At 38.5% G+C, this 144179-nt stretch overlaps 3 protein-coding genes across 3 annotated transcripts in view; 2 read left to right on the top strand and 1 right to left on the bottom strand.

Annotated features, from left to right (window-relative positions):
* LOC118576399 (testis-expressed protein 2-like) overlaps positions 1-22963 on the bottom strand; it is a 36867-nt gene extending 13904 nt beyond the window's left edge. The window contains 9 exon segments of the mRNA XM_036176664.1: positions 10288-10442; positions 10444-11253; positions 11255-11365; positions 11368-11831; positions 11834-13034; positions 13519-13689; positions 15324-15375; positions 16890-17323; positions 22862-22963. Coding sequence (XP_036032557.1) covers positions 10288-10442; positions 10444-11253; positions 11255-11365; positions 11368-11831; positions 11834-13034; positions 13519-13689; positions 15324-15375; positions 16890-17323; positions 22862-22963 — 3500 coding nt within the window.
* A 4754-nt stretch (positions 22964-27717) lies between these two features.
* Positions 27718-28458, top strand: LOC118576398. The gene has a single exon (XM_036176663.1). The coding sequence runs from the start codon at positions 27718-27720 to the stop codon at positions 28456-28458; it is 741 nt and encodes a 246-aa protein (XP_036032556.1).
* A 42510-nt stretch (positions 28459-70968) lies between these two features.
* LOC118576403 (zinc finger protein 431-like) lies at positions 70969-95060 on the top strand (the record flags this gene model as incomplete). The annotated part of the gene is made up of 4 exons (XM_036176666.1): positions 70969-71043; positions 93247-93373; positions 93564-93624; positions 94831-95060. Coding segments are annotated over exons 1-4 (493 nt in total), but the record flags the coding sequence as incomplete, so codon positions are not given.
* Positions 95061-144179: the final 49119 nt, after the last annotated feature.

The following is a 144179-nucleotide window of genomic DNA, read 5'->3' as shown; positions in this document are numbered from 1 at the left end:
ATGTAGGCTGTCGTTTTGTCTTGTTGTCTATGTCCTTTGCTCCACAAAAGCTTCTCAGTTTCAACAGGTCTCATTGATTGATTGATCCTCTCAGTGTCTGTGCTACTGGTGTTATATTTAGAAAGTGATCAACAGTGCCAATGTGTTCAAGAGTACTTCCTACTTTCTCTTCTATCACGTTCAGAGTAACTGGATTTATGTTGATGTCTTTGATCCACTTGGACTTAAGTTTTGTGCATGGTGACAGATATAGATCTATTTACAGCCTTCTACACATTGACATCCAGTTATGCCAGCACCATTTGTTGAAGATGCTTTCTTTTTTCCATTGTACATTTTTGGGTTCTTTGTCAAAAATTATATGTTCATAGGTGTGCGGGTTACTGTCAGGGTCTTCAATTCGATTCCATTGTTCAACATGTCAGTTTTTATGCCAGTACCAAGCTGTTATTTTATGGTATCTCTATAGTAGAACTTGAAGTCGGGGATTGTGATGCCTCCAGAGGTTGTTTTATTGTACAGGATTCTTTAGGCTATACTGTGTTTTTTGTTTTTACATATGAAGTTGAGTATTATTCTTTCCAGATCTGTGAAGAATTGTGTTGGTAATTTGATGGGAATTGTGTTGAATCTGTAGATTGCTTTTGGTAAGATGGCCATTTTTACTATGTTAATCCTGCCTGTCCATGAGCATGGGAGATCTTTCCATTTTTTGACATCTTCTTCAATTTCTTTTTTCTGGGACTTAAAGTTTTTGTCATATAAGTCCTTCATATACTTAGTTACAGTAACCCCAAGGTATTTTATATCATTCGTGGCTATTGTAAAGGGTAATGTATCTCTGATTTCCATCTCAGCCTGTTTGGCTCTTGTATATAGGAGGGCTACTGATTTTTGTGAGCTGATCTTATATCCTACTATGTTGCTGAAGGATTTTATTAGCTGTATCAGGTCCTTTGTTGAATTTTGGGGGGTCACTCATGTATACTAACATGTCAGCTGCAAATAGGGAGAGCTTGTCTTCTTCCTTTCCAATTTGTATCCCTTTAATCTCTTTATGTTGTCTTATATCTCTGGCTAGAACTTCAAGTACTATATTGAATAAGTATGGAGAGAGGGCACAGCATTGCCTTGTTCCTGATTTTAGTGGTATTGCTTTCAGTTTCTCACTATTTAATTTGATGTTGGCTGTTGGCTTGCTGTAGATTGCCTTTATTATGTTTATGTATGTTCCCTGTATTCCTGGTCGGTCCAAGACCATTATCATGAAGGGGTGTTGCATTTTGTCAAATGCCTTTTCTGCATCTAGTAAGATGATCATATGTTTTTTTTTTCTTTGAGTTTGTTTGTATGGTGTATTACATTGTCAGAGGTTTGTATGTTGAATCACCCTTGCATCCCTGGGATGAAGGCTACTTGATCATGGTGGATAAATGTTTTGATGTGTTCTTGGAATCTGTTCAACAGAATTTTATTGTTTATTCTTGCATCATTGTTCATGAGGGAGATCAGTCTGTACTTCTCTTTCTTTGTTGCATCTTTGTTTGGTTTAGGAATCAGGGTAATTGTAGCCTCATAGAAGGAGTTTGGTAATATTCCTTGTGCTTCTATTGTGTGGAAAAATTTAAAGAGTATTGGTATTAAGTCTTCTTTAAAGATCTGGTAGAATTCTGCAATGAAACCATATGGTCCAGAGCTTATTTTGGTTGGGAATCTTTTAATGACTGATTCTATTTCCTTAGGGGTTATTGGACTATTTCAACGGTTATCTGATCTTGATTTAACTTAGGTATGTGGTACCTATCCAGAAAATTATCCATTTCTTTGAGATTATCCAGTTTTGTGGAGTAGAGGTTTTTGAAGTATGACCTGATGATTCTCTGGATTTCCTCATTGTCCTCTTGTTATGTCCCCTTTTTCATTTCTGATTTTGTTAATTTGGATGCTCTCTCTCTGTCTTTTGCTTGGTTTGGATAAGAGCTTGTCTATCTTATTGATCTTCTCAAAGAACCAACTGTTTGTTTCAGTAATCCTTTGTATTGTTTTCTTTATTTCTATTTCATTGATTTCAGCTCTCAATTTGATAATTTCCTGGAGTCTGTTCCTCCTGGGAAACTTGCTTCTTCCTGTTCAAGGGCTTTCAGGTGTGCTGTCAAGTCACTAGTGTGAGATTTCTCCAGCTTTTTTATGTTGGCATTCAGTGCTATGAATTTCCCTCTTAGCAGTGCTTTCATAGTGTCCCATAAGTTTGGGTATGTGGTGTATTCATTTTCATTGATCTCTAGGAAGCCTTTAATTTCTTTCTTTATTTCTTCCTTAACCCATTGGTGATTCAGTTGAACATTATTCAGTTTCCATGAGATTGTAGGATCTCTGTAGTTTTTTCTGTTGTTGAAATCTAACTTTAAACCATGGTGGTCTGATAGAACACAGGGGGTTATTCCAATTGTTTTGTATCTGTTGAGATTTGTTTGTGGCCAAGTATGTGGTCGATTTTAGAGAAGGTTCCATGGGGTGCTGAGAAGAAGGTATAGTCTTTTTTGTTTGGGTGGAATGTTCTGGAGATATCGATTAAGTCCATTTGAGCCATAACATCAGTTAAGTCCATTATGTCTCTGTTAAGTTTCAATTTGGGCGATCTGTCCAGAGGTGAAAGTGGGATGTTGAAGTCTCCCACTATTAATGTGTGGGGTTTTATATGTGATTTAAGCTTTAGTAATGTTTCTTTGACATATGTGGGTGCCCTTGTGTTTGGGGCATAATTGTTCAGAATTGAAAGTTCATCTTGGTGGATCTTTCTTGCGATGAGTGTGTAATGTCCTTCATCATCTCTTTTGATTGATTTTAGTTTGAAGTCTATTTTGCTGGATATTAGGATAGCTACACATGCTTTCTTCTTAAGACCATTTGATTGGAAAGTCTTTTCTGAGCCTTTTATTCTTAGGAGGTGTCTGTCTTTGAATTTGAGGTGTGTTTCTTGTATGCAGCAGAAAAATGGGTCCTGTTTTCGTACCCATTCTGTTAGCCTGTGTCTGTTTATAGGTGAATTAAGTCCATTGATATTAAAGGATATTAATGACCAGTGATTGTTCATTCCTGTTCTTATTTTTATTTTTTGGTTGTAGTGTGTATGTACTTCTCTTCTTTGGGGTTTACTTCTGTGTTGTTATCTGTTGCCTGTGTTTTCATGGGTGTATCTGCCTTCCTTAGGTTGGAATTTTCCTTCCAGTGCTTTCTGTATGGATGAATTTGTGGGTAAGTTTTGTTTAAATCTGGCTTTGTCTTGGAAGGTCTTGTTCACTCCATCTATGATGATTGAAACTTTTGCTGAGTATATTAGTTTGGGCTGGCATCAATGGTTTTTTAGTGTCTGCATTATATCTCTCCAGGTCCTTCTGGCTTTCAAATTCTCCATTGAGAAATCGGGTGTTATTCTGATGGGTTTGCCTTTATAAGTCACTTGGCCTTCTTCCTTTGCTGCCCTTAATATTCTTTCTTTATTCTGTATGTTTAGTTCTTTAGTTATTATGTGGCAAGGGGACTTTTTTGGGGTGTCTAGTCTGTTTGGTGTTCTGTAGGCTTCTTGTATCTTCATAGGCATTTCCTTCTTTAAGTTGGGAAAGATTTTTTCTATGATCTTGTTACATATATTTTCTGTGCCTTTGAGTTGGTATTCTTCTCCTTCCTCTATCCCTATTATTCGTAGGTTTGGTCTTTTCCAAATTTCTTGGATATTTTGGGTCATGGCTTTGTTGGTTTTAGTGTTTTCTTTGACTGACTGATGAATCTATTTCTTCTACCGTATCTTCAACACCAGAGATACTCTCTTCCATCTCTTGCATTCTGTTGGTTATACTTACCTCTGAAGTTCCTGTTTGTTTACTCAGATTTTCTATTTCCAGCATTCCTTCTGCTTGTTTCTTCTTCATTTTTTCTATTTCCCCCTTCAGGTGTTGGACTCTCTCCCTTGCTTTTTCATGATTTTATTTCAAGGACTTATTGTTTTCTTCTGCTTTAATTGTCCTTTCCTCTAGTTTTTTATAGCATTCTTCCCATTTTTTGTTTTTCTATTCCTCTACTTTATTTTTGATTTCTTCTATATAAGGCTCTAGCCTCTTCATGATGCTACTTATAAGGTTGTTTTCTTCTTCTTCTTCTTCTTCTTCTTCTTCTTCTTCTTCTTCTTCTTCTTCTTCTTCTCCTCCTCCTCCTCCTCCTCCTCCTCCTCCTCCTCCTTCTTCTTCTTCTTCTTCTTCTTCCATTCCGTGATGTTCAGGTCTAGCTGTTGGAGAAGGGCTAGGTTCTGGTGATGCTGTATTGCTCTTTATTTTGTTGACATCTGCCCATTTCCTCTTGTGTTCCTTCTTGGTCTTATTGGTGTACTTGGTCCAGAGAGAGCTGACAGATTTAGGGAGCCTCTCTCTGGTCCAGATGCTAGCTCTGGGCCAGATGGGAGCGCTGGTCCAGATGAGAGTGCTGGCCAGATAGGAGCTGGGGGGCTGGACTCTGAGTCTCGGGAAGTCCTTGGGTCTCCTTATTTTGTCCAGATGGGAGCTCCACTTGTCCAGATGTGAGTTCCTCTGGTCTCTGGTCTAGATGTGAGTTCCAGGGCAGGATGGAAGCTTGGAGCTGGTCTTGATTCTCAGGAAGTGGCTGGAGTCTCAGGCAGATGGGTGTGGGGGCAGGGTGTGGAGACTGCAGTGTCTGCCTGCAGTCTTGGAAAGGGCGAGCCTTCCTGCAGGGCCAGCCAATTGCCTCTAATCTGGGGCCAAGTTGGTCAGGTCCTCCCAGGATGGCCTGTGTCCAGCCATGGGACCCTGGGCAGTTGCCTCTCTGGCTATAACCCCAGGCACTCACCTCTGGTCCAGATGGGAATTCTGGCACAGACCAAGACATATATTCTTAAAGGACCAGAATAGTTAATACCCATCTCATATTTGAGAAAATTTAAAAGCATAATCAATTTCATTTATTAATTTAAAAACTTTTCAAATACAATATAATGTGATCATTATTTCCCATTTTAACACCTTTTTCAATCCCCCTCTCTTCCCCACTCAACTTGATGTACCCTTGCACTCTCTCTTTCTCCCCCTCCTTCCCTCCATCTGTCTATTTCTATTTCTCTTTTTCTCTCATTGTCTCAGTCTCTTTCTCACAACAGACATCAAAATAATCAAGATATTAGAAAGACAGAAAAAATACAATATCAATGAATAGCATCAGTTTTGCTTTGGTCTACTATTCTCTTTCATGAGGCCTACCATTAATTGTGGTGAGCATACCCAGTTATATGCCACTGCACAAAACTGATTTTGTTTTCCCAGCAGGTAGCAATAGCAGATACTTTTTTTGTTAGTGATGATTATTTGTGTCTACTACATTTTTATACTACTGGCTTATAGTCTAGTTTGAACCAGTCTAGGTCTTATGTGTACTTTAAAAGTCTCTCTGAGTTCTTATTTGGTATCAGTCATGTTTTGTTTCCAGGACCCTGTATCCTAAGAGTCATCCAACACCTCTGACTCCTACAATCTTTCCCCCTCCTCTACTACACAGATCCTTAAACATTGAGGGGCAGGATTTGATGAAAACATCCATTGATGACTGAGTGCTTCAGTGTCTCTCAATTCTGCAAAGGGTCCGGTTGTGGGTCTCTGTGTAAATTACCATCTACTACAGGAAGAAGCTTCTATGCTATGTCTGGTGTAGAGTGAAGCACTAATCTATTGGTTTAGCATTATTTATTTAGAGTCATTTTATTTCATTTTTCCATTAACAGAGTAATAACAGGAGGTTTTCCATGACCTATCTAATCTCAGGATCCTTTCCCAATTCAGCTGTCTTTTCTGTTGGTTCCATCTCATGGAGTGGGCCCTCAATCCAATCAAAATCATAACCTTTCTGCCAATATTATATCTGTATATCTTCTTCTGGGAAGGTCTCTATGGCGGTTCTCAGTATTTTCAGCTGATTAATATTGACAGTTAAACCCCTCCTCTGGTAGCTTGTAGTGTAACTTCAAGTACAATGAATACTACTCAGTAGAAGTGAAGCTAATAATTGGGCACCAGCTCAATTTCTCCATGTTCAATCATGTAAGTAATTAGTGTCTTTATCAATGGGGTCATAGCTTCATGTTGTGGAGAGTCACCAGTAGCATTGAATTAGCCTAGGATGTTCTTTGTGGGGGGAGTTTATGGAAACCTTTTGGACAATGACCCAAATAATGCAACCAATTCCTGTCAGTAGAGATTTTATTGGTGGCATAAGGTATCTAGTTGGAGAATTATCTCCCTCATTACTTTGTGACTCCATTTGAATTCCTTTCATATATGTTAATATTTTAAGAAGGTTCTATATTAGCAGTTTTCCAAAAGGACCTTTAGTGTTGTTTGTACATTACCATATTTCTGCCATTACCATCTTCTCCCATTCCCATACCATTGAAGGTTCCATTTTACCTCTTTATAACACTATACACTATTCCCCTCCCCTTGGATGATCTCCCCTTTCCCCGTTTCCTTGCTTAGTTACATCACCTCTTTGGTTATTTGATTGAAATATACATGAGCTTAAAATCTAGCATCCACATGCAACAGAAAACATGGGATATAAGATGGAATATTTGTTTGGGGGGACCAAGCTGACATCACTCAGGATGATTGTCATGTGTCAAATAGCCAGTAAAACCATGAGAGCCAAAAGAAAGAAGAATTTCTTTTAAAGAAATACCACAGTAAAAGACAGAAAAATGTTTCACTTTAAAGTACAGCATCTTCCTTTTCTTGCAGTGTTCTTGCCCACATGGATTTCCACTAGAGAGACCCCATATTGAAAGTCTGTAATTGTAGAGCCTCTGGGATATATCATTTTGGTTATAAACAAATCTACCTTTTCTCTTTCTGTATCATATTTTAATCATGACAGTTACATGGTAACACCAAAGATTGTAAAGGTATTTTATTTTAAACATTAACTATGCCTAAAATTTGAGATATCCTCATACCATGTGCAAAGACCATCTAACAATAACCTCAACATGAAGCATGAGAAGCCGTCATTTGAGTTGTTGGTCAGTGTTCTTCAAGAGACTCTCCAAATATTATAAGCTATTGCTTTTTTCCCTGGTTGTCTTACAGGAGTGGAAGTCAAATCCCCATTACTCAAGATATCATGATACATGTAAATTTTAGACAGGTCATAGGCTCCAGAGATAAAAAATGACATGGAGTCCTCCTCCTTGAGTATTAGTTTTCATACAGGATTTCAACGAATGGAAGCAACCAACAGTCCTACCCAGCTCTGAAGCCTATGAACCCCAACTATCAGCATGGCACAATAAACCTAAGGGTGCTGTAGTGACACACAAATCCAACATGTCTCTGATTGGGCTGAAGACTCTCTCTCGGTAAGAGAGAAATCATGCCTGATACTGAACCTTGACAACTAACCAGGGCTCGTGAAGTCTTCTATTTAGAAGGATAACTGACATCAGCCACTTTAGTAAACCAGCACATTACCTAACTACATACTAAATAGTGGTCATTTTACCCACAGATAACTGTAGTCCTCGCCCTCCACCCAGAGAGCTTCTTTCTGCAACATAAGTAGGATTATAGAAAACTACAACCATTCAAAATGCAGAGTTATGAAGCCCAGTCCCAATGGACACATCTATGAAATGACTCTCTCTGCCAAGGCTCAGGAACCATTTCAGAAATGGGGGAAGAAATATCATTAGAACCAGGGAATGAGAGAGGTTGCTGTGAGATTGTGTCTCCTAGTAATGTCTCCTGGCAATCTCATTGTTGTGACTGCCTAAACATGATCAGAAGAAAGACAAATACAATAGACATGGAAAGTGGACAGGGAAGGAAAATGTGGCTCCAATCCTACTGAAAGGACTTCAGGCAACTAAAGAACTCTGAGACTAAGATAAATAGTCTGACATGCCAAAGTTATACAATAACAAAGGGTCAGCCCTGAACACATAAATACAAATACAAGTAACATTATTCAGACTGAGCAGATTACATTTAGGATTATATATATGCTTCTAACAACAATTAACAGAAAAAGAGGAGATTATTTTGAAAGAGACCAAAGAGAAATATATAGTAGTGTTTGGAAATTAGAGACAAAAGAAGTAAAGCCATTATATACTCTCAAAAAGAAAATGAATGTAAAAATAAAAAATTAAGAATGAACATTTAAAGCTTCTATTTACAACAATGTTCAAAACTAATGCATATGTAAAATGAAAGTAAATACTTGAAACAATATTGATCTGATTTCTTGAAAGCATGTTTTCTCTTGTACCAAAAATAATCAGTCAGAATCATGTATGGGTTAATATAACAAATTAAAAATGTGCAAAGCAGAGATTTTAGAACATTATGAATGATTATTAGGCACACAATTATGCCAGCAATAACTTTTTGGTTAAAATACTTTTTATGAACTTGTCATGTCATACTGAATCATTAACTCCTCAATCAGTTGTTCAATAAATTATCATGCAATGACTATGGTGATATTTTTCTGTGTACTCCAATAAAGTTTATCTGAGGATCAGAGGAAAAAGACAGCCACTATAGTAAACATAGAGGTCAGGCAATGGTAGCACACGCCTTTAATCCTAGCATTCCAGAGACATAGGTCCAATTGGATCTCTGTGAGTTCAAGGCCAAACTGGGAACAGAGCATGGCAGGGTGGCCCATGCCTTAAATTCCAGCACCAGTTAACCATAAAGGTCTGGAGGTCTGTACAGACAGACAGGAAGTGGGAATAACTGGGCAAACAAAAAAGTGATGTAGCTGGGCGGGAGAGGAGGTGAGTGGCAGGGACTGAAAGGCATATAGGCATGAGTACACAGGATGTAGGTCTTTTTTGGAGGCTGCAGGCTGGTAAGCTGAGGTTGGCTGTGGCTTGTCCTATTCCTCTGATATCTTGGTTATAACACCAATATGTGGCTTTGGGTTTTTTAATAATAAGACCATTTAGCAATTCACTCTGACAAGTTCTCTTTTGCCTACATGGCTATTTCAGTTTGTTTACGTGGATGTCTACCTCATCTTTCTCATTGGATACCTTAACTGATAATTTCTTGTCTTCTTCCACTCTCATTTCATCCCACACATAATTCTGTGTAGCATGAATTCTAATTGGTCTTAATAATAAAAACTCAGAGCCAGATATTGGGGTAAGGGCTGAATGATCAGAGAAATAAAGGAGCAGCCAAAATCACCTCTTACCTCCATTACCCTCAGACTAAGAAGGGGCCAAGCTGCACTTTCTGTCCACTTTATATTTCTCTCTCTGCCCATCCATATTACTTCCTATCTTGTCTCTATAGAGACCTCCAGACCTCTATGGTTTACTAATGGGTAGCTCCACCCTCTGATCTTTAGGCAAGCTTTCTTTGTTATAGCACAAAATATCACCACAATTCTGAAAAAATAAAATGTAAATAAGGGGTGAGAACCAAAGGGAAATTGCTGCTATTTAATGAAATACTGGGTATAGTCACAACACATGGGGTCTGGGGTTTCTATTAGTGAAGCATCAATTTTCAGCTATTCACAGAGAGGATACCATGATGTAGGAAGTTCTTTTGGGAAATAGAGACTTTCAGTTCCATTTACCAGCACCCAATACCATCTCTGCAACTTTACTGGAGAACATTGTTTTGGTGGGTATATCTGTTTCCAAGATAGGCCTGAGAGAAGCCATGACAGAATTACTGGCTTAGACACATTCCTTTGTAGCATAAAACTTAAAATGTCTTCTTATTAAAATCAAACCTGAGGCCAGTTGTTGGTGTGAATGCTCGAAGATCAGAGAAGCAGAACAAGCCACAGCTACCTCACCTCGTCAGTTCCTCAGCTGGTCTTGTTTCCACAGACTACAAGCTTCTGTGTCCTTATCCAAATCGATCTCAGATGAACTGCTGCTCAAAAGCCTGAAAGCTTAACCAGCCAAAATGCTTAACCAGCCAAATTCTTCTAGTTTCTGGTCTTCATATCTTTTATATCTTCCTACTTTCTGCTGTCACTCCCTGGGATTAAAGGCTGGATTTCTGGGATTAAAGACATGTGTCGCCATGCCTAGCAGTTTCTAATGTGGTCTTGAACTCAGAGATCCAGAGGTATTTCTGTCTCTAGAATGCTAGGATTAAAGGCATGTGCTACCACTGCCTATCCTCATGTTTAATTTTGTGGCCATCCTGTTCTCTGGCCCCAGATAATTTTATTAGCCTGCACAATTTTGGGGAACACAATAACACCACTTGGTATTCTTCATCACTGTCGGCCAGATAGTATACCCTGGGCCTGCAAACTTCTTTGCCAATTTCTCCAATCTTCAGGGCTTCAACAATAGGCTCTTTACCTAGTTTGGCCAAGTTCATTTTGGTCTCGAGAGTCATCAGAAGGGACCCGGTTGTAAGACATTTCCAAATCGATCCAGAGTCCTTGGTGATCAACATAAGGCTTGAAGGCCTGAAGGATTTTTGGCACAGCCACACCCATGTCAAGTTCTGTCAGTGTTAGCTCATTCATAAAGTAGGGGAGCTTAATTTTGCTGAGTTCCATCTGGATTTTCTTTGACACCAGATCAGACCAGTATTTCTCACCTAAGAAGTCCCAAAATATTCTTCCAAGCAAGGCATTCACCCAGGCTTCTTGCTCTTCCTCCTCAGAGGGTGGGGCCTCTGGCAACTTCTCCCCAGCTGTGGGGCTTCTCTCCTCACTCTGCACAGGGCTCCTGCAGGGGCTTCGCTCATCCTGGGGCACACACCTACCCATGTACACACTGTAGTCCAGCAGTACCTTCTGCAGAAAGCTGCCCACCAGCTCCTTCTGTTTGGGCTGGGACATCATCTCCTCCATGCTGTCTTTGCTGCTTCTCTGGCTATTGGTCAGGTGCCTCCAGGGACTGCTGTGTCTGCTGTGGGTGGGTAAAAGCCCTGATTTACTTCCAGCAACACCAGGCAGCTTCTTGAGGTCTGACTTCAATTTAGGCACCAGGATGAACCCCCTAAACCACTCTTCTTTTTCTCTAGACTTCGTCCCTTCTTGAGGCTGGGGCAGCTTCTTCACATCTTCACTCCCCAGCTCTTTCTCAGCAGGGGGCTTCTCCTCACAAGTGTCCCTATCCTTCTGAGCCTTGGACATAAAGTTATCTTGCCGACCAAGCTCGATACAAATGGGGTGCTTTTTATTCCAGATTCGTTGGCTAGCCAGACTAAATAGGTACAAGATAAATCTTGTTGTCTGAGAGGTTGTAGATTTTCTGGCTGATGTAGGTAACCTCTGGCTTCGTTTCATTGTAGCTTGCCCTTCTGGATATGTTTTTTTTTTTGGTGGTTTTGAAAGTCTTAAGGTTCCACCCTCAAGCTGGACAAAGACTGCATGCATCAAAGTCACGTAAGTTTCTGGATCATAGTTGTAGATCTCATTCATCCATCCCTTTAATATTTCAGGCTCTTTGATGTCCAGGGATCTTGTGTTCCAGTGTCGCAGAGTTTTATGTGATTCGTGGAATGTATGAGCAATTGGTGGTGTGAAAACACAGATCATGCAATCAGCAGTCATGAATCTAAGGCCAATGCTCAGGAAGAGTCCACTCATGTAGTAGGGGAGGGGGAGGATGAGGTACACATAGACACACATTATAAAGAAGCCCAATGTCTTCACTGGTAACTCCTGGAGCTGGGTGGCTGAGTCTGCTTCGTCCTCGATGTCGAGAACCAGGCCATCTTTGGCAAGCACCTCTGACTTGAGGGGGACATCTAGGGGCATATCAAGTCTCCCTTTGCCCTCAGTCTATCAGTAAGGCAGACAGAACATTTCTCAAGAACGAGAGAACTTGTCTTCAGGCCTAAATCCTTCAGAAGGCTCCCCTGGGAACCATTGGTCTCAACTTCCTGCACAGCTTCCTCGGTGGGTTTTGGGTGGTCGCTCCTGGGGGTGTTGGAGTCACACTCCTCCTCTTTGATGCTGTAGTTGCTTTCCAAGTACCCATTCAAGCTGGACAGATTGGAGAGTTCTGAAGCACTTGAAGATAAGGCTTTGGGCCTGTGGCTGCCACTTTCCTCCCCAATGATTTTGCTGAGGAGCTGGAAGGGCTCACAGATGACTTTGGAAAGGCAGTGTTTAGTGTCTTTGCATTTCTCCTCCATTTCAGACACTTTAACAAAGGAGCCAGTGCCAGAGGGAGAAGTCAGCCGGGAAGAAGGCACAGTCTTGGAGTCTTCACCCGTGTTCCATGGCTGTGTAAACTGTTTGAACAGGTGCAGACTGAGTTTGGTGTCAGGGGCCTTATAGGACACGGTATCCAACTCCTGGTGAGAAGTGTCTGTGGACGGGGACTTGACCAGAGTCTTCATCAAGTGCCTGTGCCCTAGGGGGTGGGGGGATTCTTTTGGCTCCACCTCGTTTGACAGGGACTTCACCAGGCTCATGAAGGGCTTCACACTGGATGAATGGACAGGAGAATTGGAAGGAGACGACAATGGGGATGAAGAACTGGTTTTCTGTTCAGAAAGAGATGACACACTTGGAGAGCTAGCTAAGGGCCCAGATGAAGAAGACCCTGGGGACAGAGCCAGTGGCACTGTACTTAATACTTGCACTGCTAGAGCAGGGGACTCCAGCAGCTTTACAGTGTTCTCAGAGATGGGCAAAATGGCAGGTGTCTCAGATATGGACAGTCCATCTGCCGGAATGGTGGCTGCAGCAGGTCCCACAGGGACATGGCCACCCTGGGGTTCAAGATACAGGTCCTCCTTGGCTTCAAACACCATTACAAAGCTTTGGTCATCTAGCCCCTCCTCCAGGTACCCCCTGAACTCCTCTTCTTCTTCCTCTTCCTCCTCCTCACAGGATGCCGAGAAATGAATGGCGATGGTATCTAGGAACACATACCTCTGTACGTGCACTTTGGGGGCTGATGGTTTTGGCATGTCAATGGTTTCCTCGGCATGGCGACCATGTGACTTGTCATTGCCGGCTTTGTGAGGGCTCAGGCTCTTCAACAGAAGCAGAGTCATGAAAAGCAGAGGTACCAGTCATCTAGTTGGTTTTCATGCCAAGGTTTTGTTTTCCAAAAATCTTGCAAATCCTCTGGGCAGGATGGCATGTGCCTATAGTCTCAGTAGCTCAGAAGGCGGAGGTGGGAGAATTTCTTGGCTCCAGAAGTTCAAGGCTACTCTGGAAGCAACTTGCTAGTGCAGCAGGAAGTCATCTGCACCTGGACAATTAAGGGCCAAGCCCTGACTCCCTCTGTACTAAAATCCACAGTGCTGACTCTTCATTAAACTTAGATGAGTCTCATGGTAGGTTTTCTGTAATTACCAACAGCTTGCTTTACCAGCTCAGGAGATGGCTCCTGGATCTGCTGGCTGGCTCATCCTACTGCGTCAGAGACCATACTATGCAGTAGCCTTGTCTCTGGCTCAGGATCTGTCTCTTGCTGCCTACCCACATCCAGGCACTGGCCGCCCCCCCCCCAACGCCAAGCTGGTGGACCAGCCCCCTGGCCATGTCCCCCATCATGAACCACAGGGCGAAGGGGCCGGAGCCAGCTGCTAACAACACAGGACCAATCAAGCCTGTGCCTCCCGCCTGCCAGAGGCTGCTGGGATCCACAGGCGATTGGTCAGGGCTGTTAATGGAGCTGAGGCGCTGTGGACAATTGTTAGAGGACAAAATCCTCTAACAATCAGAAAGCTCTTAATGCCTGGATCCAGCCCATATCCAGCCCAGTATTTCTTCACAGCAATCCCTTTGGCCAGCAGTGCACACTGGAAATTCCTGGGCATTTCAGATATTCATGAGCAAGGTGAGAGAATATGACCACTGTTATCTTGTTGGACAAGGCTGCAGATGGCACTAAACACCCTCAATATATACATTGGCTTTCCTAATCATAGAAAGGAGCCTTAACGCACAGCAGTGTCAAGGGTTATAAATCCTACTCTGCCCTCAAGATACAACAGAAGTTAAGTGTCTACAATCTGTAAACAGGGCTATGTTCCTGTGTATTATTTTTTCAATTGAACTACAAAGGATTATTATTACTTAAGGATTATCCTTTGATTCATGACATTTTTATTTAACATCACTTTTGCCTACCAGAGAGTGTTGGGAATATCTAAACACATCATAATGGCCTACAGAGTTCAGGATGTGAACACCATTAAAGAAATGAACACATATGACATGTAGAAGAGGATATAAACTTTATACACACTGAGAGACCTATGTTATATTTTATTTTAAATAACAAGTTGTCTACAAGGGTACTGAGTTAGTGTAGAAAATATCATCTAGGAATTTCTGGTGGAGGGTGCAAATTCCAGAGTCTAACTTCATGCCTTTTGATCAGCCTCTTTGTAAGCACATTGGTAATTCAGTTGACCCTGTAGTTTCAATGAGCATATCTCATAGAAAAACATAAACACATCAAAGTGTTACAGGGTGGCTATCAAGATTCCCTACTGGGAGCACATGAGTGTGAATGCGGTGGTCATCAGAGCTTCTTTCTTATGGCAAAGGTGGGTAGAAATTTAAGAACAATTTGGCCATATCTATGACATGGTTGCAGGTCATGGAAACAATGTTGAAAAGCCTGATAAGAACCACAAATGAGACATAATAAATCTTATAGCAAAGTAGTAAGATATCCCAGAATGAGGTGTTGATAACCCTGACTCTAATAGCTAAAAATTGGGACAACACGCTTCATTAAAATAGCCAATAACACCACGTACATTATATACTGAAATTCAGATGAAATGGTGCAAGTCATGTTCACAAGAATTTGTAACAGAACTCCTGGTGGTAATATACTTCCCAGAATCCAATGCAAGCAGGCTGAACAATTTTGCCCAAACACAAGTAAAGTCTGCTTGCAAGGATTATTCCAAACCCCAATATAAGAGGCTACAAAAGAAGCCAGTCTGTCTGATGATCCACTCCATCACATCAACAAATAAGAAGATGAATTTGAAGAAGTACAGATTCAATCCAGAAACACAGGGGAAGTGAGATAACAGAATAAGGCAGAAACGCACGACTTTGGAAGGACTCCCCATTGCATCATGTTATGGACAATAATTTCATAGTACCCTTTTAATGCAGAAATGTTCATATTTATTGACCAGGAATTTCAATACTTGGGTTTAATGTTGAGATAAGAGTTTTCAATATAGATGTAAGGTGATGCTTATTTCATCTCTGTTTACAAAGCATAAATTACATGAATAACTTGAATGAGAATACTAATCAGAAGAACACTCAAGTTGTCATTTCCCTACATTGTAGTATAATACTGCGTGATCTTTACAAGAGTAGGTTAATCTGTCTGAACTATTAGAAAAGAGAAGCAAAAAGAAATAATATTCTTGGCATGCCTGTTTATGGACATGGAAAGTGATAATATAATAAAAGACACACAAAAAGACATACCTAAGGAAAGCACTTGAGTAAGGGAGACATTGTCATTCTTGTTTTTATACTTTTCTGATATGTTTACATCATTTAAAAAGCTATGTGTTTCTCTAAAATGGACAGCAGAGTGAACATGACTTTATAGATCTATATGTCATAGTGCTGGAGATACAGATCGGTGTATAAGAGAATTTATTTAGGAATCTTTGTAGAAGCAATGTGTGTAAGTGAATGGAGAAACTATGGAGATATGACAGGTTCAGCCAAGAGGGTTTCAATGTGCCTAAGAACACTACTCAGTTCTCTGTAAAGCTGGGAAGGAAACAAAAACAATTTTGAAGGGAATGTTCAATGGACCATTTATCCTGATTGTGATTAATGCTTGAAAGTTGAGAACTGTGCAAAGGAAGGCAGCAGTGATGGGTGTCTTCTGAAGGAATCTATCAGTGTAAGTGTTACAGCTCACAAGGGAAAGGTATCCTGGTAGTCAGAAGCCAAGGCATATTGGAAATGTTACAGCTCTGAAGGGAAAGGTATCTCAACACATGTGTTACAGCTCTGTTCTGGTGAGAAATGTTTTCCCAAGAAAAGTGTTACATGCCTTGCTCTGAGAAATGTTTTGCTAATTCAAATATATCAACTTTGCTCTATCAGGGAAGGGTTTCTCCAGCAAGGTTGTTACAGCCCTATTCCACTCTGCTCCAGAGAAGTGTTACAACTCTACTTAGCCTACCCAGAGTGTAACAATTATGCTCCAGCTAGGGAAAGTGTACCCAGCCAGAGTTACAGTTATGCTCTGGTTCTGCTCTTCTCTGGTGAGAGCCTTTACAGGTCTGCTCTGCTCTGGCAAACATTTTTATAGCTCTGCTCTGCTAAATGAGTTTTCCCACAGAAATATGGCAGTTCTGCTGTGCTCTGGTGAAACAAAGTTGTTACAACAAACCTTACTCAAGGGATTTATTGGGAGGGAGGAATCCTGGAAAGTCGCTGCCTCTGCTTGGCCAGGGTGGGAGGAGGCAACCTCAAGATGAACAGGTATATATAGGGCTTATATACAGTTTCTTAGTGGCAGAGATTTACAGGATGGAGATTAGGAGGATCTCAATTCCTGAGCTTGCAACAAGTTCAGAGATTGGTTGAATTTCATACTCAGGGGTTGTTTGGATTTCAATTCCTGAGTTGCTTAGGATCAGGTTGTGGTTTTTGGGATCTAGCCTCAGGGCCAAAGTGTTCTTCTACTGGCCTTTTTTACCCCATAGTCAGTCATTCAAAAACCCACCAGCAGGAGGGATCTGTTGTCTATCAGGAAGATCACAAAGCCTTGTGCCTTTCAAGGCACAAGGTCTGTGTAATATCTCAGAGGAGCACAAAGCTTATTTGAATCCACTAGCAATGTCTTCTATAGTATAAATTTAAGAGGCCAGTAGACACACATTATAAAGAAGCCCAATGTCTTCAATGGTAACTCCTGGAGCTGGGTGGCTGAGTCCGATTCGTCCTCGATGTCCAGAACCAGTCCATCGTTGGCAAGCACCTCTGGCTTGAAGGGGACATTTAGGGGCATATCACGTCTCCCCTTGCCCTCAGTCTCCAGCTCAAAGTCCTCAGTGTACAGTTGATAGAACTCTTTGTCCTCTTTGCTTACTAAGGCAGACAGAGAACATTTCTCAAGAACGAGAGAACTTGTCTTCAGTCCTAAATCCTTCAGACCACTCCCCTGGGAACCCTTGGGCTTCACTTCCTTCACAGCTTCCTGGGTGGGTTTTGGGTGGTCGCTCCTGGGGGTGTTGGAGTCACTGCCATAACCTTCCCCCTCAGAGTCACACTCCTCCTTTTTGATGCTGTAGTTGCTTTCCAAGTACCCATTCTAGCTGGACAGATTGGAGAGTTCTGAAGCACTTGAAGATAAGGCTTTGGGCCTGTTTCTGCCACTTTTCTACCCAATGATTTTGCTGAGGAGCAGGAAGTGCTCATAGATGACTTCAGAAAGTCAGAAAGGCGGCGTTTAGTGTCTTTGATTTTTGCCTCAGAAGGGAAAGGAATCCTGGTCTATAATTCTCTTTCTTTGTTGCATGTTTGTGTGGTTTAGGTATCAGGATAACTGTAGTCTCATAAAAAGAGAACAAAAAGAAGCAAGCTTTTCTAGGATGAAGAGATGCCAGAAAATAATCAAACTGAGGGCTGAAATCAATAAAATAATAAAAGAGAACAGTACAAAGAATCAATGAAACAAAGAGTTGGTTCTTTGAGAAAATCAACAAGATAGACAAACCCTTATTCAAACTAACCAAAGGCAGAGAGACAGTATCCAAATTAACAAAATCAGAAGTGAAAAGGGAAAAATTACAAAAGAGAATCATCAGATCATACCTCAGAAACCTGTCCTGCACAAAATTTGAAAATCTAACAATATAGTCAATTTTCTGGATAAGTACCACATACAGAAATTAAATAAAGACCAGATAAACAATTTAAATAGACTCATAACCCCTAAGGAAATAGAAATCATCATTAAAAGTCTCCAAATCAAAAAAAGCCCAGGGCCAGATGGTTTCAGTTAAGAATTCTACCAAAATCCCAAAGAAGAGCTAATACCAATACTCTTCAAATTGTTCCATACAATAGAAACAAAAGTAACATTGTCAACCTCCATTTGTGAAGCTAAAGCTACCCTGTTAACTCTGTTAACCAAACCACACAAAGACCCAACAAAGAAAAAGAAATACAAAACAATCTCCTCATGAACATGGATGAAAAAAATACTTAGTAAAATACTAGCAGACCAAATCTAAGAACACATAAAAAAATCATCCACCATGATCAAGTAGGCTTCACCTCAGAGATACAGGTATGGTTCAACATACAAAAATCTAAATGTAAACCACCATAAACAAACTGAAAGAAAAAATATGAACATCTCATTGGATGCTGAAAATGCTTTTGACGAAATCCAACTATGTTCATAGCAGCATTATTTGTAATAGCCAGAACCTGAAAACAACCTAGTTGCCCCTCAACCAATGAATGGATAAAGGAAATGTGGTACATATACACAATGGAGTACTACTCAGCAGAGATAAACAATAACATCATGAAGTTTGCAGGCATATGAAGGGAACTAGAAAATATCCTGAGTGAGGTAACTCAGACTCAGACAAACATGATATGTACTCACTCATAAGTGGATACTAGATGTAAAGCATAGGATCACCAGAATGCAACTCATAGCTCCAGGGAGGCTAGCTAGTAAGGAGGACCCTAGGAAAGACACAGAGATCACCCAGAGATGTAGAAATGGATTAGATTTACAGGAGCAAAATGGGTGTGGGTGGATAATAGAGGGCAAAGGATGGGGGATGAGAGCTTAGAAGAGTGAGAGGTTAGAGCTGGAATGGGAACTGAGTAGGAGAACCAGGAAAAAGATATCACAATAAATGAAGTCACCATGGGAATAGGGAGAAGCAGAGTGCTAGAGAGGTTCCTAGGAATCCACAAAGATGACTCCACCATAGATTATTGGCAGTATTAGAGAGGGTGCCTGAGCTGGTATACACTGGTTATCGAATAGGTGAATACCCTAACTGTCATCAAAGAACCCTCATCAAGTGACTGATTGAAGCAGATGCAGTGATCCAAGGCAGCATGCCTGGAAAAGCTCCACTACTCCAATCAATGAGAGAGAGGAGGGTTTCCATGAGCAAGAGGTATCAAGAGCATGATTGGAAAAATACAGAGTCAACAAGCCAAACAAGTGGAAACACATGAACTGTGGCCCAATACCTGAGTAGCCCCCCTAGTACTGGACTTGGCCCTCTGTATAAGCAAGATAGTAGTTTAGCTTGAACTGTTTAGGGGGCACAAAGGCAGTGGGATTGGGACCTGTCCCTAGTGCATGAGCCTGCATATTGGAGCCAGGTGCCTATGGTGAGACACTTTGTGCAGCCTTGGTGCAGGGATGGGGGTCCTGGATCTTCCTCAACTGAATGTACCAGGCTCTGCTTACTACCTTGCCTTGGAGGAGGTAGGAAATGGGGGTGGTTTGGGGGGAGGGGAGAAACCTGGTTTGTGGGAGAAAGGAGGAGAGGGGAATCTGTGGTTGGTATGTAAAGTGAATAGAAAATCTCATAGTAAAAAAAAAACAAGAGAGGAATAAGCATAATTCAGAGTAGAGAAAATAAATCAAAATCAAACAAATAAAAACCCCCAGAAAAAGAACAAAAAAAAACCCCAAACAATAAATGTTTCCATTGATTTTTAAAAAGTTAATAATAGCAGTGAAAAAATAGTTGTGTTTGGCAAGTATTAATTTCCCAATTTGTAGAAATATTTGAAATATATATAGGTCCTTGAGTCTTTCGAAGTCTCCATAGACAAGTCGGGTGTTATTCTGATGGGTTTTCCTTTATAAGTCACTTGGCCTTTTGCCTTTGCTGCTCTTAATATTCTTTCTTTATTCTGTATTTTTGATGTTTAATTATTATGTGTCAAGTGAGCTCTTTGGAGGGGGAGTCTAGTCTGTTTGGTGTTCTACAGGATTCTTGTATCTTTGTAGGTATTGCTTCATTAAGTTGGGAAAGTTTGCTTCAATGACCTTCTTGAACATATTTTCTGTGCATTTGAGTTGGTATTCTTCTCCCTCTACCCTATTATTTTTAAGTTTTGCCTTTTCATGGTGTCCCAGATTTTCGGGACATTTTGCGTCATGACTTTTTTGGCTTTGGTATTTTCTTTGACTGATGAATCTATTTCCTCTATTGTATCCTCTACACCAGAGATTCTCACTTCCATCTCTCCTATTCTGTTGTTATGCTTGCTTCTGTGTTTCCTGATGGTTTCCTCAGATTTTCTATTTCCACCATTCCCTGTGTTTATGTCATCTTCATTGTTTCTATTTCCCTTTTCAGGTCTTGAACTGTTTCTCTCACATGTTTAATTGCTTTTTCATGGTTTTCTTGGCTTTCTTTAATGGAATTGTTGATTTCTTACAATTTTTTGTTTGCCTTTTCTCAATTCCTTTGTTGATTTTTTTCCAATTTTTTGTTTGCCCTTTTTTCAATTTCTTTAAGGGAATTTTTCATTTTTTTCTTGAAAGGCCTCTAGCATCTTCATGAAGCTAATTTTATAGTTGCTTTCTTCTGCTTCTAATGCATTGTGATGTTCAGGTTTTCATGTTGGAGAATGGCTAGGTTCTGGTGATTCCATATTGTTCTTTATGCTGTTGTATGTATTTTTGCATTGATGTCTGCCCATCTATTCCTCTAATAGGTATGGGAGGTCCCTGTGTCTGAGCGAGTTGCTATTGGGCCATTCTGTTCTTATTGTGTCTGTGTTTCAAGGGACCCCTTTAGGTCCAAACTCAGCTATTTGTCTAATTGGAGCTGAGAGGAAAAAAAATTAAAAAAAAAAAACAACAACAACAACAAAAAAAAACTTAAGGATTACCTAGAAAGAAGAAGATCAATTAAGGGATTCTCTCCACCAAATTGCCTATTTTAAAGTCTATAGGACTGTTTCTTGCTTAGTAATTTTTTTGGTTAGTAACTTATGTAGGATGGCCTGGCAGAAAGTAGGCAGTACAAAACCTGGGCCTCTGGTCATGGATGATATAAAAATGCAAATTGAGCTTGCTATGGGAGGGGGCAACTCACTAAGCAGTGTTTTTCCTTGTCTCCTGCTTGATTCATTTTCTGTCTTTGGTTTCTGCCTTGAGTGACTGCCCTAATCTGTTGTGGAGATGCACTATGATGTGGCAATAAGGGCCACAAGAACCATTTCCTCTCCAAGCTGATTTTGGTCATGGTGCTTTTATCACAGCAATAGAACCCCCAACTAGTATCCTCAATGTAACAGAGTTTGAAGGAAAACACAGAAATATAAATGAAGGATATTTTATTATTCAAAACAAAATACCCCATGGTTTTATATACATATAATCTGCTATATACATATGTATATATACATATATATAAAATCTGTTTTATATGTGTATATATAGGTAATATCTAATTTGTGTCTATATCTAAGATGTTTCCAGAAGGTACAATGGCCCGAAAATCTCCAATGAAGGCACTTTGCTCAAAGTAAAATGTCTATCTTACTTCCACACAGATAATGGAGGGAAAAGGATGGGGGATAAGAGCTTCTTTTACTCTATTTCAAATAACTATCTGTGCTATGCCCATCAGGCATTATAGTACTTATTTAATGCATGATTTCAAAAGTAAATTCCTCTTTTAAAGACTATTCACATACAAAGGGAAATTAAACACACTGGCCCTTTATGGCTAAGTATGACTAGGAAGTTATGTTCCTTGCTCATAATCCACCATTCATCTTTAGTTGCCATGGAAACATAAGAATTTTAAAATTGAGTTAATTCTCTGTCAAGTGGAGGTCACTAAAATTTGGTCTTCCTAGAAGGGAAAAAGAGGCAAGTATTTTCCACTTCCAGGTGGCTTTACTAATCACATTTGATTTCACAGGACACAGAATGCCAGAAAGGGCCATTGACATGTGATTAATGTGTGTCAATGCTGCTGCTTATCGTAAGTGTCTGGAAGACCCATGTGGGACTGCAGGTAATCATTGAGCTGCCCTGCAGGTTTTATTTGTGTAGCTCCCAGATGTTTAGTATATGAGTAAACCCTTCTCTCTTGGCACCTTACCTACAAAATGGGGAAAACGATTGGATATGTGTCCTTAGAGAGTCAGTAATATCAGATGTACAAATACTCCTGAACTGTTTAAATAAGGGTCTAATTTAGACAAGGACAGGAGGTTAATGAAATTTTTTCTTCTATTCCTTTCTGTAGGGCTGTGTTTGTGGACAGGTAGTGTTTAAATCTGGTTTTGTCTTGGAATGCCTTGTACACTCAGCATATGGTGATTGAAAGTTTTGCTGGGTATATTAGTCTAGGCAGGTTTCCATGGTCTCTTAGTGTGTGCATTACATCTGTGCAGGTCGTTATGCCTTTCAAAGTCTCCATTGACAAGTCCGGTGCTATTCTAATGGGTTTGCTTTTATAAGTCACTTGGCCTTTTTCCTTTGCTGCTCATAATATTCTTTCTTTAGTCTGTTTGTTTAGTTGTTTAGTTATTATGTGGCAAGGGGCCTTTTGAGGGGTGGCTCTAGTCTTTTTGGTGTTCTATAGGCTTCTAGTATCTTAGTAGGTATAGCCACCTTTAAGTTTGGCAAGTTTCCCTCAATGATCTGGTTGAATATATTGTTCTGTGCTTTGAGTTGGTATTCTTCTCCTTCTTCTATCCCAATTATTCTTAGGTTTGGCCTTTTCATTTTGTTCCAGATGTGCAGGACATTTTTAATTATGACCTTTATGGCTATGGTATTTTCTTTGACTGATGATTCTGTTTCCTCTATTGTATCCTCTACACCAGAGATTCTCACTTCCATCTCTCCTATTCTGTTGGTTATTCTTGCATCTGTGTCTCTTGTTCTTTTACTCAGATTTTCTATTTCCACCATTCCCTGTGTTCGTGTCTTCTTCATTGTTTCTATTTCCCTTTTCAGGTCTTGAACTGTTTCTCTCCCATGTTTAATTGCCTTTTCATGGTTTTCTTGGCTTTCTTAAGGGATTTGTTGATTTCTTCCAATTTTTATTTTTTGTTTGCCTTTTTCTCCATTTCTTTATTGATTTATTCCAATTTTTTTGTTTGCATTTTCCTCCCTTTCTTAAAGGGAATTTTTCATTTTTCTTGAAAGGCATCCAGCATCTTCATGAAACTATTTTTATAGTTGCTTTCTTCTGCTTCTTCTATATTGTGATGTTCAGGTCTTGATGTTGGAGAAAAGCTAGGTTCTGTTGATGTTGTATTGCTGTTTATGTTGTTGTATGTATTTTTGCATTGACATCTGCCCATCTTTTCTTCTAATAGTTATAAAAGGTGCCTGTGTCTGAGCAAGTTGCTATTGGTTCAATCTGTGATTATTGTGGTTTTGTCACAAGGGGGCTCTCTAGGTCCAACCTTAGCTATTGGTCTAATTGGAGCTGGGAGATTCTGTATCTCAGGAAACTGCTCTTTGCTCATCCTAAGCTAGTTCATTCTGAGACTCACTGAACCACTCTTTCTCTTATTGGGGCTTCTGGTCCAGTTAGACCTGACAGACTCTGTGTCTCAGTAAGCCTCTCTTGGTCCAATGAGAGGTGGCAGATTCTATGCCTCAGAAAGCCACTCTTGGTCTCATGAGGGCCTGTGGATTTCTTGTGTCAGGAAGTCATTCTTGGTCCAGTGAGAGCTGGCAGTTTGGTTTCTTTGACTCTGGAAGTTACTGGGGTCTCAGGCAGATGGGTATTGGGGCAGGGCATGTAGACTGCAAGTTCTGATGGGGGGATTTTGTGGTGGGTCCTTCCAGAGGAGTTTACAAAATGATAAATTTTATTCTTTGAGAAACTGTTACACTCTTGAGGCATAGTATTATATGCTTTTAATCTTTGCACTCAAAAGGAATGCAGATGTCTGTGAGTTTGAGGCCAGTCTCATATATAGTGAAGTTCAGTCCAAAGTTACACTGTGAGACTACGATTCAAACCAAACAAACAAACAAAGAAACAAACAACCTACCAACTAAACCAACCTACCAACAAATAAACCAACCAATTCATTATGTACATAACCAGTACTACAGCCATGTGTTTAGTGTAAAACTATAACAAAGCAATTTGTTCTTTAGTTTTTGAGGAAGAAAATCAGATTAATTTCCATCAGTAGCAATAATGCTATTTTGAGTTAGATTATACTTGATTCCCCCATTCTGAAAATAGTCAAATAAAATGTCATTTGGCTTAATTTCCTTAAATGTTGTCAAGGATTGTAAGCTGTAGGTAATGTTCAATATGGACACTTTAGCTGAAGAACATGGTTTACATTCCATTTCTTTAGTTAACTTCATTTGCAAGTGTGCTATTTTCTTTATGGAAAATCTGAAATTCATGATGACTTATTTTGGGTAATTTAAAAAATAGTATATCTTCAATAAGAAGCAGATTATTTGGCTTTCCTTACTTTATTTATATTTCCTGCTGAAGAAGAATAGTCTCTAGTGGCCATAAAATCCAAGTATTTGAAAAAATGACTGAAAAACATCATTACAGATATCCATGTAAACTTTCAACACTGTGATGGTGAGGTATGCCTTCAGAGCTTTAATCCAAATAGGTGCAGATTTAATGTATCATTGAGTGTTAAACATGAATGGGAACAAGGAGAAAACTAGGCACAGTAGTAACATATGATTACAAATTGGCTTAGACTATGGGTTAGTTTCCTTCAGTATTCTCTAAGATTTTTCTTAAACATCTCTTATTGAAAAGAAAAGTCCTGGTTAAAATAATTTCCTCCAATTTTCAATTCAATGGACTCTTTAATTAGATTATTCCTAGTCATAGATGATATTAAAATGCAAATTGAGCTTGCTATGGGGGGCAACTCAGTAAGCAGTGTTTTTCCTTGTTTTCTGCTTGATTCATTTTCTGTCTTTGTTTCTGCCTTGAGTGACTGCCCTAATCTCTTGTGGTGATGCACTATGATGTGGCAAAGAGAGCCACATGAACCATTTCCTCTCCAAGTTGAATTTGGTCAGGGTGCGTTTATCACAGCAATAGAACCCTTAACTAGTATCCTCAGTGTAACAGAGTTTGAAGGAAAACACAGAAAGATAAATGGAGGATATTGTTCTATTCAAAACAAAATACCCCATGGTTTTATATACATATAATCTAATTTGTATATATATATATATATGTGTGTGTGTGTGTGTGTGTGTGTGTGTGTGTGTGTGTGTATGCACACACACACACACACACACACACACACACACACACACACACAAATTTGTATATTATATATATAATGTTTCCAGAAGGTACGATGGCCCAAAAATCTCCATTTGAAGACACTTTGCTCAAAGTGAAATATCTATCCTTCTTCCACACAGATAATGGAGGGAAAAGGATGGGGGATAAGAGCTTCTTTTATTCTGTTTCAAATAACTATCTGTGCTATGCCCATCAGGCATTGTAGTACTTATTTAATTCATGATTTCAAAAGTAAATTCCTCTTTTAAAGACTATTCACATACAAAGGGAAATTAAACACACTGGCCCTTTATGGCTAAGTATGACTAGGAAGTTGTGTTCCTTGCTCATAATCCACTATTCAGCCTTAGTAGCCATGGAAACATAAGAATTTTTAAATTGAGTTAATTCTCTGTCAACTGGAGGTCACTAAAATTTGGTCTTCCTAGAAGGGAAAAAGAGGCAAGTATTTTTCACTCCCAGGTGGCTTTACTAATCACATTTGATTTCACAGGACACAGAATGCCAGAAAGGGGCCATGGACATGTGATTAATGTGTGTCAATGCTGCTGCATATCATAAGTGTCTGAAAGCCCCATGCGGGACTGCAGGCAATCATTGAACTGCCCTGCAGGTTTTATTTGTGTAGCTCCCAGATGTTTAGTATAGGAGTTAGCCCCTCTCTCTTGGTACCTTACCTACAAAATGGGGAAATAATTGGGTGGGTGTCCTTAGAGAGTCAGTGATATCAGATGTATGAATACCCCTGAAGTTTTTAAATGAGGTTCTAATTAAGCCAAGGACAGGAGGTGAATGGAAAGTATTGAGTGATGAAGGGGTTGAAGTGACATTGCTCTGAGCTGAAACATCTGCCTAATAGAATTTCTTTTTCTGAAGGTGTTTCCACTCTTTCTCTGACCCCATATATGGTCATTTACTATTACTGGGAGGAACTTCTTTGATCCTGCCACCCTTCAAATGAATCTTCTTATCCAGACTACAGAAAGGTATAAAAACTTTATGTTATATATGGGAGCTATTAAATATGGTCTTTATGAATCACATGCATCTACTCCACATGTTTCCAACACCAGAAGAAACAGATACTGCCACGCTAGAACATTAATTTTTTTTTCTGGAACAACAGCAATCTTCCTCATGTTTTCAGTTCTGCTTCAAAGCACACTGTTCTTGTAGTCCATTGCCTCATTCCTGCTTTGACAAGGAAGATGATGTGGTCAGGGTGTTGCCCGAGCTACCATGAATTGTGAACTCATCTTGCTGATGAAACGTCCCTAGTAGAACAGCTATTGCCTTCACTCAGTCAGGAAGCACATTCTACAGAGACTTCAGAGAGTGGGTTGCTGTTAAGAAGTTTTGCTGGCAAGAAGATCCAATGTGTAGGCCCCTTCAAACTTCTGCATGCACAGTTTGCAGTGAGGTTATCCACATGCCTTGTGAGTAAATGACTCACCTCCTTCCATTCTGTTAAATGATCCAGTATTACCCCTCAGTGTATGATTTTTCTCCTTTGCATCCTAAGATTGGAATTGAGAAAAGGTGCAAAGAAGCTAGTTCAAAGTTACTATACAGAGTATAAATTTTCCGTGAAAGAACATATTTGATCCCACAAAACACATCGGGATTCTTTTTGTTTCACTGAAATGAAGCTAATTATCCAAAGGTGAAATTTTAAGTAAGAGATGGGTTATAAATGGATATATCCATTTTTATGGATTTATATGATTTTATGTGTTAATTATCCATTTCCCCTACTCGTCTGTCTCATTCTGTGAACAATTTTACACATAGATTTTGGTTTTTAGATACTGAAGAAGAATTCAGGGTTTCATGCATGTTGGATTATCAGTTTACCACTGAGCTCTATCCCCAGGTGTTACAGTATATGTTGATAGACATACTATTTCTGTTCAATTATAAAATATGTATAGCTTTCTTTAGAGAAGTGTACATTCCTGAAAAATACACAAAGTGGAATATCATTGTGCACTATCATTTATGAAGTGTATCATTATGCACAGATCTTTGTATACATATACATGTTTTCACAAATATGTCAAGTGTGTTATTATTTTTACATAATTGAGTTTACTATGTAAATTATTTTCATTTTCTTTGGTTCTTTCATAGATGATTTTAGTTTGCAATAGTCATGAAATGTTATAGTACTATATTTTAGAAATAAAAATTAATTTGAGCATTCCTCTGCTTTTTGGTATTAAATAATTACAAATAGCAAATACAGGTAAAATAAGCATGGAATTACATATGATATTGCAAACTCTCTTCTCATTTTTCAGTTCTAAGAAATTCCTATACAACAATATTATTATCTACTCTGTGAAGAATAATAATCTATACATATAGCACTAAAACTTCTCTATGTGACAACAGAGACAAGGTATGAGAGCTCAGGGCTCTTTAAGCCATGACTGCTTCTGTTTTCCTGCCTTCTCTTGTATTCTCACTGACTCTATTCTTTGATGCCTTCTTCAGATTTGCCAAAACGAAGGACTACATCTTCAAGTTGAGTGGCCTAATTTGCAGTACATCAGCTTTGGTGTTTGAAATCATCCTTGCAAACAGCCAATGCTGGCGCATGTGGGAGTTCAACAACAAGGCTGTGCAATTTGTATCACTTGGACTCTGGGAAGCTTATTACACTCAGGACTTTAACATCTCTGGGTCTATGACCAGGATGTTGTTCCACATTCCTATCAATTCAACCTGGAACAAGACATCGGAATTTCAGTATTTACAAGTCCTGATAATGTGGTCCATTTTGATGAAAATTCTAGTCTTGATTTTCAGTTCAGTGGCCATTAAGATCAGCTGTATGGAAGACCCATTCATTGAGATCCAACTGTTTTGCTATAAGATGTCTGCCATAATTTTGGCTGTGAGCAGCATTTTCACACTTGTTACTGTGACCTTGAACCACCTGGTAGACATCTATGGGGAAACCACTCTTGAATTTTCACCTGACTTTCCTGTTAAAAAGGAGGACATTATAAAGAAACACTACACAAATGTGTTCCCAATGGGTGTTCTTACAACCGTGATGTCACTCTTTGGCACAATTTTTTTTCTCTATGCGATGATCTCTTTGACAGTACAGAGTCAGGTGAAGGTCCAGTGTGCTTCCAACCTGGCTGAGCAAAAGGCCTGAAGTGAGGGCTCTGGCATTTGTAACATCTGCAAGGAGAATCCTTGAAGAAATTGCCCATTTTTACACAGTCCTGTGTAATCTCCAATTCATTCTATATAAAATATCAATTTGATTTCTGGGAATGTGTCTAAGTTTTATTCCTTCCTTGCTGTCAAATGCCTTACATTCTTTAAATGTTTTCACATTCTAAACTGCAGGTCATGATCACATTAGATAGTGCCAACAAGCAATAGCAAGAAAGAAGACAGTATAAAGGCATGTTTACTGAGTAAACCTAGTGAATCCCATGAGAAATCAAGTTTGCAAGTAAGCAGACACCTCAACACAAAAAAGAAACCACATTCTTGAGACACTTAAGAATTCATATCTCTGAAAGGTAGACCAGGACATTTTAGCCTTGGCACTGCTGGCAGTGTGGGATGCTCTCTTGGAGAAAGAAGACAATGTTGTTCACTGAGTATGCCAGTGCCATCTGTCATCTGTCTCTAGTAGAAAGCAATAGCAATCTCCTATTTCCCTAGTTGTGAGGAAATACCACAAATGTCCAGGCATTTCCAGTGTGCTCTGATGGTCCACATGGTGGGTAGCATAGGGGCATTCTAATCTATCAGCCATCCTTCAGAACCTTAAAAAATCCTGGTGTTCTTCCTGGGTACATTAGTCCCTATTCTTTATCAAGTCAGCTTTCTGAGCGTGTGTTATACTGTGTGAATACATTCTCTCAGTGGATCTAGATCAATGGTTCTCAACCTGTGGTTTGTGGCCCCTTTGAGGGGAGTCGAATGACCCTTTCACAGGGATTGCCTAAGACCATCAGAAAATACACATATTTACATTATGATTTATAACAATAGAAATTGCACTTATGAAGTAGTAATGAAAATAATTTTATGGTTGGGTGTCACTGCAACATGGGGAAGTGTATTAGAGAGTCACAGCATTAGGAAATTTTGAGAACAACAGATCTAGATTTTCCATCTCCATCACCACCATGGACCATATCAGATACCTGATCCATTTCTCTGACAAAATACGTTACATGAGCAAATAAAGGAAGGAAAGGTTATATTGGCTCTTAATTTGAAGAAATACATAAGTTGCCTGAGCGATCATGGGGGCAAGAGTCCCATGTTGCTTGCTATGTTGCATTAGCAGTTAGAGAGCAGGGAGAGAAGTTAGAGTACTGCAGATGCTCACCTTGCTCCCTCTTGTTATGCAGCCAGGGACCACAGTCCAAGGAATGATGCTACTCTATTTCAGATGGTTCTTCCCAGCCCAATTGACCTCATCTTAAACTCTTTGAGACATCACCACAGGGTTCTGTATTTCTTGATTTTAGATCCTGTTCACTCAACATTCAATATTAACCATTCCTAATCCTCTTCTTGACAATTTGTGGTCCCAACATATCATTTTTATTACATTTGTGTGTGTGTGTGTGTGTGTGTGTGTGTGTGTGTGTGTGTGTGTGTGTGTTTGTACAGGAACCTTTGTGCCATGTCTTGTGGTGATGTTATATGGGACTTGGTAAACAGTAGCCATCTAGGGGTATATAAATTTCACTAATTTGAGTGGACAAATTACATATATGCTGGAAATTAAACACACACAGGACAGAGAGTGGAGTGATGGGTGAAGATAGTAGAGTGATAGATCTGCACTAAGACATTTTAAACCATTCCTAATCTGCTTCTTGAAAATTTGTGATCCCATCATATAATTTTTATTACATTTGTGTGTGTGTGTGTGTGTGTGTGTGTGTGTGTGTGTGTGTGTGTGTGTGATGCCTTGTGGTGATGTTATAGGGGATTTGGTAAACAGCAGCCATCTAGGGATATGCAAATTTCACTACTTTGAGTGGACAAATTATGTATGTGCTGGAAATTAAACCCACACAGGACAGAGAGTGGAGTGATGGATGAAGATAGTAGAGTGATAACTGTAGATCTGTGACAAGACATTTTAAACTGGAAGCCAATGGGATTGAAAGTAGCAGAGATATGAGTGTTCCTGACAGAAAGTAACTATTATAAATTCAATATACCCAGACTCAACTGAGCACAGAAGCAAGATCAGAGGTCAGGAATTGTTTTGGTTATGAGCAATGTGTGGCTGATGACAGGATGTAGAATAATAGAACACTAAAAGACTTCTGGACATGTATATGAAAATATTTAGGCTAGGATAAGTGAGGTGGATGATTTATGTTAAATATGGGTGGCATTATTTCATGAGCAGTGGACTCAGACTGCATAAAAAGCAGACATCTAGAAGATCAGAAACATTCATAGCTCTCTGCTCCCTGGTGACAGGTACAGAGTGACTGGAAGCCCATACTTCCTACAGCATACACTCTCTGCCGTTACAGTACCCTCAAACTGTGAGAAAACAATGTTCACATATCCACTCTTCCCTTTCTTTCATCGTGTCAGGTATTTGTCACAACAGTGAGACAGATAAGTAACATAGAAAAGTGATCCTTGGAATAGAATTGTTCAAGTTAATGTTATAAACATAACCATGAACTTATTAAATTTTTGGAATCAGTACTTGGGGAATGTGGAATTATTTGGAATTATGCCTTAGAAATGCACTCAAATATTCTAAAAGAGTTTAATTGACCCTTCCACCGGGAGTGTCCAATTCTAGAAGGATGTGGAAAGGTGGGAGCTGCTCATGAGTATTCAAAGAGGATCAAGGACTGTAAGGTGAAAGGGGCCAGTGGTCATTCATGCTCTATGCGGGCACAGAGCTGGCTGCATTGTACTGTGACCTGAAAACCTGAATATTGCTGAACATTAATATGTAGAATAATTTGTCTTTTGGAGGACATTACAAAACAGGATCACCTTCAGGTTGTGGCACAGGAAATGATCAGTTCTCTTACACAGGTTTATTATAGAAAAATCAGCAATAGTAACTAAAACCACAATCATTTGAAAACAAAGAGCCCTAATTGAAACCCTGTTTGAAGAGTCCTTTGCATCTTGGATTCACTCACCTGGGGATGTGCCTTCCCTTGGTCAGCACACAGAGGCTGCAGTAGAGGAAAGCTGCAAAGAACTCATTACCCTCACTGATGGTTATTCTAAGGCCTGCAGAGGTGTTTGTCGTGTTTCTTGCCTGTATTTGTCCTCTCATAAGTACAAAGCCCAAAACTATCACAATGTGGTTTTTTATGATTTTTCATAAATCACTTAATCACTTGGGGATGTAATTGTTTTCATATATTTACTCTAAGATAGATGGTACCTCACCATCACAACACAGTTATCAACTGGCTATTCCAGATCCTGTATTTACACAGACAGGTGTGTCTTAATGCAGCCTTCTTGACTGGCATGAAGAGTATGCTTTCTAGCCAAGGGCCTCCTTCTTTCTGGTGCGTACCTGGAAACATCATGACTTCTCATCAGGAATTAGCCAGAACTCCGTTTGTGGACAGTCTGTCTACTTTAAGAAATGATGCTCTTTTCTCACACCAACCAGGAGATTGCAACTGATAAAATCTGCTAACAGGTAAGAAGCAGAGGCAACAGAAACTGTTCAAGGAACACTTGCTTAGGACCAATCATGAAGGAGAGGGTCTCTGGAGGGGTGGTGCAGAAGCCTATCAAAACAATCTGACCTCAGCTTCAGAGCAGATTCCCAGCTAGTGCACCTCCCATCCCCTTGTGCACTAGTTCCTGTGGTTTGAGAGCCTTTGACAACCCTCTATCTCCAAAAATATTTACTATACAATTCATTAAATTAGCAAGATTAAAGTAATGAAATAGCCATGAAAATACTTTATGGTTAGAGATCACTACAACATGAGGAACTCTATTAGAGGGTTGCAGCATTAGAAAGGTTGAGAATCACTAGTCTAGAGGATATGTTTTTTTTACTGTTTTAATAAAATTTGTCTGGTTTTGCTTCTTTTTCCTTCCCTATGCCCAGATACTATCTGTTTCTCTGTCAATTTGCAACTGCTAGGGACTCTCACCATTGTCCACTCCTGTGGGGAATTGTTTTTGTGTGTCTCTCAGATCCATACCTTTCACTTTCTATCAGAAACTTTCACATCTCTGTTAATGTCACTGCTTTCAGGCTGCTACTGCATGCATTTCCTACCTGAGGTCTGGAACTGTCCTCCTCTGTCTAGCACCCTTCTCTACCAATTGTTATTTCCCTTTCCTGTCTATCTGAGTTTTCTTTCCAGGACTTAAGTTCTTAACCCCAATTAAACTGGATGATACCTTCAAGCATTGAGCCCTCACGCAAGACCAACATAAGACATCTAAAAGTTGACTCTTGACCTCCACATGTACGCAGTTGCTTATGGTCTACAATAAAATAACACATAAACACTCCAAACACTTACACAAAGTAAATTAATGTAATAATGTAATATTATGAAGTGAAATTGGCAAGAAGGGGCCTTAACATGGTTAATACTGAATGATGAAAAGACAAGAGCTAGAATCAAGAAGAGGATAAGAGCTGTGTATAATGTCAAAGATTTTCTAGATTTGGTGTGAGAAGCTCAGTCCTAAATGTAGATGGGATTATTCCATGGACCATGAACTCAGACTTCATAGAAGAAATCTGGATGAGCATCAGCAGTCATTGCTAACTGCTTCCTAACTGCTGATATACTACTTACTACAAGCAACTTCGTGCTCTTACCCTCAAGACTTCTTGGGCATGATGGCATATTCCCTCACACTGATGGCCAAAATAAACCTGTCCTGCCTGAGTTGCTTATGTCAGGTCTTTTGTCCCAGAGATGAGTCAAGTATCTAACATGGTGGGTCTTGGTTGTGATGGTGGAAGAGCAAGATACAATGAAAGAAAAATATCCATGTGAAATAACAAACATAGAAACTGTCCATGTGGAAGAATTGGAACTGAAGTTCCCAGGCAGCAAGACAGGGCTGTAATAAAGATCCTCCAAGGGACACTGATAGACTAGAACAATATGATTGTTGACACTTGATATGGAAAGACCAGATTCCCTCTAAGTATAAAAAGGCTCTAGAAAACATCCAAAATCCTTGCTCAAAGTCTTTATAAAATATTCAGTGTCTCATAACTATAAATTTCTGTAAAATTAAAAAAAAATAAAGCAAGTTGAATAATTTCTTTTCCCAAATGGAGGGCATTAGGGTACAGTTACAATAAAATCAAAGCAAAAGAAATAGCTTAATGCCCTGCATCTGATATTCATACAGGAACTCCTGGGCTCCAAAGGACCTAGTAAGCTCCTGTTCTCCACATTTGCAATCCGTAGCATGCACCTTATATCTCAAAGGCTCAGGCTGGCTCTACTGCACACCAGTTTTTGTATTTGGTAGACATACCATGGGAGTGGCATGTCCACTAATTTGAGGTCTCCAATGCAAGTGGGCTGCACTTTCACCAATAGTCTCTCTTGTGCCCTTTTCAGAGACTTTCACTCTGCCAGATTGTGCCTAGATTGCAATCTTCTTGATACCCATTCAACCCTGGAGTTTGTACCTCCATTAAGGCTGCACATTCAACAAAGGATTCTTATGCTCCTCATGGTCCTAAGCCTCTGATGCTATACATGTCACCTTCATACTTTCAAAGTCAGTGCATTCTGGGGGGATAATATATATTTTCAGGTTTGGCTGCCAGCACAAGTTAACGATGCCCCCTCTTGAATATAGCACATGTGTGATTATCCTCAGAAAACACTTCCCAGATTTTCCTTCAGAGATGCCGATCTCTTTCAATTACAGAAGATTACTCAGATCCCAGACAAGTAGAAACAGAATGCTAACTTAAAGATTGCACAAATTGTCCTGTTAGAATCTTTCCTTCCTTGCTAAAATTCAAATGACAGACCTCCATTCTGTGTTGCTTGTACCCTGATAATAATCTTCCACGATCTCATAAAACAGCCCATTGAACACCTTTTCAGCACCAAATTCAAATTTTACCATAGTCTTCCCAAATAGAAACAGTGTGGTCTACCTCAACAATATATTATTCTGGTGCCATTTTCTGTCTTTGTTTGGATGTCGATTGCTGTAATAATATAAAACCAGAAACAAAAGAAACTTTGAGATTACAGGATTTGTTTGAAATTACATGTCTGGCTAACAGTCTATCACTGCTGGAAATCTGAGCAGGAATTCAAGGACAGAAACCTAGAGACAACAGCGGAAAAAGAAGCCATGGAATAAAGCTGTTACTAGATCATGCCTGAAGTCTTGCTCATCCTGCTGTATTATACACTACAGGACCACCTGCCAAAGGGGTAATATGTACAATGATTTGGACACTTCTATATACATCCTTAATTAAGATAATGTCCCACAGTTCTTCTTACAGATCAGACCTAAGAGCCATTTTATCATTTGTTAGTCTTTCTTTCCAGGGAGCAGCCATACAATCACACATCAAGGTAGTGAAGAACACATACAGTGTATGTGAATCCTCTAATGGCCTCTTCCCCAAAGTGGGCACAGAATATTGTTATGGACGTTTTTGAGATAAGTAGTCAGGAGCTACCACCAAAGTTGTTTCATGAGACAGACAAAAAAGCTGTATATATTGGAAGAAGACACACTCAGACATATATTGGCTGAAATGGCCAATGACAGGCACAGTTGAAGATATGAGATTGAAAATGGAAGTTCAAAAGCTACAGGACAGTGAATAGGGGCATCCTAAGGCTCTCTGAAAGAATATAATACTGGAAGATCCTAAGAGCAGCTGAGAGTGAAAGTAAAAGTCAGATTGATATAAGAGAAAAGAAGCAGTAATTACAGCAATAAATAACAAAAGCATGAAATTTATTATTTTATTTTATTTTTTGCTAGCAAATTCACATTTTTATTTTTCCCCTTTTTATTATATTTGTGTTTTAATTTTACACATCAGCCAAGGGTTCCCCTGTCCTCCACCCTCCCGCCCCCATCCCTACCTTCCCCCATCCCCTCCCCTCCTTTCCCATCTCCTCCAGGGCCAAGACTCCCCTGGGGATTCACTTAAACTTGGTGGATTCAGTACAGGCACTTCCAGTCCCAAATTGGAAAAAGCCCAGGGACAAATAGCCAAATGAATGGGAGCACATGAATTATGAACCAAAGGCTGTGGACCTCCAGCTGGAGCAGGCCCTCTGCATAAGTGAGACAATTGAATAGCTTGAACTGTTTGGGAGGCACCCAGGCAGTGGGACCAGGACCTGTCCTTAATGCATGAGCTGGCTGTTTGGAACTGTGGGCTTACACAGGGACACTTTGCTCAGCCTGGAAGGAGGAGACTGGACCTGCCTGTACTGAATCCACCAGGTTTAAATGAATCCCCAGGGGAGTCTTGGTCCTGGAGGAGATGGGAATAGAGGAGAGGGGATGGGGAGGAAGGTGGGGGTTGGGGCGGGAGGGGGGAGTACAAGGGAACCCATGCCTGATGTGTAAAATTAAAACACAAATATAATAATCATAAAAAATACATGGTTTCAACTGACAAAAAAAAACAAAGTAAATAGAGAGAAACTCAAAGCAATTCCAATAAAATCTGTAACAAGACAAGTCTGTCCACTCTCCACATACAAATTCAATGGAGTACTTGAATTTCTAGCCAGAGCAATAAGACAACATAAAGAGATCAAGGAGATACAAATTGGAAAGGAAGAAGTCATGCTTTTTCTTTTGCAGATGATATGATAGTATACATAAGTGACCCCAAAAATTTGACCAAGGACCTCATACAGCTTTATAAACTCCTTCAGCAATGTATCAGGATATATGATTAACTGAAAAAAGTAGCCCTCCTATATACAATTGACAAACAGGTTGAGAAGGAAATCAGAGATACATCACCCTTTACAGTAACCACAAATGATAGATATAAAATACCTTGAGTTAACTCTAACAAAGCAAGTGAAGGACCTGTATGACAAAAACTTTCAGTCCCTGAAAAAAGATGTCAGTAAATGGAAAGATATCCCATGACCATGGATAGGCAGGATTAACATAGAAAAATGGCAATCTCACCAAAAGCAATCTACAGACTCAATGCAATCCCCATCAAAATTTCAACACAATTCTTCACAGACTTGGAAAGAACAATACTTAACTCCATATGGAAAAACAAAAAACCCAGGATAGCCAAAAGTATTCTATACAAAAAAAACACCTTTGGAGGAATCATGATCCCTGACTTCAAGCTCTACTAAAGAGCTACAATAATAAAAACAGCTTGGTACTGGCATAAAAACCAACATGTGGACCAATGGAATCAAATTGAAGACCCTGACATTAATCCATACACCTTGAACATATAATTATTTACAAAGAAGCCAAAACTGTACAGTGGAAAAAAGAAAGCATCTTCAACAAATGGTGCTGGCATAACTCGATGTCAACATGTAGAAGGCTGCAAATAGATCCATATCAGTCACCGTGCACAAAACTTAAGCCCAAGTGGATCAAAAACCTCAACATAAATGCAGTTACTCTGAACCTGAGAGAAGAGAAAGTTGGAAGTATTCTTGAATGCATTGGCACTGGAGATCACTTCCTAAATATAACACCAGTAGCACAGACACTGAGAGAAACAATCATCAACGGAACCTCTTGAAACTTAGAGTATTTTGTAGAGCAAAGGACATGGTCAACAAGACAAAGCAACAGCCTAGCCTACAGAATGGGAAAAGATCTTCACCAGCCCCACATCTGACAGAGGGATGATATCCAGAATATATAAAGAACTCAAGAAAATAGACTTCAAAATGTGCAACAGTCCTATTAAGAAATGGGATCTGAAGCTAAACAGAGAATCCTCAATAGAGGAAGCTCAAATCTGGCTGAAAGACATTTAAGGAATTGCTCAGCATCCTTAATTATCAGGGAAATGCAAATCAAAATGACTCTGAGATACCACTTTACACCTTTCAAAATGGATAAGATAAAAAACAATGAAGACAGCTGATGCTGGAGAGGATGTCAAGCAAAGGGATCACACCTACACTGTTGGTGGGAATGCAAACTTGTACGGCCATTTTGGAAATTTATATGGCACTTTCTTTGATAATTGGGAATCAATCTCCCCCAACACCCAACTCTACCACTTTTGGGCATATACCCAAGGAATACTCAATCATACCACAAGGGCACATGCTCAGCTATATTCATATCAGCATTGTTTGTAATAGCCAGTAGCTGGAAATAACCTAGATGCCCTTCAGCTGAAGAATGGATAAAGAATATGTGGTACATATACACAATGGAATACTACTCAGCAGAGAAAAACAATGACATCATGAGGTTTGGAAGCAAATGGATGGATCTAGAAAAAAAATCATCCTGAGTGAAGTAACACATACTCAGAAAGACAAAGATGGTATGTATTCACCCATAGGTGGATACTAGATGTAAGCAAAAGATAACTAGACTGCTTCTCACAACTCCAGGGCAACTACCTAGTAAAGAGGAACCATAAGAAGACCCAGCTATTGCCCAATGACAGAGTAATGGATGAGATCTACATGAGCAAACTGGATGTGAGGGGGGTAATGAAGGGCAAGTGTCAGGGGAAAGAGAGCTTAGGGGAGGGTATGATCCCAGCTGGATCAAGAACAGAGAGGGAGAACAAGGAAAGAGATACCATGATAAATGAAGACCACATGAGAACAGGAAGAAGCAAAGTGCTAGAGAGGTCCCCAGAAATCCACAAAGATACCTCTATAATAGACTATTGGCAATGGTCAAGAGAAAGCCTGAACTGACCTACTCTGGAGATTGGATGGCCAAACACTCTAACTGTTGTGATAGAATTCTTAACCAGTGACTGATGGAAGCAGATGCATAGATCCATGGCGAAACTGCAGGTAGAGCTCTGGGATTCCAGTTGGTGAGAGAGAGGAGGGATTATATGAGCAAGAGATATTGAGACCATGAAAAAGAAAAGCACAGGGACAAATAACCAAACCAGTGCAAACACATGAATTATGAACCAATAGCTGAGGAGCTCCTATGGAACTGGATCAGTTCCTCTGATTAAGTGAGACAGTTGATTAACTTGAACTATTTAGGAGGACCCCGGGCAGTAGGACTGGGACCTATCCTTAGTGCATGAGTTGTCTTTTTAGTACCTAGGGCCTATGCTGGAACACTTTTCTCTTCCTAGGTGAAGGGAAGATGGTATTGGACATGCCTCATCTGAATCTACCAGGCTGAGCTGAATCCCCAGGGGAGGACTTACCTTGGAGGAGGTGGGAATGGTGGGTTAATTGGGGAGAAGGCAGGGGCTGGCAGTGGGAGGAGGGAGGACAGGGAAACCTGTGGTTAATAGAAGGAAAACATAGTATGTACTTACTCATAGGAGGATACTAGATGTAAAACAAAGATGATTAGACTGCTACACAACTCCAGGGATGCTACCTAGAAAACAGGACCCTAGGAAAGACACAGGGATCACCCAATGACAGAGAAATGGATGAGATCTACATGCACAACCTGGACGACAGTGGGAGTAATGAAGGGCAAAATTTGATGGAAAGAAGGCTTGGGGGAGCAGGAGATCCCAGGTGCATTAAGAACAGAAGGGGAGAACGAGGAATAATAGACCAAGATAAATGAAGACCACATGAGAACAGGAATAGACAGAGTGCTCGAGAGGCCCCCAGAAATCCACAATGATATATCCTCTGTAGTCTGCTGGCAGTGGTCGAGAGAAAGCCTGATCTGACCTAGTCTGGTGATCAGATGACTAAACACCCTAGCAGTCTTCTTGGAACTCTCATCCAATAACTGATGGAAGGGGATGCAGAAATCCTTGGCCAGGCCCCAGGTGTAGCTCCAGGTGTCCAACTGTCGAGAAAGAGGAGGGACTGCAAGAGCATGAATTGTTGAATCCAAGATTGCAAAAAGCACAGGGATAAATAGCCAATTGAATGGAAGCACATGAATTATGAACCAAAGGCTGTGGAGCCCCCAGCTGGATCAGGCCGTCTGGATAAGTGAGACAATTGAATAGCTTGATCTATTTGGGAGGCTCCCAGGCTGTGGGACCAGGACCTGACCTTGGTGCATGAGCTGGCTATTTGAAACCTTGGGCTTACATGGGGATACATGCTCAGCCTGGAGGGAGGGGACAGGACCTGCGTGTACTGAATCCACCAGGTTTAGGTGAGTCCTCAGGGGTGTCTTGGTCCTGGAGGACATGGGAATGGCGTGGAGGGGCTGAGGAGTAGGGCGGGGGTAGTGGCGGGCAGGGGGAAGACGGGGGATCCCATGGCTGATGTGTAAAATTGGAACACATAATAATAAAAAAATAAAATAAAATAAATAAATAAAAATAAAAAAATAAAAAAATCCCAAAGACAAAAAAAAATTTTAAATTCTTAAAAAGGAACATGTTGTGCAAAATATATTTTCAACAAATATTACAATAAATAAATATTTAATTAAAAAATTAAAAGTCTTTATGAACAATGGAAAACACCACCAATCTATACAGAACATACTTATTATGTAACTCATTAATAGAATTTGTTGGAAAGATTGTCAATTTTGCAACTGAGGAACACATAATGGGAATAATAATTGGCTATATGAGAAAGTTTATCCTAAAAGTAGTATTTAATTAAGAAATCATCTTACTCATTATCATCCAAGTGCACCACATACAATGTCATGCTCAATATATTCAAAGATAACTACAGGCCAAAAAAACCCCCATATGTACAAAAGGGTCACCTCCAAAGAGATGAAAAGAATTTGTTTTTCTCAATCTGAAAATGTGCAAACAACTGTAAAGTCACAGCCAGACCAAGCTGGTGGGAACTCAGGAAATTTGGGTCAACAGCTATGGAGCCCACATGGGACTGGACTGGGCCCTCTGAACAGTGAGACAATTATGTGACCTGATCTGCTTAAGGGGCCCCCTGGCAGCAGGATCAGAATCCATCCCTGGTGCATGAGCAGGCCTTTTGGAGCCCACTTCTATGATGTGACAACTTGCATGGTCTTGAGGCACAGCAAGGGGCTTGGACATGTTTCTACTAAGTGTACCTCCCCAGGGGAGCCTTACCTTCTTGTAGGAGGGAATGTGGAGTGGGTTGGGAGGGGGAGGCTGCAGGAGCAGGAGAAAGGAAGAAGGGGATCTTTAGCATGTAAAATTGATTTAAAATCATTTTTCCTGATGAAAAAATTTTATAAAGAGAGATAATAAAATATTTTCTCTAATTTTGCCAAATACAAATGAACTAGATATTTCAACTGTAATTCTTACTTGATAACTGTTTTTGTTGTGTATAAATTTACTATGTTAAGGTTAAAACATTTCTTTGTAATTAAACAAAAATAGAGAAATGCTGTGGAACAATCTTTGTACACTGTAAATATGTGTTTCTTTCAATGTTAATAAAAAGCTATTTGGCTGATAGCTAGGCAGGAGTTTGGGGGCAGAGAGAATTCTGGGACGAAGTGTGGAGTCAGAGGCCTCAAAAGCCAAATCCAGAAAAAGAAAACATGGGAAGTTCATAGATGAGGTAAACGAGTCTTGTGGCAGCACATATATTAATAGAATTTGGTTAATTTAAGTTGTAAGAACTAGTAAGTAACAAGCCTGAGGTATTGGCCAAGCATTTATAATTAATAATAAGTCTCTGAGTGGTTATTTGTGAGAAGGCTGGGGGGACAGAGCTGACTGGTGGTTCTGAAGAAAAACTCTATCTACTGTTGGGGGTGGGGAACCCATGTCTTCTTTGCCCATGTTGCCAAATAACAGATGAGTAGTGGGGACAGACCTCTCATGCTCACAACTTGAGGGCTGGCTTACTCACACCTCTGTAAACAGGGTTGACTGTATTGTGCTGCCCTGAAAAGATGCAAGGCAGGCCTGCTCTACTGAGTGTTGCAGCTGGTGGTAGACAGAGTCAGCTCTTCTGCTCTATGGCCTTGAGGCCAGATCTCCTGCCTCAGGTCTTGATGGATGAGGGGAGGACATGTCTCTCAAGCCTATGCTGCTACATGACAGGTGTGGAATGGGGACAGCTCTCTCATGCTAACAACTTTGGGGCTGGTTCACCCATATCTCCTCCAACAGGAATTGCTCTATTGTTCTGCCCAGGCAAGGTGAGGGCCTGCTCTCCTGTAGCTCTCCTGCTCACATGACCTTTGATCCAGCTCTCACATCTTCCTCAGACATTGATGGGTAAGGGGAAGGATTCCTTCCCCTGCTAATGCTGCCACATGACAGAAGAGTAATGTTTTTCACATTCTTCAGGGAGTCACTTTCCCCAAATGATGGTGTTCTTCCTTTACAGAATAATTTCAGTTGTGTGATGTCCCATTTAAAAACTATTGGTCTTAGTTCCTGGGCTAACACTGTTCTACTCAGAAATTCCCTTCCTCTGCCCATAAGTTCATCCTGTTCTCCACTTTCTCTTCTATTAGGTTCATAATATCTGGTCTTACTTTGAGGACTTTGCTCCATTCACAGTTGAGTTTTGTGCAGGGTAAAAACATATAACCATTTGGAATACTCCACACTTAGCAGTACTGTATTTCCAACAACATTGGTTAAAGATATTGTGTTTTCTACAGTGTATATTTTTGGTCTATTGTGAAAGATCAAGGACCCATGTTTCTGTGAATTTATGTCAAGGGTCTATGTCCCTGTTTTTACACCAATACCATGCTGCCTTTTACTACTATCACTTGGTAGTATAAGTTGATATTTGGGATAGAAACAACAGTATCCACACACTTGGTGGCTACAAAATTTTGCTTCCTTTCTTCTCAAGTACTTTGTGACATCCCCCAGGACAAGACTTTTCATGAGCAAAAGATTTTTTTCTTGTTGTTAAAGAAGATGGTGGTTCATACAGATAGTCCGAATATGCAACAATCAAATGAAGTTGGTTACCTGAAAATGTACATTTGAGTAAGTTGTGAGTAAATGATACAAATGTCCAGGAGTCTTCATGTTTTACATGTAGATTTTGGACTTTTGTCACTAAAGAATGGATATAGCATTTCTCAAATGTTAAGCATTCACTATCTCACTGAGGAATATTCTTAGCCCAGATATAGTTGTATATTTTGTTTTTTTTATTATATTTTTGTTATATTTTACATATCAGCCATGGGCTCCCCTATCTTGTCCCTTTTTTCACATATGTGGGTGCCCTTATGGTTGGGGCATAAATGTTCAGAATTGAAACCTCATCTTGGTGGGTCTTTCCTGTGATTAGTATGTAATGCCATTCTTGATGTCTTTTGATTGATTTTAGTATTATGTCTATTTTTTGGGTATTATAATAGCTACACCAGCTTGCTTCTTAAGACATTTTGATTGGAAAGACTTTTCCCAGTCTTTTATTCTTAGGTAGTGTCTATCTTTGAATTTGAGGTGTGTTTCATGTATGCAGCAGAAAGTTAGGTCCTGCTTTCATATCCATTCTCCCAGCCTGTGTCTTTTTATGTGTGAATTAAGTCCATTGATATTAAGGGTTATTAAAGACCAGTAACTGTTTGTTCCTGTTATCTTTTGGTGGAAGTTTGTGTGTACCTCTCTTCTTTGTAATTTTGTGCTGTTGGATTATATATTGACTGAATTTTTGTGCATGTATCTGACTTCGTTAGTTTGGAATTTTCATTCTAGTGCTTTCTGTAGTGCTGGATTCATGGATAGGTATTGTTTAAATCTTGTTTTGTCTTGGGACATCTTCACTCCATCTACAATGATTGAAAATTTTGCTGGGTATATCAGTCTATTCTGTCATCCATGGTCTCTTATTTAGTGTCTGCATTACATCTGTCCAGGTCCTTCTGGCTTTCAAAGTCTCCTTTGAGAAATTGGGTGTTATTCTGATGGATTTGCCTTTGTAAGTCACTTGGTCTTTTTCCTTTGCTGCTCTTAATATTCTTTCTTATCTATATGTTTAGTTGTTTAATTATTATGTGTTGAGGGGACTTTGGGGGGAGCATCTATTCTGTTTGGTGTTCTATAAGCTTCTTGTATCTTCATAGGCATTTCCTTCTTTAAGTTGGGAAAGTTTCTTCTATGATCTTGTTGAATGTATTTTCTGTGCCTTTGAGTTGATATTTTTTCCTTCTTCTATTCCTATTATTCTTAGGTTTGGCATTTTCATAGTATCCCAGATTTCTTGGACATTTTGTGTTATGACATTTTTGGGCTTTGGTATTTTGGTTCGACTGATGAATATATTTCCTCTATTATATCATCAACAACAGAGATCTTCCATCTCTTGCATTCTTATGGTTATGCTTGTATCTGTGTTTCCCATTCATTTTCTCAGGTTTTCTATTTACAGCCTTCTCTCTGTTTGTATCTTCTTCATTGTTTCTATTTCCCTTTTCAGGTCTTGAACTGTTTGCCTCACCTGTTTAATTGCTTTTTCAAGATTTTCTTTAAGGGATTTATTGATTTCTTCCAATTATTTATTTGCCTTTTCCTCTATTTCTTTACAGATTTCTTCCATTTTTTTGTTTGTCTTTTTCTCATTTTTTTTGTTTTTTCAAGACAGAGTTTCCTGTGTAGCTTGTGCCTTTCTTGGAACTCACTTAGTAGTCCAGGCTGGCCTCAAACTCACAGAGATCAGCCTGGCTCTGCCTCCCAAGTACTGGGATTAGAGGTGTCTGCCACCACTTCCTGCCTGTCTTTTTCTCAAATTCTTTATTGATTTCTTCCACTTATTTGTTTGTCTTTTCCTCAATTTCATTTACATTTTTTTTCTTGAAAGGCCTCTAGCATCTTCATGATGCTATTCTTAATGTTGCTTTCTTCTGCTTCTCCTACCTTGTGATGTTGGAGGAGGGCTACCTTCTGTTGATTCCATATTGGTCTTTGTGTTGTTGTATGTACTTTTGCCTTGACATCTGCCCATCTCCTCCTCTAATGGGTATAAGAGGTGCCTGTGTCTGAGTGAGTTGCTGTTGGTCTACTCTGTGCTTATTGTGTCTGTGTCTCAGGGGCCCCATCTGGGTCCTATCTTGGCTCTTGGTCTAATTGGAGCAGGCAGATTCTGTGTCTCATGGAGCGTCTCTGTGGTCAACACAATCTATTTGATTCTGTAACTCAGGAAACTGCTCTTGGTCTTATCAGGGCTCTTGGTCCAGTCAGAGCTGATCGAATCTCTGTTTCAGGTAGTCCCTCTTGTTCCAATGAAAGTTGGCAGATTCTACTACTCAGAAAGCCACTCTTGGTTTAATGAGGGCTGGCAGATTCCCTGTCTCCTCAGGTTACTCTTGGTCTAATGACAGCTCTTTGTCCAATGAGAACTGGCAATTTGTTTTCTGATCCTCAGGAAGCGGCTAGGGTCTCGCATGTCTGAGTATTGGGGTAGGGCATGTAGATTGCTTGCTCCATTGGCGAGTCTTGATAAGTGAGGGGGGATTCCCCACAGGCATGCTGCCTGCAGGCCAGAAACTGGGACAGAGTTTGGCTGAGGTCCTGGGTGAATGGCTGTTTCTGAGGAATGGGTCCTAGGGGCAGCAATCACTATGTATTAACATAGTCATGCACATTTAGGTCCAACGAGAGCTGGGAGTTGTTTTCTAAGCTCCAGGAAGTGGCTGGGGTCTTAGGCAGATGGATATGGGGCTAGGGCATGTAGATTAATATAGATTACAGGGTCCTCTGTGGGATCTTGCAGGGGGGCTACCCACAGGAGCCCTTCCTGCTAGATGGCAACTTGGGCAGAGTTGGGCAGGCTAGTTCTTATATCTTAAGTTAACCCATTTCTATTTATCTGTAAGTTGCCACGTGGTCTGTGACTGGATGGTACTGTTACATCTCACTTCCTCTGTGCCAGCTAGCAACTCCTCCTTCCTCTTACCAGAATTTTCTTCTCTGCTTATCCAGTCTGTACTACACTTTCTGCCTGGCTACTTGCCAATCAGTGTTTTATTTATCCACCAAATCAGAGCAAAACATTCACAGAATACAGAGTGATATCCAAATTGCATCTCCTTTTCTTTTTTTCCAAAAAGGAAGGTTTTAACTTTAACATAGTAAAATTACATATAACAAAACAGTTAGCAAGCAAGAATTACAGTTACACTATCTAGTCTATTTATAATATTTAGTCTATTTGTATTTGGCAAAATTAAAGAAGATATCCTATATTTGTGAGTCTAAGGTTTCATATCTAACTTACATTTTATCATAATTAAGGAAATTATAACTATCTAGTCTTCAACCACATCAAAGACCACAGAAGGATATCATATTAACCAAGAAATGGAAGAAGGATGCAAAAAACTTTCAGGAGTCTTGCAAGAGTAGATAGATAGAGCTGGCAGCCTAGAGAGTCATCCAAAGTTCCTCTGTAAAGTTGGGGCATCTGTCTTCAGCCCACACATCTAGAGTCTCTAAGTCACTTCTCTCTATGTCCTGTAGAATGTCTGGCAGTTTCCTCTACAAAGCAGGACTTGGAGGGCCATTTTGCCAAGCAAAGTTCAGTGGTCACCTTCCTATAGGTCCTGCATGTCCAGTTGATCAAGCAGTCCAGGCAAGAACAGTTGCTTGCCCAAATGGCTATTTTTGCCAAGAAGAAAATAAACTCCATATAGAATGTCTTCAATGCCCATCCTTCTCTCTGAAGTAAATTGGTGCTGTGAGAAGCAGACATGTCTCACTATCTAGAAAAATCTAAATTTTTAAAACATGTTAAATGTCATATTCTGTAGGTCTTTGAAGTGTTTGAAGATTACCAACCTTATTAAATTATATCTATGTATACCTAGAAAACAACGTGACTATAGGTTGGACTCTCATAGAAGACTAATTATTAATCTGTATTTTTTAATTATCCATTACAATCTAAATGAGTTACATAAACATAATACATCAAATGAGAGTAGAATTATATATTTACAATATAACAAGATTAAGTTTAAAATTGTATCAATAAACTAAATCCATATCAATATAAAACATTTCTAAACAAGTTGTTGTTCTTTATAAGTAGATTCATTAATCTACCCTTTCATCCTATTATAGCTATACTATTCCCTTTTGCCCTTTAGAAAGAGATTACATTTATAATCAACCTGCTTTAAATAAAAATATTGTTTTTTCTCTGTCCCACAACAGAGGACTCTTCTGATATAGGACAGAAGAATCTCTCAACCTTTTAATTTAGCAATATGCTTGGGTTTAGAGAAGTAGTGAGCCAATTCCATCTCCAAAGTCAACTTGATATATTTGGGAATTTGTGTGTAGCTTCTCGTACTACATCATGTTGGATGGGGGAACTGTATTCTTATAGGGACATAAAGAAAAATTTGGGATTATGGAGTAGTCTATGAGGCCATATTGTCTGAGCCAGTTGCATTGAAACCATTCTAGATGTTGGATCATCTGTGCCATGGTGTCATTGAAGGCCTTTTACAGGTTCTTAGCTGGTCAAACCTTATGTATGTTAATCTGGAACAAATCCATAGCCTCTTGCTCTTCGTGGAAACAAAAGCAGAGCCCCCTTTCCAAAGCAACATATTCTTAGATCCAAATTTGAAGTCAAGTTACCTTCATATGTGTTGGTTTAACTGAGCAGCCTTTACAATCAAAAGGCTTTCTGCAGTTAAAAATCACAAAGACAACACAATCCAGATTCTCTGTGTGATATTCATCTTTATGTGGCTTATTTTTTATATTACTTACATTCTTTTTAAGGACTTTATTTTTTAAACTATCAATTTCTTTATATAACTGTATGTAATAATTTTTCTCTCTTCCAATCCTATGTACATTTTTATACACATTGTAAACCATTTAGAGGTTTATCCCATCTGAATCTGTCTTATTGTGGATCTATTGCTTTAAACTCTAGCATTCTCAGCCCACCTCAGCTTCACAACATGGCGGTAGTACATTTGCCACCAGCTTTAGGGGAACCATGCACACCACCAGACTCTAGGAGGCAGTGAGTCTATGACTCTTTCACAGTAGCGTGTAGCCCAGAAATCTTTTTTTTTGTCCTAGCAAATGCTCTATCCACCATGCAGCATGCTGTGTGGCTTAGAATCTGCCATGCTGCAGGTTAAGCCTGTATACCATGAACCTACCACAGAGTAGCTCTAGCATGGAGGCTGCTGCTAACTTGAGAAAGACAACTAGGAAGCTGTTTTTTTAAGCTTTCTCTGGTTTTAGGTGGAAACCCTTGCCCCACATTCTGGGGCCATTTGTAGCTGAAGTTTTCCTGCATGCACCCAGCTCCTGCAGCTGTTCAGACCCCGGTAAACACACAGAGACTTATATTACTTATAAACAGTATGGCCATGGCAGGCTTCTTGCTATCTAGTTCTTATATCTTAAATTAACCCATTTCCATTAATCTATAAGTTGCCATGTAGCTTGTGGCTTACAAGTACTTTTACATCTTGCTTCCCCTGTGCTGGATGGCTTCTTCTGACTCATCATTCCTTTTCCCAGAATTCTCTTCTCTGCTTATCCCACCTATACTATACTTCCTGCCTGGCTATTGGCCAATCAGTATGTTATTTATCAACCAAATCAGAGCAATACATTCACAGCATACAAAGTTAAATCCACAGCAGTCCAAAGTTCTGGGGAGCTCATTATGCAAATTATTTCATGAACTGTGTTTTCTGGATTAAGACTGTGAGTGTTGAGATATCAGGAACTAGCTTTTCTGGAGAAACATCCAAAAAGCCAGTACAGGTACCTGTAAACAAGAGCTGGGATTTGGAATATGGAGATGACAGTAAGTGTATGATGTTCTGAGGAATGTACCAGGGAGAGGGTATATACATTCTGCAAACAGCTAGCTATCCTTGGAACTGGAGAGACTTCAGGTACATCATTGCTTACACTGTACATATCTGGAAAGGCCAGTGCAGACACTGTGTGAGAGGAGATATGCTGGATAGGTATAGAAATGGTGCTGGTGGCTAAGGTTTGGTGAGTACCATCCAGACAAACAGTGATTGATCTTTGCTCCCAGAGCTAGGCTTTGGAGTGTGGAGGTGTGGCAGGACAACTTGAATGTGAAGAAAGTTAGCAGGGAGAGATGGAGCAGGATCTTTCACAATTGACTTAGCCCTGGGGCTATGGAAAGGGTGACTTTCAGTGGAGCTCTCCGTGAATATCTGGCAGAAGAAGGGTAGGTCCTTGGGCAACAAACCATGAATGACATTGGAGGAGCTCTGACAAGCTAACATCTGGTAAGCATCATCATGCAAATCCAATTAATAATTACATATCTAAAGCTATGCTTAGGAGTGTCAAGATGGCACAGTTGAAGAGGGTTCTAGTGAAACTCACAATTGAGGAAGTGATATCAACAGTCAATAAAGTGTGATACAAACACTTTGAAATATATCTAAAATACTTATTTTCACTCAGCCAATATGTATTATTTTAAAAATGAGAAACATACTAAAAACTAAAATGGCAAATTGTTACAAATAAACAGAAATATTTAAAAATTAATAAATACTAAATTAAAATATAAGACTTTTTTACAGGACTGTAAAGGATATTATTATAACAACAAATAGTTCCAAATAATGCTGCTATGAACATAACTGAGTATATATCCTTGTGATATGATTTAACATTCCTTGGGTATATACCCAAGAGTGGTATAGCTGGGTCTTGAGAAAGATTGATTCCTAACTTTCTGAGAAATGCACCATACTGATGTCCAAAATGGCTGTACAAACATGTGTTCCCACCAACAGGGTAGGGGTGTTTCTCTTTCTCCACATCCTCTCCAACATAAACTGTATTCAGTGTTTTTGATCTTAGCCATTCTGACAGGTGTAGGTGTTGTTTTCGTTTGCATCTCCCTGATGGCTAAGGATGTTGAGCATTTCCTTAAATGCCTTTCAGCCATTTGAGATTCTTCCATTGAGAATTCTCTATTTAGCTCTATAGCCCATTTTTTAACTGAACTTTTAGGTGTTTTGATGTCTAATTTCCTGGTTTCTTTATATATTCTGGTTATCAGCCCTCTCTCAGACGTTGAGTTGGTGAAGATCTTTTCCCATTCTGTAGGATACTGTTTTGTCTTATTGACTGCGTCCTTTGCCCTAAAGAAGCTTCTGAGTTTCAAGAGGTCCCATTTATTAATAGTTTCCCTCAGTGTCTGTGCTACTGTTGTTATATTTAGGAAGTGATCTCCAGTGCCAATGTGTTCAAGACTACTTCCCAATTTGTCTTCTATAAGGTTCAGAGTAACTGGATTTAGGTTGAGGTTTTTGATCTGCTTTGACTTAAGTTTTGTGCATGTTGACAGATATGGATCTATTTGCAATCTTTCTCAGGAACATTTGGAGTCAATCTACCTCAAGACCCAGTGATACCACTTTTGAGCATTTCCCCAAAGGATGCTCACTCTTACCACAAGGATACTTGCTCAACTATGTTCATAGCAGCATTATTTGTAATAGCCAGAACCTGGAAACAACCTAGATGCCCCTCAACCAAGGAATGGATAAAGGAAATGTGGTACATATACACAATGGAGTACTACTCAGCAGAGATAAACAATGACATCATGAGGTTTGCAGACAAATGAATGGAACAAGAAAATATCCTGAGTTTGGTAACTCAGACTCAGACAAACATGATATGTACTCACTCATAAGTGGATACTAGATGTAAAGCATAGGATCACCAGATTGCAACTCACAGCTCCAGGGAGGCTAGCTAGTAAGGTTGCATGGTAAGATGGTGGCCCACTGTTAACTGTTTGGGTCTTCCAATGGCTGGGATTAATGGCATGTGTGCACATGCTTAGCAATATTTATTTTTGAAAATGGTACTATGGGTACTAGTAGCAGAGTGGCAGAGACATGAAATGACTTTGATAGGTATTATATTGTCCCAATTCTCCAATACTCGCATGTTATTCAGTTTTGTTCTTTTCTAGTGTGTGTGTGTGTGTGTGTGTGTGTGTGTGTGTGTGTGTGTGTGTGTGTATGTATAGACTATGTAGCAGAGGATTTAAAACCCATAGTGATCTTCCTGCCTCTGTGTCAGGAGTGCTGGTACTAAAAGAATGCACTACCACACACAGCATGAAATCAAATTTTTATGGTCTATGTCTCCTGTCCTTATCATGGCCTGGGAGACCAAGAGATGGTGTCAGAACCCCTGATGCTGAAATTACAGATAGCAGTGTGCTTCTATATAAACTCTGATTGGAACCTGGATGCTCTGACAGAATCTTCAGTGCTCTGAAATCCTATGGTGTTTATCTACTCTAAGTTTTTTTATTATTGATTTTTGTTTCATGTCCAAGGCAGCCCAGTCAGGGTCAGAAACCTGATTCTGATTAAAAAGTGGAATTCTCCTCCATTTGAGAGAATTAGCCTCAGGCAGGGATGACCTCCCTAACTATTTATCCAGTACAATGTGGTCAGCCCAATATATATGTGTATATATATATATATATATATATATATATATATATATATATATATATATACAGTAAAAAATGTATGCATCAGGTTGTATTTATATATTTCAGGATATTTATTCACCCATACCTAACAAGGAAGGAATTGGAAGGGATATGTGAAGGGATGGAATAAAAAGATAAAAGGGGAAAGTGATGTAATATATTTTAATTATCAATTTGTGGGAATAAATTTTAAATAAAAAGTGATTAGATAGATTGCTCAGTAATTAAGAACACTGGCTGATTTTACATAGGACCCAGGACCAATCTTAGAACCCACATGGTAGCTAACAATTGCTGTCACTGTAGTCCCAGGCATCCCCTGCCTTCTGGCATCTGCAGGCACTGTGCACAGACACATACAGGCAAAACACTATATAATTAAAAATTTTAAACCAGTCAGAAAAAGAAAATAATGGAATTCTCTACAGTGATGTTACAATGCTGAGACTGACAGTAGCCAGGGATAGTTCAGTTGAAATCTGGTCTTGCATGGAAGCAGTTGTGGCCTTCTGCTGAGCCAGCCTGCTGAAAGGCAAAATCAGCTTTGTTCTGAGGTTAACAGAGCTCCTCATAACCATTTATCTAAGCGCAGAGTAAACAGTGCCTTCTGATGATTTTTTATTGATGTTTTCTGTATTGGTGTTCTCTGTCTTTGGATCTGAGAATTGTGACATTGGTACCATTACGTTTTATGTCAAACTTCAAGATTGACAGCCCACATAGGCTCCAAACCCATGTAATTTTTCACAGTGTCATTTCCTTGGTTTTCAGGTAACACACTGTGTTCCAAGATGAACACACCAGAGGCATTTCTTTCCATCATTTTATTATATATATTATATATATATATATATATATATATATATATATATATATATATATATATATATATAATGTGTGTGTGTTTGTGTGTTTCTGTATGACTTTTAGGCAAGCATTTTCTTAATGCCTCAGCATTTGTGATCATGTTTAGAAATGGATTATTTAACTAAGCATGCTTAAAAAGTGCAAGAACTCTACAAGAACGTATCTAGATTCCCTAAGTAAAATCCACATGCTTCCTTTGTTTAGAAAAAGCATTGTTTTGGAAATAACTCTCATGATCTCCTTGCCTCCTGCAGGTAAGAAATCTTTCTTATTTCATCTGTCTTTTCTGATATGATGGTTATTCTTGGTAGTCAATCTGACTAACTCTAGATTTACCTAAAATCCATACAGTTGGGTACCTCTGTGAGGGATTTTCTTAAACATTTTGAAGTTAAAGAATCATCTTTAATCTGGATAATTTGAGGTGATAAGATCTACCTTTAGCAGATTTTTGGGAGTGCATACCTTTAAATCCAGCACTCAGGAGGCAGAGGCAGTTGGATTTTCTGAGTTTGAGGCCAGCCTGCTCTACAGAATGATTTCTAGAGGTATACAGACAAACCCTGTCTTGAAAACACCAAAAAAACCCTATCAAGCAAAGAATAAGATCCATCATTAATGTGGATCCCACCTCTGGTAGCAGCTAACATAAATAAAGAATATTAAGGAGAAAGCTCTCTTTGCTTCTTGCCATCCATAGCTCTGGCTACCAAGTTTACTCCTTTACCAGCACTAAAGTCTACTTCCTTAGAATTTTGGTGTATACTGAAGACCAGTTGAGATATCTAACCTTATGAACTGAACAACTACAGAACCCTTCAAATTTCCATTGATAGCAACCATTGTTGGACTACCTGGACCACAGCTTGTGAGACATTGTATTAAATCCACTTTTCACATATATGGAGAGATTTATTCTAGCAGTCCTGATCATGTGAACAACCTTGACTAATGCTTCGGTGTTTTGTTTTCACCTGCCCACTGAGGAAGATGTGCTTACTAACAATATAGTTTATAAACACAGTCTTTCTTACTCCATTATTCTCTATGTATTTAACTTTCCATGGAGACTGCTCTTTATTATTATTTATTTGCCAAAATATTGCTCTGAATTTCAGGAATAAAACTCCTAAAGGAATGAAGCCATCAGCCAGCTTTCTGATGGGAGAAAGTCCTTTTATCTTGTTTATAGTGTAGTCTGGCTTTTCATCCCTGGTGGTCTGATGTTCCTGTGACAATTAGGTAAAAAGTACCTTCAGTTCACCTGACCTCAATGTGGAGCCACAGAATTACTATCTCATTTTTGTGTCCTTAAATCTCTCTGTAGTTGTTAATATTCTGGGCACCTTTCTACCTGCATGACAGGGATACTGCACTACACTTAGTGTAGTGGGCTATGCAAGCTGGTCACATGTCCCAGAGGAAAAGGGGAAGTATCTATGGAAAGCAGGAAGATAGCAGGGTCTGCTGTTGGAGCCAGGAGCAAGTGCTTTGAAACACATAACTCTGCTGATCTAAAAAATGTCTTTTTCTGAGTCGGAAGGCAGGGTCAGAAACCATTGTGCTCTGTCTTTAAGCACAGTGGAACCCTAATGGGGGTGCTCCTGTCACTCAGGCCTCAACAGCCAATCAGGCACTCCAGGAAACTGTCCATTAGAAGTTGTGCCACTGGGTCCTTACTGCTACAGGCTTCAGGCTTGGCTTTGAAGAGAAGCTGGCACCAGCGGTTTGTGTGCTGTTTTGAGTGCTGCTGCAGAGAGCTGAGCAGTGAGCCTAGGTGAGCTGAAAAACCCCCACATGGTGAGTGAGAGGCTACCATCCCCAGACTGGGACTATCAGTCAGGTGAATCACGGGAGCCAGTATGTTGGGTCCTCTCCTTCCTGGCTGGGTGCACATGGGCAGATGCAGAGTTTGTCATGCCCTTGCCTGGTCCTGCATGGTCCAGCATGGTCCTGCTTGTCCTTCATGCTCCATTGTGGTTCTGTGTCCTCCTGTGTGGTCCTTGTCATTTCTGTGGCCTGCTATTACCCTCTAAATAACTTCACTCAACCATCAGAATCTGTGTAGAGCATTAGGAGTGGGTCTGTGCTTTGAAATATCCTTGTTGACATCATTGTGAAATGCTGGTACCCTTAGTGCTTGTGTTGTCACTATAGAACACAGATTTGCCAAACTCAGAACCCCCTGGTTCATCTCACATCTTCCAAAATTTCTGCACTTTGAAATTTAACATTACGGTTTAGGAAACAACTGGAGCTTGTGAAGGGGCCCCAAAATAGCTTGCCCACACAGTAGCAATGACAGGCTTAGGTGCCTAGACATGGCTTCTGAGACAGGCTTACTGGCAGGCAACACCCAGATCCAGGAAAAGACTCTAGCAGATACCAACCAGGGATCCAGCCATTGATGAGGAATACCTAACATTACAAATATTATGTTTGATCTTGAGTCCAGCACACACCTATTTTTGTTTTAAAGATACCCCAAGACAATTCTCAGGCCCTCATGCCAACCCCTGCTATGATAAAAATCCCACCCTGCCTGAGAACAGGGCTCTCTGCTCTCACTGCTGTGTCAGCCCCAGAGACTGAATAAAGGCCTTTACATATGTGATTTGGTCTCTGTGATGGAATTTCAGGGGTCCCTGTGATCTGGGCATAACCAAGTTGATTTTGTGGAGCTTGTAAACAGTATCTCCTGTGTCAAGTAGCGCTCCACTGCTAACGTGTGATGTAGAAGAGTAGAATTGATGATACATGCTCTTTACAGTTCTTAGGAGACATCAAGTCACAAAATAGAAATTATGTAATGGAGGTTTGCATTCCAGTATCCGAAAGATAAGTAGTAAGCTAACCCTGCCAGTTAGAGATTAGTAAAATAAGATGCTAAGGTTTGTTTACAGGATTAACCAGCTACATTTCCATAACAAAGGGAACAACCTTGATTTATAACCAGCAGAAAGGCCCATTCCCTCCATTAAAAACCTGGCCTCTGAATACTTCTCAAGTGACTGTTACAAGGTTACAACCAACATTAAGTCCTGGTGTTCCACAAAACTATGTTAATTTTAGAACAGGGGTGTCTCTAGTCTTTTTGAAATGCAGTTTTGAGTCAAGGCCTACTATGTTGATTGGGATGGCCTTGAACACTGTCTATAGCACCACAGGGCATTTCCCTTGTCTTCTTGACTAACGACACTAAATCTTGGTTTATATATCTGCAGCACTACAGAGTTCTAAAATTACAAGAGTCACGCGGTGGACTGTCCATTGCAGAACAGGGAAAGGGTTTGTGTGGAGCATGGCTCCTCCTTTAAGGCCAGAAGAGGAGGAACATTATACTTTGTTCACTGTAAGAGGAAACAGAGTAGACAATAGCTAGGTCATAGACTGAAGTTGAAGGCAGTGAGCTGCAGGGGTCTCCATTACACTGAAGGACTGAGGGGGCATGGTGAGTGACTTTCTTTGAAATTTCTCTGCATGGATTAGTTCCTTCCAGGTGAATGAAGACAGACAGAATTGATGGGTGTACAGTTTGGGGAGGATAGCTACTAAGTATTCAGTTTCCAATTATCAAACACTGCCATGAAGATATGTGCAATCCTGGTTGACACAGTAAATTCAGCTTAGAGGTTTGAGACACAGACCATTGGTTGTAAATCTGTGTCAGCTTACAGCACTCAGCAGCTCATAATTTACATGAGGCAAAGTCATACAAAGTCTTACTAAAGGCATTTTCTCTAACAAGAAAGTGACTATTTTTCAACATCAGCATGGCCTATTATTCCTTCAATTCTTTTTATCCTTTTACAGTCAGTTATTGGTATTATTTTTAAATTTTATTTTCTTTAAATGAGTATTTGTTTCTGTTTTCTAAAGTTTTTAAGGCACTAACAATTTTATTCTATTTTTTAATTAAGTGCAAGTTATTAATTAAGTTAACTAATTAATATCAGCTTAAAATAGTAGTCCTCCATCTGGAAATTATGACTCCCTTTGGGAGTGTCAAAAATCCTATCACAAGGGTTGCTTATGACCATCAGAAAACACTGATGTTTATATTATGATTCATATAAGTAAAAAAAATTAGGAGTGCGTGGGTTATAGTCAGACATGCAACTGCGCCTGGGTCCCACCACTGGACACAGGCCACCCTGGGAGGACCTGACCAACTTGGCCCCAGTTGTCTGCCAATTGGCAGGACCTGTGGGAAGGCTCCCCTTTTCCAAGACGGCAGGCAGACACTGCAGCCTCCACACCCAGCCCCCACACCCATCTGCTGGAGACCCCAGCCACTTCCTGAAACTCAGAGACCAGCCCCCACCTCTCATCCTGCCCTGGAACTCCCATCTGGTGCAGAAACCAGAGGAACTCCCATCTGGAAAACAGAAGCTCCCATCTGGAAAAAATAAGGAGACATCAGGGACTTCCCAAGACTCAGAATCAAGCTCCCCCAGATCCTATCTGGCCAGCACTCTCATCTGTACCAGCACTCCCATCTGGCCCAGAGCTTCCATCTGGACCAGAGAGATGCTCCCTAAATCTGTCAACTCTCTCTGGACCAAGTACTCTGATAAGAAGAAGAACTAACCCAAGAGGAGATGGGCAGACGTCAAGTCAGAAGTATATACAACAAAATAAAGAGAAATACAGCATCACCAGAACCTAGACCTTCTCCAACAGCTAGACCTGAACATCGCGGAATGGAAGAAGAAGAAGAAAACAACCTTATAAGTAGCATCATGAAGAGGCTAGAGCCTTATATAGAAGAAATCAAAAATAAAGTAGAGGAACAGACAAACAAAAAATGGGAAGAAGGCTATAAAAACTAGAGGAAAGGACAATTAAAGCAGAAGAAAACAATAAATCCTTCAAAGAAAATCATGAAAAAGGAAGTGAGACAATCCAAGACATGAAGAGGGAAATAGAAAAAATGAAGAAGACACTATCAGAAGGAATGTTGGAAATAGAAAATCAGAGTAAACAAACAGGAACTTCAGAGGCAATTATAACCAACAGAATGCAAGAGATGGAAGAGAGGATCTCTGGTGTTGAAGGTACAGTAGAAGAAATAGATTCATCAGTCAAAGAAAGCACTAAAACCAACAAAGTCATGACCCAAAATGTCCAAGAAATTTGGGACAGCATGAAAAGACCAAACCTACAAATAATAGGGATAGAGGAAGGAGAAGAATACCAACTCAAAGGCACAGAAAATATATTTAACAAGATCATAGAAGAAAACTTTCCCAACTTAAAGAAGGAAATGCCTATGAAGATACAAGAAGCCTATAGAACACAAGATTAGCCCCCCGAAAAAGTCCCCTCGGCACATAATAATTAAACAACTAAATGTACAGAATAAAGAAAGAATATTAAGGGCAGCAAAGGAAAAATGCCAAGTGACCTATAAAGGCAAACCCATCAGAAAAACACCCTATTTCTCGATGGAGACTTTGAAAGCCAGAAGGACCTGGACAGCTATAATGCAGACACTAAGAGACCATGGATGCCAGCCTAGACTAATATACCAACAAAACTTTCAATCATCATAGATGGAGTGAAGAGAACTTCCAAGACAAAACCAGATTTAAACAATACTTATCCACAAACCCAGCCCTATAGAAAGCACTAGAAGGAAAATTCCTACCTAAGAAAGGCAGATACACCCATGAAAACACAGGCAAGAGATAACACCACAGCAGTGAACCCCAAAGAAGAGAAGCACACACACACTACCACCAAAAAATAAAAATAACAACAGGAACCAACAATCACTGGTCATTAATATCCCTTAATATCAATGAACTTAATTCACCTATAAAAAGACACAGACTAACAGAATGGATATGAAAAGAGGAACCATCTTTCTGCTGCATAAAAGAAACACACCTCAAATTCAAAGACAGACAACTCCTAAAAATAAAAGGCTGGGAAAAGACTTTCCAATCAAATGGTCTTAAGAAGCAAGATGGTGTAGCCATCCTAATATCCAGCAAAATAGACTTCAAACGAAAATCAATCAAAAGAGATGATGAAGGACATTACATACTCATCGCAGGAAAGATCCACCAAGATGAAGTTTCAATTCTGAACATTTATGCCCCAAATAAAAGGGCACCCACATATGTCAAAGAAACATTACTAAAGCTTAAATCACATATAAAACCCCACACATTAATCGTGGGATACTTCAACATCCCACTTTCACCTCTGGACAGATCAGCCAAATTGAAACTTAACAGAGACATAATGGGCTTAACTGATGTTATGGAACAAATGGACTTAATCAAATATCTCCAGAACATTCCACCCAAACAAAAAACAATATACCTTCTTCACAGCACCCCATGGAACCTTCTCTAAAATCGACCACATACTTGGCCACAAAGCAAATCTCAACAGATACAAAACAATTGGAATAACCTACTGTGTTCTACCAGACCACCATGGTTGAAAGTTAGATTTCAACAACAGAAAAAACTACAGAAATCCTACAATTGCATGGAAACTGAACAATGCTCAACTGAATCACCAATGGGTTAAGGAAGAAATAAAGAAAGAAATTAAAGACTTCCTAGACATCAATGAAAATGAATACACCACATATCCAAACTTATGGGATACTATGAAAGCAGTGCTAAGAGGGAAATTCATAGCACTGAATGCACACATAAAGAAGCTGGAGAAATCTCATGCTAGTGACCTGACAGCACACCTGAAAGCCCTTGAACAGGAAGAGGCAAAGTCTCCCAGGAGGAACAGACACCAGGAAATTATCAAATTGAGAGCTGAAATCAATAAAATAGAAATAAAGAGAGAACAATACAAAGCATTAATGAAACAAAGAGTTGGTTCTTTGAGAAGACCAACAGACAGATAAGCCCTTATCCAAACTAACCAAAAGACAGAGAGAGAGCATCAAATTAACAAAATCAGAAATGAAAAGGGAGACATAACAGACAATGAGGAAATCCAGAGAATCGTCAGGTCATACTTCAAAAACCTCTACTCCACAAAACTGGAAAATCTCAAAGAAATGTATAATTTTCTGGATAGGTACCACATACCTAAGTTAAATCAAGACCAGATAAACCGTTTAAATAGTCCAATAATCCCTAAGGAAATAGAATCAGTCCTTATAATCTCGCAACCAAAAAAAGCCTTGGACCTGATGGTTTCACTGCAGAATTCTACCACATCTTCAAAGAAGACTTAATACCAATACTCTTTAAATTGTTCCACACAATAGAAGCAGAAGGTATATTACCAAACTCCTTCTATGAGGCTACAATTACCCTGATTCCTAAACCAAACAAAGATGCAACACTGAAAGAGAACTACGGACAGATCTCCCTCATGAACATTGATGCAAAAATACTCGATAAAGTTTTAGCAAACAGACTCCAAGAACACATCAAAACAATTATCCACCATGATCAAGTAGGCTTCATCCCAGGGATGCAAGTGTGGTTCAACATCTGAAAGTCCGTCAATGTAATGCACCATATAAACAAACTCAAGGAAAAAAAAAACACATGATCATCTCACTAGATGCAAAAAAGGCATTTGACAAAATCCAACACCCTTCATGATAAAGGTCTTGGAGCGATCAGGAACACAGGGAACATACCTAAACATAATAAAGGCAATCTACAGCAAGCCAACACCCAACATCAAATTAAATGGAGGAAACTCAAAGCAATACCACTAAAATCAGGAACAAGGCAAAGCTGTCCTCTCTCCCCCTACTTATTCAATATAGTACTTAAAGTTCTAGCCAGAGCTATACGACAACATAAAGAGATTAAGGGGATACACATTGGAAAGGAAGAAGTCAAGCTCTCCCTATTTGCAGATGACATGTTAGTATACATGAGTGACCCCAAAAATTCAACCAAGGAACTGATACAGCTAATAAAAACCTTCAGCAACATAACAGGATACAAGATCAACTCAAAAAAAAATCAGTAGCCCTTCTATATACAGTAGATAAACAGGCTGAGAAGGAAATCAGAGATACATCACCCTTTACAATAGCCACAAATGATATAAAATAACTTGGCGTTTACTCTAACTAAGCATGTAAAGGACCTATATGACAAGAACTTTAAGTCCCTGAAAAAAGAAATTGAAGAAGATGTCAGAAAATGGAAAGATCTCCCATGTTTATGGATAGGCAGGATTAACATAGTAAAAATGGCAATCTTACCAAAAGCAAACTACAGATTCAATGCAATTCCCATCAAATTACCAACGCAATTCTTCACAGACCTGGAAAGAATAATACTCAACTTCATATGGAAAAACAAAAAACCCAGGATAGCCAAAAGAATCCTGTACAATAAAACAACCTCTGGAGGCATCACAATTTCTGACCTCAAGTTTTACTATAGAGCTAATGTAATAAAAACAGCCTGGTACTGGCATAAAAACCTGCATGTGGACCAATGGAATCGAATTGAAGACCTTGACTTTAACCTGCGCACCTATGAACATACAATTTTTGACAAAGAAGCCAAAAATATACAATGGAAAAAAGAAAGCATCTTCAACAAATGGTGCTGGCATAACTGGATGTCAATGTGTAGAAGGCTGCAAATAGATCCATATCTGTGCACAAAACTTAAGTCCAAGTGGATCAAAGATCTCAACATAAATCCAGCTACTCTGAACCTGATAGTAGAGAAAGTAGGAAGTACTCTTGAATGCATTGGCACCAGAGATCACTTTCTAAATATAACTACAGTAGCACAGACAGTGAGAGGAACAATCAATCAATGGGACCTGTTGAAACTGAGAAGCTTTTGTAGAGCAAAGGACATGGTCAACAAGAGAAAGCGACAGTCTACAGAATGGGAAAAGGTCTTCACCAACCCCACATCTGACAGAGGGCTTATATCCAGAATATATAAAGAACTTTAGAAATTAGACATCAAAATGCGCAACAGTCCAATTAAGAAATGGGCTATAGAACTAAACAGCGAATTCTCCACAGAGGAAGTTCAAATGGCTGAAAGACATTTAAGGAATTGCTCAACATCCCTAATTATCTGGGAAATGCAAATCAAAACTACTTTGAGATACCACCTTACACCTGTCAGAATGGCTAAGATCAAAAGCACAGAAGACAGCTTATGCTGGAGAGGATGTGGAGCAAGGGGAACTGTCCTCCACTGCTGGTGGGAATGCAAGCTTGTACAGCCACTTTGGAAATCAATATGGTGCTTCCTTAGAAAATTGGGAATCCATCTCCCCCAAGACCCAGCTATAGCACTCTTGGACATATACCCAAGGAATTCTCAATCATACCACAAGGGCATTTGCTCAGCTATGTTCATATCAGCTTTGTTTGTAATAACCAGAAGCTGGAAACAAACTAGATTCCCTTCAAGTGAAGAATAGATTAAGAAAATATGGTACATATACACAGTGGAGTACTACTCAGCAGAGAAAAACAATGGCATCAGAAGGTTTACAGGCAAATGGATGGATCTAGAAAAAATCATCCTGAGTGAGGTAACCCAGACTCAGAAGGACAAACACGGTATGTACTCACTCATAGGAGGATACTAGATATAAAACAAAGATGACTAGACTGCTACACAACTCCAGGGAGGCTACCTAGAAAACAGGACCCTAGGAAAGACCCAGGAATCACCCAATGACAGAGAAACGGAGGAGATCTAGATGAACAACCTGGACTACAGTGGGAGTAATGAAGGGCAAAATTTGAGGGAAAGAAAGCTTAGGGGAGCAGGAGATCCCAGGTGGATCGAGAACAGAAAGGGAGAATGAGGAATAACAGACCATGATAAATGAAGACCACATGAGAACAGGAATAGGCAGAGTGCTCAAGAGGTCCCCAGAAATCCACAATGATATATCCTCTGTAGTCTGCTGGCAATGTTCGAGAGAAAGCCTGATCTGACCTAGTCTGGTGATCAAATGGCCAAACACCCAACAGTCGTCTTGGAACTCTCATCCAATAACTGATGGAAGTGGATGCAGAGATCCTCAGCCAGGCCCCAGGTGGAGCTCCAGGTGGCCAACTGTCGAGAAAGAGGAGGTTCTGTAAGAGCATGAATTGTTGAATCCAAGATTGCAAAAAGCTCAGGGACAAATAGCCAAACGAATGGAAGCACATGAATTATGATCCAAAGGCTGTGGAGCCCCCAGCTGGATCAGGCCCTCTGGATATGTGAGACCATTGAATAGCTTGATCTGTTTGGGAGGCACCCAGTCTGTGGGACCAGGATCTGTCCTTAGTGCATGAGCTGGCTGTTTGAAACCTAGGACTTACACAGGGACACTTTGCTCAGTCTGGATGGAGGTGACAGGACCTGCCTGTACTGAATCTACCAGGTTTAAATGAATCCCCAGGGGTGCCTTGATCCTGGAGGACATTGGAATGGAGTGGACGGCCTGGGGGAAAGGTGGGGGTGGTATCGGGAGGGGGGAGGACAGGGGAACCCATGGCTGATGTATAAAATTTAAAACACATAATAATAAATAAAAAATTTATTTATTAAAAAAATTATAGTTATGGAGTAGTAGTTAAAATAATTTTATAGTTTGGGTCCACTACAATGTGAAGAACAATATTAAAGGGCCACAGAATTAGGAATCTTGGGAACCACTGGTCATATTAATGTCTTCTGTAGCTCAGGCTTCTCTCACACTACATAATTAATATTGTTTAAAAATTTAATGCTGACTCTGCTGCCTAGTCCTGGAAGACAGTTTTGCTACTGCCTCCAGGTAGGGCTTACGCTGGTATGTGTAAACAAAGAGTAAATGGGTGAATGCATTTTTGCCAATCTCTCTAATTTTATTTGGAACTTAAAATGAAGAGTGGTCTGTGTATGAATTGAGTTTGCAGATAAACAGTAAAGTCAGGTGTATTCACAGCATAGAAAGGGAGTGCCAAGAAGGAGTTTCAACTTCCCTACTATGACAGTAGTTGATATTAACAATGAGAAGTGAGGTATTAATTTTTTCATAATGTCATTGCTTTCACCATTGAGTAATATTACATTCAGTTTTTTAATATTTGTCATTCTGGCAGGTCTAAGATTGAATCTAAAATAATTTTGATTGATTTCCCTGGTGGCCAATGATGTTAAACATTTCATTAAGCGTTTCTTGGGTATTTGATATTCCTCTGTTGAGAATTCTCTGCTTAGACCCATGCCCCAGTTTTTAAAAATTATTTAGATTTTCAAGGGTATGCACATGTATCTTTCCTACCTGCAGCTCACAAATAAATACACTGAGGCTTATATTTACAAATCCTCAGCCTATAGCTCAGACTTATGACTAATTAGCTCTTACACCAGAAATTAAACCATTTTGATTCATCTATGTGCAGCCCAGAGACATTTGGCATTTATCTTTCTTGCGTGTCTTAATTCCTCTCTGTCTGACTGGTGACTCCTCTGTCTATGAACTTCTTTTTCCCAGAAATCTCCTAGTCTGACTCTCCCACCCAACCTCTTCCTGCCCAGCTATAGGCCAGCCAATTTGTAATTAACCAGTGAGAGAACTACATATTCACAATATACAGAAGTATTATTCCATAGCAATCAACATCTTGTTTTTCAAGTTCTTTGCATATATTGGATATTTGGTCTCTATTTGTTATGAAACTGTTAAAAATCTTTTCCCATTGTTTTAGGTGCCTCTTTAATTGACTGTGTCCTTTGCCTTATAGAAGGTTTACAGCTTCATGAGGTCCCATTTATGAATTATTGACCTTAGTGCCTGCACTCTTAGTGTTGTGTTCAGAAAGTTGTCTCCTGTGCCAGTGCATAAAAGGATTTTCCCCACTTTGTCTTGTATCATTTTCAGTGTGTCTCGTTTTATATTGGGATTTTTGACCCACTTGGACTTGAGTTTAGTTCAGCATGATGAACATGGATCCATTTGAATTCTTGTACATGCAGAAATTCAGATTAACAGGCACCATTTGATGAAATATTTCTTATTTTTATTATCAGAAAGCAGGTGTCCACATGTTTATAGATATACCTCTGGCTCTTAAACTGTACTCCATGTTTCATCTTGTCTTTTTTTTTACTGACAATGCCATGGTTTTCTTTTATTGTTCAAGATTGTTTTAGCTTTCCTGTTCTTTTGGTTATTCATATGAATCTGCAAACTGCATTTTCAAGGTCTTCAAACAAATGTGTTTGAATTTTGATAGGAATCATACCGAATCTTTAGATTGCTATTGATATGGTGGCCTTTTTACTGTGTTAATCCTACTGATCCATGAGCATGGGAGATCTTTCCATCTCCTGATATCTTCTCCAATTTCTTTCTTCAAATACTTTGAAGTTTTTATTACAAATGTATTTCACTTTCTTTGTTAGAGTTACTGGAACATGTTTTACAATATTTGAGACTATTGTGAAGGGTGTTTCCCTTATTTCTTTCTCAGTCAGTTTGTCATTTTTTAGAGGAAGGATACTGATTTTTTTAGTTGCCTTTGTATCTAGCCACTTTGCTGAATGTGTTTATCAGCTGTAATTCCCTTGTTGGAATTTTAGTGTCACTGAAGTATACTATCATATCATCTACAAATAACAATATTTTGAATTTTTCTTTTCCAAATTATATCTCATTTATGTCCTTCAGTTGTTTTATTGGTCTATCTAGAACTTCAAGTACTATATTGAGTAGCTGCAGAGAGTTCACAGCATTATCTTGTTCCACATTTTAGTCGAATTACTTTGAATTTCTCTCCATTTAATTTGTTGTTGGCAATAGGCTTTCTGTAAATTTCCTTTATTACATTTATGCATTTACCTTGTGTCTCTTATCTCTCCAAGACTTTTATGATGTATGATGTATGATTTTGTCAAGGGCTTTTTAAGTGTCTAATGGGGTGATACAGTTTTTTTTTTCCAGTGAATTTTAATGGTGGATTGTGTTTACTGATTTTTATATATTGAGTCATCATTGCCTCTCTAGGATGAAGTCTACTCAATCAGTTTGTATGATCTTTTTGAGGTATTCTTGGAATCTGTTTGCAAATCTTTTATTGGGTATCTGTTTCTCTATGTTCTTGAGGGCAATTGGTCTTTAATTCACTTTATATTTACTACAACACTGGAAATCTATGCTGAACTAGTTTAATGATCTCAAGGTTATCAAGCAGTGGGGCTTTGATCCATTGAATACCTGAAATCAGAATCCCCAGAGTCTGTCTACTTCCAGATTGTTGCAATCTCCAGTTATTTAAGGGCCAGTTTTGTTTTTGTTTTTTTGTTTTTGTTTTTTTTTTTTGGGGGGGGGGGTTTAGCTGAGTATTGAACCCAGGGCCTTGCGCTTGCAAGGCAAGTGCTCTACCACTGAGCTAAATCCCCAACCCTGTTTTTTATTTTATAAAATAGAATATTCTCTCTGTGTCTTTTTCTCACATTTCTCACACATCCAATTCTGTGCTTCATTGACACCTTGTATTTTTCTTTGTTTTTATCTGGTTGATTTTATTTCTCAATTTGATAGTTTCTTCCTGTCTACTCCTCTTAGGTATGCTTACTTATTTTTGTTTTAGAGTTTTCATATGTGCTGTTAAGTTGCTAGTATGAGATCTCTTCATTCTTTTAACTATTTTATATAGGTGCTCTGTGCTATGAAGTTTCCTCCTATCACCACTTGTGTCTCCTAAGTTTGGGTGCATTGTGTATTATTTCCTTGAATTCCAGAAAGTCTTCAATTTCTTTCTTTATTTCTGTCTTGACCTATTTTCTTCAGTGGAGATTTGTTCATTTCCCATGAGTTTATAAGTTTTCTGTTTTTTGTTTGCTTGGTTTTAATATGTAGCTGCAATCCATAGTGTTCTGATAAGATATAGGTAGTTATTTAAATTTTCTTGTATCTGTTGAGACTTGAATTGTGTCCAAGTATGTCATCAACTTTGGAGAAAATTCCATGTGGTGCTGAGAATAAGGTGTATTCTTTTTCTTTGGGTAGAGTATTCTCTAGTATCTATTAGGTTCATATGGTTTATAAAATCCATGAGCTCTAATATTTCTCTATTTGGTTTTCATCTGGATGACATGTCCATTGGTGAGAGTGGAGTATTGAAGTTTACCACTATCAAACACTGTGTGAGAGTCAATGTGTCATTTAATCTGTACAAGTGTTTCTTTTTCAAAAGTGGGTGATTGTGTGTTTGGGACATAGATACTAAAAATTGAAATGTCATATTTGTGGAATTGTCCTTTGATGAATATGGAGTATTTTTCCCCAACTCTTTTGATTAATTTTTTGAAGTCTGTTTTGGTAGATATTAAAATAGCTACACAAGACTGCTTCTTTGTTCTAATTGATTGAAATGTTTTTCCCAGTCTACCTTTCACTAATATCTATCCTTGATGTTGAAGTTTTTTTCTTATATACAGTGGATGGATGGATATTGTTTTGAATCCATACTGTTAATTTGTGTCTTCGTTGGGGAATTGAGGCTATTGGTATTGAGAGATAGTAGAGGTTATGATTATTAATATCTGTTATTTTGTTCTTGTTATTGGTGGTTTCTGGTTGTTATTATCATTATTATTTACATTTTTACTATTTAATTTATTGATGTAGTTGATACATTGGTTTTTGGTTTGTAAAATCTTCTTATATATTATTGTCTTTGAGTCCTAGTTACTTCCAGATGTCAATAATTCAGGTCCTACAGTCACCTTTGTGAACATCATTTGAGGATGTTCCCCATCAGTATGGCTGGTTGCTAAGTCTTTGAGAGATTTTTTGATTGATGATTCATGGGTGATGTCCCTTCCACTGAGTGCGCAATATCCCTAAGAAAGTTGGCATGCAGTAGATAAGACAGTAAACTAAGCATATGACAATGACCAAGTAAGAGAGAAAGCCAGGAAATGAAGATTCCTCATGATTTTTGCCTTTAGTTGCTAAATTGAATTTCTATCCTAAGCTCCAACAATGATGGATTGTGATTTGGCAGAAAGAACCAAAGAAGCACATTCTTTCCCTGAGATGCTTTTGTTTATACATTTGAATCAGAGCAAGAAAAAAGTAAGCCATAACAGAATGTGGTAAACCAAAAGTTATTTTGTTGTTCAAAGGTCCTGAGAATGATGACTTTTGGAGGAATGTTGAAGATGCCAAAATTTAGATGGCAAAAGACATAGAAAAGTATACACAGAGCTTAACTGGTTATTCTTGTAGTGTTTGGAATAAAGTACTGTTGAAGGTACTGTAAACAGTGGGGGTAGAGGATACAGGATTACAATGGGAATTAAGATAGAGGTCATGTGTGTGATATTTTGGCACCTTTCTTATTATGTCATATTGACAAGAAAATGAGTACGGAAGCATAAAAAAAATAATGGGGCTGACTTCTGAGATGGAATAATGACTCTCTTGGATGCCTATTACTTATGATTCATTCAGGATTACAGTGAAAAAGTTCAAGAAGTGCATCATAAATATATGAAAAGTCTATGGGTTGTACAGAAAAACAGAACTACTTTGGAAGCCCAGCAAGGTGTCCAAGGGGTAATAATCTATGATTCTATGCCATCAGTTAAAGGAGGTTAGGCAAAGTGATTCCCAGTCCTAGGAAGGAACTTCATACAAACCCTGCTGCAACTCTGATCCAAGCATGGTAGGGGCCATCAGAACTTCGAAGCCAAATTTGGGAAAATCATTGATGGTGAACTGGTTCTGTAAACCAGAATGATACAAAATTTAAGATCATATATTGTTAGTGTGGGTTTTCAGGTCAGCACTGTTGTAGCCATGTGTGTTTGGTATGGTAAGAGCTCTAGTGAGGAGACTGTAAGAGTTCATTGCCTGATACTATGAGGATGAAGCCTGGGTTATATTTTGGGACCATAAGATGTTGAGATACTTAAGCTATGAGACATCTTCCATGGGGAGCTGCATATATGGAGAGGAAGTAACCAAAGAGAGAGATGTATGGGGAGTTGTGGGGTGAGAGCCATCTAAGCCCCTTGAAGATGAAGCCCCATGTGTCTGACACAGAACTACTAGATTTGATGGTTGCCCTGCTGGGTTTCAGTCTTCTTTTTGTCCAATCTTTCCTTACTATGTCTTACTTCCTCTCTTTTGGAATGGGAATGGTTTTTCTCTGCCATTTATTGGAAAGACTTAAATTCTTTCCTGATTTTATAAGATGACACAGTCAAGAATTTGTCTTGAGTTTCAAAGGAGACTGGACATTTGAACAGTTTAGAGGTGTTGCAGACTATGAGGATCATTGAGGTGGATAATCCTGAGCCTATAGTGACCTGTGTCAGAATCTAGCCAACTGTATGAAAAGCTCCCAGTTAGGATGAGGTATTTGAACATGTGTATCTCCTTGGCAGCTTTCTTCAGGGTGTTTTTGGAAACTTAAGGAGGATGAACCTCTCTGGATGAAATATCTCATTGGGGGTGTATGATATGTGTCTCCATAGCATCAACTCATTTTCTTTTCTATGTTTCTACTATGTTGTAGTTTAAATGAATCAGCAGCTTCCTTCTTGTGCTGACATGACTTCACCACCATTATAGATGGTATTACTAAATCACATAAGATACAATTAAACAAACTGGTATTCAATGCTAAGCCATTTTTCTAGCATGATTTTTTAAATTTTGATTTTTTTATGTTTGTTTCTCATGTCAAACTTTGTCTGAGTCACCCTGACTGTTCTAAATATAGTTCTGTACACCAGCCTGGCCTTAAATTCAGAGATTCACCTTACTCTTTCTTGCTTACATTAAAGGTTGGCCAACATTCAAGGGTTAAGTCTAGGGGTGAAGATGGGGTATTTCCCATAGTAGAGTGGGAAAGTCGATGATGAAAACCAATGAAGAGAGAGAACAACAAAGCCACAACCACAATAAGATACAAATTGACATCAACGATTTCCTGGGACAAAGTACCAGTTGGTACTCCCTCCTGGGGTGGGGGGACATACACAAAAACACTCCTAATGGGTTGCTTAATGCTCAGGAGAGGCTCCTGATCACTTCTCAGAGGAGGCTGAAACCAAAAGGTCACCTATGAGGTGGCCTGAAATGGCTCGGGACCAGGGGTCCCTTGTCCAAATGGCTTGGGACCAGGGCAGTCCCTTACCCAAATGGTTTGTGGCCAGGGAGTCCCTTGCCCAGATTGGGGAAGGAGGCATCCCTCTTTTCCCTCCAGGATCACTGTCTGGACACATCTGTCCCAGTGAGAGCCTGCCAATGTACAAATCGGTCAACCGGTACAAAACAAAAGTATCAAGACAGAGACACAAACAAGACAGAGAGTACTCTTACTGACTGGTGCAGATGGACCTCCAGAGCTCTTAGGGGTCCAGGCAGGGGGGGGTCCCTGGGGATCCTGGTGAGGTCCCAAATGTTGTGCCCAGATCACGACCCCCAGAGAGACCACTGAAGATGAGCATGCCAGAATGCAAAAGCAAGGCTTAATTTGGGATATCCAAAAGCAATACAAGCCTAGGCAGGGACTTCGTCTAATACATCCAATGCAGTGGAAGCTGGAAGAAGTGACCACCTTTGTGCAAGCTCAGTTTTTAAAGGAAAAAAATCACAGGGTTACATCAATAAGGGGTGCTAGTATGGATACAATTGGCTCCCTTCTAGGGACTTTCTAGAAATCATGGCTTAATCTTTACTTCTAAGTGAGTGGTTTCCTACCACCTTCTCTCATTGGCTACCCTCAGGTGGGGGCATTTTTATGGTCAGTTATCCTGCAAACCAGGGTTGGAACATTCTTTGGTCAAACAGTTACCTAGGGAACCAGGGAGAGGATACTCCATAGTCTGGCAGTCATTACCTCATGAATACCTTGTGACTCTGTACTTTTACACTTCCTGGTTTCTGGAATCTGGACTGACTGGTTTTAGTAACTCATGGCCTGTATCTAAAAGGAGAAATCTTAGGCCTTGGTTTTAGGGTGAAAGCATTTGGGGCTTATTTCTAAGATGGCTCATTTTGGTCTCACAAAATGCCAAAAAATGAGCAGCAATGTGAGCCCACAAGGACAATTCTCAGAGGTACTCATGCTGGACTTTATACCTCCTGTAAGGAGAGGTGAGGAAATAGCAGACATGAAGACTGACTTGTCTGAATAGGATGATACTCTGCTTTCTGATGCTTGTAAAACTTTCAGTTAGAATCCCTGAATGGTGGTGACTCCAGGTGACATCTGGGTTGTCAGGAGATCATGAGACTTAAACAGAAGTCATTCTAAACCTGGGGCAATCAGGCATTTACAAAGAGCTACAAAGTATGGAGGAAGTGTTTGGGAGGAGCTTTGATCATGAAAGCCCAGGATGTATGTATGGGATGTACTTGAGGACAAGCCAGCTTCTATTGTACAGTTTGTATCCACTCAGCTGTGGTAAATCAGTACACATCAGGTCTTCCACTCTTTCCTGTTTTTGAAAACTACATGTAGCTGTCAGTGACAATTTCGTGCAGCTCCAACTGTGTGATCCTCACTTAGGCCTTAAAGCTCCTCAGTCCCCACCTTGTCAATCCTTGTAAACTACATTCCTGGTAGGAATGAGGATATTTTAAAGAGATATTTATATCTCTCCCTTTCGCTGACTAGTGAAATAGTGGACTACATGAAATTCTAATTTCACTGGGCATCTTATTGTGGTAAAAGACTTGAATCCTCTGGATGAGAATGTGGGAGGGTTTTAATGATGAGAAAAATGAATTACATGGCTTCATTAGATTACTCAGTATTTTATATCTTTTGCCTTCTGTCTAAACATCTTAAGAACCAAGGATGGATTAGTTATCTTATATTTTTTTATTGTTCCAAGTTAGTCAATTTGACTGAATATGTTTTAAATTTTCATTAATAATTGGCTTTGTTCCCTTTATTTTTGGTGGGAATAGTATTACTATGACTCTTTGGCTGGCCTGGCACTTGCACTATAGACCAGGCTGTCCTTGAACATCAGAGAGATCTGTCTACTTACTGCCAGAGTGCCTGCAATATGAATGTGCATCACTCAATGAATAACTTGGTTCATGTAATTGGCTTACTGAGAATGAATGGCTGAGCCTGCCTAGTTTGAGTAACCAGGGCACAGGTTCTGGTTCTAGCGCTATTAACAGAACAAAGTTCCCTTGAAATATAGCCTTCCTACCTTAAAATACACTGTCCAACAACTATGAGAAACTTTATTTTTCTTTATTATTGAGTGTGTTATAAATTATCAATGTCCTGGGAAGAATTCTGCCCTTATTCTGCAGTTGACAAAACCCAGGCGCGAGAGCTCCCATCTGGAACAGAGGTGAGTGCCTGGGGTTATAGTCAGAGAGGCAACTGCCCTTGGGTCCCACAGCTGGACACAGGCCATCCCTGGAGAAACTGACCTACTTGGCCCCAGTTTCTGGCCAATCAGTGGGCCCTGCGGGAAGGCTCCCCTTTTCCAAGACTGAAGGCAGACACTGCAGTCTCCACACCCTGCGCCCACACCCATTTGCCGAAGACCCCAGCCACTTCCTGAGACTCAGAGACTAACCCCCAGCTCCCCTCAGCCCCAGAACTCCCATCTGGACCAGAGGAGAATGCCTGGGGTTATAGTCAGAGAGGCAACTGCACCTGGGTCCCACTGCTAGACACAGGCCATCCCAGGAGGACCTGAACAACTTGGCCACAGTTTTTAGCCAATCAGTGTGCCCTGTGGGAAGGCTCCCCTTTTCTAAGACTGCAGGCAGACCCTGCAGTCTCCACACCCTGCCCCCACACCCATCTGCCCGAGATCCCAGCCACTTCCTGAGAATGAGAGACCAGCTCCAAGCTTCCATCCTGCCCTGGAACTCCCATCTGGACCAGAGACCAGAGGAACTCCGATCTGGACAAGAGGAGCTCCCATCTGAACAAAATAAGGAGACCCCAGGGACTTCCAAAGACTCAGAGTCTTGTACAGCCACTTTGGAAATCAATATGGTGCTTCCTTAGAAAATTGGGAATCCATCTACCCCAAGACCCAGCTATAGCACTCTTGGACATATACCCAAGGAATTCTCAATCACACCACAAGGGCATTTTCTCAACTATGTTCATATCAGCTTTGTTTTTAGTAGCCAGAAGCTGGAAACAACCTAGATGCCCTTCAACTGAAGAATGGATAAAGAAAATATGGTACATATACACAATGGAGTACTACTCAGCAGAGAAAAACAATGACATCATAAGGTTTGCAGGCAAATGGATGGATCTAGAAAAAATCATCCTGAGTGAGGTAACCCAGACTCAGAAGGACAAACACGGTATGTACTCACTCATAGGAGGATACTAGATGTAAAACAAAGATGACTAGACTGCTAAACAACTCCAGGGGGGCTACCTAGAAAACAGGACCCTTGGAAAGACCCAAGGATCATGCAATGACAGAGAAATGGAGGAGATCTAGATGAACAACCTGGACTACAGTGGGAGTAATGAAGGGCAAGGTTTGAGGGAAAGAAAGCTTAGGGGAGCAGGAGATCCCAGGTGGATCAAGAACAGAAAGGGAGAATGAGGAATAACAGACCATGATAAATGAAGACCACATGAGAACAGGAATAGGCAGAGTGCTTGAGAGGTCCCCCAGAAATCCACAAAGATAGCTCCTGTGTAGACTGCTGGCAATAGTCGAGAGAAAGCCTGATCTGACCTAGTCTGGTGATCAGATGGCCAAACACCCAACAGTCGTCTTGGAACTCTCATCCAATAACTGATGGAAGTGGATGCAGAGATCCTCAGCCAGGCCCCAGGTGGAGCTCCAGGTGGCCAACTGTCGAGAAAGAGGAGGTTCTGCAAGAGCGTGAATTGTTGAGTCCAAGATTGCAAAAAGCACAGGGACAAATAGCCAAACGAATGGAAGCACATGAATTATGATCCAAAGGCTGTGGAGCCCCCAGCTGGATCAGGCCCTCTGGATAAGTGAGACAATTGAACAGCTTGATCTGTTTGGGAGGCACCCAGTCTGTGGGACCAGGATCTGTCCTTAGTGCATGAGCTGGCTGTTTGAAACCTTGGGCTTACACAGGGACACTTTGCTCAGTCTGAAAGGAAGGGACAGGACCTGCCTGTACTGAATCTACCAGGTTTAAATGAATCCCCAGGGGTGCCTTGATCCTGGAGGACATGGGAATGGAGGGGAGGGGCTGGAGGTAGGTGGGGGTAGGGACGGTTGTGGGGAGGATAGGGGAACCCATGGCTGATGTATAAAATTTAAAACACATAATAATAAAGAAAAATGTAAAAAAAAGCCTTAAAAATAACAATATAATTTAATTATAATTAATAAAATCAACAATATGGTTGGCACCACTGACAAAATAAGACACAAAACAGAACTACAAATATATATTACAGTCCCTTAAACAAGAACTACAAGATTCTAATCAAAATTAAACCACAAGAAGACAATGGCCAGCCTAATCCACTGCACTACAGTTCTGTCCTTTGCCAAAAACAGAAAATCGATAAGGCTGTAAGAGCTGTTCTACCAATGTCGGAGAGATTTGCTTGAAGCTTTCGGATGTTTTAACTTTGTAGAAAATATTTCTGATTATTAAAAGGATCTCATTCTCTTATAATAAAGAAAAGGATAATTGTTAGTATTACTTGGAAAACATTTTGTTTGCCCGCTTCAGAGTGAGAAAATGAAATCTTTTCTAAACCAAATGCAAGATAACAGATTTCTACAGATTCCATGTATACATACAGCAACTTGTTTTACCCTACTTGCTTTATAAGTCACAAGCACTTCTGAAAATAAGTTGTTTGTCACACTTTTTTGTATGTGTTTATGCAGGAGAGACAATGTCTTCCACGTGTATATAGGTGACATACAAAATAAGAGGGAACCACATCTTCTGGATCTGAAATAGATTTATCAGCCTCCCAACTTGAGTGTAGGTATCTGAACTCAGGTCATCCCTAAGAAGAATATGTGTTAAGCCACCTGCCAAGACACATGAACACAATACAATAACAATGCCCAACAATAAATGGTAGGAAAGCTGATTACAAAGCAATATTCACAATGGAAAAAAACTCAGAATGATCAATAGAGTTATGAAAAAATAGTATACATATTGATATAATATGATACAAAGCTACAATATTGAAGAATATGTTACAATATTTGTAAAATAATAAAGAGGATTGAAAGAAAAAGCCAAGAAGCAAAAAAGAAAATATAGTCAATTATTCATCAAAAGACCAAAGGAAACTTATCCAAGAAAAGGGTGATCTTGACCAATGTTACCTAGCTACCTATGATTCTATGTGTAAGGAAATTAAATAAGCACAGACTTCACAACTACAACAAAATTAACTCAAAGTCACCCTTGAACAATTGTTTCTGACCCTCAAGGTACTGATATTCTTTACACAGACAGAAGCCCTGTGCTCTAGAACTCCCACTGCAAAAGGAGGTGATCTCTTGCTGCCTCCTTGTGGTTTCAGGTAAATTCAGCACCACTGATGATCAACTCCAAAACAACATAGAAGAATAATTTCAAATATGCTTTCTGTCACATGAATTTCGACACAAGATATGGATTCTACCCGATCTACCTGCCCAACACCATGCACACTGGAGGAACCTCTGCAGCTCAGAAACTCCTTTTATCCCTTAGAACTAAACTTTGCTAAATCACAACATTGCACACTGTGGTAGCAGAAAGTTTGAAGCAATCTAATCACTTATTGCTGAAAAACAATCCATGTCACCATCTTTCTATCATTTTCACAATTTGAATATTAATTAAAAATACCTTTAATAATAGTATGCATCCATCTCTGGCAATTGCTCAAAGAGGAGACAGCCTAGACACATTTTGCATTCAACATATGTTGTCATCCTTGTGTCTTTAGCTACATGCTCTAGGTTTGAAGTCAGAAGCAATGTTCCACATGTAAAACCTTTCCTGGTGACTGCATTGGATAGTCAACTACATGACTCAAATGGATAATTTTAAAACTCTGAGTGCTACAGTCATTTAATTTAAGAATTTTGAAGGTATAGTAGAGAGCACAGTGAGATCATTGGCCTTGAGAGCAACAGAATGGAACCCTTGTTTCTTTTAGCTTCATGCTCCAGGTTGCACTTTGAACAATTTAAACAGAGCCAGGCAAATTGTAGGTCTAGCCATTTGAGAACATGGGTGAGTTAGACAGCAAAAATATTCCCAGAATTGATTAATAAATATACCAGATACCTGAAACAGCAGGTCATTCTTTAGTGACATTGTGCTGTGGTGAAGCTGACAGTGGGTGAGAATGATGGGAAGTGTGAAATGTGTTGATAATATATTTTTAAATTGTTATTTTATTTATATGTTAATAAAGTTGACTTGGGGTCAGAGCAAGCCATACCAGAAGCTGGGTGGTGGTGGTGCATGCCTTTAATCCCAGTACTTGGCAGGCAGAGCTATGCAGATCTCTGTGTGTTCGAAGATACTGCCAGCATGGCAACACATGCCTTTAATCTCAATACCAACCATAGAAGACCTGGAGGTCTGTACAGACAGGCAGTGATGAGGCGGTCATGTGGCTGGGTTTACAACCAATGATAAAGCAGAACAGAAAGTCTATAAAAAGAAAAGACACACAAAAGTCGTGCTCTTGTAGAGAGGAAAGACAGCAAAAGCAGTGAAGGGTAAGGTTTTCAGCTCTTGCTCTGGCTTTTAACTCTGCAATTGGATCTGTGTTTCTTATTTAATAAGATGGTTACATCTACTGTGGAAGGTAGAACAAATAAAAAATAAAAAAAAATTTTAAAGCTGGGGTGGGGACATCTTTCACAAGCAATGCCCTGTAAGCTTCTTAAAATGAATAGCACCTTGTATATTACTTCCAGGGGGGGGAATGGAAGAAAATGGTGAACTTCTAGGAAGTCAGCAGACACTACAATACAATGGGACAGACTCAGGTGGGAGTTAATCAAACAATGCTGCAAAAAGGAACACAGGATATCTCAAGATCATTACTGAGTAAGCCCATCAGGGCTCTTGGGACTGATAACTATAGTTCCATGTGGGATCTGAAACAACCCCACCATGATTGCATGTCCTGTTCATGCAAACATATTCCTGATTCTATGGAAGGAGCTCTGTTTTATTGTTAATAAATCAGTCACTTAAGGAAAGCTCCCAAGGCCTAGGCCCCAGGCTGTCATTAGCTCTCCCAAGAATGATCCTCCTCCTTGACTGAGGGCCTAAATGAAAGCCTTGCTTGATCAGGCCAGTCCTTAATCCAACAGTGTTTTCCTTTACAAATAATTGTTACCTGGTGTCAATTTCCCCCTTAACCCATCTGGCAGAACTATGGTTTTCATAAGAAGAAAATTGGACCTTTATGGCACACCAGGCCTTAAGGTTTGTTGTGACACAATAATGCCTCAATAAGCAACTTGTTAGAATCTCATTACTTTATTATAGGGTTGGACCAGCTGAATCAGCAGTGGATCCTCATAGGACAGAGATTCTGCAGGCAGGTTCCCATCTAGATCTGGGGATGACCTACCACTCTGGATACCTCACAATCTGCTCCCCCCCCCAATCTGGACACAGCTGCCCCTCACTCACCATGTCATGGTTTCCCAGCTCAGCCATGCTGTCTTCTCAGTTCCCTGCAGCAGCACTCACACCACACCACACCACACCACACCACATCACACAAAACTGCTTGAGCCAGTGCGTCTTCAAAGCCAAGTCTGAAGCCAGTGGCAGCAGGAAGACAAACACAGCACAATGAATCCTGTCCCTCCATTCTATCCCAGACAAAGTCTTTTTCTAGATCAGCAGGGATATGCATGTCAATAGCACTTGCCCCTGGCTGTGAAAGGAGACCCTGATCTCTTCCTGCTCTCCATAGGCATTTACCCTTCTTCCTCCTGGACACAACATGGGTAGCTAGCTTGTACACACCACTGTGCTATGTGGGATGGATTGATTCCTTCTCATGGAGTTAGAATGGTGCCAGAATACTTACAACTTAAGAGAGATTTAAAGACACACAAGGAGAATGTTTGTTGTGTGACAGCAATGACAGCAGGTTAACTGAAGGTATTTTTACCTGGTTGTCACAGGGACTTCAGACAACCAGCAAAGAAAAGCAGGAAGTAGATCACAAACAAGATAATAGGCCTTTCTCCCATCAGAAAGCTGGACTATGGCTCCATTGCTTATGGAGTTTTATTCCTGAAATTCAGAGTGAACTGTTGGCAAATTAAATAATAATAAAGAGTAGTGTTCTTGGAAAGTTGAATACTTAGAGAATAATGGAGCTAGGAAGAATGCATTTATGAGCACCATTGTTAGCCAGCACTTCTTCCAACATGGGCAGGTGAAAAAAAAAGACAACTGTATTATTCAAGCTTCTCTACATTATCAGGACTGGTAGAATGAATCTTGCCATGTACGTAGACTATTGATTTCATAGAATGTCTTATAAGCATGCAGGATGTGAAGGAGATCATTTTAACTAGCCCTGACTGCTGTCTGCCTCAGCACTGTGACATCATTGCAAATAATTCCATTTGTAAGCTTTGTTTTATATTATGTATATGGGTTTTTGCCTCCAGGAGTCTGTGCAGAGTTCTTGCAGGGACCAGAATTGTGTTACAGAAGATGGATAGGTAAAATGGAATCTGTGTCCTATATAACAACATATGGTGTTGCTTTTAACTGTTAAACAATCTCCCTAGGCCACTTTGTATAAAAATTATTTTCATACATTTTAATTAATATATATTAAATCAATTTCCCCCTTCCTTGTCCTCTCTCCATCCTTTCCCAAATTCTCCCATTCCAATTTCTTCGATGCTAAGCATGTGAGAATATGTTTGCACAGATATATGAATAAAACCTGCTGAGTCCATTTCTGTTGGTTGTGTTTATAGGGATTCAGGATGAACACATTGTATTGGATATGCAGTTGGGGAGCTCATCCCTGCTTTTGAGGCTAAATCTCCCTCTTATAGGAAAAATCCACTATGTAATGAGCAACAAGGATCTTATCCCCAAATTATCTAGGTGCTTTGGGCAGGAATCATTATAAAGAATGGAAAATATTATCAAGAATAGTAAACTTCAGGTGGTAAATATCTCAGCTGACAATTGCTTGTGCCATGGCCCTGAATTTCTGGAGCTGCAGGGAAGACTATGGAAATCGTATTGTGCCAAAAAGTCTCCCCATTGCTTCTGTGACCCTCTCACCATACCACAATAACCATTGCTATTTTACATGACTTTGGAATCCAGAAACTCCTACCTCCAAATTCTAAGTACCATGACTACAGGCCTGTGCCACACTGCCTGGGTTAGGTGCCTTCCACTGTATTAAGTGAGAAATTAGAATGATGGGTGAGTAAAAGGAGCAGTTACACTTAACTACATGCAAAAACTACTTATCCCTGTGAGCCTGGGATTTTTTATTATATGTTCTAATTTTATACATCAGCCATGGGTTCCCCTGTCCTCCCCCCTCCCGGCCCCACCTCCACTTTCCCCCGCCCAGCATCTCCCCTACATTCCCATGTCCTCCAGGACCAAAACACCCCTGGGGATTCATTTAAACCTGGTGGATTCACCACAGCTTCACTGTGTAAGCCCAAGGTTACAAACAGCCAGCTCATGCACTAAGGAGAGTTCCTGGTCCCACAGACTGGGTGCCTCCCAAACAGATCACTCTATTCAATGGTCTCACTTATCCAGAGGGCCTGATCCAGCTGGGGGCTCCACAGCCTTTGGTTTATAATGCATGTGCTTCCATTCGATTGGCTATTTGTCCCTGTGCTTTTTGCAAACGTGGATTCAACAATTCACACTCTTGCAGTCCCTGCTCTTTCTCAACCATTGGACACCTGGAGCTCCACCTGGGGCCTGGCTGAGGATCTCTGCATCCACTTCCATCAGTTATTGGATGAGAGTTCCAAGACGACTGTTGGGTGTTTGGCCATTTGATCACCAGACTAGGTCAGATCAGGCTTTCTCTCGAACATTGCCAGCAGACTACAGAGGATATATCATTGTGGATTTCTGGGGACCTCTCGAGCACTCTGCCTATTCCTGTTCTCATGTGGTCATCATTTATCATGGTCTGTTATTCCTCATTCTCCCATTCTGTTCTTGATCCACCTGGGATCTCCTGCTCCCCTAAGCTTTCTTTCTCTCAAATCTTGCCCTTCATTACTCCCACCGTCTTCCAGGTTGTTCATGTAGATCTCCTCCGTTTCTCTGTCATTGGGTGATTCCTGGGTCTTTCCGAGGGTCCCATTTTCTAGGTAGCTTCCCTGGAGTTGTATAGCAGTCTAGTCATCTTTATTTTATATCTAGTATCCTCCTATGAGTGAGTACATACCGTGTTTGTCCTTCTGAGTCTGGGTTACCTCACTCAGGATGATTTTTGTCTAGATCCATCCATTTGCCTGTAAACCTTCTGATGTCATTGTTTTTCTCTGCTGAGTAGTACTCCATTGTGTATATGTAGTATTTTTCTTAATCCATTCTTAAGTTGAAGGGCATCTAGGTTGTTTCCAGCTTCTGGCTATTACAAACAAAGCTGATATGGACATAGCTGAGCAAATGCCCTTGTGGTATGATTGAGAATTCCTTGGGTATATGCCCAAGAGTGCTACAGCTAGGTTTGGGGGGAGATGAATTCCGCATTTTCTAACGAAGCGCTATATTGATTTCCAAAGTGGCTGTACAAGCTTGTTTTCCCACCAGCAGTGGAGGAGAGTTCCCCTTGCTCCACATCCTCTCCAGCATAAGCTGTCTTCTGTGTTTTTGATCTTAGCCACTCTGACAGGCCTAAGGTGGTATCTCATAATCATTTTGATTTGCATTTCCTGGATAATTAGGGATGTTCAGCAATTCCTTAAATGTCTTTCAGCCATTTGAACTTCCTCTGTGGAGAATTGGCTGTTTAGTTCTATAGCCCATTTCTTAATTGGACTGTTGGGCATTTTGATGTCTAATTTCTTGAGTTCTTTTTATATTCTGGATATCAGCCCTCTGTCAGATGTGGGGTTGGTGAAGACCTTTTCTCATTCTGTAGGCTGTTGCTTTGTCTTGTTGACTATGTCCTTTACTCTACAAAAGCTTCTCAGTTTCAACAGGTCCTGTTGATTGATTGTTCCTTTCAGTGTCTGTGCTACTGGAGTTATATTTAGAAAGTGATTTCTGGTGCCAATGTGTTCAAGAGTACTTCCTACTTTCTCTACTATCAGGTTCAGAGTAGCTGGATTTATGTTGAGATCTTTGATCCACTTGGACTTAAGTTTTGTGCATGGTGACAGATATGGATCTATTTGCAGCCTTCTACACATTGACATCCAGTTATGCCAGCACCATTTGTTGAAGATGCTTTCTTTTTTCCATTGTACATTTTTGGTTTCTTTGTCAAAAATTATATGTTCATAGGTTTGCTGGTTAATGTCAGGGTATTCAATTCGATTCCATTGGTCCACATGTAGGTTTTTATACCAGTATCCAGCTGTTTTTATTACATTAGCTCTATAGTAGAACTTGAGGTCGGAGATTGTGATGCCTCCAGAGGTTGTTTTATTGTACAGGATTACTAGGCTATCCTGGGTTTTTGTTTTTCCATATGAAGTTGTGTACTTTTCTTTCCAGATCTGTGAGGAATTGTTTTGGTAATTTGATGGGAATTGGGTTGAATCTGTAGATTGCTTTTGGTAAGATCGCCATTTTTTCTATGTTAATCCTGCCTATCAATGACCTTGGGAGATGTTTGAATTTTCTGATTTCTTCTTCAATTTCTTTTTCAGGGACTTAAAGTTCTTGTCATATAGGTCCTTCACATGCTTAGTTAGAGTAACCCCAAGTTATTTTATATCATTTGTGGCTATTGTAAAGGGTGATGTGTCTCTGATTTCCTTCTCAGCCTATTGGTCTACTGTATATAGAAGGGCTACTGATTTTTTTGAGTTGAACTTGTATTCTGCAATGTTGCTGAAGGTTTTTATTAGCTGATTCAGTTGCTTGGTTGAATTTTTGGGGTCACTCATGTATACTAACATGTCATCTGCAAATAGGGAGAGCTTGACTTCTTCCTTTCCAATGTGTATCCCCTTAATCTCTTTATGTTGTCTTATAGCTCTGGCTAGAATTTTAAATAATATATTGAATCAGTAGGGGAAGATTTTAGTGGTGTTGCTTTGAGTTTCCTCCATTTAATTTGATGTTGGGTGTTAGCGTGCTGTAGATTGCCTTTATTATGTTTAGGTATGTTCACTGTATTCCTGATCGCTCCAAGACATTTATCATGAAGGGTGTTGGATTTTGTCAAATGCCTTTTCTGCATCTAGTGAGATGATCATGTGGTTTTTTTCCTTGAGTTTGTTTATTTGGTGTATTACATTGATGGACTTTCAGATGTTGAACCACCCTTTCATCCCTTGGATGAAGCCTACTTGATCATGGTGGATTATTGTTTTGATGTGTTCTTGGAGTCTGTTTGCCAGAATTTTATTGAGTATTTTGCATCAATGTTCATGAGGGAGATCTGTCTGTAGTTCTCTTTCTTTGTTGCTTCTTTGTTTGGTTTAGGAATCAGGGTAATTGTAGCCTCATAGAAGGAGTTTGGTAATATACCTTCTGCTTCTATTGTGTGGAACAATTTAAAGAGTATTGGTATTAAGTCTTCTTTGAAGATGTGGTAGAATTCTGCAGTGAAACCATCAGGTCCAGGGCTTTTTTTGGTTGGGAGACTTTTAATGAATGATTCTATTTCCTTAGGGGTTATTGGACTATTTAAATGGTTTATCTGGTCTTGATTTAACTTAGGTATATGGTAGCTATCCAGAAAATGATCCATTTCTTTTAGATTTTCCAGTTTTGTGCAGTAGAGGTTTTTGAAGTATGACCTGATGATTCTCTGGATTTCCTCATTGTCTGTTGTTATGTCCCCCTTTTCATTTCTGATTTTGTTAATTTGATGCTTTCTCTCTGTCGCTTGGTTAGTTTGGATAAGGGCTTGTCTATCTTGTTGATCTTCTCAAAGAACCAACTCTTTGTTTCATTAATGCTTTGTATTGTTCTCTTTATTTCTATTTTATTGATTTCAGCTCTCAATTTGATAATTTCCTGGCTTATGTTCCTCCTGGGAGAATTTGCTTCTTCTTGTTCAAGGGCTTTCAGGTGTGCTGTCAAGTCACTAGCGTGAGATTTCTCCAGCTTCTTTATGTGGGCATTCAGTGCTATGAATTTCCCTCTTACCACTGCTTTCATAGTATCCCATAAGTTTGGGTATATGGTGTATTCATTTTCATTGATGTCTAGGAAGTCTTTAATTTCTTTCTTTATTTCTTCCTTAACCCATTGGTGATTCAGTTGAGCATTATTCAGTTTCCATGCAATTGTAGGATTTCTGTAGTTTTTTCTGTTGTTGAAATCTAACTTTAAACCATGGTGGTCTGATAGAACACAGGGGGTTATTCCAATTGTTTTGTATCTGTTGAGATTTGTTTGTGGCCAAGTATGTGGTCGATTTTAGAGAAGGTTCCATGGGGTGCTGAGAAGAAGGTATATTCTTTTTTGTTTGGGTGGAATGTTCTGGAGATATCGATTAAGTCCATTTGAGCCATAACATCAGTTAAGTCCATTATGTCTCTGTTAAGTTTCAATTTGGCCGATCTGTCCAGAGGTGAAAGTGGGATGTTGAAGTCTCCCACGATTAATGTGTGGGGTTTTATATGTGATTTAAGCTTTAGTAATGTTTCTTTGACATATGTGGGTGCCCTTGTGTTTGGGGCATAAATGTTCAGAATTGTAACTTCATCTTGGTGGATCTTTCCTGCGATGAGTATGTAATGTCCTTCATCATCTCTTTTGATTGATTTTCGTTTGATTTCTATTTTGCTGGATATTAGGATGGCTACACCATCTTGCTTCTTAAGACCATTTGATTGGAAAGTCTTTTCCCAGCCCTTTATTATTAGGAGGTCTCTGTCTTTGAATTTGAGGTGTGTTTCCTATATGCAGCAGAAAGATGGGTCCTGTTTTCATATCCATTCTGTTAGTCTGTGTATTTTTATAGGTGAATTAAGTCTATTGATATTAAGGGATATTAATGACCAGTGATTGTTGGTTCCTGTTGTTATTTTTATTTTTTGGTGGTAGTGTGTGTGTACTCCTCTTCTTTGGGGTTTATTGTTGTGGTCTTATCTTGCCTGTGTTTTCATGGGTGTATCTGCCTTCCTTAGGTTGGAATTTTCCTTCTAGTGCTTTCTGGAGGGCTGAGTTTGTGGATAAGCATTGTTTAAATCTGGTTTTGTCTTGGAAGGTCTTGTTTACTCCATGTATGATGATTGACAGTTTTGTTGGTATATTTGTCTAGGCTGATATCCATGGTCTCTTAGTGTCTGCATTATATCTGTCCAGGTCCTTCTGGCTTTCAAAGTCTCCATCGAGAAATCGGATGTTATTCTGATGGGTTTGCCTTTATAAGTCACTTGGCCTTTTTCCTTTGCCCTTAATATTCTTTCTTTATTCTGTACGTTTAGTTGTTTGATTATTATGTGCCGAGGGGACTTTTTTGAGGGGTCTAATCTGTTTTCTGTTCTATAGGCTTCTTGTATCTTCATAGGCATTTCCTTCTTTAAGTTGGGAAAGTTTTCTTCTATCATCTTGTTAAATATATTTTCTGTGCCTTTGAGTTGGTATTCTTCTCCTTCCTCTATCCCTATTATTCGTAGATTTGGTCTTTTCCAAATTTCTTGGACATTTTGGGTCATGACTTTGTTGGTTTTAGTGTTTAGTTTGACTGATGAATCTATTTCTTCTACCATATCTTCAACACCAGAGATCCTCTCTTCCATCCCTTGCATTCTGTTGGTTATACTTGCCTCTGAAGTTCCTGTTTGTTTACTCAGATTTTTCTATTTCCAACATTCCTTCTGCTAGTGTCTTCTTCATTTTTTCTATTTCCCTCTTCAGGTCTTGGATTGTCTCCCTTGCTTTTTCATTATTTTCATCCAAGGATTTATTGTTTTCTTCTGCTTTAATTGTCCTTTCCTCTATTTTTTGTAGCATTCTTCCCATTTTTTGTTTGTCTGTTCCTCTACTTTATTTTTGATTTCTTCTATATAAGGCTCTAGCCTCTTCATGATGCTACTTATAAGGTTGTTTTCTTCTTCTTCTTCCATTCCATGATGTTCAGGTCTAGCTGTTGGAGAAGGGCTAGGTTCTGGTGATGCTGTATTGCTGTTTATTTTGTTGTATGTACTTCTGTCTTGATGTTTGCCCATCTCTTCTTGGGTTCATTCTTGGTTTTATCAGTGTATTTGGTCCAGAGGGAGTTGACAGATTTAAGGAGCCTCTCTCTGGTCCAGATGGAAGCTCTAGGCCAGATGGGAGTGCTGGTCCAGATGAGAGTGCTGGCCAGATAGGAGCTGGGGGGCTGGACTCTTAGTTTCAGGAAGTCCCTGATGTGTCCTTATTTTGTCCAGATGGGAGTTCCTCTGGTCTCTGGTCCAGATGAGAGTTCCAGGGCAGGATGGAAGTTTGGGGCTTGTCTCTGATTCTCAGTAAGTGGCCGGGGTATCCAGCAGATGGGTGTGGTGGCAGGGTGTGGAGACTGCATTGTCTGCCTACAGTCTTGGAAAAGGGGAGCCTTCCTTCATGGCCTGTGGATTGGCAGGTAACTGGGGCCAAGTTGGTCAGGTCCTCCTGGAGTGGCCTGTGTCCAGCCATGGGACCCAGGGGCAGTTGCCTCTCTGACTATAACCCAGGCACTCACCTCTGGTCCAGGTTGGAGTTCTGAGTGGATGGAAGCTGGGGGCTGGTCTCTGAGTCTCAGGAAGTGGCTGGGGTCTTGTGCAAATGGGTGTGGGGGCAGGGTGTGGATACTGCAGTGTTTGCCTGCAGTCTTGGTAAATCTAAGGCTTTTTTTTTAAAATAAAGCCCATCTTTGAACAAAGACTCCTGTTTGTTTTGTGTGTGTGTGTGTGTGTGTGTGTGTGTGTGTGTGTGTGTGTATAATATTGAGTCTGTTTGTGAGGAAGTATTTTTCATTTTGTCACAAAATGTTGCATCTAAATTACATTTGCCTGGCTTTTAAAATTATAATTAATGAATTAATCAATATATTTGAGCTAGTTATACTGGGAAGCTTTCCTGGAATTCAGCTATGTAGAATAGGCTGGTCTCACACTTGGGGTAATCCTGCTATATTCCAAAATCTGGGATTACAGGTGTGTGTCCATTAAACAATATTTTATCTTCCAGTTATTTTCTCCCCTAATAAATGTCTAAATAAATTATTGTGTATTCCAGCAAATGTTGAGTCTGCTAATAAATGTAGCTCTTGCTTACAAGTAGATAGTCATAGGGATAGATGTTTTTCATTCTTTATTTGGAAGTTTGGATTTTTGAGTTCAGATTACTTAAATTTGAGATACATGATCAGTCCTATGGAAGTGTGGAGACATTTATGTGTTTAAGTGAATTTATAAACCCATTTCTAAAGCAGTAGCAATGTACCAGAAATGTCCAGACAAGTACAAATTAAGGAATAATGTTTTCCTGCAGTCCTGGAGTATGTTCTTCTAGGCCCCTGAGAAGAGGTTGTAGTCCTTGTATGAAAACTCAGTTCCTTGCTGCGTCACAGCACTGGACCTGCTCAGACAGTGTGACTTTTAGGATCAATTTGGTGTTTTCTCTGAATGTAGGGGCCCTGGGTTAAGAAGGGGGTAAACAAAAAATTAGCCATGGTCAGAATCTAAGAGTGCTCCTTGTCTCTAATTCAGTGTAGTAAAACTAACTATGTATGCAATTCTGGAGCTTGTTTTTACACTGTTGCCTTTTTATGTTCATAACCCACACCATGTGTAGCCACTCTTGCCCTACTGTTTTTCTACCACATTTCTTACTAGAACATAGAAGCTTTGATTTAAGGTTTCCTATGTTCATACTTTGGCTACATGTATGTCTGTGTACCACTTAGATTTCTGGTACCTATAGATCCCAGAAGTGGATGTCATATTCCCTGCAACTGGAATTAAAGATGACTGTGATCTCCCATGTGGATGCTAGAAATCAAACGCTGGTCCCTAAGAAAAGGTAATTACTTCTGTTACTTGCTAAGCCTTTGTCCATCTCCTCAGGTTTTGTCCCCATTATAGGAAATCTGATCTTGTCTCTGTTTGACATTATTGTTCATGTATATTTAGTTTAGGTTTTTGCAACAGGCATGTTCTCTTGCCTCCTGTAGTTAAGAAAACGTTCTCATTTCATCTGTCTTGTCTGTTGTGATGGCTATTCTTAATAGTTAAGCTGACTACCTGTTTAGTTAATTAAAACCCAAAAATTTGTTTTTATCTGTGAGAGATTTTTCTTAAATGTTTTAAAGTTAAAGACACATCTTTAATCTGGATCACTTTAGGTGATAAGATCCACTTTTAGCTGCTTGGTGGCAGCATACACTTTTAACCCCAGGAAGCAGAAGTATTTGGTTTTTCTGAGTGTGAAGTCAGCCTGCTCAAGAGAATGAATTTGAGGGCTACAATGATAAACTCTGTCTTTAAACCACACACGCAAAAAACAATCAACAAAGAATAGGATCCAACTTTAATCAGGGTAGCAATTTTGGTGTCAGCCTATATATGTAAAGAATATTGAAGAAGGAAATTCTCTCTTCACCTGCTTGCTCTAGCTCTGGTTACCAAGTTTTTTTACTTCACTAGCATTAAAGCTTACTTCCTTAAAATGGTGGTTTATACTGAAGACCAGCTGAGATGTCCAGCATCATGGACTGGACAACTACTGGACTTTTCAAATTTCCATTGGTAGTCAGCCATTGTTAGACTAATTCTACCACAGCTTGTGAGACATTCTAATAAATCCACTTCATACATACATGGAGAGATTCATTCTACCTGTCCTGTTTATTAATATTCTGATCCTGTCCCTTGGTGGCACACAATGTCCTGACATAAAAGCTTATTCATAAGGAAAATTTCCACCCATTACCCCCTCTTTCTCTCTTGCTTTTCTCCCAGGAAGTGTACGCACGCTTGGACACCTTCCTTTCTCTCCCCACCCCCACTATTTCCCTCTTTCTCTTCCCCTTCTCTCTTCCCCTTCTAAATAAACCTCTTCAGTGAGTGCTGTCTGCATACCCCTTTTTTATGTCACCAGAAGCAGGAAAGCTTGGCTATCTACCTACCAGAGCCTTCTTTATACCATTCACCACATTGTTCATGTATAGAAGCTTGAATAATGCAGTGTTTTGTTTTTTGTTTTTCCATCTGCCCTAGGAGTATGATATGCTGACTAATAACAGTGCTTGTAAACATTCTTCCTAGCTCCATTATGCTTTAAATATTCAACTTTCCTTGAAGCCTACCCTTTATTATTATTCATTTGCCAATAGTGTGCTCTGATTTTCAGGAATAAAACTCCTAAAGCAATGACGCCAATTCTGATGGGAGAAAGACCTATTATCTTGTTTGTGATCTACTTCCTGCAGTAGTTTCTAGGTTGTGTGAAGTCCCTGTGACAACTAGGTAAAAAGTGCAATCAGTCCTCCTAATCTCAATGTCAAGTCACAAAACAAACATTTCCTTCTGTGTCTTTAAATCTCTCTCTCTCTCTCTTTTATTTTCCGAGACAGGGTTTCTCTGTATAGCTTTGCGCCTTTCCTGGAACTCACTTTGCAGGCCAGGCTGGCCTGGAACTCACAGAGATCCACCTGCCTCTGCCTCCCGAGGGCTGGAATTAAAGGCATGTGCACCACGACCGCCTGGCTTTAAATCTCTCTTTAATTGTTAATATTCTGGGCACCCTTCTACCTGTGTGGCATGGAGTCACTCCACCCCACATATTATACTGGGCTGTACTTGCTAGCCCCACTGTGTCCAGGATGAAGAAGGGGAAGTGCCCACCAAGAGCAAAAAGATAGCAGGGTCTGCTATTGGAGTCAAGTACAAGTGCTATTGAAATGCAAATGTTTAGAAAAGGTCTGGGTCTGTGGTGGAAGGCAGGATCAGGAACCAATGTGCTGTGACTTTAAGCACAGTGTAACCCTTATGGGAGGTGCTCTTGTCACTCAGGCCTCACTAGCCAATCAGGACCACCAGGTGACCTGTCAGTCACAGTGGTGCAGGGGCCTTCCAGCTGCTAGCTTCAAGCTTGATTTTGAAGAGAAACTGGCAGCAGCAGTTTTGTGTTGTGTGCTGTGCTGTGTGTGCTGATGCAGAGAGCTGAGCAGAAAACCTGGGTGATCTGGGAAAACACAGCATTGTTAATGAGATGCAGGAGCCAGAGTGGTGGGTCTTTCTCAGATCTGGGTGGGAAACCTCAGCCAGAATCCCTGTCCTGTGAGGTCCCATACAATCCTTGAAACCTCCTATTCCCAGGGCAGGCCTCTGGATAACTTTGCTCTGTGGGCTGAATCTGTTCACAGAATTGGGAGTAGGGAGGTGTGTATAGAAACATCTTTGTAGTCAACTTCAATATGCTTCTGGTGCCCTCATTGAAAGCAGGCCTTGTTTGTTCAGTACCTTCTAGAGGTTAGGCACTTTGTATTTAACTTTCATGTGTAAGATCCATTTTTAGTTAATTTTGTGGAGGTTGTAAAAGGCATATCATGTGTTGGATAGCACTCCAAAACTAAGGTGTGTGAGAGAAGAGTTGAAATGGTGATAAAAAGGATTTACTAATTCTTAGGTGATAGAAAGTCTCACAAAATACAATTTAACTGGGGGAGTACTGCCTGGAAAAAATAAACCTTCCAGGCACTGGTTGTGCACACCTTAAACGCCAGGACTCAGGAGGCAGAGCCAGGCCAATCCCTGTGAGTTTTACACCATCCTGGTCTACATAGCAAGACCCAGGACAGGCACCAAAACTACATGGAGATACCCTGTCTTCAAAAAGCAAAAAAAAAAAAAAAAAAAAGAGTCAAACATAAGTATTGTAGCCAGGCCTACTAGAGATTAGGACAGTAGGATACACATTGTTTCATCAGGATTGTCCAGACATTTGGCTGCAAACCGTTTCAAGGGAGCCACTCCTGATTTAAAACAAGCCACTAGGCCTAATACTACATCAAAGAATGTGACTCTTACAAGCTGTTCATTGAGACGTTACAGAGTTACAAACCAACCTTAAGCCCTGGCATGCCATCAAGTTCCAGTTTTCTTCTTGAGAAAATCCTAGTTCTGCCAGTTGGACAATATGACACAGGGTGACAACTCTTGGAAAAGATGAACACTAGCAGTTTACTAGTGGTGCATGACTTTGCCTACCACTCACTCAAGAGGCAGGTTGATCTCTGTGAGTTTGGGGCCAGCCTGGACTCTATAGTTATGTCTAGGACAGGTTCCAAAGCTATAGAGTGAAAACATGTCTCAATGGGGGAAAAAAGAAAATAAAAGAAAAAAGAAAAGAAAAGTAGAACACTCTTGTATTATCTTCTATACTGATCAAGCAATGCTTTCCTTTAGGCCCTCAGGTAGGGATTAAGAAAATTCTTGGGAGAGCCCTTAACAGCCTAGGGCCTAGGCCTTGGTAGCTTTTCCTAAGGGCATGATATATTGACAATAAAACAGAGTTCCTTTCCTAAAATCAGGAATGTGCTTTGAAGAGCTGGCAATGGTCTTGGATCAGGGTCTTTGTGATTGAATCCTGAGAATCCAACACTTTCCATGACATATGGCTATGGTTATCAATCCATACATCACTATGGGCTTAGTCAGTAATATTCTTAAGATACTCTGTTTCCCCTTGTGCCACATGGATTGAGTCTGTCCTGTTGTATGATACTTTCTGCTGACTTCCTAGAAGTTTCCCATTTCCTTACATGTCCCACCTGGAAGTAGTATAAAGGTGCTATTCTTCTTAAGAAGCTTAGTTGACATGAGACATACCGTGTGTAAGACCTCCTCACCCCAGCTTTTATCTTTTCTACCTCATAGTTTTCCTCTTTTTCTCATCCTTTGTGACCTTCACCTCCGGATTCTGTCACTGAAGAATGTGGAAGATCAGGGCTTTGGTGACATAAATCATGGAAAGTTTCACAGGGAACTTTATTGGCCTGTCTTTTATGACCAGGAAGATAGGAATATTAGGAATAATAGCAGAAAGTGGAGATTGAGAGTATAGGAATTCAATAGGAAATAGACTCAATAAAAATTAAGCATCCAGGCAGTGGTGGTGCATGCCTTAAGCATAGCATGTTGGAGGCAGAGGCAGGTGGATCTCTGTGAGTTCAAGGCCAGCATGGGCTACAGAGTGAGTTCCAGAATAGGCATCAAAGCCACACAAAGAAACCCTGTCTCAAAAAAACAAAAAATTAAAAATTAAAATAAAATAAACAAAAAAAACCCATAAATTATTAAGCCAGGCAGTTGTGGTGACACACATCTCTAATCCCAGCACTTGAGGGGCAAAGTGAAGGGGATCTCTGTGTATTCGATGCCAGCCTGGGCTACCAAGTGAGCTCCAGGAAAGGCACAAAGCTACACAGGGAAACCCTGTCTCAAAAAAAACAAATAAAAAAATTAAGCTACAGGTCATTTGTATGATACTTTTACTACTAATTTTATTTGGCTTTAAGTCATGGAAGGATTAAACAAAGTAATTCCTACTCCTAGAAAGCAACTTTATACAAAACCTGCTGCACCTGTGGTCCAAGCATGTTAGCATTCCTCTGAATTAAGAAGTCAAACTTTGCAGGATCCCCCATCATCTACTGGTCCTGGACACAAGGAAGAATCTGTATTTAAGATCATGGATTCTTAGTCTGTGGGTTCAGTTCAGCATTGTTGCAGGCTTCTATGTTTGAGAGTCAGAAACCCAGTGAGGAGACTGTGAGAGTCCATTGCATGAAGTTGTGAGGATGAAGCCTGGTGTTGCTGGGTTTTGTTATTTAACCCTTTACTCTTTGGGGGGCTTGACACTCAGCTCTCAAATAAATCACACACAGGGAGGCTTATTCTTTCTTATAAGTGCTTGGCCTTAGTTTAGATTATTTATAGCCAGTCTTTTTCTAACTTAAGTTATCTCATCTACCTTATACCTCTGGGATTTTATCTTTCTCTATTCTGTATACCTTTCTTTACATTTTACTGCATTGTTTACTGTGTAGCTGGGTGGCTGGCCCCTGGTGTTCCCTCCTATTTTGCTCCTTCCTATTTTCTTTTCAGTTTTCACCTCCCATTTGTTCTCTCTGCCTGCCAGCAATGCCTAACCTTTTCTGCCAAGCTAATGACTCTTCAATTATGTGTTAGACCAATTGATATTTTAGATAGGCAGCCTCACAGAGGTAAATATATGCAACATAAAAGAATGCAACTTATCTCTGCATCTTTAAAACAAGTGTTCCCCAGCATAGACAAATATAACACATCTTAGAATAATATTACAAAACAGCCTGGATTGTATTTTGTGACCACATGATGTTGGGATACCTAAGGTATGAGACATCTCCCATGGAGACCTAGCTGCATATACAGAGTTGAAGTAAAAAAAGAAATGTATGAGACATTTTCATGGACAGGACCATCTAAGCTGTTGATACTGAATCCTCATGTGTCTGAGACAGAGATAGAGGATTTCATGCCTGTCCTGATCTACTGCAGTCTTTCCTTTGCCTAATCTTCCCTGGCTATGTCTCTATTTCTTTATGATGGAATTTGAATGATATTCTGTGCCATTGTATGTTGGAAAGTTATAATCCATTTTCTGATTTTACAAATGTCACCATCAAGAGAGTGTCTTGAGTGTCAGAAGAGACTTTTAATATTTGAAACAGTGTAGGGGCTGTGGCAGACTATGAGGATCATTGAAGTGACTAAATGCATTTTCTTCATAGGTGATCATGAGCCTCTAGTTACCTGGATTAGAACATAGTGGATTGAATGAAAAACCTAGACACAATGATATATGTGCACATGTGTTTCTCCTTGGTGACATTCTTTTGATTGCTTCTTTAGCAGGAGGAGCCTTTTGGGAGCCAATTCCTCACTAGGTGTGTGACATTCATCTCTATAGCCTCAACTGATTTCCTGTTCTTTGTGTATACTGAGTTGTGGTTGAAACTAATCAGCCAGCTTCCTTGTATTGTCATGCCTTCACCACCATTAGAGAATCTATGTCTGAATCACAGCTGATAGAATAGAAGCAATTGCTATTCAGTGCTAAGGTAGTTTGTTAACCTGGCCTTTTAATTATGTTGGTTGTTTTTGAATACAAGGTTTGTCAGTGTAGCCCTGTGTGGCCTGAAAGGAGCTCTGTACACCAGGCTGTCCTGTAACTCAGAAAGCCCCCTGATTCTGGCTACCATGTCCATAGATTAAGTGGGTGAACATTCCTGGCTGTTTTCTTCTTATATTATTGGGTGATGGGCCTGGGGTGTAGGTTTTTGTACATGTCAAGCATATGCTATTGTACTGAGCTTCACACATATCTTGAATTTTAAAATTTGACAGAGGTTGTCATTCCATTTCTCTATTTGGCATGTATTCATGATACTAATATTGATTGAGCCTTCTGAGTTATTGTATTGCAGGTGCATGTACTTCCTCCTGCCTGTTACATTTGTTTTGAATTTTGAAATGGATATGAGTATTTTATCTGAATGCACGGATTCGCAACATGTGGGTACCTGGTCCTCACAGTGAACAATAGATGGTCTAAGTAACCATGAACTTGGAATAATGGATAGTTGTGTTCCCTCATATAAGTACTAGCAATTGAGCTCACCTCTATGCAAGATCAACAAGAGCTCTTTACTAGCTTGCCATCTCTCTTGCCCTGTGTTGATTATTTATTATCAACATTTATGTGGCTAATGTTTTCATCTTTCCTTTTATAACTATTTAAACATGGAGTACCTTTTAGTAAATTCTTATTTATGGTATAGCTTGAATTGGGGCACTTCAGGATTCTTGATGAATACAGAACTAGAGGAAATGCATAACTCTTTGTAGTTACTTCAGTAAAAAACGTCTTAGTTCTTTCTATCTTTCTTGTTCTACTGACTTTTGCTTGGGAGACAGGGTCCTAACATGTACTATTGGCTTTCCTAGACCTGGCTGCATAGACTAGGCTGGGATTCAACACAGAAGTGGATATACCTGCTTTTCTCTTCTAAGTCCTACAGTTAAAGACATGAGACAGTACACCCAGTTTGTCCATCTTATTTCTCTTCTCTATAGTTAGTAATTGTTCATACAATTTCTCTCATGTGTACTCTGTACTGTTGATTTGTTTACTTGTCTTTCTATGTTTGTTAATAAGCATTTCTCTTGCAAGGTGATATGCCATTCAAAGGGTACAGAAATGACAGAAATGATCTTCCTATTCAGTTTCCTTCTAAAGTTACTTGTTGATTACATTATAATTTGTATGCCATGAATTAAGTGTGGGGAGCATCAGAATTATATGACTATACTGTCAAAGAAGTATACAGTTACAGTGTTGTCAGTATTATGTTTTCTCTTGTACACATGTGTGGGATATTTTAGAATGCAGTGACCTATGATGATGTGCATGTAGACTTCACTTGGGAAGAGTGGACTTTACTGGATCCTTCCCAGAAGAATTTCTACAAAGATGTGATGCTGGAAACCTACAGGAACCTCACTCTTATAGGTAGTATAGAGTTTTCTTCACATATTAAACTGAGAGGACAACTGTTAGGTTTTGGATGATCCTCTGTATCTGAATTGAGAAAAAATATTAGGTGAATAGATCAATCATATTCTAAGATTCATTGAAGATAGTAACATATTTTGAACAGTTCTAAAGAAAATTATGTATATTTTCTGGTACTATATTTTAGGATACAATTGCGAAGACCTTACTATTGAGGAGCACCTTCAAAGTTCTAGAGGAGATGAATGGTAATTTTCTTGTGCAAGTTGATACAAATGTGCCTCTGAAGAAATTAAAATGTGTCCTGGAAGTTTTAAACAAAATCAGCAGTGTAAATAAGCACACATTACAGTACATCAATGATTATTAAATTTTCAGAAAATCATATATCTCTGTTTTAGATAGTTGAAATAAATTTACAAGGCATTTTTTTAAAAAGACAAGGGAACAATGCCTTAGCATATATCACCATTTGAATGATACCACAATGGGAAATAAGTTGTAGAACTGCCAATTAATTCATTTCATCTTACTCATATTACAAAAGTATACACAGTGAAGAGGTGATAATTATATTATTAAAGCTTTCTAATAAGCCAATAGTCAATAGTAATGGTAATGTATTTTGTATGCTTATGACTGTGCTGCTAAGAGAGTGGACAGTTAGAGTCAAGAGTCAATTGGCAGTTATTGTGAAGAAACCTTAATCTCTAAACCACAAGTCCATGAGTACAGAAAGTCCAACTGTGTGAATTGAATGTTAATAACTTTTATTAGTTAAGCTTCCTTTATTAGATATGTCATATGTCTCTGTGGATACAAGTCATAAGAGAATAGGCATATGGAATGACATAACATACTGGTTTCTTAGAATAATTAGGAGATATAGAGCAGTCCTCATATTGAATATACCTCTTGAATTTGATTCATATATACAAGTAATTAGTTTTCCAGGTACATTTTTGATGCATCAACAAAATCACACTGTAGAAAAGTTCTATCAGTACTAGGACTTGCAAAAATTTCTTTTTGTCCTAGTTCATTTAGTAAATGTAGGATGAGTCACAGTAAAGGAAAATTTATTATTGCAATGCAGACATTAAAGCTCTGACATTTTCCAGTTCTCTTCAAACATACGAATAATCTCATATATAAAAATATTCTGTATATGTGAAACATGCAATAAAGGATCTTACCATCACAAGTATCTTCACAGATGCAAACCAACTCTTAATAAAGTAGAATAACATGAGTGTGAAAAATATTAAACCTTAAGATATGGTTCTTCTTTACAATGGAACCAAATTATAAAATTAATTCACAGATATAAAGATTAAACAGTGTAGTAGGTGTGATAATGCTTTTACATGTCCCATTATTTCTATAGTCCTGAACAAAATGAAACAGGAAAGAAATATATACACTCAATATGTTAAAGATCTTGCATATCCCAGTACTCATCAAATGTATGAAAAAGCACATACTGGAGAGAAACCCTATGAATATAATCAATGTGTTAAAGCCTTTGAATTTCAAAGCCATCTTCAAGAACACAAAATAAGGCATACTGGAGAAAAACTCTGTGAAGGTAATCACTGTGGTAAAGCCTTTTCATGGCAAAGTCATCCTCAAATGCATAAAAGACTGCATACTGGGGAGAAACCCTATGAATGTAATCTGTGTGGTAAAGTCTTTTCACAATTCAGTTATCTTCAAGCGCATACAAGAACCCATTTTAGAGAGAAACCCTATAAATGTAAAGAATGTGGTAAAGCCTTTACATGTCAAAACAGTCTTCAAATACATAAAAGAACACATACTGGAGAGAAACCCTATCAATGTAATCAGTGTGGTAAAGCCTTTGGACATCAAAGTTATCTTCAAATGCATTAAAGAACACATTCTGGAGAGAAACCATATGTTTGCAATCAGTGTGGTAAGGCCTTTGCCTTTCATAGTTATCTTCAAAGGCATACAAGAACACATACTGGAGAGAAACCCTATGAGTGTAATCAGTGTGGTAAAGCCTTTGCACACAACAGTACTCTTCAAAGGCATAAAACAACACATACTAGAGAAAACCCTATTAATGTTATTAGTGTGGTATAGCCTTTGTATGTCATTACAATCTTCAAATACATAAAATAACACATAATGGAGGGAAACCATGTGAATGTAATCAGTATGGTAGAGCCTCTGCACAACTCAACTGTCTCCAAATGTAAAATGAAGACATACTTGAGAGAAACACTGTGAATGTAATGAATGTGGTAAAGACTTTGCAAATCACAATAGTTGTCATATGCATGATAGAACACATACTGGAGAGAAACTTATTAATCCAATCACTGTGGTAGAGCCTTTGCTCTTCAGAGTATTCTTCAAAGGCATAAAAACACATACTGGAGAGAAACCCTATGCATGCAATCATTGTGGTACAGCCTTTGCACAACTTAGTAGTCTTCAAATACATAAAAGAACACACTGGGGAGAAACCCTATGGATGTAATAAATGTGGTAAGGCCTTTGCATGTCTCAAAATTTTTCAAATGCATAAAAGAAAACATACTGGAGGGAAGCCCTATGGTAAAGCCTCTGTATGTATCTTAAAAATCTTGAGAAAAAGTCATACTGCAGAAAAACCCCACAGGCATAGTCAATGTGGTACGTTTTGCACATTATACAGGAATAATACTTTTTGTGTGGAATTAGTCTATTAAAGCCTTTCCTTATATTGCAATAGTCCTTGACTATATGAAAAATTTACAGTGGCCATCTGCTTACAAAGTGTTTGGTAAGATCTTTAGCCAACACACTTATGATCAGTTACAGAAAAGTATGTGTTCAATAGAAAAGAATTTGACAGTGTCAAAAATTTTCAAGCATTATGGTGTCTGCTTTTATATTGTTACAGCAACACATTCATGGAAAAACATATTTATGAAGCCTTTTGTATAGGGTAAATGAGGCAGCCACATAAACAAACACTCCCCCTGAAAATAGGGCCAGTGAAAGACACCCCCTTTGTCCCTGAAATCAGAGTGAAAAACATCCGGACACTGAAACCAGAGTGAAAGAAACACACTTTGTTCATGAATCCAGAACCAGTTATAGGAAAACCCTGATCCTGAAACCAGAATCAAAATTTTAAAAGGGACCAGTAAAAAAGAACAAACACATTTTGGACCTGAAACCAGAGCCATGACAAACTAAGCACAAATCCAGACATTCCCTGAGCCTGAAAACAACCAATTCTTGAGCATGAAATCCACCCAATATTTCAGCTTTTTCAAGCCCTATGTCTGTTCATTTGCCAACTGCCTGGAAGATTCTGGATCTCTCCTAGATTCCTCCTTACCAAATATATATCTTGAATGTATTTTGGTTAAAGACTTTTTACTGGAGTAGATGAGAATCTGATTATAGGATTGGATAAGAGAAGCAACAGACCCCTCTGCTGACAAACTCCCTTAAAAGATCAGAGCAGAAATAAGAACTTTTCACCAAAGACTGCTGCATTTTTGCAGCATTTCACCCCTTGCTTGCATGAAGTATAGAAGTAAGAATTTGAGCTCTAGCTGAGAAGAAATGCACATCTTTGTTAGAAACTCTATTAGAGCAAAATAGAAAATGAATGGACAGCTATGCTGAGAAACTCCTTCAGGGAAGTGGAGAAGAGCAGCAATGGACATGTCTCTTGGGAAATGCTCTAAGCAGTGTGGACCAGAGTGCAAGTGTAAAGGCACCCTTTTGGTGAGGACCTGGATTAATACCTTTTGCAGGGAGATCATTTCACACTGAAGCACAGCATCAGGGATAGCCTGACTTCTGAATATTCAGGTTACCTTTTCCCTCACATCAGTAGGGATCCAGGATATCTTCCCTTCATAGCACTAGGGAAAAGTTGACTTTTGACAGTTGGCGCATCTTTCCCTTCAGAACTGTAAACTCTTGCACTTTTTTATATTTTTGATTTTAAGAGACAAGATTTCTCTGTGTGGTTTTGGAACTTACACTACTAATTTAAATAGTAATGTAACTGTTTTAGATTTTTTACTTCTCTTAAATTGCATTAAATAACTAATTCAGGTATAATAATTTATGTATTTGTATTCCTTCTCTGTTGTGACATAATGTCCAAATCAACTTTGACCCTTGGTTCCAGAGGCATACAGTATCAGCATGAACATGTATGGTAATAAGTGTCAGACATGGCAGCTAAAACAGGCTATGAACTCACATCCTTAAACTGCAGCCTGAAGAAGAAAATTGGATCTGGAAATTGTGTGTGAATGTAATTTCTTAAAGCCTTCACCAGTGCAGCATTTCCTAAAAATTCCCAAATGATACCACCAACTTAGAAGGATTGATTTCCCTGGCTTCAAGCCTACATGCTAGCTATCTGATACATGAATCAATTCATGATGAAGAAAAAATGTGAAAGCAGTTAGAAGCCTCAACACCTGCTACAGTAACTAATGCTTAAAAGAAGAAAAACCTTCATGTAAAATTGGTTCTAGAAACAGTTGTTATACCTGTTATTATGTGATGTCTCTGTGTTTGTGTGGGTTAGTGATCATTCAATCAGGTTACTGAAAATGTTAGACCATTGGATCTTGGAGATGTATCACAGGAAGTTGTCAAAAATCAGACCTTGGTCCTGGGAATGAAAATTTCTTAACTGCACAGTCATATCTTTAGTGTTGTAAACTTTTTAAAGTCTATTTATATCAATTTGAAGTTTGGAAATGAGGTCAAACTCATACAAGAGAAAAAACCCTATTTGAGAAAACAATTTGATAAAGACTTTAGATATCACAGTTGTCTTCAGTTTCAAGAAAAAGAAATCATGTTTCATTTATTTTTCATCACACACTTGATGGAAGTAAATTACTTACCATGTTCACTTAGGATTAATGGTAGAGATCACTGCATTGTGATTTCTATCTTGAAACTTTTGAAGTTGATACTAAAGTGTGCTATATGTGTGACAAAAAACATTTAGTGATGTTTATTCTGTGCCTTTATATTTCTCCTATGCCTTTTGTTCATTTTCTATTGTACTTTTCCTTGTGATAGGTATTTTTTTTGCTGTAATGTATAGAATGGTATGTCTATATTCTAAGTGGTCCACTGTTTACTTAAATATCAGGCAGTGTGTGATCATACTTTTCAAGTAAGGTTGTCTGTATAATGGTGTTGGTTTTTTGTTGCTGGCTTTGTTTTTTCATATTTTCACAAATTCCCTTGAGATATGTGCTTGTGATTCTGTTTGGCTTGGATATCAGCAATGATTCAGGGATATATTTGAACTCATGATGCTCATGTATCCTCCTCCTGATTACAAGTCCAAAGGCAGATGAAGTACTCCCATTTTGTATGTTTTTTTTTCAAAAAAATTTAACAATGTTAATGTTAAAATCCTTAATGGAAGAGAATATAAGAAACATTAAATACCTCATGAGTATATTCATATGTGTATTTTCATTTATCTGATAAAGATGTAATAAAGTAGGATAAACAGCAATCCACCATGCACCTTATACCATAGCTTGATTTGTTATATATGTATATTTATATAATTTGATGTTCCAGGACTGTCCCATCCACATGAGTTAACCATTTATCATTTCAAGTACTTCCTTCCAAGAGAATTATCCAGAGATGCCAAGTAACGTAATATCACTAAGATTTCTCTTGTAAGAAACATTTATATGGCATGTGATATGATTATGGGTTGTAGGGTCATGGCAGATATTTGGAAACCAGAAGATAGCTTTGTGGTCTTCCTAATAAGTTGATCATTGTCTGGATTACAGGTTTGCACACCAAAGAATTTTCCAATAATCCTTCTCACTGAAGCTCAAATAAGATTTGTAAAAACACTACAACATGAAATTGTTGTCTTATTTTCAGATTGTAAACTTAATTTTATAGAAGATTACAAGGACAAAGGACAATTGAATAATAAATTTTCTTTGCATATTAAAATATTTATACAACCACATATTTTTCAAAATTGATTATGAGGACTAAGCATTTATTTATAACATTGTCTCAGAACCACAATCAAATGACATAGTACTGCCTCATTCTGTAAATTTGTTTTTGCTAAGCCTGAAGACCTGAGTTCTATCTCTGGATGATCCATACCACTCCTACTTTTATTTTTATTTATGCACTTGGGCTTTGGCATAGGCACACTTCTACATCAGCACATACATAAATTATTTTTAGACCTGAATAAGTGCCATTGAGGTCCTTTGCAACTAAATGACTCCATAGGGTTCATCACTAGACCTCACATAGGGGAAGTAGATAACAGACAAATATAACTTGTCCTCTCAGTGTTACATATAACTGCTGGCACAGGTGTAGACACACAAATGCAGTTCATACATTTTTAAGTGGATGAAAATACCAGCAAAGAAAAGAACACAATTATTGATAATATAAATGATTTGCCCATTTAAATTATAGAATTTCAAGAAATAATTCTGTTCTTCAAAACAATTATGGTTTCTTTTTAAATATTGTTTTATCCTTTCATTTTCTGATTCCATTGTAGGTCACTTAGAAACCCATGTTTCTGGAGTTACAGGAGCATGGATGTATTTCTAGCACTGGGGAGAATATGTTGAGCCAATATCTGTGAGTCTGAGGCCAGCTTGATCCCCATAGTGAATTCCAAGTAGCCTATTAGGACACATCTTGTCTCAAAAAAAATTCCAAAAGAAAAAGCATATCTCAAATTATGGAATTTTTTTATAATATAATCTGGCTGGACTCTGACTGGTTTGAACAAAAGCTTTTGTTATCTTTACTCACATCAAGAGAAATGTGTTACCAATTAAAATAAAGAACAATCTAAGCCGGGTGGTGGTGGCACATGCCTATAATCCCAGCACTAGGGAGGCAGAGGTAGGTGGATCCCTGTGAGTTCGAGGCTGGCCTGGGCTACGGAGTGAGTTCCAGGAAAGTCACAAAGCTACACAGAGAAACCCTGTCTCTAAAAACCAAAAAAAAAGAAAGAAAGAAAAAAACCAATCTAGAGAGTCCCTTCACAGAGGTAGTATAGAAATACATTGAATCCTTTGATGACCATTTAGAGGACACTTTCCTCACCTTCAAGTCACAGGAAATAAACAGAAGTAGGACATCTTCATCATCAAAATTATAATGACATGTCTAGGACCTGAAGAATTGGCTCAGTAGTACTAGTCCCGTTGTTTACCCAAGTTGGATTCCTAGCAGCTACATCCAGAAGAGCCATGTGTTGTTTCTCTTTGAACTCATTCCAGTGATGGTCCATCCTAAACTTTGCAAGTTTTTCCTAAGACCTCACATAACAACCAAATGTTTGTAATTATCAATTCCATTGACTGATAATTTTATGCTACGTACAGTTCATAGTCAAAATTTCAATCTTTTGCAACACATATCCCAAACATTAGGAAAATGGACTGCATGACCAGAGACAGCTCTGATGATGCAAGGTAGATTTGTCACATCTGTCAGTATTTCCATAACCCTGAGTGCATTTGCCTTACCCCTTAGGAAACTAGAAATGCACATGGTGAAAAGACAGATATGTATGTGATCATATATTGTAAGAAAGGCTTTATTCATGTGCCTGTTATCTTAGAAAAGAATAACATTTAATTCAAGCACATAAGTTTTGCCAATTAGTGTACCAAGTTCATCCTAGGTACCAATGGTGACTAGAATATGATGTCTGATCCCCTGTGACTAGAGGTACTGTCAGTTGTGAGCTGTCTTGTGAGTGCAGGAAATGAGAGTCAGTCCCTGTGTATGTACAGGTAGTTTTCTCAATGCTAAGCCTTCTATTCAAGCCTGTGAACATGTTGTTAAAAAAATAGTAGTAAGGTGTGGATGACTGATCTAAGTTCATCTTTACCTCAGCCCAGGTAACCCAGAAGAAATATAATATTGATAGAACTCAAAACTACTACAGACTTGGTGCTCCAAGAATTTATTTTTACTCCTTCCCTATTGAGAATTTATTGGTTGAGAAGCAGAGTACACAATCATTTCAATTTTTGAAACATGTACCCAAACTTAGGTCTATTATCCAAAGCAAATATATGGAACATAATTAGTTAAATGAAAGAAAAATTCTCATCTGATAATAGACTAATATCCAAAATATACATACAGAACACAAGAAACCTGATAAATAAAATGAAAATTCTCAACTGAAAATCGTCTATTATCAAAAATATACATACTGAACACAAGTAATTAAATAAAAAAAAAATTCTCATTTAAGAAGGAACTAATATCAAACGTATGCACACAGAACACAAGAAATCAAATATATAAAATGAAAATTATTATCTGATCAAGGTCTAATATCCAAAATATACATATTGAACATAATTAGATAAATAAAATGAAAAATATCATCTAAAAATATATAATATCCACAATATACATATTACACACAAGATACCAGATAAATAAAACAAAAATTCTCATCTAATAAAGGTTTAATTACAAATATGCATATAGAACACAAGAAATTAAAAAAACCAAAAATTCTCACCAGATAAAGAACTAATATCAATAATATGCAAACTGAAAACAAGAAATCAAATATATAAAACAAACCTTCTCATCTAATATAGGATAAATAACCAAAATATACTTTTTGAAAATAAGAAATCAGACAAATAAAATAAAAATGCTCATCTGATAAAGGTCTAATATCGAAAACATGCATATGGAACACAGGAAACTGGATAAAAAATCAAAATTTCTCATCTGATAAATGTCTAATATACAAAATATACACATTAAGCAGAGTATACCATATTAAGAAAAAGAAAAATTCTCATTGGATAAATATCTAATATCAAATATATACATAATGAGCACAAGAAATCAGATAAAAAAAACCACATCTAATAAAAGTCTAATAAGTAAAATAAACATATTGAATACAATAAGTAAAAAAACTAAAAATTATCAGCAGGAGGGCCAATATCAAAAATATACATGTTGAACACAAGAAATCAGATACATAAAACAAAAATTCTGATCTGATAATGTTTGAATACCCAAAACAAACACACTGAAGATAATTAGATAAATAAAATAAAAATTCTTACCTGATAATATCTACTGTTCAAAATATTCATATAGAACACAAGAAATCAAAAAACAAAACAAAGTTCTCAGCTGATAAAGGTCTATTAGCCAAAATACACATATTGAACACAAGAAATTAAATAAAACAACACTTTTGATATCATAACATACATATATCAAAAATATGTATACTGGTCACAAAACATCAATTATATAAAACAAAAATTGTGACCTGATAAATGTCTACTATCTAAAATATACATATTAAACACAGGATACCAGTTAAACAAAACAAAAATTCTCCTGTGATAAAAGTCTATTATCCAAAATATGTATATTCAACACAAGAAAAATAGATAAATAAAATTAAAGATATCATCTGATATATGGTAAAAATCATATATATGCATATTGATCACAAGAAATTTAAAGAAATATTCTCACCTGATAAAGAACTAATATTGAAAATATTCCTACTGAAAACAAGAAAGCAAACACATAAAACAAAATTCCTCATCTAATCAAGGTCTAATATAAAAAACTTTCATATTGAACAAAAGAAATCAGATAAATAATATAAATACTCTCATCTAATACAGGTCTAATATCAAAAATATGCATACAGAACACAGGAAAACAAATATATAAAACAAAAATTCTAACTTGATAAATGTCTAATATCCAAAATATACATATTAAAAACAGGATACCATTTAAATAAACAAAAATTCTCATCTGATAAAGGTCTATTATCAAAAATATGTATATTTAACAAAAGAAATTAGGTAAATAAAATAAAAATTCTCATCTGCTAAAGGTCTAATATCAAATATATACATATTGAGTACAATAAATTAAATAAAACAAAAATTCTCAAAGGATAAAAAAACTAATAACTTAAATAAGAATACTAAAAATAAGAAGTCAAATATATAAGACAGAAATTCTCATCTGATTAAGGACTAGTATTCAGGATATACTTAATGAACACAAGAAATGGGATAAATAAAACAAAATGTCTCACCTGAAAAATGTCTAATATAAAAATACTCATATTGAACACAGGAAATCATATAAAAAACAAAAATTCTCATCATTTAAAGGTCTAATATCCAAATTGTGCATACTGAACAGAAGAAATCAGAAAAACAAAACAAAAACTCCCATATGAATAAGACCTAATACCAAAAATATGCTCATTGAACACAAAAAATTAAACATAACAAAAATTCTCACCTGATAAAGGTCTAATATCAAAAAACTCTCATATTGAACATAATTAGATAAACTAAACAAAAATTCTGACCTGATAAAGGTCTAATAGCAACACAAACATAGTAACACAGAATACAAGATAAATAAAACAAAAATTTTCATCTCATAGAGGTCTAATATCAAGAATATGTATATTCAACACAAGAAATTAGATAAATAAAATGAAAATTAACATCTGATAGATCTACATGAGCAGACTGGGTGTGTGGGGTGGCTTAGGGAGAGGATTGGGGTTGAGAACATTGGGAAACTGGAGGGTCAACCTGAAACAGTGGTAGGGCAGGGAGGAAGATACCATGATAGATGAGGACATCATGGAAATAGGAAGAGGCAGGGCTAGGGGGTGGAAGCAGGGAGAAAGAGGGATCTGTGGATAGAATGTGGAGAGTACAAAATTTCTTAATAAAGAAAAATGAAAAAGAAATAAATTATACCAAAACTTAAAAAATGTCCATATTTAATGTAATTAGATAAATAAAACAAAAACTCATATCTGATAAAGGTCTAATATCCAAAATATTCATATTGAACATAATTAGACAAACAAAACAAAAATTCTCATCTGATACAGGTCTAATATCAAATATATATATATATATATATATATATATATATATATATATATATATATAACACAATCAATTGGAAAAGAAACAAAAATTATCAGTGGTATATCTAATACCCAAAATATACATATTGAACACAAGAAATCAGATAAATACAACAAAAAATTTGATCTGATAATGGTCTAATATTGAAAATGGAAATATTGAACATAATGAGATAAATAATATGAAAATTCTCATCTGATAAATGTCTAATATCAAAAATATTCATATTGAGCAAATGAAATTAAAAAATTCTCTCCAGAAAAAAAACTAATATCAAAGATACATATTTAATACATGAAATCAAATACATTAAACAAATATTTTATATGAATAAGATCCAATATCAAAATATATGTATTGATAATAATTAAATAAATAAAACAAAAATTCCCACCTGATTAATGTCTACTATCCAAAAAATACATTTTGAACACAAGAAATAAGACAAATAAATAAAAATTCTCATCTTATAAAGCTTTAATATCAAAAAATACATATTGAACACAAGAAATCAGATAAAATTAAGTAGTTCTTATCTGATAAAAAATAATATCACAAACATATATATTGAACAGAAGAAATTAGATGAAGAAATGAAAATTCTCATAAGATAAAGGTCTAATATCCAAAATGTCCACATTGAACCCAAGAAACCAAAGAAATAAAACAAAAATTCTCCTCCAATAAAGATATTATATCAAAAATATATATATTGAACAAAAAAAATTAAACAAAACAAAATTTTCATCTGATAAAAAGTCTAATATCCAAACTATACATATTAAACACAAGAAATCAGATAAATAAAACAAAAACTCTCACAAAATTAAGGTTTAATGTCCAAAATATACATAGTGAACACAATAAATCAGAAAATGAAAACAAAATTCTCACGTGACAGAGGTCTAATATTAAAAATATACATGTTAAAAAATTAATTAAATTAAACAAAAATTCTCATCCTATAAAGGTATAATATTTAAAATATAAATAATGATCATAGGAAATTGCATAATACAAATATTCTCATCAGATAAATTCCAATATCCATAATATACACGTTGATCCCCAAAAATAAGATAAAAAAACAAAACTTTAAATGTGATAAGGTTTAATACAAAAATGTGCATATTATACACAACAAATTAAATTCAATAAAAATCCTCACCTGATAAATCTTTAATAACCAACATATATATTTTGACCAAAAGAAATCAAATTAATAAACATTCTCCTCTGAAAAAGATCCCATATCCAAAGTATACATATTGAACACAAGAAATCAGATAAATAAAACAAAAATTCTCATTTGATAAAGGCGTGATAAAAAATGTACTTATTGAACACACAAAACTAAATAATGCAAATATCTTATCTGATAAAATTCTAATATCCAAAACATACATATTGAACAAAAAAAATCAGATAAACAAAATGAAAATTTTTCCTCTAATAAAGATCTAATATCTCAAACAAACACATTAAACTTATGAAATTATATGAATAAAACAAAAATCTCAGCTGATAAAGTTATAATAACAAAAATATAAATATTGGCCCAAGACCCCAGCCACTTCCTGAGACTCAGAGACCAACCCCCAGCTCCCATCTGGACCAGAGATGAGTGCCTGGGGTTATAGCCAAAGAGACAACTGCCCGGGGGTCCCACTGCTGGACACAGGCCATCCTGGGAGGACCTGACCAACTTGGCCCCAGTTTCTGGCTAATTGGCGGGCCTGGGAGTAAGGCTCCCATTTTCCAAGACTGTAGGCAGACCATGCAGTCTCCACACCCTGCCCCCACACCTATCTGCCTAAGACCCCAGCCACTTCCTGAGAATCAGAGATCAGCCCCCAGCCTCCATCATGCCCTGTAACTCCCATCTGGACCAGAGACCAGAGGAACTCCCATCTGGACAAGAGGAGCTCCCATCTGGACAAAATAAGGAGACCCCAGGGACTTCCTGAGACTCAGAGTCTAGGCCCGCAGCTCCTATCTGGCCAGCACTCTCATCTGGACCAGCACTCCCATCAGGCCCAGAGCTTCCATCTGGACCAAAGAGAGGCTCCCTAAATCTGTCAGCTGTGTCTGGACCAAATAAACTGATAAGACCAAGGACGAGATGGGCAGACATCAAGGCAGAAGTACATACAACAAAATGAGGAGCAATACAGCATCACCAGAACCTAGCCCTTCTCCAACAGCTAGACCTGAACATCGTGGAATAGAAGAAGAAGAAGAAAACAACCTTATAAGTAACATCATGAAGAGGCTAGAGCCTTATATAAAATAAATCAAAAGTAAAGTAGAGGAACAGACAAACAAAAAATGGGAAGAATGCTATAAAAAAACTAGAGGAAAGGACAATTAAAGCAGAAAAAACCAATAAGTCCTTGAAATAAAATCATGAAAAAGCAAGAAAGACAGTCCAAGACCTGAAGAAGGAAATAGAAAAACTAAAGAAGACACTAGCAGAAGGAATGTTGGAAATAGAAAATCTGAGTAAACCAACAGAAACTTCAAAGGCAAGTATAACCAACAGAATGCAAGAGATGGAAGAGAGGATCTCTGGTGTTGAAGATACGGTAGAAGAAATAGATTCATCAGTCAAAGAAAACACTAAAACCAACAAAGTCATGACCCAAAATATCCAAGAAATTTGGGACTCAATGAAAAGACCAAAACTACGAATAATAGGTATAGAGGAAGGAGAAGAATACCAATTCAAAAGCACAGAAAATATATTTAACAAGATCATAGAAGAAAACTTTCCCAACTTAAAGAAGGAAATGCCTATGAAGATACAAGAAACCTGTAGAACACCAAACAGACTAGACCACCCCAAAAAAGTCCCCTCGCCACATAATAATTAAAAAACTAAACGTACAGAATAAAGAAAGAATATTGAGGGCAGCAAAGGAAAAAGGCCAAGTGACTTATAAAGGCAAACCCATCAGAATAACACCCAATATCTCGATGGAGACTTTGAAAGCCAGAAGGGCCTGGACAGATATAATGTAGACACAAAGAGACCATGGATGCCAGCCTAGACTAATATACCAACAAAACTTTCAATCATCATAGATGGAGTGAACAAGACCTTCCAAGACAAAACCAGATTTAAACAATACTTATCCACAAACCCAGCCCTACAGAAAGCATTAGAAGGGAAATTCCAACCTAAGGAAGGCAGATACACCCATGAAAACACAGGCAATAGATAACACCACAGAAGTAAACCCCAAAGAAGAGAAGTACACACACACTACCACCAAAAAATAAAAATAACAACAGGAATGAACAATCACTGGTCATTAATATCGTTGATATCAGTCGACTTAACTCACCTATAAAAAGACATAGACTAACAGAATGGATATGAAAACAGGACCCATCTTTCTGCTGCATACAAGAAACACACCTCAAATTCAAAGGCAGACAACTCCTAAGAATAAAAGGCTGGGAAAAGACTTTCCAATCAAATGGTCTTAAGAAGCAAGATGGTGTAGCCATCCTAATATCCAGCAAAATAGACTTCAAACGAAAATCAATCAAAAGAGATGATGAAGGACATTACATACTCATCACAGGAAAGATCCACCAAGATGAAGTTTCAATTCTGAACATTTATGCCCCAAACAAAAGGGCACCCACATATGTCAAAGAAACATTACTAAAGCTTAAATCACATATAAACCCCCACACATTAATAGTGGGAGACTTCAACATCCCACTTTCACCTCTGGACAGATCGGCCAATTGAAACTTAAAAGAGACATAATGGACTTAACTGATGTTATGGAACAAATGGACTTAATCGATATCTCCAGAACATTCCACCCAAACAAAAAAGAATATACCTTCTTCTCAGCACCCCATGGAACCTTCTCTAAAATCGACCACATACTTGGCCACAAACAAATCTCAACAGATACAAAACAATTGGAATAACCTCCTGTGTTCTATCAGACCACCATGGTTTAAAGTTAGATTTCAACAACAAAAAAAAACTACAGAAATCCTACAATTGCATGGAAACTGAATAATGCTCAACTGAATCACCAATGGGTTAAGGAAGAAATAAAGAAAGAAATTAAAGACTTCCTAGAGATCAATGAAAATGAATACACCATATACCCAAACTGATGGGACACTATGAAAGCAGTGCTAAGAGGAAAATTCATAGCACTGAATGCCCACATAATGAAGCTGGAGAAATCTCACACTAGTGACTTGACAGCACACCTGAAAGCCCTTGAACAGGAAGAAGCAGTCTCACAGGAGGAACAGATGCCAGGAAATTATCAAATTGAGAGCTGAAATCAATAAAATAGAAATAAAGAGAACAATACAAAGGATTAATGAAACAAAGAGTTGGTTCTTTGAGAAGATCAACAAGATAGACAAGCCCTTATCCAAACTAACCAAAAGACAGAGAGAGAGCATCCAAATTAACAAAATCAGAAATGAAAAGGGGGACATAACAACAGACAATGATGAAATCCAGAGAATCATCAGGTCATTCTTCAAAAAACTCTACTGCACAAAACTGGAAAATCTAAAAGAAATGGATAATTTTCTAGATAGGTATCACATACCTGAGTTAAATCAAGACCAGATAAACCATTTAAATAGTCCAATAACACCTAAGTAAATAGAATCAGTCATTAAATGTCTCCCAACCAAAAAAAAGCCCTAGACCAGAAGGTTTCACTGTAGAATTCTACCATATCTTCAAAAAAGACTTAATACCAATACTCTTTAAATTGTTCCACACAATAGAAGCAGAAGGTATATTACCAAACTCCTTCTACGAGGCTACAATTATCCTTATTCCAAAACCAAACAAAGATGCAACTACACATAGAACTCCCTCATAAACATTGATGCAAATTACTCAATAAAATACTGGCAAACAGACTCCAAGAACACATCAAAACAATTACCCACCATGAGCAAGTAGGCTTCATCCCAGGGATGCAAGGGTGGTTCAACATACGAAAGTATGTCAATTTAATACACCATATAAACAAACTCAAAGAAAAAAACCACATGATCATCTCACTAGATGCAGAAAAGGCATTTGACAAAATCCAACACCCTTCATGATAAAGGTCTTGGAGCGATCAGGAATACAGGGAACATACATAAACATAATCAAGGCAATCTATAGCAAGCCAACAGCCAACATCAATTTAAATGGGGAGAAACTCAAAGCAATACCACTAAAATCAGGAACAAGGCAAGGCTGTCCCCTCTCCCCATACTTATTCAATATAATACTTGAAGTTCTAGCCAGAGCTATAAGAAAACGTAAAGAGATTAAGTGGATACACATTGGAAAGGAAGAAGTCAAGCTCTCCCTATTTACAGATAATATGATAGTATACATGAGTGACCCCAAAAATTCAACCAAGGAAGTGATACTGCTAATAAAATCCTTCAGCAACATAGCACGATACAAGATCATCTCAAAAAAATCAGTAGCCCTCCTATATACAATAGACAAAGAGGCTGAGAAGGAAATCAGAGATACATCACCCTTACAATAGCCACAAATGATATAAAATAATTTGGGGTTACTCTAACTAAGCATGTGAATGACCTATATGACAAGAACTTTAAGTCCCTGAAAAAGAAATTGAGGAAGATGTCAGAAAATGGAAACATCTCCCATGCTCATTGATAGGCAGCATTAACATAGTAAAAATGGAGATCTTACCAAAAGCAATCTACAGATTCAACACAATCCCCATCAAATTACCAACATAATTCTTCACAGATCTGGAAAGGATAATACTCAACTTCATATGGAAAAAGAAAAAACCCAGGATAGCCAAAAGAATCCTGTACAGTAAAACATCCTCTGGAGCCATCAAGATCCCTGACCTCAAGCTCTACTATAGAGCTACAGTGATAAAAACAGCTTGGTACTGGCAGAAAAATGGACATGTGGACCAATGGAATCGACTTGATTACCCTGACATCCACCCGCACACCTATGAACATATAATTTTTGACAAAGAAGCCAAAAATGTACAATGGAAAAAAGAAAGCATCTTCAACAAATGGTGCTGGCATAACTGGATGTCAATGTATAGAAGGCTGCAAATAGATCCATATCTGTCACCATGCACAAAACTTAAGTCCAAGTGGATCAAAGACCTCATCACAAATCCAGTTACTCTGAACCTGATAGAAGAGAAAGTAGGAAGTACTCTTGAATGCATTGGCACTGGAGATCACTTTCTAAATATAACACCAGTAGCACAGACACTAAGAGGAACAATCAATAAATGGGTCCTGTAGAAACTGAGAAGCTTTTGTAGAGCAATGACACGGTCAACAAGACAAAGCAAGTGACAGCCTACAGAATGGGAAAGGTCTTCACCAACCCCACATCTGACAGAGGGCTGATATCCAGAATATATAATGAACTCAAGATATTAGACATCAAAATGCCCAACAGTCCAATTAAGAAATGGGCTATAGAGCTAAACAGAGAATTCTCCACAGAGGAAGTTCAAATGGGTGAAAGACACTTAAGGAATTGCTGAACATCCCTAATTATCCAGGAAATGCAAATCAAAATGACTCTGAGATACCACCTTACACCTGTCAGTGTGGCTAAGATCAAAAACACAGAAGACAGCTTATGCTGGAGAGGATGTGGAGCAAGGGGAACTGTCCTCCACTGCTGGTGGAAATGCAAACTTGTACAGCCACTTCGGAAATCAATATGGTGCTTTCTTAGAAAATTGGGAATCCATCTCACCCAAGACCCAGCTGTAGCACTCTTGGGCATATACCTAAGGAATTCTCAATCATACCACAAGGGCATTTGCTCAGCTATGTTCATATCAGCATTGTTTGTAAGAGCCAGCACCTGGAAACAACCTACATGCCCTTCAACTGAAAAATGGATAAAGAAAATGTAATACATATACACAATGGAGTGCTACTCAGCAGAGAAAACACTGAGCTTTGCAGGAAAATGGATGGATCTAGAAAAAATCATCCTGAGTGAGGTAACCCAGACTCAGAAGGACAAACATGGTATGTACTCATTCATAGGAGGATACTAGATGTAAAACAAAGATGACTAGACTGCTACACAACTCTAGGGAGGCTACCTATAAAATGGGAACCTAGAAAAGACACAGGGATCACCCAATGACAGAAAATGGATGACATCTACATGAACAACCTGGACGACAGTGGGAGTAATGAAGGGCAAGTTTTGAGGGAAAGAAAGCTTAGGGGAGCAGGAGATCCCAGCTGGTAAAAGAACAGAAAGGGAGAATGAGGAATAACAGACCGTCATGAATAAAGACCACATGGGAAAAGGAATAGGCAGAGTGCTTTAGGGATTCCCAGAAATCCACAATGATATATCCTCTGTAGACTGCTGGCCATGGTTGAGAGAAAGCCTGATCTGACCTAGTCTGGTGATCAGATGACTAAACACCCTAACAGTCGTCTTGGAACTCTCATCCAGTAACTGATGGAAGTGGATGCAGAGGTCCTCAGCCAGGTCCCAGGATGGAGCTCCAGGTGTCCAACTGTCGAGAAAGAGGAGGGACTGCAAGAGCATGAATTGCTGAATCCAAGATTGCAAATAACATAGGGACAAATAGCCAAATGAATGGAAGCACATGAATTATGAACCAACAGCTGTGGAGACCCCAGCTAGATCAGGTCCTCTGGATAAGTGAGACAACTGAAAAGCTTGACCTGTTTGGGAGGCACCCAGTCTGTGGGACCAGGACCTGTCCTTAGTGCATGACCTGGCTGTTTGGAACCTTGTGCTTACACAGGGACACATGCTCAGCCTGGAAGGAGGAGACAGGACCTGCCTGTACTGAATCTACCAGTTTTAAATGAATCCCCAGTTGTGTTGTGGTCCTGGAGGACATGGGAATGGAGGGGAGGGGCTGGGCGAAAGGTGGGGGTGGGGGCGGGAGGGGGAGGACAGGGGAACCCATGACTGATGTATAAAATTAAAACACATAATATTAATAATAATATAAATAAAAAAATTTAAAAAAAGAAATAAAGAGCTTTTGGTATGCTAAAAATATATATATAAATATTGAACTTAAACAATCAAAAAAGAAAATGAAATCCTAATGAGATAGAGTCAAATATAAAATATATACTCATGAACACAAGAAGTGAAATAAAACAAAAATTCTCCCCTGATAAAGGTCTCATATCCAAAATTTACATATTGAAGTCAAGAAATCAGAAAAAGAAAACGAAATCATCTGATATAAGTCAAATATTCAAAATATACTTATTGAACACTAGAAATTAAATAAAACAAAAATTCTCACCTGGTAAAGGTCTAATACCAAAAATATACATATTGAAGTCAAGAAATCTGGTAAATAAATAAAGAATTCTCATCTGATAAAGGTATAATATCCAAAAACATATATATTGAACACAAGAAATTGGATAAATTAATCAAAAATTCTCATTTAATAAGGTTCTATTACCAAAAATATGCATATGGAACACAAGATCTTAAAAAAATTCAAAAATTCTTATCTGATAATGGTCTAACATCCAAAATATACATACTGAACACAAGTAATCAGAAAAACCAAAAATTCTCATGTGATAAATATCAAATATCAAACATATTTGTATTGAAAATATGAAATTAGATAAAAATTTTCTCATCTGTTAATGGTCTAAGTTCAAAAATATACATATTTAACACAAGAAATCAGATAAATAAAACAAAAATTCTCACTTGATATTGGTCTAATACCAAAAATATACTTAATGAATATGAGACATAAAATAAACAAGTATTTTCCCTAATGAATTTCTATATTGAAAATATACATATTGAGCATTAGAAATCAGAATAATAATATAATTTTCATCTGATATCTCTCTTATAGCAAAAATATAAATATTGAAAATAAGAAATAAGATAAATAAAACAAAAGTTTTCATCTGAAAAAGGACTAAAATCAAAAATATACACACTGAACAAATGTAATGAGAAAAACAAAAAAATCTCTGGTGATAAACATTAAATATCGAAAATATCAACCTGCAAATATAAAATTAGATAAAACAAAAATTCTCACCTGATGGAGGTATAATATCCAAAATATTCATATTGAACACAAGAAATCACATAAATAATACAAAAATTCTCTTCTGATAGACGTCTAATATAAAAAATATATATCTTGAAAACAAGAAATCAGATAAATAAAACAAAACTTTGTCATCTTATAAAGGTCTAATATTATAAATATACATATTAAGCAGAAGAAGTCAGAAAAACAAAAGTTTTCATGTAACAAAGGTCTAATATCAAAAATACACATATTGAACAGAAGAACTTACATGAAACAAAAATTTTCATCTGATAAATTGAAATATTCAAAACATGCATACTGAACCCCCAAAATGAGCAATATAAAACAAAAATTCTCATCTGATAAATATCAAATATCCAAAATATACATATGGAACACAAGAATTATATAAAACAAAAATTCTCAGCAGTAAAGTAAACAGACTGAGAAGGAAATCAGACATACATCACTCTTTACAATAGCCACAAATGATATAAAACACCTAGGGGTTACTCTAACTAAGTATGTGAAGGACCTATATGACAAGACCTTTAAGTCCCTGAAAAAAGAAATTGAAGAAGATGTTAGATAATGGAAAGATATCCCCTGCTGATGGATAGGCAGGATTAACATAGTAAATGTTAAACAGTGCTTTTCTCTGTTTCCTCAGAGCAACATTACCCACAGTGCCTTTCTCAGTGTCATCTGAACTACATTTACCAGAGTTCTTATGTGTATGTCATCAGAAGTACATTTCCCACAGTTCGTTTCTCTATGACATCACAATTATCTCTATATCATCAGAACTACATTTTACATTGTTCTTTTTTCTACATTTCCCACAGTTCCTTTATCTACATCATCAGTACTACATTCCCCAAAATTCCTTTCTCTACTTCACTATAACTATACTTCCCACAGTGCCTTTCTCTTTGTCATCAGAACTAAACTTCCCACAGTGACTTTCTCTTTGTCATCAGAACTAATTGCCCACAGTGCCTTTCTCTAAGTCACAGAACTACATTTTTCAAAATGCGTTTTTCTGTTTCATCAGAATTGCATTTCCCACATTTCCTTTCTTGGCGTCATCAGAACTACATTTCCCACAGTGCCTTTCTCTATGACATCAGTACTACATTACCAAAAGTTCCTTTCTCTATATCATCAGAAATATATTTCCCAGAGTGTCTTTTTCTATTTCACAGCAATACATTTCCCACAATGCATTTCTCTCCTTCATCACAACGACATTACTCACAATGCCTTTCTTGGTGTCATCTGAACTACATTTCCCACAGTTCCTATGTGTTCATCAACAGAACTATATTTATAACAGTTCCTTTCTCTACATCCTAGAACTGCATTTCTCACTGTGTCTTTCTCTAAGTCAAAAGAACTGCATTTTCCTCAATGCCTTTCTCTGTGACATGAGAACCACATTTCTTACAGGGCCTTTCTCTACATCATCAGAACATCATTTTCCACAGTGTCTTTCACTGTGTGATCTGAACTACATTTCCCAGAGTGTCTTTCTTTACATCTTCATAATTACATTATCCACAGTCCCTTACAGTATGACATCAGAACTACATTTCTTACAGTCACTTTTTCTACGTAATCAGAACTACATTTCCCACAGAGTCTTACTCTATGACATCAGATCTACATTTTCTCTTTGCCTTTCTCTTCATCATCAGAACATTTCCCACAGTGCCTGTCTCTGACACATCAGAAATACATTGTTCACCTTGCCTTTATCTATATCATCAGAACTACATTTCCCACTGTTCCTTTCTCTATGACATCAGAACTAAATTACCCTCAGTGCCTTTGTCTTCACCATCAGTACCATATTTCCCACATTGCCTTTCTCTGTTTCATCAGAATGACATTTCCCACAGTGTCTTTGTCTTTGTTGCAGAACTACATTACACACAGTGGCTTTCACTACTTCTTCAGAACTAAATATCCCACAATGAATTTCTCTATGTCATCAGAACTATAGTTCCCAGAGTTGCTTTTTTCTACAACATCAGAACTACATTTCCCACAGTTCCTTTCTCTATGTCATCAGAACTACATTATCCACAGAGCCTTTCTCTATGTCACCAGAACTACATTTCCCACAGTGACTTTCTTTATGACATCAGAAATACATTTCCCACAGTGCCTTTCACTATGTCCTCAGAACTATATTTCCCACAGTGCCTTCCTACTTGTCATCATAACTACATTACCCACAGCGCCTTTCTGTAGGACATCAGAACCACATTTCCCTCAGAGACTTTTTATACATCATCAAAACTTCATTTCCCACAGTACCATTCTCTTGTCATCAGAACTACATTTCCTATAGTGCATGTCTCTACTTCATCAGAACTTCATTTACCATAGTTCTTTTCCCTATGTCATTATAACTACATTATCAACAGTTCCTTTCTCTGTGTCATCAACATTACATTTCTCATAGTTCCTTTCTCTATGTCATCAGTACTATATTTCCCACAGTTCCTTTCTCTATGTCATCAGAAATACACATCCCAAAATTCCTTCATTTACATCATCAGAACTAGATTTCCCACAGTGCCTTTCTCTGTTTCATCAGAATGACATTACCAAGAGTTCCTTTCTTGGAGTCATCTGAACTACAATTTCCACAATTCTTATTTGTACCTCATCAAAAGTTTATCACATTTCCTTTCTCTATGTCACCATAACTACATTTCCCACAGTTCCTTTTCCATGTAATCAAAACCACATTTTCTACAATGCATGTATCTATATCATCAGAACATCATTACCCACAGTTCCCTTCTCTACATCATCAGGACTACATATCCCAAGTTCCTTTATTTAAATCATCAGAACTAGATTTTCCACAGGTCCTTTCTCTATGTCATTAGAACTTCCTTTACCTCAGTTCCTTTCTCTCTCTCATTAGAACTACATTTCCCACACTTTCTTTCTCTATGCCATCAGAACACACTTCCCACAGTGCCTTTCTCTGTTTAATCAGATTGACATTACCGACAGTTACTTTCTTGGTGTCATCTAAACTACAATTTTACACAGTTCCTAGGTGTATGTCATCAGAACTACATTTCCCACAGTCCGTTTTTCCACATCATCAGAACTACATTTCCCAATGTTCCTTTCTTCATTGCATCAGAACTTCATTTCCCCCAGTAACTTTCACTATGTCACCACAGTTCCTCTTTGTGTCATCACAAATACATTTTCCACAGTGCCTTTCTCTATATCATCAGAGCTACTTTTCCCATAGTTATTTTTTCTAAGTCTTTAGTACTACATTTCTCACAGTTCCTTTATCTACATCATCAGTTCTATATTTCCCACAATTCCTTTCTCTATTTCACCATAACTACACTTCCCACAGTGCCTTTCTCTGCTTCATTATAAGTACAATTCCATAGTTCCTTTCTTGGTGTTGTCAGAACTAATTGCCCACAGTGACTTTCCTTTTCATCATAACTACATTTCCCACAGTGTCTTACACTGCATCTTCTGAAGTTTGTTTCCCACAATGCCTTTCTCTACGTCATCAGAACTTCATTTCCCACAGTCCCTTTCTCTATGACATCAGATCTACATTTCTGAAGGTGCCTTTCTCTATTTCACAGAAATACATTTCCCACAGTGGTCTTTCTCTACGTCCTCAAAATCCTTTTCCTAAAGTGCCTGTCTCTACATCATTAGAACTTCATTAACCACTGTTTCTTTCTTCATTGCATCAGAACTCCATTTCCCACTGTTCTTTTCTCTACATAATCATAACTACATTTCCCAAGTGCCTTTCACAATGGGACAGAACAACCTTTCCCACAGTGCCTTTCTCTGCTTCATCAAATCAACATTTTGAACCATGCTGTTAGCTAGATGATCAGAACTATATTTCTCACATTCCCTTTCTCTATGTCAGCAGATCTACATTTCTCACCTTGCCTTTGTTCATGTCATAAGAACTCCATGTCTCACAGTGGCTTCTCTATGTCATCACAACTACATTTCATAGTGCCTTTCACTATGTGACAGAACTACATTTTGCACAGTGACTTTCTCTGCTTCATCAGATCAACATTTCCCACCATGGCTTTCTCTATGTCATCAGAACTACATTTCCCACAGTGTCTTTCCAAGTATCATCAGAACTACATTTCCCACCATTCCTTTATTTACATCATCAAAAGTACCTTTCCCACAGTGTCTTTCTCTACGACATCAGAAATACGTTTCCCACAGTGCCTTTCTCTGTTACATAAGAATAAAATTACCCACAGTGCCCTTCTCTATGTTACAGAAATAAATTTCCCACAGTGCTTTTCTATCTTTCACCAGAACAACATTTCTCACATTTCCTTCCTTGCTCTCATCTGAACTACATTATCCACAGTACCTGTCTCTATGACATCAGAACTACATTTCCCACAGTGCCTGTCTCTGTGATATTTGAACTTCATTTCTCACAGTGCCTTTCTTTACATCATCAGAATGACATTTCCCACAGTTCCTATATCTATGTCATCAGAACTACCTTTGTCACTGCTCCTTTAGCTAAGTCATGATAACTACATTACCCACAATATCTTTTTCCTACATTATAACTGCATTTCCCATAGTGACTTTCTCTACATCCTAAGAACTACAATTCCCACAATGACTGACTATATGTCTTTTGAACTACATCTCTCACAGTGCTTTTGTCTGTTTCATCAGAAAATTTACCACAGTGCCTGTCTCTATTGCCTCAGAACAACATTGCCCATCTTGAATTTATCTTCATCATCAATAATACGTTTCCCACAATGCCTTCCCTGGTGTCATCTGAACTACAATACCCACAATGCTTTTCTCTCTTTCATCAGAACGACTTTTCCCATAGATCCTTTCTCTCTGGCATCAGAACTACCTTTAATAGAGTTACTTTCTCCATGTCATTAGAACAACATTTCCCACAGTCCCTTTCTTGACATCATCAGAACTACATTTCCCACAGTACGCTTTCTGTATATCTTCAAAACACATTTCCCCCAGTCCCTTTCTCTTCATCATCCGAACAATATTTCCCATCTTGCTTTGCTCTATATCTTCAGAACTACATTGTCCACAATGCCTTTCTGTATGACATCAGAACTACATCAATCAAAGTTCCTTTCTTGGAATCATCAGAACCTTTTTACTCCCAATGCCTTACTTGGTGTCATCAGAAGTATATTTCCCACAATGCCTTTCTCTGCGTCATCAGAACTACATTTCCAACAGTTCTGTTATTTACATCATAAGAATTAAATTTCCCTCAGTTCCTTTCACTATGATATCAGAACTGCATTTTCCACTGTGTCTCTGACTGTGTCATCAGAACTACACTTCCCACACTGCCTTTCTCAGTTTAATCAGATCGACCTTACCGAGAGTTTCTTTCTTGGTGTCATCTTAACTTTATTTCAAACAGTTCTTGTGTGCATGCCATTGTAACTACATTTATCACAGTTCCTTTCTCAATGTCACCAGAACTACATTTCCCACAATGCCTTTCTCTGATTCATTAAAAACACATCTTACAGGTTCTTTCTCTATATCATCAGAGCATATTTTTCCACAGTGTCTTTCACTGTAACATCAGAACTACATTTCCCACAGTGCCATTCCATGTTCAACAGAACTACATTACCCACAGTTCCTTTTTCTATATCATCAGAACTAGATTTCCTACAGTGTCTTTCTCTATTTCATCAGAACTACATTTCCCAGAGTGCCTTTCCCTACATGACAGAACTACATTTCCCACAGTGCCATTCTCTGCTTCATCAGAACTGCATTTCCCACAGTGCCTCTCTCTATGTCATCAGAACTACATTTCCCATAGTGCCTTTCTCAGTGTCATCTGGAATAAATTTTCCATAGTGGTGTGTTTCCAGTATAGAACATTCCCCACAGTTTCCTACACTATGTCAAGACAACTACATTGTCTACAGTACCGTTCTCCTTGTCATCAGAACTACATTTAACACAGTCCCTTTCTCTATGACATCAGAACTACATTTTCTGCAGTGATTTTTTTCTACATCATCAGAACTACATTTCCCACTGTGCTTTTCTTTGTGTCATCTAAACTTCATTTTCCACAATACCTTTCCCTACATCATCAGATCTTCATTTCTCACAGTTCCTATGTCTACATCTTCAGAACTTCATATCCCACAGTTCCTTTCTTCATAGCATCAGAACTATATTTCCCACAGTCCTATTTTCTATGTCATGAAAACTAAATTTCCCACCTTGCCTTTAATCATGTCATAAGAACTCAATTTCTCACAGTGGCATTTTCATCATAATAACTACATTTCGCACAGGGTCTTTCTCTATGTCATCCAAACAACAGGTCCCATAATGCCTTTCTCTGTTTTAACAGAACCACATTTCCCATAGAGCCTTTCTCTATGTCATCAGAACTTCATTTATCACAGTTCCTTTCTCCATCTCACCAGACCTACATTACCCACAGTTTTTTCTCTGTGTGATCATAACTACATTTCCCAAAGTTCCTTTTGCTGTTTAATCACATTGACAATTACTGCAGTGACATTCTCAGTGTCTTCAGAACCACATTTCCCACATGTCCTGTCTTGATGACATGAGAACTACATTTCCCATCTTTCCTTTATCAGCATCATGAGAATGACATTTCCTTCAGTGCTTTGTTCAACATCCCTCAGCACTACATTTCCCACAATGCCTTGCACTGTTTCATCAAACTGACAATTCCCACAGTGCCTGTCTCTATGACATCAGGACTACATTGCCTATTTTGACTTTATCTACAACATCAGTACTTCACTTCCCACAGTTACTTTCTTGGTGTCATATGAACTACATTTCCGAGAGTTCCTATGTGTATATCGTCAGAACTTCATTTCCCACTGTGCCTTTCTCTGTGTCATCAGAACTTCATTTTCCATTGTTTCTTTCTCTGTGCCATAAGAACTACATTTCCCACAATGCCTTTCTGCATCTCATTGGAACTAATTATCTGTAGTTTCTTTCTCTGTGTCTTCATAAATACATTTTCCACAGTGCCTTTCTGTACATAATCAACACCACATTTCCTATAGTGCCTGTCTCTACGTCATTTCCCTCAGTTCCTATGTCTACCTCATCAAAACTACATTATCCACAGTTCCTTTCTCTCCATCATTAGAACTATATTACCCACTGTTCCTTTCTCTATTTCATCAGACTACATTTCCCAGAGTACCTTTCACTGCGTGACAGAACTACATTTCCCACACGGCCATTCTCTGCTTCATCAAAACTACATTTTCAAAAGTACCTTTCTCTGTGTCATCAGAACCACATTTCTGAAAGTTTCTTTATCAACATCATCAGAACTACATTTCTCATAGCTACTCTCTCTACTTGATCAGAACTGCTATTTCCAATGTGTCTTTCTCTGTGTCATCAGATCTACATTTCCCACAGTTCCTTTCTATATGACATCAGATCTACATTTCCAACAGTGCCTTTCTCTACATCATCAGAACTACATTTCCCACTGTGCCTTTCTCTATGTCATCTGAAATACATTACCCATGTAGCAGGAATCTTAAAAGTTCTTATTAATAAAATCAAACCCAAGGCCAGGTATTGGGGTGAATCCTGGAAGATCAGAGATACAGAACAAGCCACAGCTTCCTCACCTAGCCAGTTCCTCAGCTGGTCTTGTTTCCTCAGACTGCTTGCTTCTGTGTCCTCATCCCAATGGCTCCAAATCCTGAATGCTTAACCAGCCAAATGCTTAACCAGCCAAATGCTTCTAGCTTCTGGTTCTCATGTCTTATATATCTTTCTACTTTCTGCCGTCACTCCCTGGGATTAAAGCCTCAATTCCTGGAATTAAAGGCATGTGTTGCTATGCCTGGCTGTTTCTAATGTGGCCTTGAACTCAGAGATCCACCTAGCTCTGCCTCCCAAGTACTGGGATTAAAGGCATGCACCACCACTGCCCAACTTCTGCTATGGCTTGCTCTGACCCATTTTCTAGCCACCGTTTTTGGCTTTGTTCTGGTGGCTGTCTGTTCTCTGACCCCAGATAAATTTATTAGGGTGCATAAATATTGTGGGGAACACAATACCACCACATTTCCCCTTTTTGTCTAAAATTCATAAAAGGTTATAAATAATACAAGAAAAATCATATCCAATAATTATATACAATATACATAGTCAAGATTACATTAATGATGTCTAGTCCATTAACATTTGACAGATTCAGGCCAAAAAAACTCCATTATATATAAAACAATGTCCAGTCCAGTAACATTTTATAAACTTAGACCAAAAATTTTCATTATTTATCCTATTTAAAACAAGTAGTTCCTTTTTAAAGGTAGCTCCAATAATTGACCTTTTTATCTCATCATATCCATATTCTCTCTTTTTTCTTTTCACATGAAAATGCCTTTCACTATTTCACAGAAATACATTTCCCAGAGTGCTTTTCTCTCTTTCATCAGAATGGCATTACTCACAGTGCCTTCCTCAGTATCATCTGAACTACATTTCCCTCAGTTCCTATGTGTACGTCATCAGAACTACATTTCTCACACTGCCTTTCTCTCTGTTATCAGAACTACATTACCCAAAGTTCGTTTCTCTGTGTCATCAGAACTACACTTCACACAGTGCCTTTCTTTATGTCACCAAACTAAATTACCCACAGTTTTTTTCTCTATGTCAGAGAACTACATTTCCCACACTTCCTTTTGGAATGACATCAGAACAAAATTTTACATAGTTCCTTTCTGTTTCATCTAAACAACGTTTCCCACAGGGCTTTCTTGCTGTCATCCAGATTATATTTCCCACAGTTCCTTGTGTACATTACCAAAACTACATTTCCCACAGTTCCTTCTCTAAATCATCAACACTATCTTACCAGCAGTGTCTTTCTCTGTTTCACCAGAACTACCTTTCCCAAAGTGTGTTTTTACGTGTTATCAAAATTACTAATTTACTCACAGTGCTTTCTCTGTGTCACCAGAACTATATTTCCCACCTTCCTTTCTATATGTCAGAGAACTACATTTCACACACTTCCTTTCTCTATGACATCAGAGTTATATTTCCCAGTTACTTTCTCTGTGACATAAGAACTACAGTCCCTGCAGTGCCTTTCTTTGTGTCATGAGAAATACATTTCCAACAGTGCCTTTCTGTTTCATAAGAGCAACATTACCCACAGTGGCTTCCTTGGTGACATCTGAACTACATTTCCCACGGTACCTGTCTCTTTGACATAAGAACTATATTGCCCACAGTTCGTTTCTCTATGACATCACAATTACATTTCCCACAGTGCCTTTCTCATTGTCACAGAACTACATTTGCACAGTGCCTTTTTCTATGTCATCAGAACTATATTTTTCACCTTTGCTTTATTCATGTCATCAGAACTCCATTTTCTCACAGTGCCTTTCTATACCCCATAATTACTTCATTTCCCATGGTGCTTTCCTCCATGTCACAGAAATACATTACCCCCAATACCTTTCTAAGAGTCACCAGATCTACATTTCCACAGTTCCTTTCTCTATGTCATGAGATCTACCATTCCCACAGGGTTTTTCTCCATGATATCACAATTACGTTTCCAACAATGCCCTTTTCAAAGCCATCAGAACTACATTTCTCACAGCATCTTTCTCTGGAACATCAGAACTACATTTTCCACAGTGCCTTTCTCAGTGTCGTCTGAAATTCATTTCCCATAGTGGCCTGTTTCTATGACAACAGAATGATATTTTTCACATTTCCTTTACTACATCATGAGAACTTCATTGTCCACAGTACTGTTCTCCTTGTCATCATAACTACATTTTGCACTCTTCCTTTCTCTACGTGCTTATTACTATATTTCCAACAGTGCCTTTCTCCTTGTCATCATAACTAAATTACCCACAGTGACTTTCTGTATGACATCAGAACCACATTTCCCACAGTGACTTTTTCTACATCACCAAAACTACATTTACCACGGTGCTTTTCTTTGTGTCATCTGAACCACAGTGGTCTTTCTCAATGTCATCAGAACAACTTTTCCTTCAGTGCCTGTCTCTACAACATTACACCATGCCTTTCTCAGTGTAATCTGAACTACATTTCCCAGAGTTCCTATGTGAATGAAATCAGAACTACATTTCCCACAGTTCATTTCTCTATGACATTACAACTACATTTCCCACAATGCCTTTCTCTTTGTCACAGAACTACATTTCCCACACTCTTTTCTCTATGTAACTGAACTTCATTTCCCACAGTTCCTTTCTCTACATCATCAGAACTACATTTCCCACAGTTCCTATGTGTATGTCATAAAAATTATATTTCCCACACAGTTCCTTTTTCTACGTGATCAGAACAACATTTCCCACAGCTCTATTTTCTTCATGATCAAAACTACATTTCTCAGAGTGCCTTTCTCTCTATGTCAAAAGAACTACATTTCCAACAGTTACTTTGTCTACCTGATCAGAACTACATTTCCCACTTGCATTTTTCTGTCATCAGAAATATATTTGCCAATGTTCTTTTCTATATGACATCAGAATTTCATTTCCCACAGTGCCTTCTCTGTGTCATCAGATCGACATTATGTACAATTCCTTTCTTTGTGTCATTTGAACTACAATTTCCACAGTTCCTGTGTGTATGTCATCAGAAGTACAATTATCACAGTTCCTTTTTCTACATCATCAGAGCTTCATTTCCAATAGTTTCCTTTCTGTGGCATAAGAACTACGTTTCCCACAGTGTCTTTCTGCATCTCATCAGAACATCATTACCCACAATTCTGTGTGTATGTCATCATAAGTGTATTTCCCAAACTTCCTTCCTCTATGTCATCAGAACTACATTTCTCACAGTGTCTTACTTTGCATCATCACAACTTCATTTTCCAGTGTCTTTCACAGAACTACATTATGTGATCAAAACTACATTATGCACAGTGCCTTTCTGTATGACATCAGAAATACATTTCCCACAGTACCTTTTTCTACCTCATCAGAAGTACATTTCCCACAGTCTTTCTCTATGTCATCAGAACTGCGTTTCCCACAGTGCCTTTCTCTGCTTCATCAGGTCTATTTTTCACAAAGTTACTTTCTCTGCGTCATCAGAGCTACATTTCAGTTTCTTTATTTACATCATCAGAACTACATTTCCCACAGTCCCTTTCTCTATGAGATCAGAGCTACATTCCCACAGCACCTTTCTCTATGTCATCAGAACTTCATTTCCCCCTGTGTCTTTCTCTGTGTCATCAGAACTACATTTCCACAGTGTATTTGTCTTGTTAATCAGATTTACGTTACTGAAAGTTCCTTTCTTGCCATCATCTTAACTACATTTCCCACAGTTCCTATGTATACTTCATCAGAACTACATTTATCTGAGTTTCTTTCTCTATGTCATCACATCTACATTTCCCACAGTTCCTTTCTCTATGTCATCAGGACAACATTTCCTAATTTTCCTTTCTTTATGTCACCAGAACTTCATTTTCCACAGTGCCTTTCTCTGGTTTATCAAAACCACATCTTACAAGGCCTTTTCTATATCATCAGAGTCTATTTTTCCACAGTGTCTTTCAAGGAGACCTCAGAACTCCATTTCCAACAGTGCCTTTCACTATGACATCAGAAATACATTTCCCACAGTTCCTTTCTCTATGATATCAGAAATACATTTCCCACGGTTCCTTTTGCTGTTTCACTAGAATTACTTTTCCCAGAGTGCCTTTTTGTATGACACAAGAACTACAATTCCCACAGTGCCTTTTTATACATCATGAGAACTACATTTCCCACAGTGCCTTTCTCTACGTCATCAGAACTACATTTCTCACAGTGTCTTTCTCTGTGATATAAAACGTACATTTCCACAATGCATTTCTCTGTGTCATTGTAATTACACTTTCCAAAGTTCATTTCTCTATGTTCTGAGACCTACATTTTCAACAGTGCCTTTCTCTTCGTCTTCCAAACTACATTACCCATGGTGATTTTCTGCTTGATATCTGAACTACATTTCCTACAGTGACTTTTTATACATCATCAGAACTCCATTTTCCACTGTTCCTTTCTCTGTGTCATCAGAACTACATTTCCTACAGTAACTTTTTGTATGTCACCAAACTAATTTTCCCACAGTTTTATCTCTATGTCACAGAACTTCATTTCCCACACTTCCTATCTATATGAAATCAGAACTATATTTTCCATAATTCCTTTCTGTTTCTTCAGAATATTTCCCACAGTGCCTTCATTGCTGTCATCCAGATTACATTTCCCACAGTTCCTATGTATACATCACCAAAACTACATTTCCCACAATTCCTTCTCTACATTATCAGCACTGTATTAACTACAATTCCCACAGTGCCTTTTTATACATCATGAGAACTACATTTCCCACAGTGCATTTCTCTATGTCATCAGAACTACATTTCTCACATTGTCTTTCTCTGGGACATTAGAACTACACTTCCCACAGTTCCTTTCTCTGTGTCATCTGAAATACATTTCCCATAGTGGCCTCTTTCTGCAACAACAGAACCACATTTTCCACAATTCCTTTCACAATCAAGAGAACTTCATTGTTCCACAGTATTGTTCTCCTTTTCATCACAACTACATTTTTCACTATTCCTTTCTCTATGTCCTCAGAATGAATATACCCACAGTGCCTTTCGGTATGACATCAGAACCGCATTTGTAACAGTGACTTTTTCTACATCACCAAAACTACATTTCCCACAGTGCTTTTATTTTTTTGTATAATTTTTTTTTTACTTTATTTGCATTGGTGAATTACATGTGTGTATGTCCATGTGATGGTGTCAGATCTTTGAGTTACAGACTGTTATGAGCTGCCATGTGGGTGATCAGAATTGAACCCAGCACCACTGGAAGAGCAATCATTGCCCTTCCCCACTGAGCCATCTCTCCAGCCCCTCCCCACCCTGCTTTTCTTCGTGTTGTCTCAAATACATTTCCCACAGTGGTCATTACATCATCACAATAACTTTTCCTATAGTGCCAGTATCTACATCATCAGAACTTCATTTGTCACTGTTCCTTTCTTCATGGCATCAGAGCTACATTTCCCACAGTTCCTTTCTCTACATAATCATAACTACATTTCCCAAGTACCTTTCCCAATGTAACAGAAAAACCTTTCCCACAGTGCCTTTCTCTTCTTCATCAAAATGACATTTCACACTATGATGTTAACTAGGAGATCAGAACTACATTTCCTACAGTCTCTTTCTTTATGTCATCAGAACTACATTTCCCACCTTGCCTTTATTCCCGTCATAAGAACTCTGTTTCTCACAGTGGCTTCTATATGTCATCACAACCACATTTCATAGTGCCTTTCACTATCTGACAGAGCTACATTTTGCACAGTGTATTGCTCTGCTTAATCAGATCAACATTTCCCAACATGGCTTTCTCATCAGAACTGCATTTCCCAGGGTTCCTTTCTCAGTGACATCAAAACTACATTTCCCACAGTGTCTTTATTTACATCATCAAAACTACATTTCCCACAGTGCCTTGCTCTATGCATTTAGAACTGTATTTCCCACAGAGCCTTTTTCTATGTCATTAGAACTACATTTCCCCAAGATCTTTCTCAAGGATATCAGAACTACATTTCCCACAGTTCCTTTCTCTAAGTTATCAGCACTATATTACCCACAGTGCCTTTCTCTGTGTCACCAGAACTACATTTCCAACACTGCCTTTCTCTACCACATCAGAACTACATTTCCCACAGTGCCTTTCTCTATGTCACAGAACTACATTTCCCACACTTCCTTTCTCTATGACATCAGAACAACATTTCCCACAGGTACTTTCTCTGTGACATAAGAACTACATTCCCTGCAGTTCCTTTCTCTATGTCACAGAAATACATTTCCCACAGTGACTTTCTCTATTTCATCAGATCAACATTTCCCACAGTGCCTTCCTTGGTGACATCTGAACTACATTTCCCACAGTGCCTGTCTCTATGCCATCAGAATTTCTTTGCCCACCTTGCCTTTATCGACATCATGAATACTTCCTTTCCCACAGTGCCTTTCTCTTTTTATTCAGATAGATATTACCAACACTTCCTTCCTTCGTGTCATCTGAACTACATTTCACAGAGTTCCTATGTGTATGTCATCAGAACTATATTTACACTGTTCCTCTCTCTACTTCATCAGAACCACATTTCCCACAGTGCCTTTCTCTGTGACATAAGAACTACATTGCCTCGGTGCCTTTCTCTATGTCACAGAAATACATTTCCCACAGTGCCTTTCATTCTTTCATCAGAATGACATTCCTCACCATGCCTTTGTCTATATTTTCATAACTACATTACCCACAGTGCCTTTCTGTATCGCATCAGAACTACATTTCCCACAGAGACTTTATCTGCATCATCAGAACTATATTTCCCACTGTTCCTTTCTCTGTGTCATCAGAACTATACTTCTCACAGTGTATTTCTTTCTGACATCAGAACTACATTTCCAACACTGCCTTACTCTACCACATCAGAACTACTTTTCCCACAGTGCCTTTCTCCATTTCAACAAAACTACATTAGCCAAAGTTTCTTTCTCTGTGTCATCACAACTACATTTTACACAGTGCCTTTCTCTATGTCATCAAAACGTCATTTCCACAGTGCCTTTCTCTATGTAATCAGAACTACATTTCCCACAGTTACTTTCTCAATGTCACCACAAATACATTTCCCACAGTGCCATTCTCTGCTTCATCAGATAGATTTTTCCCACAGTTCCTTTTTCTTGTCATCAAACTACATTTCACACATTTTCTTATTTACATCATCAGAACTACATTTCCCACAGTTCCTTTCTCTGTACCATCTGAAATACATTTCCCATAGTGTCCTGTTTCTTTGAGAACAGATCCACATTTTCCACAGTTCCCTTCACCATGTCAAGAGAACTCTATTGCCCACAGTTCTGTTCTTTTCATCTTAACTGCATTTTTAAATGTTTCTTACTCTATGTCCTCAGAACTACATTTCCCACAGTGCCTTTATCCTTGCTATCACAACTACATTACCCACAGTTTCTTCCATATGACATCAGGACCACATTTCTCACAGTGACTTTTTCTACATCACCAAAACTACATTTCTCAAAGTACTTTTCTTTGCTTTGTGTCATCTGAACTACATTTTTCACAGTGTTCTTTCTCTATGTCATCAGAACAACTTTTTTTACAGTGCCTTTCTCTATGTCATCATATATTCATTTAGCACTGTTCCTTTATTCATGGTGTCAGAACTACATTTCACACAGTTCCTTTATCTATGTCATCATAACTACATTTGCCAAGTGCCTTTAAAAATGCAACAAAACAGCCTTTCCCACAGTGCCTTTCTCTGCTTCATCAAATCAGCATTTCCCACCATGGCATTAGCTAGGTGATCAGAACTACATTTCCTATAGTCCCTTTCTCTATGTCATCAGAACTACATTACCCACCTTGTCTTTATTCATGTCATAAGAACTCCATTTCTCTCAGTGGCTTCTCTATGTCATCACAACCACATTTCATAGTCGCTTTCACTATGTGACAGAAGTATATTTTGCACAGTGACTTTCTCTGCTTCATCATATCGACATTTACCACCATGGCTTTCTCTATGTCATCAGAATTACATTTCCCACACTTCCTTTCTCTATGACAACAGAACATTTCCCAATATGGCTTTATCTGTATCATTAGAACTACCTCTCCCACAGTGACTTTCTCAGTATCATCAGAATTATATTTCCCACACTGCCTTTATTTACATCATCAAAACTGTATTTCACACAGTTCCTTTCTGTATGACTTCAGAAATACATTTCCTACAGTTCTTTTCTCTATGACATTGGAAATACATTTCCCACAGTGCCTTTCTCTATGGCATCAGAACTATATTTCCCAAGTTTTTTTTTCTCTATGACATCAGAAGTACATTTCCCACAGCGCCTTTCTCTTTTTAATCAGATCAACATTATTGACAGTTCCTTTTTGTACAACATCAGAACTACATTTCACACAGTGACATTTTATACATCATCAGAACTACATTTCCCAGTGCTTTTCTCTATGTCATCAGAACTACATTGCCCATCTTGCCTTTACATACATCATCAATACTATGTTTCCCACCATGCCTTTCTCATTGTCATCTGAACATTTTCCACAGTTCCTGTGTGTATGTCATCAGAACTTTATTTCCCACAGTTCCTTTCTCTATGACATCATAACTACATTTCCCAAAGTTCCTTTTTCTGTGTCATTAGTACTACATTTCCCACATTCCTTTCTTTAAATATTCAGAACTGCTTTTCTTACCGTGCCTTTTGCTGCATCATCAAAAATTGATTTCCCATAGTGCCTTTCTTTATGTCTTCAGAACTACATTTCCCACAGTGCCTTTCACTATGTCACCAGAAACACATTCCCCACCCTAACTTTATTCATGTCATAAGAACTCCATGTCTCACAGTGGCTTTTCTATGTCATCACAACCACATTTCATAGTGCCTTTCACTATGTGACAGAACTAAATTTTGCACTGTGTATTTTTATGCTTCATCATATCGACATTTCCCACCATGGCTTTCTCTATGTCATCAGATCTACATTTCCAACACTTCCTTTCTCTATGAAACCAGAACAACATTTCCTACCATGGCTTTGTCTATGTCATCCAAACTACATTTCCCACAGTGCCTTTCTCTATGTCATAAGAACTACATTTCCCATAGTTCCTATGTGTATGTCACCAGACCTACATTTCCCACAGTGCCTTTCTATGTTTCATTAAAACTTCATTTTACAAGCCTTTCTCTATATCATCAGAGCACATTTTTCCCCAGTGTCTTTCGCTGAGTGATCTGAACTACATTTCCCACAGTGCCTTTCTCTACATCATCAGAACTACATTACCCACGGTGCTTTTCTTCATATCTTCATAACTACATTACCAACAGTGAATATTCATGCATCATCAGAACTACACTTCCCACAGTGCCTTTCTCTATGTCATCAGAACAAAATTTCCCACAGTGCCTTTCTCTGGTCCTCAAAACCATATCTTACAGGGCCTTTCTCTACATCATCAGAGTATTTTTTCCAGAGTGTCTTTCACACTGACAACAGAAGTACATTTCCCATAGTGTCTTTTTCTATGTCTTCAGAACTACATTACCCATAGTGCCATTCTGCAGTTCATCAAACGCACATTTCCTAAAGTGTCTGTCTCTATGTCATCAGAACATCACTTTTCACAGTTCCCATATATAAGTCATCAGAACTATATTTTCTAAAGTGCCTTTCTCTATGCCTTAGAACTAAATTTCCAACAGTGCCTTTCTCTGTGTCATCATAACTACATTTCTCAAAGTTTCTTTCTCTTTGTCATCAAAATTACATTTCCCAAAATGCCTTTTTCAAAATCATCACAATTACATTTCCCACGTATCTTTCTTTATCTCACAGTACTACATTTCCCACAATTCCTTTCTCTATAATGTCACAACAACATTTCCTACAGTGCTTCCTTTGTGACATCTGAACTTCATTTCCCACAGAGCCTGTCTCTATGATATCAGAACTACATTGCCCATGTTGCCTTTATCTACATCATCACAACTACATTTCCAATGATGCATTTCTCTATGTCACAAAACTACATTTCCTACAGTGCTTTTCTCTGCATCATCTTAACTACATTTTCCACACTTCCTTCATTTACATCGTCACAACTACATTTCCCTAATTTCTTTTCTCTATATCATCAGAACTTCATTTCCCACAGTTCCTTTCTCAATGTCATCAGAACTACATTTCTCACAGTGTCATTCTCTGTGACATAAGAACTATATTTCCCTCAGGACCTTTCTCTGTGTCATCAGAACTACATTTCCCACATTCTGTTATCTGTCACAGAAGAACTACAATTATCACACGGCCTTGCTCCTTGTCATCAGAACTACATTACCATAGTACCTTTCTCTATGTCATCATAGTGACATTTCCCACAGTGCCTTTCTCTGTTTCATCAGAACAATATTTCCCAAAATTACTTTCTCTCTGTCACCAGAAGGACATTTCCTACAGTGCCTTTCTCTACATAATCAGAATATCAATTTTCACAATGCCTGTCTATATGACATCAGAGTACATAGCCCATCTTGCCTTTATCTACATCATTAATGCTATGTTTCCCACAGTGGCTTTCTCCGTGTAACCTGAACTACATTTTGCACAGTTACTGTGTTTACATCATCAGAAATACATTTCCCTCAGTGCCTTTCTTATCAGCAGAACTACATTTCCCACAGTGACTTTCTCAGTGATATCTGAGCTACATTTCCTACAGTTCCTATGTGTACATCATCAGAACTACATTTCCCACTGTTCCTTTCTCTATGACATAAGAACTACATATCCCAGCCAGGCAATGGTGGCACACGCCTGTAATCCCAGCACTTGGGAGGCAGAGGCAGGCGGATCTCTGTGAGTTCAAGGCCAGCCTGGTCTACAGAGCTAGTCCAGGACAGGCTCCAAAGCTACAGAGAAACCATGTCTCAAAAAAGCAAAAAACAACCAAAACTACATATCCCACACTCATGAGTATATGACATCAGAACTACATTCCCCACACAATGCCTTTCTGTGTCTTCAGAACTACATTTCCCACAATGCCTTTCTCTATGTCATCAGATATACACTTCCCACTAAATCTTTATTTACATTATCAATTGTACATTACCCAAGTTCCTTTTCCAGTGTCACCAGAACTACATTTCCTACAGTTCCTTTCTCTATGACATCAGAATTTCACTTACCACAGTGTCTTTCTCTGTGACATGAGAGCTGTATTTCCCACTGTACATTTCTCCATTTCATCAGCACTATAATTCCCATAGTGCCCTTATCTACATCACAGAAATTCATTTCCCACAGTGCCTTTCTCTGTTTAATAAGAGTGTCATTTCCCACAGTGCCTTTCTTGGTGACATCTGAACTACATTTCTCATAATGCCCGTCTCTATGACATCAAAACAACATTGCCCACATTGCCTTTATGTACATCTTCAATACTACATTTTCCACAGTGCCTTTCTATGTGTCATCTGAACTACATTTCTGATAGTGCCTTTGGATGTGTCATCACAACTATATTACCAAAATGTCCTTCTCTGTGTCATCAGAACTACATTTACCACATTCTTTTCTTTATTTCACCAGAACTGCATTTCCTGCAGTGCCTTTCTTCTCTGTCATCAGAAATTCATTACCCACAGTGCCTTTCACTGTTTCATCACAACTACATATCCCAGAGTGCCTTTTCAACATCATCAGAAATTCATTTCCCACTGGTCCATTCTTCATGGCATCAGAACTTCATTTCCCCCACTTCCTTTCTCTATGTCATCACACTTCATTTTTGTTTCATTACAAATACATTTGCTACAGTTCCTTTCTCTATGTCATCAGAACTTTATTTCCTACAATTCCTTTCTCTATATCATCAGAACTACATTTTACATAGTTCTTTTTTCTAAGTCTTCAGTACTAAGTTTAACACAGTTCCTTTATCTACATCATCAGTACTACATTTCCCACAATTCCTTTCTCTACTCTACAATAACTATGTTTCCCACAGTGACTTTTCCTTTGTCATCACAACTACATTTCACACAGTGCCTTTCTCTTTGTCATCAGAACTACATTTCCACAGTGGCTTTCTCTGTTCCATCATAACTACAATTCCACAGTGCCTTTCTTAATATCATCAGAACAAATTGTCCTCAGTACCTTTCTGTAAGTTGCAGAACAACATATCCCACAGTGCCATTCTCTGTGTTATCACAATTACATTTCCCACATTGCCTTTCTCTGGGTCATAAGAACTCCATTTCCACAGTTCCTTTTTTGGTGTCATCAAAACTAATTGCCCACAGTGCCTTTCTGTAAGTCACAGAACTGCAATTTTCACAGTGCCTTTCTCTATTTCATCAGAATGACATTACTCACCTTGCCTTTCTTAGTGTCAGAATATTTCCTACAGTTCCTATGAGTACTCCATCAGAACTACATTTATGACAGTACCTTTCTCTAAGTCCCAGAACTGCATTTCCCACCATGCCTTGCTCTATGACATAAGAACTACATTTCCCATAGCACCTTTCTCCATCTCATCATAACTACACAACTCAAAGTTCCATGCTCTCTGTCATCATAACTACACTTCCCACAATGCCTTTCTCTATGTCACAGGAATACAATACCCACATTGCATTTCTCAGTGTCATCTGAACTTCATTTCCCTTCATTACCCACAGTTCCTTTCTCTACATCATCAGGACTACATTACCCACAGAGCCTTTCTCTGTCTGATCAGAACTACATTTCCCACAGTTCCTTTGCCTACATCAACAGAAAATCATTTCCCACTGTGTCTTTCTCTGTCACTTAAGAACTACATTTCCCAAAGGACATTTCTTCATCTCATCAGAACTACTTTACCCAAAGTTTATTTCTGTTTGTTATCATAACTACATTTTCCACAGTGTCTTTCTCTGGGGCATGAGAACAACCTTTCCCACAGTGCCCTTCTCTACATCACCATAACTACATGTCCCACAATGCCTTTCATAATGTGACAAAACCACCTTTCCCACAGTGCCTTTCTCTACTTCACCAATTCGACATTTCCCAACATACCTTAAGCTAGGACATCAGAACTACATTTCTTGTAATCCATTTCTCTATGTCACAGAAATACATTTCCCACCTGTATTTTATTCATGTCATCAGAACTACATATCCCACAATGCCTTTCTCTATGTCATAAAAATACATTATCCACAGTGCCTTCTTCGTTGTCATCTGCATTATATTTCCCAGAGTGCCTCTCTCTATGACATCAGAACTACATTGCCAATGTTGCCTTTGTCTACGTCATCATCACTATGTTTCTCACAGTGCCTTTCTTGGTGTCATCTGAACTACATTTCCCACAGTTCCTCTCTTTATGACATCACAACTTCATTACCCAAGGTTCCTTTCTTAATATCATCAGAACTGCATTTCACATTAGCATTCTCGATGTCATTAGAACTATATTTCCCACCTTTACTTTTTTATGTCATCAGAACTCCTTTTCTCACTGTGCTTTTCTACACATCATCAAACTATATTTTCCACAATGCCTTTCTCTGTGTCACATTAATACGTTTCCCACAATACCTTTCTTCTGGTCATAGAAACATATTACCCACAGTCCCTTTCTCAGTGTCATCAGAACTACAAATATGATTTTCTGTATGTCACATAACTACATATCCAATAGTTCCTTTCTCTATATCATCTGATATATATTTTTCACACTTCCTTTCTCTGTGTCCTCAGAACTACATTTCCCACAGTACCTTTCTCTATGCAATTGACATCCCTTTTCCTATAGTGCCTGTATCTAGATCATCAGAACATCATTTCCCACAGTTCCTATGTCACCTCATCAGAACTACACTTACCACAGTTCCTTTCTCTGCGCCATTAGAACTATATTTCCCACAGTGCCTTTCGCTACCTGACAGAACTTCGTTTCCAAGAGTACCATTCTCTGCTTCATCAGAACTACGTTTCCAAAGTACCTGTCTGTATGTTATCATAAATACATTTCCCACAGTGCTTTTCTCTACATTATCAGAATTACATGTCCAAAAGTTACTTTATTTACATCATCAGAACTACATTTCCCACAGTAACTTTTCTCTACTTGATCAGAACCACAATTATCATTGTGGCTTTCTCTGTGTCATTAATACTACATTTCCCGCAGTTCCTTTCTCTTTGACAGCAGAACTACATTTCCCAAAGTGTGTTCCTTGGTGTCACATGAACTTCATTTCCCGGAATGACTGACTCTATGACATTACAAATGCATTGCCTATCTTGTTTTTATCTAAATCATTAGAACTACATTTCCCACTGTTTCTTTCCTGTTTCATCTGATCTACAATTCCCACAGTGCCTTTCTCTGTTTCATCATATGGACATTACCAAAACTTCCTTCTTTTTGTCATCTGAACTACAATTTCCACAATCCTTATGTTTATGTCATCATAACTACGTTTCCCACAGTTCCTTTGTCTACGTCATCAGAACTTCATTTTCTGTAGTTCTTTCTCTGTGGCATAAGAACTACATTTCCCACAGTTCTTTTCTCTATGTCATCCCACCTATATTTCCCACAGTTCCTTTATTTACATCAACAGAGCTACACTTCCCTCAGTGCCTTTCTCTGTTTCATCAGATTGACATTTCCCACAGTGCCTTTTTCTTTTTCACAAGAACTTCATTTCCCACAGTTCCTTTCTTTAATTATTCAGAACTACATTTCCCACAGGGCGTTTCTATGCATGATCAGAACTTCATTTACCACAGTTCATTTGTTCATGACATTAGAACTACTTTTCCATCATTATCTTTCTCTATGTCATCACAATTACATTTTTCACTATCCCTTTCACTGTGGGACAGAAAAACCTTTCCCACAGTGCCTTTTTATTCATTATTAAATTGACATTTCCCACCATACCTTTAACTAGGTGATAAGATCTACACTTTCCACAGTCCCTGTCTCCATGTCATGAGAACTACATTTCCCACCTTGCCTTTATTCATATAATAAGAACTCCATTTCTCACAGTGCCTATCTCTGTGTCACCAGAAATACATTTAGCACAGTGCCTTTCTCTATGTCTTCACAATTACATTACCAACAGTGCTTTTCTTCACATCTTCATAACTACATTATGAACAGAGACTAATTATACGTCATCAGAACTACACTTCCCACAGTGCCTTTCTCTGTTTAATCAGAACAACATTTCCCACATTTCCTTTCTCTGTGTCACAAGAACAACATTTCCTGCAATCCCTTTCTCTGTGGCATCAGAGATACATATCCAACACTGCCTTTCTCTACATCATGAGAACTACATTCCCCACAGTTCCTTTCTCTACATCATCATAACTACATTTCCCTCAGGGCCTTGCCTTAAGTCACAAAAAATACATTTCCCACAGTGCCTTTCTCTGTTTCATCAGATCAACATTAAACACAGTGCCATTCTTGGTGTCATCTGAACTACATTTCCCACATTACCTATGTGTATGTCATCAGAACTACATTTATGACAGTTCCTTTCTCTATGTTATCAAAACTACATTTCCTACAGTGCCTTTCTGTGTCATCAGAACTACATTACACAAAGTTCCTTTCTCTATGCTATCATAACTACATTTCCCAAAGTACCTTTCTTGTTGTCTTTTGAACTACATTTCCCACAATTTGTTTGTGTTCTTCATCAGAAATACAATTCCCACATTTCCTTTCTCTGTGTGACAAGAACGGCATTTCCTACAATGCCTTTCTCTACGTCATCAGAAATTCAGTACCCACAGTGTCTTTCTCTTTGTCTTCAGAATTGAATTTCCCACATTTCCGTTCTCTGTGTCATCAGGTCTACATTTCCTACAGTGCCTTTATCTATTCCATCAGATCTAAATTTCCCAAGTGTACTTCATCAGAACTAAATTTTTCACCATTCCTTTCTTTGTGACATCAGATATACTTTACCCAAAGTTCCTTCCACTAAGTCATCAGAAGTAAATTACCCACAATGCCATTTTCTACATCATCATAACTACATTTCCCACAGTCTCTTTCTCTATGTCATCAGAACTACGTTTCCCACCTTTGCTTTATTCATGTCATCATAACTCAATTTCTCACAGTGCCTTTATACACATCATCATAATTTCATTTCCCACAATGGCTTCCTCTATGTCACAGTAATACATTACCCTCAGTGCCTTTCTCTGTGTTGTGAGAACCATATTTCCCATAGTGTCTTTCTGTATATTAGCAGAACTACATTTCCCACAGTGTCTTTCTTTTTGTCATTACAACTACATTTCCAAAGTGCCTTTCTGTGTGTTAAGAACATCAATTCCCACAGTGCCTTTCTATAAGTTAACAGAAATACATTTCCTGCAGTGCCTTCTCTACATCATCAGAACTACATTTCACACAGGTCCTTTCTCTACATCATCAGAACATCATTACACACTGTGCCTATCTCTATGACATCAGAACTACATTTCCCAGAGTGCCTTTTTGTTTTTTTTCTGAACTACATTTTCTACAGTTCTTTTTTTTTTTTTTTGAGCTGAGGACCGAGCCCAGGGCTCTACCACTGAGCTAAATCCCCAACACTTCTCACAGTTCTTACGTGTTCATCATCAAAACTTCATTACCCAAGTTATTTTCTCTATGTCCGCAGTACTATATTACCTGAAGTTCCTTTCTCTATGTTATCAGAACTTCATTTCCCACAGTGCCTTTCTTGGTGTCACAGACTACATTTCCCACAATGCCTTTCTCTATGACATGAGAATGACATTCCCCAGTGTTCCTTTATCTGCATCATCAGAGTTACATTTCCTACAGTGCCTTTCTCTGGGAAATAAGGAATACATTTCCCACAATTCCTTTATCTACATCATCAGAATTACATTTCCTATAGTATCTTTCTCTACATCATCAGCACTACATTACCAACAGAGCCTTTCTTGGTGTCATCAGAACTACATTTCCCACACATCATTTCTCTATGACATCAGAACTACATTTCCCACAGTTCCTATGTGTACATCATCAGAACTACACTTATCCCAGTCCCTTTCTCTGTGTCATCAAAACTACATTTTCCACAGTTGCTTTCTCTATGTCACAGAACTACATTTCCCACACTTCCTTTCTCTATAACATCAGAACCACATTTACCACTGGGACTTTCTTGATGTCATCTGAACTATATTTCCCACAGTGCCTGTCTCTATGACATCAAAACTATATTGCACATCATACCTTTCTCCACATCATCAGAACTACATTTCCTACATTGTCTTTCCTACAATACCTAAATTTCCCGAAATGCCTTTCTCCATCTCATCAGAACTACATTACACAAACTTCATTGGTCTGTGTCCTTATAACTACCTTTCCTAACTTCCTTTTTCTATGACAACAGAATTTCTTTATCTACGTCATCAAAACTACATTTCTCACAGTGTCTATCTCTGGGGCATGAGAACAACCTTTACAACAATGCCCTTCTCTACATCATCATAACTACATTTTCCACAGTGCCTTTGACAATATGACAGAACAACCTTTCCCATAGTGCCTTTCTCTGCTTCATCAAATCTACATTTCCCACCATACCTTTCTCTAGCTCTTCAGAACTTTATTTCCCACAGTGCCGTTCTCTGAATCATCAGAACTACATATCCAAATATTCCTTTATTTACATCAACAGAACTGTAATTCCCACAGTAACTTTCTCTAGTTGATCAGAACCACATTTCCCACTGTGCCTTTCTTGTGTCATCAATACTACATTTCCCACAGAGCATTCCTCAGAGACATCAGAACTACATTACCCATCTTGCCTTTTTCTACATCATCAATACTACGTTTCCCACAGTGTCTTTCTCAGTGTCATTAGAACTACATTTCACAATCTTTTCTTTATATCATCAGAACTGCATTTCCTGCAGTGCCTTTCTCTATATCAACATAAATTCATTACCCACAGTGCCTTTCTCTATGTCATCAGATCTACATTTCACATGGTTCCTATCTTTGTCTTCAGAACTATATTTCCTATACATCATTTCTTTGTGTCATATGTACTACATTTTCCACAATGCTTATGTGTATGTCATCAGAACTTCATTTATCACATTTCCTTTCTCTATGTCATCATAACTACATTTTCCACAGTTCCTTTCACTATGTCAATAGAACTTCAATTCCCATAGTTTCTTTCTTTATGAAATCATAGCCTTTCGTTCCACAGTACCCTTATCTATGTAATCAAAACCACATTTCCTATAATACAGGTCTCTATGTCATCAGATCACCACTATCCACACTTCCTTTCTCTTTGTCATCAGAACTACATATCCGAAAGTTCCTTTATTTGCATCATCAGAACTAGACTTCCCACATTTACTTATTCTACTTGATCAGAACTGCATCTCCCACTTTTCCTTTCTCTATGTCTTCAGAATAACATTTGCAACAGTGCATTTCTCTGTGACATCAGAAATGCATTACCCATCTTGCCTCTATCTGTATTATCATCAGTACCTCATTTCCAACAGTGCCATCCTTGGTGACATCTGAAATACATTTCCCAAAGTGGCCTATCTCTATGACAACAGAACTACATTGCCAATCTTGCCTTTATCTACATCATCAGAACTACCTTTCCAACAATGTGTTTCTTCTTGTCTCTGAACTACATTACACACAGAGCCTTTCTCTATGTCACAGATCTACATTTACAACAGTGTCTTTTTAAGTGACTTTAGAACTACATTTCCCTCAGAGCTTTTCTCTATGTCACCATAATTACATTTCCCACATCGTCTTTCTCTGTCTTCATAACTACATATCCACAGTGCGTTTCTCTATGTCATCAGAACTGCATTTCCTGCAGTGCCTTTCTCTGTGTAATCTGAACTACATTTTTCACACTTCCTTCATTTACATTATCAGAATTACATTTCCCACAGTACTTTTCTCTATGTCATCATTTCTACATTTCCCACAGTGTCTTTCTCTATTTCACAGAAATACATTACCCACAGTATCAGTCTCATTGTCATCTGAACTACATTTCCCATAGTTACTTTCTCTATGTGACCAAAACTACATCTCCTACAGTGCCTTTCTCTACATTATCAGAAATGCAGTCCCCACAGTGACTTTCTCCATGTCTTCAGAATTATATTTCCCACAGTACCTTTCTCTATGACATCAGATCTACATTTCCCACAGTTCCTTTCTCTATGACACAAGAACTACATTTCCCACTGTGTCTTCCTCCATCTCATCAGAACCACATTACCTTGCTTTGTATCATCATAACTACATCTTGTTTCATGCTCTGTGTCATCATAACTACATTTCCTACAATGCCTTTCTCTATGTTACAGAAATACATTACCCAGAGTGCCTTTCTTGGTGTCAACTGAACTACATTTCCCACTGTGCCTTCATCTACATCATCTGAACTATATTTTCCACAAGTGTCTTTCTGTATGACATCAGAACTACATTGCTCATCTTCCTTTATCTACTTCATCAATACTACATTTGCCACAGTACCTTTCTGGATGACATCTGATCTACATTTTCCACAGCCCCTAAGTGTGTGTCATCAAACAACATTTCCCACTGTTACTTTCTCTATGACATCAGGACTACATTACCCACAATTCCTTTCTCTAACCTCATCGGAACTACATTTCCCACAGTTCCTTTCTCTATGACATCTGATCTACATTACCCATTTTTTCTTTCTCTATGGCATCAGAACTACATTACCCAAACAAGAAAGGCACTGTAGGAATTGTAGTTCTGATGAAACAGAAAGGCTCTCTGGAAAATAGAAAAAAGGACCTGTGGGGAACATAGTTTTAATGATGTAGAGAAAGGCACTTTGGGAATGTAGCTCTGATGGCTTTGAGAAAGGGGCTGTGCAAAATGTAATTGTGATGACACAGAAAAAGGCACTGTGGGAAATGTAGTAATGGTGACACAGAGAATAGCATTGTGGGAAATGTAGTTCTGATATCAGATAAAGGTAATGTGGAAAATGTAGTTTTGATGTCATAGAAATAGGAACAATGGGAAATGTTCATCTCATGAAGCATAGAAAGACACTGTGGGAAATGTAGTCCTCATAATGTAAAGAAAGGCATTGTGGGAAATGTAGTTCAGAAGATGAAGTGAAAGGCACTGTGCGTAATGCTGTTCTGACCAAAGACAAAGGCAAAGTGGGAAATATAGTTCCTATGCCTCAGAGTAAGAAATGGCAAATGAAGAATGGCAAAAAAAGAATATGGCAAATGAAGTTCTGATGACACAGAGAATGGAACATTGGGTAATGTAGGGCTGATGACACAGAAAAAGGAAACAGGGAAAATATAGTTCTGATGTCTTACAGAAAGACACTGTGGGAAATGTAGTTCATATGATGTAGAGAAAGGCAGTGTGAGAAATGTAGTTCTGATGACATAGAGAAAGGAACAGTGGAAAATTCAGTTCTGATGATGTAGAGAAAAGCACTGTGGAAAATATTGTTCTGGTGACACTGAGAAATGATGTGTGGGAAATGTAGTTCTGATGTCTTAGAGAAATGCACTGTTGGAAATGTTGCTCTGATAAACTACACATAAGAACTGAAGGAAATGTAGTCCGGATGACACTGAGAAACACAGTGTAGGAAACGTAGTATTGATAATGTAGATAAAGGCAAGATGTTCAATGTAGTTTGAATGTCATATAGACAAGCACTGTGGGAAATGTAGTTAAGATGTCACCAAGAAAGGCACTGTGGGAAATTTTGCTCTGATAAAGAGAGAAAGACATGTGCGAAATGTAGTTCTGTGACATAGAGAAAGGCACTGTGGGTAATGATGATATGATGACACAGAGAAAGGCACTGGGTGACATGTATTTCTGTGACATAAAGAACTGCACTGTGGGAAATGTTGTTATGATGACACAGAGAAAGGAACTCTTGGTAAAGTAGTTCTGATGAGAAGGAGAAAGACACTGTGAGAAATTTAGTTATGATGATACAGAAAAAGTCAGAAAGGGAAATGTAGTTCTGATGCCATCAAGAAAGGGACTGTGCAAAATGAAGTTGTGAAGATAAAGAGACAGGAATTGTGGGAAATGTAGTTATGATGATGTATACAAAGGCATTGTGAGAAATGGAGTTCTGATGACATGAATAAGCAAAGCTGGGAAATGTAGTTCTGATGACATGGAGAAAGGAACAGTGGGAAATGTAGTTCTGATTAGGTAGAGAAAGGTATTGTATATAATTTAGATCTGATGACTTAGAGAAAGAAAATTTGGGCAATGTAGTTCAGATATCATGGAGAAAGTAACTGTGGGAAATGTAGTTCTGATGATGTAGAAAACAGCATTGTGGGTAATTTAGTTCTGATGACTTAGAGAAAGGAAATTTTGGTAATGTAGTTCAGAAGACATAGAGAAAGGCTTTGTGGAAATGTTTTGAAGATGTAGTTAAAGGCACTGTGGGAAATGTAGTTCTGACAACAAACACAAAGGCACTGTGGGAAACGTTGTTCTGATAAAACAGAGAAAGGCATTATGGGAAATGTTTGGATGACCTAGAGAAAGGCACTGTGGGAAATGTTGGGATGACATAGAGAAAGGCACTGTTGGAAATGTAGTTATTATGATAAAGAGAAATCAACTGTGATAAATGGAGTTCTTATGACGTGAATATAGGCAATGTGAGAAATGTAGTTTTCATGACATAGAGAATGGGACTGTGGGAAATGTAGTTCTGATCACCTAGCTTATAGCTTGGTTGGAAACGTCAATGTGATGACATAGAGAAAGGCACTGTGGGAAATGTAGTTCTGATGCCATGAATAAAGGAACTGAGAAATGAAATTCTGATGACATAGAGAAAGGCCACTATGGGAAATGTAGTTCAGATGACCCAAAGAAATGAACGTTGGGAAATGTAGCTCTGATTCTGTAGAATAGTCACTGTGAATAATGTAGTTCTTATGACAAGGAGAACGTTACTGTGGACAATGTAGTTCTCTTGACATAGTGAAGGTAATTGTGGGAAATGTTGTTCAGTTGTAGAAACATAATACTATGGAAAATGTATTTCAGATGACACTGAGAAAGACACTGTGAGAAAAGTACTTTTGATGACATAGAGAAAGGCACAGTGGGAAATGTAGTTCTAATGACACAGAGAAAGTAACTTTGATTTATGTATTTCTGATGACATAGAGAAAGGATGTGTGGGAAATGTAGTATTGATGATGCAAAGAAGGGGACTGTGGGAAATGTAGTATTCACAATACAGAGAAAGGCTGTGGGAATTGTAGTTCTGACCAAGTGGAGAAAGTAGCTGTGAGAAATATAGTTCAGATGATGTAAATAAAGGAAGTTTCCGAAATGTAGTTCTGAAGACATTGAGAAACGTACTGTGGGAAATGTAGTTCAGGTGAAGCAAAGAGTGTCAGTGTGGGAAATGTAGTTTTGTAAGGTAGTGAAAGGCAGTATGGGAAATGTAGTTCTGATGACAAAGATAAAGGAACTGTGGAAAATGTAGTTCAGATGAGGAATATATAGAAACTGTGGGAAATGATGTTCTGATGACCTAGAGACAGGCTGTACAGGAAATGTGGAGTTGATTATGTAGAGAAAGACACTGTGGGAAATGTAGTTATGATGACACAGAGAAAGGAATTATAGGTAATTAGTTCTGATGAGATGCTGAAAAGCACTGTGGGAAATGTAGTTCTTATGGCACAGAGATAGAAAATATGAGCAATTAAGTACTGGTGACGTACAGAAAGGAACTGTGAAAAATGTAGTTTTGAGACACACAGAAAGGCACAGTGGGAAATATAGTTCTTATGACACATAGAAAGGCAC

The sequence above is a fragment of the Onychomys torridus genome, unplaced genomic scaffold, assembly GCF_903995425.1.
Source record: "Onychomys torridus unplaced genomic scaffold, mOncTor1.1, whole genome shotgun sequence".
Classification (NCBI taxonomy): domain Eukaryota; kingdom Metazoa; phylum Chordata; class Mammalia; order Rodentia; family Cricetidae; genus Onychomys; species Onychomys torridus.
This window is presented reverse-complemented; position numbering and strand designations above follow the sequence as displayed.

What these genes read in the sequence shown, in the direction of transcription:
- LOC118576398 (XM_036176663.1), top strand. Translation starts at nt 27,718, where the DNA reads ATGACTGCTTCTGTTTTCCTGCCTTCTCTTGTATTCTCACTGACTCTA.